Source organism: Hyperolius riggenbachi, chromosome 8 (genome assembly GCF_040937935.1).
Source record: "Hyperolius riggenbachi isolate aHypRig1 chromosome 8, aHypRig1.pri, whole genome shotgun sequence".
NCBI classification, from domain to species: domain Eukaryota; kingdom Metazoa; phylum Chordata; class Amphibia; order Anura; family Hyperoliidae; genus Hyperolius; species Hyperolius riggenbachi.
In genome coordinates this window covers 279,445,287-279,589,465 of record NC_090653.1, presented here as the reverse complement: position 1 = coordinate 279,589,465, position 144,179 = coordinate 279,445,287, and the positions used below count along the sequence as shown (strand labels likewise).

The window sequence follows — 144,179 nt, the reverse complement described above, 5'->3', positions numbered from 1 at the left end:
CTTGACACTGAAGTGCTGGAAAAGAAATCGTTCAAGATGACACGTATGAAATGTGATCAATGTGTTGATCAATCAGCATGCCACAAGAAAGATTTTTAAACATTTTTAATTACAGTAAATTTGGCTCTGGTAATATCCCCCACTTCTGAAGTGTAGTGTTAGGAGGCTGAGAATTCAGAATTACCCTCCCTACTGTGATGAATATAATCCCACTTGTATTTTATTTTGATTTTTATAAGTGGCCTGAATGGTTGCTGTAATGGGAAAACAATTGTGTTATGGAAGACAGAAACTGCATATTACCCATATACTAGGCCTGAGACTAAGAGATAGTGAGATTGAGAGGAAAGTGAATCTGCTTAAGGAAATGAGCTACTGTCCTGTCCGCTAGAGGCCTATCTTAACCTCTTATAGCTTACTGACTTTATCAAAGTAATAAATGCAAGAAGCCATTTTGTTTTGGTTATTTTATGTGTGGTGCACAAGATAGTGCGAAGTTATATTGGAAGAAATACTTACCTATGGGAAGAGTGGTCCGACTGGATTCCTGTGAAAGAAAGGAGAAATGATTAATATGTCCATTTACCAGTAGTGTTGAAAGAAGATTTAGAAGAAGTACCTGTTTATAGACGGTTTCTCTGGCAATAGACTGGTCCTGCAAAAGAACAGAAGAGATAACATACAGGAGCGGCAGAAGCTGAGATTTATAAAGAAACTGTTGTGTTTTTATTTTTCTGCTGTTTTTTGGGCAAGCATATTGAGTAGTTTTGCTCATAAGAACAAGTGACGGAGTTATTTTTTTCTTCTTATTTAATTCTAGTAACCTTATTAATTTACTAAGAATTTAGTAATTCACTAACCAATTTTATTTCTTTTATTATTTATTATTAACTTATTAACCAACCAATTTATTAACTTCTAAACATCTAACTTATACATTTATTATTCTGGCTTTTCCTAAGAAACGGCTGAACTATTGAACAAGAAAAATAGGCAGAATAATTGATCAGACTGAGAACAAAAAAACAAGAGTACTCTATTTACTATTGAGTTATGAAAGATTTTGCTGATCAGCAAACTTAGAGGTTACAGTACTATATAATGGTTTTGTCAGTGAAGCATTAAACTGAAATTACTTTAGTACTCAGGGTTTAGGAAATCCAAATAAGGTCCATTTTTCATTAAAGTGGGTGGGAACGCTGAGAAAATACTTACCGGGTGGGAAGGTTATGTGTTATTGTTAACCAGTTGTTTTCCTCCTAGCTTCCGGAAGTGTTCTATAGAAAGAAGACCAGAAGATGATAAGAAGACTGTGATATTAGAGATTGTGTTGTTTGTAATTCTCATTGGTTACATGGAGTAGAAAGTGTATTTTTATCTTTTATTTTGAATAAAACTTTTGAATTTTACAACCTGCATTGGTGTTTGTGGAGTTCTCCTTCAGTTGGCGGTTTGAAACAGTTTACACTTCAATTACCGGCCCAGGGGTGTAGATAATCCTCTTCTGCCGCAGATGCGTGCTGCACGTGTGTGTGTGCTCCTATCAGCAGCACTTACAGGGCAGATTGGTGAATTGGAATATATGTTCCCAAAGCCAATCTATGCGCCATTTTTTTGAATAATCTCCGCTGTAACGAACAGCAGAGATTATTAATTGAAAAACTGTAAAAATAACAGTACAACCTTTATTTTCAATTTACCTAGAAAGCTGTGATTCAGCTTTTCAGGCAGTAAGGGGCCATCTAGTGGATAAATATAATATATTATATTTTTCCACAAAAAAACAAAACCCTTTACACATAAACCCTTTATAAATAAATAAATATACAGTTACTTTCAGTCCCTCATAGTAAAAAAATAAATAAATAAATAATTTAAAAAACAAAGAGGCACAATTTAAAAGAGAGTATATAAATTTTAATGTTAAGCACTTATGTATGTATGCCATAGTTTAAAAAAAATCCACCAGCAAGCAGCCTCACTCACCTTACCTCATTCCTGCGACTATCCTGAAGCCCGAGCCTCCGATCCCCGCTCTGCAGTTAGCCGCATATTGCCGGGAATCCGGGTCCCGGCTTGATGACGTCATCAAGGTGGGACCCGGGTTACTGGCAATACGCGGCGCGGCTGAATGCAGATCGGGGATAGGAGGATCGGGCTTCAGGATAGTCTCAGGAACGAGGTAAAGTGAGTGAGGCTGCTTGCTGGTGCATTTTTTTTTTAACTATTTGTGCACGGAGGGGGAGAGATGAAGGATCACTGCAGTTGACTACTGCAGCGATCGTTCATGGGAGGGGTGGAGGGGTGGACTAATTGGCTAAGGGAACATGTTCCCTTTCGCCAATTAGTAATGCAGCTGACAGTGCCGGGGGGTTCGCTCTGAAGCGCACCCGATCGTGCACAGCAGGGCTGCAAACAGGTCAGTATATCTACGTGGCTGTGGCTTGGAGGGTGCCACAGCTGACGTAGATATACTGTAGTGGTGGATTAAGTGGTTAAAGTTACTTTGATTCAACCTGCAAGTAATTTTTTGACGGAAAATGACATAGGTGTCTCCCAAAAGATAATAAAACAATGTACAAGAGGCATTATTGTGGGAAAAAAACATTTCCCAGCTTTTATTTACATTTCAGCAAACAGTGCCCAATCTGAAATGATTCATACCCTTCTCAAAAATCAATAGAAAAGCCTTTATTGGCTATTACAGCAATCAGACGCTTCCTATAATTGCAGACCCGCTTTTTGCATATCTCCACAGGTATTTTCCCCATTCATCTTTAGCTATGAGCACCAAATCTTTCAGGTTGGAGGGTCTTCTTGCCATCACTCTGATCTTTAGCTCCCTCCAAATTCTCAATTGGATTCAAGTCAGGACTCTGGCTAGGCCACTCCAAAATGTTAATGTTGTTGTCTGCTAACAATTTCTTCACCACTTTTGCTGTGTATTCTGGGTCATTGTCATGCTGAAATGTCCACTGGTGCCCAAGGCCAAGTTTCTCTGCAGACTGCCTGATGTTGTTCTTGAGAATCCTCATGTATTGCTCTTTTTTCATGGTGCAGTTTACTGTGATTAGATTCCCTGGTCCATTGGTTGAAAAAAAACCCCAAAGCATTAGGTTCCCACCACCTCTGCAATTTTCTACAGTGCAGAACATCTTGTATTTTTTTAATATTACTTTGGAACTTGAAAACATTTAGAAATGGCCTTGTAGCCCTTTACTGACTAGTGAGCAGCCACAATGCACAGCTACAGGTCCTCCTCACTGATCTCCTTTGTCTTAGCCATAACTGTCCACAAACCAACTGCAGAGAGCTGCTGTTTTTCACCTGTTGAGTTGATTAAAACAGCTGTTCCAATTAATCAGGGTAATTAGAATGCTTTAGAACAGCTATGTTAAGTTAGAACAGGACTTTGAAAAGCTACAACAGGAATATTTGGAATGGTATAGAACTTTGGATTTTCCCACACACTGTGACAGTTTGTGAGCGGATCATTCAGAAACAGCCTTATCAGTCCGCCGACAGCTCGTACACACGCGCATACTGTCGGCTAAAGACCGCCCAGTGGACCTGTCATTTCCTTTTGTAGTGCGTGTGTATGCACCTTTAGATTGGAGGAAAACTTCCTTTCAACTAGTGAAATTAAACCATGGGCTTACTTCAGATTTATAGATAATATCCTATTAATCTGGACAGCATCACAGGAAGAATTAATCAAACTCCACAAAAACTTCTCAGAGTACCACAAGAACATCAAGTTAACTCTCAACTTTTCATCCTCCTATGTTAGTTTTCTGAATACCACAATTTATATACAAGATAGAATTTTACAAACATCCATCTAACGTAAACCAACTGACCGGCATATTTACCTCAAGTGGAATAGTTTCCACCCGGAACACTCCAAAAAATGTATTGTTTACAGCCAGGCTCTGAGGCATAACCAAATATGTTCTAATTCAGAGGACAGAAACAGACAACTTATGTCGCTACGTAATATATTCATAGATCAGGGATACAGTGGAATGTGAAAATTTGGGCAACCTTGGGCCCAGTTTATATCAGCGTTTTGAGCAAAAAGGAACCGGTGAGTGGATCCAGTCTCCGCTTCACCGGACCCGGATGGCGCTGTCCGTGGCCCGGTTCACATAGTGAAAATGGATCTGATCAATGATTGATTGGATCCGTTTTCACTCAGCAAATACATACCTAATACTCAGTAGCAGCCTGTGATAGAGGCTTCCTCTTCTTCCGCTGTGACTACACAGTGCGTCATGTGAGTAGTCGGAAGCCTCTACCGCCGGCTGCTACAGAAGATTAGGTATATATAAACCCTCCCACACCCACCCGCCCAGCTGCTGCACCCTCCCTCACCCTCCCGTCGCTCAAGTTCACGTCAGCCCATGCCCCCATCCCCCGTGGAACGGTCCGTTTTTTTCACTAATGTGAAGAAACGTTCAGTTTTCCATTGCCCCAATGCCACAGCATTTTTTGTCCGGATTCTGCTGGGCAGAACGGTCCAGAAAATTAGGGCCTGCAGCATGTCTTGCCTAAAAATGGAGAGTCACACTGGAGCAGCTCTCCTGGCTGCTCTTAACAAACAGGTGGATCAGTAGCTGACCCCTGTAAATCGGCAACGTGGTGTGTGACAACGGCAGCAATCTCATTTCCGCTTTGAATTTGTGAAAGCTGACACATGTACCCTGCATGGCACAGGTGCTGAATCTAGTGATTTAAAGATTTGTGTCAAAGTACCCAGGCTTAGAGGATGCCCTGAAGCAGGCCAGGAAATTGTGTGGGCATTTCAGGCGGTCTTACACGGCTATGACACACTTTTATATGCCGATATTTAGTGGAGAAACAAGTTGCCGGAGAGACGCCTGATTTGCGATAGCCCTACTCGCTGGAATTTGACCCTCCTTATGTTCTCTTGCTTGCTAGAACAGGAGAAAGCCATCAACCAGTACCTCTACAACTACAGTAGAAGGACACAGTATGGGAAGATGGGGATGTTTTGGCCCAACAACTGGACACTCATGCGAAATGCATGCAGGCTCATGTGGCCATTTGAGGAGGTGACCAACCTGGTGAGTCGCAGTGAAGGCACCATCAGTGACTTGATCCCGTACGCTTACTTCCTGGAGCGTGCCCTGCGTAGAGTGGTGGGTCAAGCTGTGGAGGAGCGTGAACAGGAACAGTTACGGGAGGAAGCATTGTGGTATCAATTCTCATCAACACCTGCAGCAGCACAGAGGGGGGAGGAGGAGGAAGAGTCTTGTGGGGAAGAGGAGTCAGACTCGGATGATGAGGAAAGTGTTTCTGTGGAGGAGGAGGAGGATACGGGAGCAGAAGAACAACCGCAGCAGGTATCGCAGGGGGCTTGTGCTGCTCAACTTTCCTGTGGTATTGTTCGTGGCTGGGGGAAGGAGGAAGACTTACCTGACGTCACTGAGGAAGAGCAAGAGGAGATGGATAGTATGTCTGGATCCAACTTTATGCAGATGGCATTTTTCATTCTGTCTAGCCTGCTGAGGGACCCCCGTATAAAAAAACTCAAGAGGAATGACAATTACTGGGTGACTACGCTACTAGACCCTTGGTATAGGCACAAAGTGGCGGAGATGTTTTCAAATCATCAGAAGGCAGAAAGGATGCAGCACTTGCAGAACAAGCTGGCAACTATGCTTTACAATGCGTTTAAGGGTGATGTCACAGCACAACGCAATAAAGGTACCACTGCCAGTAATCCTTCTCCCATGTCCACGCAGGCAAGGACAGGGCACTCCAGCGATCGCATGGTGATGTTGGACATGCGGACATTCTTTAGTCCAACGCCTCGCAGTAGCCCTTCTGTATCCACCCTCCACCAATGACTGGACCGGCAGGTAGCTAACTACCTGGCCTTAAGTGTGGATGTAGACAGTGTGAGCAGCAATGAACCCTTGGACTACTGGGAGCGCAGGCTTGACCTGTGGCCAGAGCTGTCCCAATTTGCCATCCAACTTCTGTCTTTCCCTACCTCAAGCGTCCTATCAGAAAGGACCTTCAGCGCAGCTGGAGGCATTTCGAAACCTGTGAGTCTGCAGCATTAACAGAAAGAAGATGATGACCTCACAAAGCATGCATCATTTACGACCCTCCCTTAGGTTTGTTTTAAATATTTTGACCTAACAGGTGCTCAGTGCTTTAAGAAAATGCATTTTTAGCTCCATATAGTTGGGGAGGGAGGGGGGGGGAAAGGTTTTATTGCCTGGAGTGACAAAAATGCTAGAGGTGGGAGAGAGAGATCACTGTGGGTGCTAGGTGGAGGGAGAGATCACTGTGGGTGCTGGGGGGAGGTTAAGGTCAGTATGGGTCCTAGGTGGAGGGAGAGGTCAGTATGCCACACTAGTATACCTGTCTGGGCCTCTTCACTTGAAAGTGTCCAAGGCCGTGGTGGAGCTTCCCATGGGTGGGTGGGGCCTATCATGATCAGGGTGGGGCTTATTTTTCGCGGCCAGGGGGGGGGGGCTTTTTTGAAGATTTTAAAAGGGGGGGTGCCTGGGCACCCAGAGAACCCCCCTCTGCACATGCCTGTATCATCACACCCATAGACATTCACAGTCTGCTTAACTGCTTTAGGTTCCAGTACGTAGATTCTACGTCCTAATTAGTCCCCCTGTGTGTTCTAGGATGTAGAATCTACGTCCTGCATTACAGCCTGCTGTCTGCCACCACTGCGCGTGTATATGCATGCCGTGCACAGTCACGTGAAAGGTCCTTTGAATGGTTGTTGCTGTTAGCTAGCAACAATCATTCAAGAAAGTTAGACAAAAAAGTTGTAAAAGTAAAAAAAAAAATGTAAAGTGACATGGGCCCAATAAAAAAAATAATTCCCCATTAATTTTTTTAACCCAAAATTAGCCTATTAATCCATTATTAATCCCTGCAATACCTCTGCCTTTTTATAAACGTTTAATGACTGCCGCCAGTAGCGATCGGATGCAATCGCTAGGGCTAAAGTTTCAGACCCCAATGCTTTACAGATGTAAAGCTCTGCCACTGCCTAGTGATGCATCTATACAGCTCTATGCCCCTGAACTGTCACCCTAGCGAACGCATTTGATCGCACAGACGCACAGACTGGGATTTATGGCTCGCCACATGCTCAGCTAGAAGTAAGATGTGGCATGTGGGGTATCATTTTAATAGGAAAGGGCCAAATAATTTGTTTGTAAATATTTTATAACTGTGGGACGTGTGATGTGAAAATTAGGGAGGGGGAAACATGAAAAAATGAAAAAAATGTTTGTTTTCTGCATTTACGCCTAATTTTTCTCCATAAATGGACTATAAAACAAAAGAGTTTTTGGGAGAAAAAATTAAATTTGTTGTTGAAAGCACCCCAAAACAGCTCTTTTGAGGGCTAATGTTTTTTTTGTGTGTGTGATACTGACACAGCAATGATATAGCCCTGTCACACATGTGCCCTTGCTTGCTGACACACTATATTATACCTACTATTGCCTAGTACACACCACACAATTTACTGTTAGATTTTTCTCTTATGCTGGGTACCCATGTAACGATTTTCCACTCAATTTTTCCACTCGATTCTGCATTCGATTCTGTTGCTCAATTCTCTTATCTTTGCTTGTTTTTCTTATCTTTTTCCATTCAAATAAGTGCAGAATCGATCAGGAGTAATATCGGATATGGGGGAATTTATCAACCGGATGCATCTATCGTACAGAAAATCATAACGTGTGTACCCAGCATTAGATTTTTCTGTTAGATTTTCCCGCTGATATACAGCCGTTTCGATCACAGTGATCGAAATGGCTGTGAAATCGCCGCGCACACCGCTGACAGAAGGATCGATTTCCGTCCGAAATCGATCATTCCCGTTGATTCCCGTCGACCCATCCCTGCAGAAGATTTTTCTCGGTCACCGGCGGGTCGGGAGTGTGTCGTTAGCGGTGTTCGAATGCCCGATGACCGACACATTACAGCGGTAAATACATTACCAGCTCCAGCCGGCGCAAGTCCCCTGGTCTTCTTCTCCGATTCGGGCTCCAGACCGTTTCTTCTCTGCTTCGGGCTCCAGAGCTACACAGAACTTCCTCTCCCGGCAGGAAGTTTAAACAGTAGAGCGCCCTCTAAACAGGAAGTTCAATAGCCGGAGCGGAGAAGAAGACAGCGGGGACTCGCGCCGGCCGGAACAGGTAATGTATGGGGGGGGGTTGGGGGGGGGGCATGGCAGCTCCACAGATTGTGATCGTTTTCTGGCTGAAATCTATTCACAATCTGTTTGCAGTAGAGGTGGCCATACGATCCCTCTCTGATTAGATTCGATCAGAGAGGGATCTATCTGTTGGTCGAATCTGATGGCAAATGGACCAGTGTATGGCCACCTTTAGATTTTTTTCTGTAAGTACTGGTAGAGACTGGTTATTATCTCTGGTGCATTGTCTTCTGGTTATCTCCTGCTGAGTAGAACAATGCCTAATTGCTAGGCAGATAGATGGTTAGATAGATAATTTCCAACATGTGGAAGGTAAATCTACAGAAAATCTTAAGGTGGCCATACACTGTTCAATTTGCCATCAGATCGACCAAAAAAGTGCAAGTGCCTCATTAGAAGAAAATCCAAAGTGCGTATATGAATTATACACTGGTGTATACTGTATATTAGTCATTGAGAGTCTTTAATAAAAAAAATAAAAAACAGATACTTACCTAAGGAGAGGGACGGCTCTGGATCCTATAGAGCCGTCCCTCTCCTCTTCTAGCTGACCTTCATTGCAGCGGCAGCTCTTCCGTTCAAATCCCCTGCCGCAGGGGACTTCGGAAGTCCTCGGGAGCTGAGTCCTCCCGAAGACAGGTAGCTCCATACTGCACACGCGCAAGTGCACAAGAGAGGGTGTGCCCAGTGTGATGACTACTGAAAATGTTTTTATTTCTGTCTTGTAATTTGGCTGTTTATAGGTGCGTACACACACACACTACAAAAGGAAACGACGGGTCCGCCGGTCCCTCCCACTGGGCGGTCTTCAGCCGACAGTATGCGCGTGAGTACGCACTGTCGGCGGACTGATGAGACTGTTTCTGAGCGATCCGCTCAGCGATCCGCCGACAGCGTGTAAAAAGACAAACACTTATATTGCGCTTTTCTCCTGGCGGACTCAAAGCGCCAGAGCTGCAGCCACTAGGACACGCTCTATAGGCAGCAGCAGTGTTTAGGGAGAGTTGCCTAAGGTCTCCTGCTGTATAGATGCTGGCTTACTGAACAGGCAGAGCCAAGATTCAAACCCTGGTCTCCGATGTCAGAGGCAGAGCCCTTAACCATTACACTATCCAGTGTACACACATGCATACTGTCGGCTAAATACCGCCCAGCGGGAGGGTCCGGTGGACCCTTTGTTTCCTTTTGTAGTGCGTGTGTATGCACTTTATTGTATTTTGCTGTTTGCTGCATTGAATAGTGTGTGTACCATAGAATACATTAGTGCTGACCAGGACTGGCAGAGACTGGTCATAATCTCTGGTGCATTGTCTTCTGATTATCTCCTGCTGTGTAGTACAACACCTGAGAGACAGCTAGTCTGCAGAGGTTTATCTATCAGGCTAGATTCATAGGGCAAATAGAGAGAACAGTCAGTTGAGCTTTGGAGGAGAAGATGTGAACATTTGAACCTGTGTCTCCCTTGCTGTGGATGGACTTTGCTATTGGAAACATGTGGATTTGTATTCCCTGTTGCTGTTTGTAGCTGTGGATTATCTGCTTATGGCTATGCTACCTGGACTGTTGAGATGTTCTGGAAGAATTGGAATAAAACTGTTTAACTCATCCCTCGCGGTTGCCTGTCTAACAAGTGTCATACAACTATATCGTCACATGTGGTGAGCAGCGGTGGGATACAGGACACTGGTATAGCGACAGCATGGAGGAAGCTTTGCCATGGAGGAAGTTATGCCATAATTGTGGACTGAACCCTGCAGGAAAGAAGAAGAAGGGACTGGTAAAACTATAGATGGATTTTGCACAGAACAATAGTACTGAAGATGCGATGGCTCTTCTGGCTGAGACGGAAGACATAGGTGAACAGCAAGCAGGAAGCCCTAATCCCCAGTCCCAACGGAGAGATCAGTGAATTCCTCAAATACTGATATGCCTGACATGTGCCAGACACTGCTGAGACTGATTGGTGACATGGCACTACGTCAGGCGGGTACAGCTAATCCCACTTCAGTGTCAGAGCCTGCATTTAATGTGGTACATTACTATCCTCTGTTCCCTACTTTTGATGAATCTAAGGAGGATGTTGATTCCTATCCGCAGACATTTGAACTGTTGTGTGAGACCCATGCAGTGCCCACATTGGAATGGCACCGCATATTGCTTGGGAAACTAACTGGCCGGGCTAGTGAAACATTCCGTGCACTGCCTCTATCCCAGAGGATCAATCGCTCTTCACACTCTCTATGCAAAGACACCAGAGGCTTACCGTAAATCCTTCCGCACTTTAACCTTCCTGGCGGTAACCCTGAACGTAGTTCGGGGTAAGCCGTGCAGGAGGTTTTCTCAGGCCCTGCTGGGCCGATTTGCACAATTTTTTGCGCAGCCTGGCCTATCAGTGCTAGGCAGCGCTGAGGGGTGGATCGGGACTCCCGATGACGTCACAACGTCGATGACGTCGGTGACATCATCCCGCCTCGTTGCCATGGCGACGGAGGAAGCCCTCCAGGAAATCCTGTTCTTTGAACGGGATTCCTGATCGCCGGAGGCGATCAAAGAAGGTAGGGGGATGCCGCTGCAAAGCGGCTATCATGTAGCGAGCCCTAGGCTCGCTACATGATTTAAAAACAAAAAAGATTAAAAAAAACAGCTACGCTGCCCCCTGGCGGTTTTTAATAGACAGCCAGGAGGGTTAACTATAGGACCCCAATATTCCCGTACGGAATTTGGTCTGAAGCTTTCCCACATGTTTGGCCAGTGGATACAACAAGGAAGTGGAGTGCAGTCCTTGGAAGACCTGAAGGAACTGTGTATAAGGGAACAGTTTTTAAATGTTTGTGACCATGAGGTAAGGCAGTGGGTCTTAGAGCATAACCCACAATCTTTGAGAGAAGCAACAAGGCTGGCAGATGACTTTGTTGAAATCCAGTCTCAAATCTGCCGATCACTTCAGATTCCTGCTGCGATGCGTCCAGCCCACAAGATGACCAGGCTAAGCTCTACAAACTGTGAAATGGAGCAAAATCATAAAAATACTATGCCTAACATCAAACCATGCCTAAAGTCTTGTTACTGCTGTGGATTCCTTGCACACCTAATACCTGCATGTCCTCAAGGGGGGCAAGCAAGCAGTTCTAACGCTTCTTCACGAGTTGAACATCATGGAAAGTTGCTGCCCTTGCCCCAGATCCCAGAAGAGTAAACCTGAGTGTGGACAAGGAAGAGGAATTTGTGGTATTACTGACCAACTGGAGTGACCCTTCCCAGAGACGGAACCATGTAGTTCCAGTTAAGGGTAACAGAAAAACTGTAGAAGGCTTCCTAGATTCAGGGGCATTCATCACACTTGTGGAACCTCACGTAATATCAGCTGGATGCATACTTCCAGGAAAGTCTGCAAAGGTCATCCTCGCAGATGGTGTTAGGAATTAATTCCTGTGGCACAAGTTACTTTGGACTGGGAACAAGGCAACACTGTGCAGCTGGTGGGTGTCATGGATCGGTTGCCAGCTAATGTCCTCCTTGGCAATGATCTGTCTGTTCCTACCAGAAATGTCAATGAGGCAAGTACAAAGCCACGCTCAGTCATCCATGTGTTTTCATATAGTAGAGTTGGGCCGAACCTCCGATTTTAGGTTCGCGAACTTCCGCGGAAGGTTCGGTTCGCGTTAAAGTTCGCGAACCGCAATAGACTTCAATGGGGATGCGAACTTTGAAAAAAAAAAAATAATTATGCTGGCCACAAAAGTGATGGAAAAGATGTTTCAAGGGGTCTAACACCTGGAGGGGGGCATGGCGGAGTGGGATATACGCCAAAAGTCCCCAAGAAAAATCTGGATTTGACGCAAAGCAGCGTTTTAAGGACAGAAATCATATTGAATGCTAAATGACAGGCCTAAAGTGCTTTAAAACATCTTGCATGTGTATACATCAATCAGGTAGTGTAATTAAGGTACTGCTTCACACTGACACACCAAACTGTTCACTGAACAGAACAGGTATACAGTGGCGGGTTCACTGAACAGAACAGGTATGCAGTGGCGGGTTCACTGAACAGAACAGGTATACAGTGGCGGGTCCACTGAACAGAACAGGTATGCAGTGGCGGGTTCACTAAACAGGTATACAGTGGCGGGTCCACTGAACAGAACAGGTATGCAGTGGCGGGTCCACTGAACAGAACAGGTATGCAGTGGTGGGTTCACAGAACAGGTATGCAGTGGTGGGTTCACAGAACAGGTATGCAGTGGCAGGATCACTGAACAGGTATGCAGTGGTGGGTGGGTTCACAGAACAGGTATGCAGTGGCAGGATCACTGAACAGGTATGCAGTGGTGGGTGGGTTCACAGAACAGGTATGCAGTGGTGGGTTCACAGAACAGGTATGCAGTGGCAGGATCACTGAACAGGTATGCAGTGGTGGGTGGGTTCACAGAACAGGTATGCAGTGGCAGGATCACAGAACAGGTATGCAGTGGTGGGTTCACAGAACAGGTATGCAGCGGCAGGATCACTGAACAGGTATGCAGTGGTGGGTGGGTTCACAGAACAGGAATGCAGTGGCAGGATCACTGAACAGGTATGCAGTGGTGGGTGGGTTCACAGAACAGGTATGCAGTGGCAGGATCACTGAACAGGTATGCAGCCAGGAAAAGCTAAGCCTAACTAATCTTTCCCTATGAGAGACAGACAGCAGCTCGCCCTACTCTCTCTAATGCAGGCACACGAGTGGCCGTAATGGCCGCCGCTGCCTGCCTTATATAAGGGGGGTGGGGCTCCAGGGGCTAGTGTAGCCTAATTGGCTACACTGGGCCTGCTGACTGTGATGTAGAGGGTCAAAGTTGACCCTCATAGTGCATTGTGGGGCGAACCGAACTTCCGGAAACGTTCGCCTGCGGGAGGCGAACGCGAACCACCGAAGTTCGCCGGGAACCGTTCGCCGGCGAACCGTTCGGCCCATCTCTAATAGTCAATCCCCTTTCCTTGTAGCTGCTGTTTCACCAGCTTCTATAGACCTTTGTGGTACCCCAGTTGGACATGGCATAGGTACTGCTAGAAGACCTGCGAGGGGCGTACAAAAGTCTATGTTGGAAACCTTGAGAAGAATATTTCCGTGTCAGACCTAGAACAGATATGCTGTCACTTTGGAACTTTACAGAATTTGTGGGTCACCAGGAGTAGCCCACGTTTTGCATTTGTAGACTTTGATGATCCCTGTGATGCACTAAAAGCTGTTAGTTGACTAAATGGAAACATCCTAAATGGACGACAAATCAAGCAATTGTTATTTGCAAATTGAATCACTATAGTGGAAAATACTTTTTATGGTTACTATAATAAAGTAGCAACCCTAGCAATTTAAAGATTGCTAGCGATTTGCGATTTTTAAATTTCTATGGAAGAAAAACAAAATAAAAAAGTAATAAAAAGATGGGCTCTGTGGATTTAAGTAAACACAGCCCAAATAATGAAGGAATTCCTGTGAATACAAATCCAATGCAAGTAACTATATAGCAGAAATATGCAACAGAACAGCATGTAGTAGATCGTGCCAAAGAACGAGACACCCGGGGTTATCAGTCAATGGGGGAATATAAAGAAGAATAAAGTACCACTGGACATGCAATGGTTCAATAATAATTGATGTAGTATATTTAAAGAGAAACTCCAACTTAGAATTGAACTTTATCCCAATCAGTAGCTGATACCCCCTTTTACATGATAAATATAATGCTTTTCACAAACAGACCATCAGGGGGCGCCGTATGCCTGATTTTGTGCTGAAACCCCTCCCACAAGAAGCTCTGAGTACCGCGGTACTCTGGGCAAACTGCCACAATGTAACAATGTTCACAGAAACGGAATAGCTGTTTACAGCTGTCTCTAACAGCCCAAACAGCTAGCAGCAGCTACATAACCTGCCCACAGTAAAAATATCACCATGTAATAAATGTCAGAATGTAAATCGGGGAGAGAAAAGATTTTACAATGAGCAAACACTGACTAAATCATTTATACATAATTATGGTAAAAAATGAAGCACTTTTTTTACTACATTATTTTCACTGGAGTTCCTCTTTAACTATTGGAAATTCTAGTTTGTCTATAGAACAAATGTCTTGCTCAATATTACCGATACTATCACCAGCAGTGTCCAGCAAGTTAGTTCCCCTAGGTACTCGAGTAACGTGAGCATTGCAATCGTGACCTGCTTTATAATGAGCGTTATAGCAGTGCTCCAGTTGCTCTAATAGCGTAACATGCAGTACAGTGCTGCCGGTACCAATGGTAACAATGCCGTGTGATGTCTGCGCACAGTAATATTACCGCTGTTTTGTGTATCCACCCCCATTGTTAGAGCAATATGTAACATTTTGCCTTGTGAAATACTGACTGTATTTTGACCTCCATCTGTTGCCTCACTGCCCTGTAAACACTTCTTATCTGGGGCACTTTCACAGAAGATCTTTAATCTCTGTTTGCTGTCCTCACAGTACTCCAAAGTAAACTTTGCACTGCAGGGCCCATTTCAGTTTATTTTCTCTTGTGCGTTCTTGTGATCAGTTTTGTACAGCCCCATACACACACTCAACAGCGGTCTCTTACTATTGTTCAAGCAGCTGATAAGACTGATAAGAAGTCAATTCAACATTTGGATTGACTTCTTATCAGTCTTATCAGCTGCTTGAAAAATACCAAGTGATTTTTCTTTAGGTGTTTCACAAGAAAAGTTGTGAAAGCCTAAAGGCCCATACACACGTCAGATTTTCGTGAACGACGGGTCGTTTGAACGTCCTGTCGTTCAGTCGTTCGCCCGCTAAATTGGGCGTGTGTACAGACTGTCGTTCGCTTGATAAGGCTGAGTTTGAGCGATCCGCCCGGCTCAGTCTTATCACGCGAACGACAGTCTGTACACACGCCCGATTTAGCGGGCGAACGACTAAACGACGGGACGTTCAAACGACCCGTCGTTCACGAAAATCTGACGTGTGTATGGGCCTTACAGCTGCATACACAGGTCGGATTTTTGCAAACGACCCGTTGTTTGGACGTCTAAACGACGGGTCATTTGGCAAAATCTGACGTGTGTACGAACCTTAAAAGACCGCTGTTGAGTGTGTGTATGGGGTTTAATGAAATAGGTGAATATTGTAGAGAAGTGTTTACCATGTTTCCCCGAAAATAAGACACTGTCTTATATTATTTTTCCTTGAAAAGATGTGCTAGGTCTTATTTTCAGGGAGGTCTTACATATTTCCCTGTTGCACATAACCAGATCCCCTCCCGATTCCCCCACCTCCACTTTACCTCCTGCTGACCCCCTCCTCCAGAAAGTTGCATCTGCTTTCTCCACTGCCCGTCGACATACTGGCAATTCAAACTGCAGATCAGCGGTAAACTGCTGATTCCCCCATTGCTGCTTGTGGCCCCGTTCTCCACTGCCCTCTGGCATAATTCAAACAGCATATTTCACTGTAACAGTGCTTCCGTGTACAGGAAGTAAAAAGAAATGTCACTTCCTGTACACGGCAGCGCTGTTACATTGAAAGCTGCCTTCACCACAGTTTACCACTGATCTGCGGTCTGAATTATGCCAGCGGAGAATGGGGCCAGAAGCGGTGGTGGGGGCATCACACAGCAGTTTACCGCGCTGATCTGCGGTTGAGGTATGTCGGCAGGCAGTGGAGAAAGGAGATGAGCCGGATGAGGTCGGTAGGAGGCAGAGATGTGGCGGGGGAAGGGGGGGGGCAGACGGATGGACAGGACTTCCACAGCCACTCGGGCTTATTTTAAGGGTAGGTCTTATATTTCAAGCATGCTCGTAATAAATACTAGGTCTTACTTTAAGAGGATGTCCTACTTTCGGGTAGGTGACTCTGTACAATACCAGAAGAGCGTACATTTAAAAAAGACGCCTGCTTAAAAGGGTGCAGGATAACGGTAGTAGAATTTCAGTAAATGTACTGATATTCTAATTTTTCATTCATATAATATAATCCTATCCTATAAAACCCCTGTGTCTCTGCATCCCCTCCTATGGGCTTGATTCACAAAGCGGTGCAAAGTGTTTGCACGCCTGTGAAAAGCCCTTTATCACGCCTAAACTCAGTTTAGGCGTGATAAGAAGAAACTCGCGCGATCTCCCGCGCGCAAAGTTTTGCGCGCGTAGCGCACCGCGCTGCGCGCGCAGTGTACCATGCTTCGCGCGCAGCGTCCATTGAGCCCTATGGGACTTTGCGCGCGCAGTGCGGTGCGCTACACGCGCAAAACTTTGCGTGCGGGAGCTTCGCACGAAGAGCAGCACAAATCGGTGATAACTCAGCTTTGCACGGCTTATCACGCCTAAAGTCTTTTAGGCGTGATAACTGAGTTATCACCGCTTTGTGAATCAGGGCCTATGTGTCTGTCCATTCTTTTGTGCTACTGCACATGCGCGGTACACTTTCAACAGTTAGAGCAGGAGGAGGATGAAGCCAGGAGAGGCGGGCGTGTGCATGGTGCGTGGACATATGCGCACTGCATTCACAGAAAATGAGGGAGAGAGGCAGTGAAGGGGGGTCGCGGCCAGAGGCTAGCGCCCTATTTTAAATGGGCCTTAGGCCTAGTAATACATAATATAATATTTACCGATATTTCACTATGGCATAACTTCTCCCTACTCTCACACAGAACCCTCCCCTGGTGGGCAGGCATGCTCAGATGTACCAAAATTTGATTCGGGTACATTCGAATTCGGGTCAGGAGGATAGTCGGATTCGGATGCGATCGCAAAATGTGCACTGCCATGGGGAGCAGGGTGGTCCATCCAACAGAGACATCAGGGTCAGCGTCCTCCTCCTCCCCCTCTGGCCCCTGAGCCTCTTCCTCCTCTCTCCACCCTCACACCACTGCTGCTGTGCTCCGATGTTCCCCCTCAGCAGCAACGTCCAGCACCTCCAACTCCTCCTCCTCATCCTCTTCCAGGGACTCAAATACCTGCGCAGCAGTGGACTGCGCAGGCGGCTGCTGTTCCAGCTGCTTCAGGGCCTCCTCTCCCAAAACCACCAAATCGCCAAGTGCCCTGTCCAGCAGACAAACAAAGGGCACCCACTGGCAGAGGAATGCGCCATGTTCTCTCACCAGGTTAGTTCCTTGCAGGAAGGGAGCCAACACCAAGCAGACCTGCTGCATCTGCCCTCACTGTGCGTTGGTGATTAGCTGGAGTTTGGTGGTGCTACCGGCCACAGTGGCATCATAGATGTAGCGTTGGACAGCCCTTCTCTGCTCAACCAGCCACTCCAACCTCGCCAGGGTGGAGTTCCAGTGAGTTGGCACATCTATGACGAGGCGGTGTCGTGGCAGGCCCTCGAGCTGCTGGATGTCTGCCAGTTTTGCCAGCAGATGAGCGGCGGAAAGTGCGCACAATTTTCCGCGCCGCTTCTAACAGCTCCTCCATCCCCTGGTAGGTGCGCATGAACTATTGCACCACCAGGTTAAGGACGTGGGCCAAGCAAGGGATGTGGACCAAGTCTCCCCTGCTGATGGCAGCCAGCAGGTTCTCAGCTGCGTCTTCTCCTGCTCCCTGAGGTACCGGAGCATGTTGGTTGCCGACAAGCTGTTTTTCCCCAGGCTTCTCATCTCCAGCAGCACTTGGCAGTGTCAGGCCTTCACGCTGCTGTTCAGACGGGATCGCTTGGTGGCGGGAGCTGCTGCTTCTCCCCTGACCCCGCGCTGTGGCACCACATACTGGGCGACTGGTGCCGCTGATGCACCCGAGGGTGGACCTGCTGCTTCCTCGCTGGGGCTTTCCACCAGACTGACCCAGTGGGCCGTAAAGGACAGATAGTGGTCTGTCCCAAAATGTCTGCTTCATGAATCCATGGTTATGTGGATCCACGCACTCACGGCGTGATCGAGCGCGCGGCCCACGTTTGCCATGGCAAAGCAGTGCAGTGCTGGGATCGCCCTGCAGGAGAAGTAGTGGGGACTTGCCACTTCAGGATCCCAAACTGCAGCAGCACTCTCATGTCACTCCCCTCCTGCACAAAGGAATATGGCAGGAGCTGGGAGCACATGGCCCGGGCAAGCAACCCGTTCAGCACCCGGATGCGCCTGTGGGCAGGAGGCAGCACCTTGGTCACACCGGGGAATGACTCGCTTAGCAGGGTCTGGCGGCGCTTGCCTGCACGGGAGAATGAGGAGGCCAATGTGGAGGGAGCTGATGAGGCCACTGAGGACTAGCTGCCTGGGGGGTGTGGGGGGACAGTGAGTCGTTGCTGCTGCTGTGCTCCTGCTGCTGCTGGCCTGGGTGGGCAGGAGGGTCGGATGCTGCTGCTGAAATTTGTGCAGTGGCTGTCTGGGTTTGACCACTGCCTGCGCCACTCTCCGTCAGCTTCTCCAACTCACTAAACTCCTCAAAATGTTTGCTCTGTAAGTTGGTCTGCAGGTACGAGGTACTCAACTTGAGGAGATCGCGACCTCTGCTGAGACTGACACCGCAACTGTTGCAAATTGCACGGGTCGCGTCCACTGGGCACTTGGTGAAGTACTGCCAGACTGGGGACTTCAACTTGCTCTTTGAGCTTGAGGGCTGGGTTTTGTTGGTGCCCTTGGAGGATTGTGCATTTTTTGGTTTGATTGGAGGCTTGCTGCGGGTGGTGGTAGCGGCTGAAGCAGCAGGCTGTGGCTCCTGCCTTCCATGCCCTGTATTGGCCTCCTTGCTGCTGCAGCGCCTCTGCACCAGAGACGCCTCCTCCTCCGATGATGAACTGCCTTCAACCAACTGTGCCTGGTGGTACTGGTGGCACATAGGAAGGATCCAGCACGGCATCATCATGATCCCCAAACATCTCCTGTGAGCCCGCCTTAACCAACTCCTCTACTCCAACATCCCCTGCATCACGCCCCTCCTCCTCAGCGCCAACAACAAACTGCTCCATCTCTAACTCCTCCTCCTCCTTGCATGGCCCTGTCATGTCCACCTCAAACTGCTCCAAAACATCCCTGTACATGCTCACAGTGTCTGTGTCTGGGGAGAAGAGCAAGCTCAGTGAGGGCAGACTGGTCGATGGGGTCACTGTGACCATGGCCTCAAGCGGTGGTGGAGGCCTGCTGCGGACCGGAGTGCTGGTGGTGGTGGCACTGGTCTCGCTGGTGCTGGAAGCCTGGCTGAAAATGGTGGCTTCCTGCTCTGCCATCATTTCCCCCACAGCCTGCACCTGACTCTCCAGAATGTGCCGGGGGAGACGACCCGTCTCAAAGATGGGTGCAACGCACTGCTTCTGCTCCCTCATCCACAACTCTGTGGTCAGTGGCTGGCGGCGGACCAGTCCCAGACCTTCTGCAATGGCTCCTGCAATCGTGCTGCCTCTCCTGGTGGTGCCTCGCGCTCTACTTCTGGCAGTCATTGTGCAATATACAAATACAGTAAATAAAAATTGTAGAAAATGGCGGGAAAGGGTGTAAACTTTAATAAAGTCTGGGTTGGTGGTGACTTGGAGGTGACTGGTGTTGAGTGACAACAAAAAATTAAAGTTTTTATTTTTATTTAAATAGTAGTATTAAATAGTAGTAGTAGTAGTACTACTAACAGCAGTAGTGCAGTCTACAGTACTAACTAACTCCTGTGATGGACAGTGACAATTAAAGTCAGTCACACATGGTCAGACGCAATTAATAGGGTCGGGCAGATGACAGTCACAGGTCACAACGGACGCTGGCCTGTGATGTAACTATTATTTATTATACAGTACAGAAGCTAATAAAATCACAGACTAACAGTAGAAAAATTAACTGAACGGGTAGTAGTAGTAGCAGGGCCGGATTTGTACTTTTTACCACCCAAGGCCAACAATCAGCAGCCGCCCCATGAGCAACAGCATACTAACCCCCCACACACACCATTAGTGCACCTCTTTAAAGTGGAATGGAACTAAAAAAAAAATTTCAACTACAGTATTGTACCTATTCTTAGGCACATAAGTAGTTGTTTAACAGAATACACACACACACACACTTTTTTTTATTTAATAGCTACCTGGCTGATTCCTCAATATGAAATATGATTACAGCAGAGTGCTGAGCACGTGCACGCTCACTCCTCCTCCCTAGTGATGCATCAGCCATATAAATGGACCTGATCTGTGTGGCTTTCCATTGGCCTGGACACCCTCACATTACAGACAGTGACCGACAGTGGGCCAGTGGAAAGCTGTGCAGTTAGGATTTATTTATGTGGCTGATGTGTTGCTATGAAGGTGCAGGTGGGGACTCGGGAGGAGCAGGCCTTGAGAGCTGCCTCCCTCTGTAATCACACTTGGAAATCAGCAAGGTAGTTATTAGTTTATATTGAGATATAAAGCCCACTTTGAATTTTGCCCCTTGCTGCAAGCCTACCCTCTCTGTCATAGGGCCCAAGTGCAGTACCACTACATGGCCTATGTCCGCCCCAGCCCTACTTATAGAAGAATACTAGAGGGTTGGGAAGTTTAGGTCTACTTACATTGGGGTTTCTTCTAGCCCCCAGCAGTATATCAGTTCCAGCGTTGCAGTTCTGATTCTCTCCATTGTGCTGCTGTTTCTTCCAAAAGATACTGCTACTGTGCATGTGTGGGCCCATCCGCACACCTCCTCGATCTGTGTTCTGTGCATGCCCAGTTTAATGCTGGGTACACACACTGCGTCCCCGCACTCGATGCCCCGCTCGATTCCCGGCCGCTCGATTATTTCCGAGCATTTCCGATCATCTTTCGATGATTGTTAGGTCGATTCTCATGTAAAGTATGCCAAATCGACCTAACGATCCATTGAAAAAGCGAATCGGACATGTCAGAAATAATCGAGCGGCCGGGAATCTACGGGAATTGAGCGGGGCATCAAGTGTGGGAACGCACCGTGTTTACCCAGCATAAGACTTTATGAACTGCAATCTAGAGTTCGATCTAGGAGGCATACAGATGGGCCCGCACATGTGCAGTAGTGCCTGACACTGGGTGACTATCAGATCTCTTAGAGGGGCCAGTGGCAACCTGGAGAGGATTGGAAATAAAGCTCGGAAGGGATCTGACAGACTAGGGGTGCTGGAAGATGCCGCAGGAAAGTAAATGTGATCCACCACCCCCCTTCCCCCCCCCCCCCAATTCACTTACAGAGAGCCTTTCGCTGCAGCCTTACCCTACCTCCTTACAGTCCCCTTCTATAACCTAAACTGGAAGGATTAGGAATCTGTCACACAGTCACACAACTGCAGCAGACATACAGCCAGTAAAGCCAAGTGAGATGGTCTGGCCTGCATGTTATCTGAGGCAAAGATCAGCATTACAGCCAAGAACAGACCTCGGCCCTGAGCCCCCCTGACAACGGCTTCCCCCTCCTCCTCCTTTCATCACCTCCAGTACAGAATTCAAGCACAGGCAGATACAAATACATTTATGCCTACCCAACAGGCACACAGAAGCAGCCAGCAGCCAGGAAGTTGTATCGTTCCATTAGCAAAGTGTCCATCTCATCAGCAGCTGATAGGCCTGCCGCTGCACATCTGCTTCTGATCTCCATCATGTCAGCTTCAGGGGGCGGGGAGCAGAAGCCGACGTTCCAAACCAGCCAGCCTGAAGGTAGCAGCAAGCATAGATACTGCTCTACACGTCTGTGCGCGTTTTTACAAGCTGACTGCCTGCATCCATGAAGGAACTAGTGAGGCCACGCTCAGTGTGTGTGCCTCCGTGTATCTGAATTGGTCCCCGGGCTTCTAAGGCTACTCTGTGTCATTACAATGCCTGCTCGTTTTTAGCAACTGCTGTGCCTCGCAGCTGCCGGGATCTTTCAACCCCCCACCAGCCACGTGTTTTCATCCCCAGCCAGCAAGTCACGTCAGATCCCGTGTACCGAAGAAATGAGCACCAGCCCTCCAGCCTGCCTGCGGCCGCCCGCCCCGCTGCTGTCTGTAATCACACAGGGCGGCTGCGAACTGAGAAGGTCTGGCTGCTACTTGCAAAAAGCACTCTGGAGGAGTCAGGACTTAAAAGCTGGTGGTCGGCAATGAATGATTAGCGCGGTTAGGCGCTTTGATCCTATTTGCTGCCGGAACACTATACAAGTGCATACTGCCTCTCAGCCGCCCTAAACTAGGCTGATTTATCTGGCGCCCTAGGCCACTGCCTAGGTTGGCCTTGCCAGAAATCCGGCCCTGAGTAGTAGTAGTAGTACGCAAGTAACTAATAAATCCCTAGCATACTACACAATAATTAAGTTGTGCGGCAGACAGTGACAATTAAAGTCGGTCACACACGGTCAGACGCAATCAATCAATAGGGTCGGGCAGATGACAGTCACAGGTCACTCACAACGGATGCTGGCCTGTGATGTAACTATTATTTATTACACAGTACAGAAGCTAATTAAATCACAGATTAACAGTAGAAAAAAATTAACTGAAGTAGTAGTAGTAGTAGTAGTAGTAGTAGTAGTAGTAGTAGTAGTAGTAGTAGTAGTAGTAGTAGTAGTAGTAGTAGTAGTAGTAGTAGTAGTAGTAGTAGTAGTAGTAGTAGTAGTAGTAGTAGTAGTAGTAGTAGTAGTAGTAGTAGTAGTAGTAGTAGTAGTAGTAGTAGTAGTAGTAGTAGTAGTAGTAGTAGTAGTAGTAGTAGTAGTAGTAGTAGTAGTAGTAGTAGTAGTAGTAGTAGTAGTAGTAGTAGTAGTAGTAGTAGTAGTAGTAGTAGTAGTAGTAGTAGTAGTAGTAGTAGTAGTAGTAGTAGTAGTAGTAGTAGTAGTAGTAGTAGTAGTAGTAGTAGTAGTAGTAGTAGTAGTAGTAGTAGTAGTAGTAGTAGTAGTAGTAGTAGTAGTAGTAGTAGTAGTAGTAGTAGTAGTAGTAGTAGTAGTAGTAGTAGTAGTAGTAGTAGTAGTAGTAGTAGTAGTAGTAGTAGTAGTAGTAGTAGTAGTAGTAGTAGTAGTAGTAGTAGTAGTAGTAGTAGTAGTAGTAGTAGTAGTAGTAGTAGTAGTAGTAGTAGTAGTAGTAGTAGTAGTAGTAGTAGTAGTAGTAGTAGTAGTAGTAGTAGTAGTAGTAGTAGTAGTAGTAGTAGTAGTAGTAGTAGTAGTAGTAGTAGTAGTAGTAGTAGTAGTAGTAGTAGTAGTAGTAGTAGTAGTAGTAGTAGTAGTAGTAGTAGTAGTAGTAGTAGTAGTAGTAGTAGTAGTAGTAGTAGTAGTAGTAGTAGTAGTAGTAGTAGATAAATCCCTAGTGTACTACACAATAACTAAGTCATGCGGCAGACAGTTAGTGACAATTAAAGTCGGTCACACACGGTCAGACGCAATCAATCAATAGGGTCGGGCAGATGACTGTCTGTCACAGATCACAACAGATGTGTCATGGTCCCGGTGGACGCAGATAGCGGTGCGTCTGACGTCACGGTAGTACCCGCCGTGGTGTCTCCGGGCCTCCCGCCGGGTTCAGGGAGGTCCGGCTTGTCCAAACTTCATTGTGAGCGCCTGGCTCACGCGCGCGCGCGCGGAACGCAAGTGCATTTATGGTCTGAGCGGTCAGCTGACAGCGCCTGGCCGGTTCCAGGCTTCTGATTGGTCGGGCTCTGGGGGCGGCGTTGTGTGAGTAGGTGCAGTATTTAAGTCCTGTTTCTCATTTGCTTGCCGTCTGTTGTTGCGAATACTTCACAGTGATAGCTCTCAGACCTTGGTCAGAACCTGGTGTGTTTGATCCGACAGGACCCCGGGGATACGCACATAGCTTAGGATAATTATTATTATTTAATATTGTATTGATATTCCTGTGTATGACTTCTTGCTTGAACCTTTGACTATGCTCTCTGCCTCCTGATTCTGTACCTTGCCAATCTGATCTGTTGCCGACCCTCTGCCTGATTACTGACCTTGAACTCTGCTTTACGATTCTGTACTTCTGTTAATCTGATCAGCTGCCGACCTTTTGCCTGTATACCGACTCAGATTTCTGTTTGACGATTCTGTACCTCTGATTGACCGATCTGATACCGACTTTTGCCTGTACGACTATGCTCTAAGCTAGTGATAGCCCTCGTCAATTGGGGCTATCACTTACTAGTATTTCGGAATACTACTGTGCACCTAATCACGTGTGATCACACTCTAATAAAGTACTGACTACTGTGCTGTTAGAGCTCACCCTGTTTATCAGATTTATCACTGATTATTGCATAACAGCAGACCAAAAATATCATGGAGGTTCTAGCTCAGCAGATTCAGACCTTAGCTACGACGGTGGATCAGCTTAATCGCACCGTTGCAGCGCAGAAAGCTCAGTTAAATCATTTGACTGAGACTGTCCAGAAACTGCAGACATCTATTCCACTCACGCCTCCCTTACCTGTCAGTGAACCTAAGATGGCCTTACCTGAGAAATTCTCTGGTGTCAGATCAGATTTCAGGAATTTTAGAAACCGATGTTTATCGTATTTTGGGATGGATGAGGGCCATAGACTCCGGTTCAGAGTTACAAAGGGTAACCTTGATCAAGACCCTGTTACACGGGGATTCCCAAACCTGGGCGTACAGTCTGCCAGAGCGTCATGTAGCTTTGACCTCTGTTCAGGAGTTTTTCAAGGCTATGGCAGTCATATATGATGACCCTGACATAGCAGCCTCTGCTGAGAGGAAATTAAAAAATCTCCGTCAGGGTCATGGAACAGTGGAAGATTATGCTTCCGAGTTTAGGAAGTGGGCAGTGTCATCTAGGTGGGAACATTTTGCCTTACTAGACCGTTGTCTAATGGGGTTATCTGAAGCTGTCACAGATGTCATGCTTAGCCATCCAGAGCCCAAGACCGTTGAGGCCATTACACTGGCTATCAAGAATGACAGGAGAATATGCTTTCATAGACGGGGCTCCGGCACATACCTCTGTTAGAGAAATGTTTTCTTCCAATTCTGCCACTACCACAGAAGAACCCATGCAGTTAGGGCATTCTAGATTGTCTGAGACTGAAAAGAATCAGAGACAAAGAGAGGGTCTCTGCTTGTACTGCAGAGAGAAGGGTCACCTGGTGCAGAAATGTACTAAGAAGTCGAAAAACTCCTCTGCTTAGGTGTAGTGGGCGGTACTAGCCTAGGCGAACCAGTTTTACCTCCGAAAGATGAAACAATTCTATTGCCCTGTACTATATCTTGGCATGACCAAGATATTGTCACTAAAGCTTTTGTAGATTTAGGTTCTGCGGCCAATTTTATGGATCGTGACTTAGCTCTGAAATGGAATATTCCTATTACTCCTATGGAGAGACAAATTTTCGTCACTGCAATTGATGATTCTCCCTTACAAGATAAGCAACCCCTCTGTCAGATCGACTGGGCCTCTGGTCAATTGCTGGCCTGGTCTACTGAATGTCAAAGTCAATGTCTGCAGAGGTTGCGTTTATGTGCCACAGGGGTAAAACTGGAGGATGTTCCACCTCAATATGTGTCGTATGTTGATGTGTTTTGTCCACGGTCGGCTGACAAACTACCACCTCATAGGAAGTTTGACTATCCTATTGAGTTAAGACCTGGTACTATGCCCCCCAGAGGCCATTTATATAATCTTTCAGGGCCTGAGAAAACAGCCATGCAAGAATATATAAAGGAAAATCTAGAGAAAGGCTTTATTCGCCCATCAAAGTCTCCTGCAGGAGCTGGATTTTTCTTTGTGCAGAAAAAAGATGAAGGTTTGCGCCCCTGTGTCGATTATAGGGCCCTGAATAAAATTACCATAAATAATCGCTATCCTTTACCCCTTATTGAAGATTTGTTTTCACAGGTGACTGGCGCTCAGATTTTTTCGAAACTGGATTTGAGGGGGGCATATAATTTAATACGTATCGGTTCAGGGGATGAGTGGAAAACTGCCTTTAACACACCTGATGGGCATTACAAGTATTTAGTTATGCTGTTCAGATTGTGTAATGCTCCAGCAGTTTTTCAAGAATTGTTAATGAAGTGTTTCGAGAGGTACTGGACAGATTTGTGGTGGTCTATCTTGACAACATTTTTCTTGTTCTTTCTGAACACCGTAAGCATGTCAAGTTCGTTTTGAATAAGTTACGGCAAAACTGCCTCTATGCAAAACTAGAGAAATGCCTCTTCGAGGTCTCTGAAGTACCCTTTCTTGGGTATATTATCTCCACAACGGGTCTATCCATGGACCCTAAGAAAGTTTTGGCAGTTCTAGAATGGCCGCAGCCAGCGGGTTTGAAGGCCTTACAAAGATTCCTGGGTTTCGCCAATTATTACAGGACATTTATTCAGGGCTTCTCCACTGATCTGACTAAGAAAGGAGCAGATACTTATAATTGATCGCCAGAAGCATGTGCTGCTTTTTCCACTCTGAAATTCCTTTTCTGTTCTGCCCCTATTCTTCGGCATGTTGAGGTCACTCTACCCTTCCTCTTAGAGGTGGATGCCTCTGAAGTAGGAGTGGGGGCTGTGCTGTCCCAGCATTCAGGACATCAGGGACGTTTACATCCCTGCACTTTTTCTCCTCGTAAATTTTCCTCTGCAGAGAAAAATTATGACATAGGCAACAGGGAGCTCTTGGCTATTAAAATGGCATTTGAAGAGTGGCGACACTGGTTGGAGGGGGCTGAACACATGATCACGGTGTACACTGACCACAAGAACCTAGAGTATATTGAGAAGAGATTGAACCCCAGACAAGCATGCTGGGCCCTTTTTTTTTCTAGGTTTAGGTTTATCATCACTTACAAACCCGGCAATAAAAACATCAAGGCAGATGCGTTGTCCGATGTTTTGAGTCAGAGACAGTTCAGCCCTCAGCACCTGTCAAAATATTACCAGACCATGTCGCGGCTACTGAGCCATTGGGGGATTTTGTTGGCACGCTCACAGCATATCAACAAAGGGAAACCGGAAGATCGATTATTTGTCCCACAACATTTACGATTTCAAACTTTGGAACTCTTTCACAGCCACAAGACGGCGGGTCACCCAGGTGTGGCTAGAACGCTAGAATTAATGTCCCGTTGTGTCTGGTGGCCATCTATCAAGAGTGATTGTAGAGAATTTGTCAATTCTTGCTCTGCTAACAGCGGCCACTATAATAATTTTTCTGGTGCGTGTACATGCCTGCCTAATTTTTCTGGCTGCACTGTGGCTGCAACAACAAAACAAAAGGCATGTACAGGTCGTTGCTTCATTGTGAACAAACCAAATTTGTACAGCTGGACAGTCATTGTTCTGCCATTCAGCTACCTCAGCCCTGTGACCATATGGGCTGGAAAGCCGCCATCACCTGCAATCTCGTCATGGTGCGCACCAGTCCAGCACGGCCATCACTACACAAACAGCTGTTTGCAGTCACTGCTTACCTTTTACTGCATCTTTGACTGCACATTGTATTATACCTGGCAGTCAGTGCATACCTTTCACTTGAATGGATGGCAGACTTGTCCTCCATAACAGATTCTCGTTAAAGGTAGTAAAGTCTATCAGTGTCATATACAGCAGGGCCTCGAAAGTCCTCCTGTATTGTTATTTTTGGTCACTACCCCGGGATGTGCAAGCCATGCCTGCTGCCTTCCTTGGATGTGTGATAGCCGTTCCTGCTCCTTTGCCCACAGAGTGCCTGCTGCCTTCCTTGGATGTGTGGTGGTGGTAGCCGTTTCTTAGGCTCCAACTCCAGATCGCAAATCGAACCAGGATTCCCCGGCCATTACCCGTGGTCACTGGTCACTCGCAATGGCAGACTTGCCCTCCATAACAGATTCTCATTAAAGGATTTAAAGTTGATTCATATCACATATACAGCAGGGCCTCGAAAGTCCTCCTGTATTGTTATTTTTGGTCACTACCTCGGGACGTGCATGCCATGCCTGCTGCCTTCCTTGGATGTGTGTGGTAGCCGTTCCTGCTCCATTGCCCACAGTGTGCCTGCTGCCTTCCTTGTATGTTTGGTGGTTATAGCTGTTTCTAAGGCTCCCACTCTGGACCAGAATCGTACAAGGATTCCCCGGCCACTACCCGTGGTCACTGGTCACTCGCAGTGGCAGACTTGCCCTCCATAACAGATTCCCGTTAAAGGTAGTAAAGTCTATCTGTGTCATATACAGCAGGGCCTCGAAAGTCCTCCTGTATTGTTATTTTTGGTACTACCCCGGGACATGCATGCCATGCCTGCTGCCTTCTTTGGATGTGTGGTGGTGGTTGCCATTTCTTAGGCTCCCACTCCGGACCGGAATCGAACCAGGATTCCCTGGCCATTACCCGTGGTCACTCGCAATGGCAGACTTGCCCTCCCTAAAAGATTCTCGTTGCAGGTACTGAACAGCAAGCAGAACAAGTATTTAAAAGAATAGGTGTAAGCGTTAACAATAGTAGAGAAAGAACCATCGAAAGTTGATAAGGCAGTCAGACATTACCTGACATCATTGAGTGAGGAAGAGCAATCTTGCCATGGTGCGCACCAGTCCAGCACGGCCGTCACTACGCAAACAGCTGTTTGCGGTACGTTACACAGTGAGTTTGGTGTGTCAGTGTGAAGCAGTACTCTAATTACAATCCCTGATTGATGTATACACATGCAAGATGGTTCAAAGCACTTTAGGCCTGCAATTTAGCATTCAATGTGATTTCCGCCCTTAAAACGCTGCTTTGCATCCAATCCAGATTTTTCCCCGGGACTTTTGGCGTCTATCCCACTCCGCCATGCCCCCCTCCAGGTGTTAAACCCCTTGAAACATCTTTTCCATCACTTTTGTGGCCAACATAAATTATTCTAGTTTTCAAAGTTCTCCTCCCCATTGAAGTCTATTGCGGTTTGCAAAAGTTCACGCGAACCGAAAATCGGAGGTTCGGGCCATCTCTACTCTTCATGGGGGATTCTCTGGGTTTTCTTTCTTTTCAAAAGCACTTAGTGAATGGCAGTTGCTCCATCCAACTGCCAAAAAGTGTATGATTTGCAGGGAGGCTGGCCAGTGGCCAACATCTTTTTATTAATCTCAAGGAATGTTTTTATAAAGAATAAAGGACATGCTGAGAATTCCCTACTGAGAGATGGGCTAGTCCAAAAGCTGTCAGTTCTGTCACATTTCTGCTACCTACTGTAAGTGACAGCTACATAGCTGTCATAGAGTAATTTATGGCTCATTTTACTCTGTAAGAAACATGCTTCTTATCTGTATGTGTTTACATGCATTTTACATTTCAAGATTTGCGCTATAGTGGTTCTTTGAGGTTCTGACTAGTGATATTTCACAACAAAGTACTTGATTTATTTGTCAACACTAGTGACTGATAACCACTACAGTGGCGTAGTGGTGATCATTCTCACCTTGCAGCGCTGGGTCCCCGTTTCAAGTCCCAGCCAAGTCACCGTCTATCCAGAGTTTGTATGTTCTCCCCGTGTTTACGTGGGTTTCCTCCAGACACTCCGGTTTACTCCCACATCGATCCAAAAGACATAAATAAGTTAATTGGCTTCCCCCAAATTGGCCCTAGACTCTATTGCATGCACTACAAAAAACATAGATACATAGACTGTCACAAAATGCATCTGCTGGCAAATATTCTACTATTGATGAACTTCCTCCATTTTGCCAGCAGATGTCCTCTGTGTCCTCAGTGTTTGCAGCAGCTTGAAGTATACTCTGCCACCAGCAGAGGTCTCACTCACAGGAACTGTTATTGCAGATTTAATGAGGGCAGGTCTGTGATCACCTGGACTTTGTCATCTGACTTTCTAGCACACAATATAAGCTGCTTTAACAGACCACTCTGTGCTAGCTCATCATGGTCAGTTTCTGATCCTGAGTCCTAGCCTTCCTGTCTTGCTCAGTCTTGTATCTTGCTCTTACCGTGTTTGAACTGTTTGCTGTATTTAGACTAACCCTTTGCCTAAGCGATTGTATATTGTTTGTTTCTCTGGTTTGACCCTGCATGTATGACGTTCTGTTGCCTGCCGATTATAATTCTGTTGCTCTGCCTTTGTATATAGTGTATATAATTCATATGTGTATATATTAGTCAGGTTCGGGGTTCAGTGTGCACACTATTGTTATGCTTGGGATTCCCTTGCATATTCTTTTATATGCGGGGGGTTCATAGCATATACAATCCCTGATAGTCTTCTGCTACTGTGTTAGTTTGTTTCCAGTTGCCCTATTGCTCATACTGATTGCCTGACTATTGTATGATTCTCTGCATACACTTAATGCCAATTGTTTATGCGTTCTTGTATGCATAAACTTCATTACAATTGTTTATGCGTCCTGATAGTATGATTCTATGCATAAACTTAATGCCAATTGTTTATGCGTCCTGATTATATGATTCTATGCATAAACTTCATGCTAATTGTTTATGCGTCCTGATTGTATGATTCTATGCATAAACTTAATGCCAATTGTTTGTGTATTCTGTTTGACAGTTTATTTGCATAACTCTGTACATGAGCTTTAATGTACAACATCTATGCTGTTTATCTCTTGAGTCTGTTTGCAATCAATCTTTATATTTATTCCTTTAATTCCAGTCTCAGTGTTTCTTGCATAGTGACTAAACAGTCTTCCTTGCGATTCCCTTGCATTGCATACCAATGCATTAGAATCGTGACATAGACATATGGCTATGGTAGGGACTAGATTGTGAGACCCTCTGAGGGACAGTTAGTGACAAGACAATATACTCTGTACAGCGCTGTGTTAGATTATTTAGTATACAGTAAATACTAAATAATAATAATTTATTCACTTTTTAAGGATTTTGAAGGGCAAACCTTATTTCTTTGGAAATACTGGTGTATCTGACAATTAATTGTTGGAATTCTGCTGATCAGGTCAGATAGTTTTATTTGGCTCTGCGGCTGGAATGTACAACCCACCTTGCTGTTAGTATGAGGAAACTGATAAAAGAGGGTCAGCAATTTTCTGGAGTATTATCGTGTTTGTCTTTTGATAAGGTTGCCAGGTTAATATTTAATCAGAGGCTGAGGTATGGGGGCTTTGTTGGCCTATAAATGGCATACAGGTCCTAGTTATCAGCTACAGGAGAGGACTCTCAGAGACAGCAAGGTTCGTGGAACAGAAGCCATGATGAAGTACGTGTTGCCCGTGGTCCTTCTTCTGGTCACCACTCTTGCTACTGCAAAGGACATCTCACACTCAGGTGAGAAGCTCATTGCAACTACCTCAGCTGTACATAAGAATCAATAGAACTTTTCCCAGTATGAATTACCACTTCAGATATTTGGGCTAATTACGAAACTCATAAAATTGGGTACAAACAGTAGACCCATGTTGGTTTTAAGGACCACAAAAAAAGTAGGCAGTTAAAATCTGACAGAACCGAGGTCAGATTTTGGGCCAGTCCATCTCCTCACCAGTTAGCCTCCCTACTCACTTTCACACTATTTTGTCAGTTACACTTTGCAACTGCTGTTTAGGAAATGCTGTTGAAAACAAAGAAAACCCTGAGAATCCCCCACGAGGATATATACTGGCCCACAACCTGTCAATTCTATCAGATTTTAACTTCCTCCTTTTTCGTGATAGTGTTCCTTTAAGAAGATATTGAGACTAGTGATGAGCACAAATTTCGTATAGTCATAATTTTGCATTGTAATTCGCAATTATGATGCAAAATTAATGAGAGAAAATTCATAATAAATTTCACAAGTAAATGTAATCCATCTATAATTTTGCATAATTTCACAAAATTGTGAGTAATTTTGTGCCAACTTTGGAGGTTAATAGCAAAGCCCCCATACATGCTATCATCACCAAAATTGCTAGGTATGTTAAAGCAGAATATAACTTTGCATTAAAACATTATTTACAGCATATTATATGCAACCAGCATTTTTTTTACTAGACCAGCATTGGAAGGGTTACACACAGAGCTTTAAAGTTCCGTGGATAGAAATGCAGACGCGTCCGAAGTTTAGATAGATACATTAAAGTAAACACAATGTAACAAGTGGTGAATGTTACACACTCTCTGGCTGTCCTCCAGCTCCTGCACAGTCAGAGAGTGTGTGTCACATTCCACACTTGTTACATTGTGTTTACTTAAATGTATCTATCTAAACTGCGGATGCGTCTGAATTTCTATCCACTGAACTTTAAAGCTCTGTGTGTAACCCTTCCAATGCTGGTCTAGTAAAAAAAAAAAATGCTGGATGCATATAATATGCTGTAAATAATGTTTTAGAGCAAAGTTGAAATGCAGGGTTATATTCCACTTTAAGGAGAATACTGGGGACAAGTCAAACAATTTTTTTTTTCAAGAAGACCTTATAGTTTTTGAGAAAATAAATTTAAAAAATGAAAAGGAAACATGGTTTTTAAACTGTCATTTTTCTGAAAATCGATTTTTCTCAAAAACTACAAGGTCTTTTTGAAAAATGCACAATTTTAGTGTCAATAGTATGTGTGGGGGCTTTTCTATTCACTGCTAAAGTTGGCACAACATTACGTGAAAATTACATGAACATTTATGCAAAATCACTTCAGTTTACAAATCATAATTACTTATAGGCGTAATTGCAAAAATGTATGCAAAACATTCACATAAGCCTAATTAGTTGATTACGATCCTCACTCATTAAGACATGGAAAAGTCAAAATAGTAACTGCAATTTATGTCTACTGACTTTGTTTGTATGCAATAAGCACTGTTTCACATTTAGGGGCGATCGCGCTGGGATTGACGATCACCAGAGGCGTATCTAGAGGTGTGCAGGCATGTCTCATGTTATGGGCGCCACAGCACTATGGGCGCCATGTCTTCCCTTTTGCTGCGTCCTGTGCCTCCCTGTCACTCAGAACTCAGATGAATTCTGTTATTTGGAGAACATGGCTACTTAATCTATGTATGTAGGGTTCACTTAGCTTAGTGTAAAGAGGACAGAGAGGAAATAAGAGATATTTCCAAAAAAGTAACTTCAGCAATATCCCGAGCCAAAAAAACACAGGCAACCCTAACACATGTACACAAGAGATGATGCAGTTTTTAGAGGGAAAAGTGGCTCCGAGCAGGGGTGGGGGGCGCAATTTCAGTGTGAGTCATAGGCTCTATATTACCCAGATATGCCCCTGGCGATCACTAGCATTTGCCAATTTCTAGTGCAGTGTCTCCCTATAGAAACATTCAAACTTCAGTGTTGTGATTGCAAAAGCCCTGCATGCAGCCTTTCTCGAGCGATTGCTTTGCGATTCTTATTCCCAGAACAAAAATTGCAAACCCTATTGCCAAAAAACTGCGAAAAGTTGCAAACATTAGCTTCTTAGCAAGTGCGATTTTTCAGCACAGTCCTTATGCCTAGTACACATGATGAGGTTTCCTGCCAGATCAAATATTTCCAACATGTCCGATCTGATTTCAGGTCAATCTGATTTCAGGTCAATTTTCTGCTAACTTCTATGGAAAATCGATTGGAAATCAGATCAGACATGTTGGAAATAATCGATCTGTAAACTGCCAGAAAATCTCATCGTTTGTCCAAGGCATTAGTTCTTGGCTCATTTCACACCTTTGACTGTATTGTATATTTTGTCAGAAAAAAAAAAATACACAGCGATCTACATGTAAAAAAGCAAGAGCGAGAACAGTTTTGCGAAAAACGAAATGGTTCTGGTGTATATATGGGCAGGAATCATGCCTGGGAGGTTAACTGTCCTGTGTCACCACCTCTCGGGGTTACACTACATGCACACAGCTCTCAGGCCGGTTTCACACTGGGAATCGATTGCTTCGCACCACAACGCTAAAAAAAACCTTACATGAATTCTGCCTTGATATACGGTAGAAAGCCAAACAGGATGTGAATCTTTCAAGTGCTCACTTACTGTATTGAAAAAAATACGCTTCTGTGCATGTGTCGTCAAAACTAATCAAGAAAAATCTGCACTGCCATAGACTTACCCCCATGCGCTGTTTCCCTAGCATCAGCAGGTGGCGATAAGTTATTTCCATTGCCTTGCGTCCCATGAAATGTATCGGTATGTGTTGGTAGGAAACACGATCCCCATAGACTTTCGTTGTCTTGGCATTACGCAATAACCCCCCCCCCCCCAGTTAGAAAGGGGCCTGAATCTGCCCAACACTTAGGCCTTCACAGCGGCACTTCCAGAACAATCCTTTTTAGCCTAAAATCGCCATAGTGCCATAGTGGTGCACTGCATTGCTACACTGCGGTTCAATCGATTTTTGTGTGCAATTAACTTTTTCTCCTGAGTTATCTCCTAGGAGATAATTTTTTTAGTTTTAATTAACATGTACTTATGCAAGCAGGAGGAGAAAAATAAGATATTTTGTTGTTATGCAACATAGCATTGGAAGTCATAAGAACTATATAACTGATATAATATACAGGCACAAAAAAAGAAAAACAGAGCGTGACAACATGTCTCATGTCACAAAACATTCAATAAATCTATAACGCCTTAGTGAATTCAAAATTAGATTTTACTCACGAGGTAAATTATCAAACGTTTGATAAAGTGTTTGATAAAGCTTAGTGAATTGAGGCCATAGAGTAAAATTACATTACATTACTGTAATTACATTACTGTAGATTGTGCATCTAACCAATTTTGCCAGATCGAGGAGAACTTTTGTGGACATTTACGATGGGAATATAGAATTTTCTCAAATTGAATGACCTCAAGAACTATATTTTTGCAATGTGTTAATAAAGGTGGATCTGGTGCAAAACCTTTAAGGATTATTGTTTTCCTAGCCTAGATATAAGGCTTCCCTAATCCCTAATAAATATCCTGTGGTGGTGTTGACCGTCTAGTTCCTCCATGAGTCCAAACAGGCAGAACTTGGGGTCTGGACTCATGGGAAAACCGGAAATTGTGGATAAGGTTTGGAGTACTTGAGACCAGAACTTTCCCACAGCAGGACACAACCAGATAAGGTGGATAAATTCTTCATCTGCAGATCCACATTGGGGCAAATTGCATCACCTCGCAACTGTTTAAGAAACATGGATTTGGGTGTCCAGTATGCTTGGTGAATAATACATAGCTGAATGAGTTCCTAGGAGATAATTTTCATATTCTCTTTAACCCCCTTGGCGGTATGAAAAATACCGCCAGGGGGCAGCGCAGCAGTTTTTTCTTAATTTTTTTTTAAATCATGTAGCGAGCCGAGGGCTCGCTACATGATAGCCGCTGCTCAGCGGCATCCCCCCAGCCCCGCCGATCGCCTCCGGCGATAGGCGATCAGGAAATCCCGTTCAAAGAACGGGATTTCCTGGAGGGCTTCCCCCATCGCCATGGCGACGGGGCGGAATGACGTCATTGGGAGACCCGATCCACCCCTTGGCGCTGCCTGGCACTGATTGGCCAGGCAGCGCAGGGGTCTGGGGGGGGGGGGCCGCGCGCCGCACTGGATAGCGGCGATCGGGCGCGCGGCGATCGGGCGCGCGGCGGCGGCGATCGGGGTGCTGGCGCAGCTAGCAAAGTGCTAGCTGCGTCCAGCAAAAAAAAAATTATGTAAATCAGCCCAGCAGGGCCTGAGCGGCACCCTCCGGCGGCTTACCCCGTGTCACACACGGGGTTACCGCCAAGGAGGTTAAACTTTTCAGCATTTTACAGGCGAAAATTATTCTTGCTTGCTGGTGGTTTAAAGGCATTTTATTTCACACATTTATACGCATTTTATACACGGTCTATGGGCGTTTATGTGCAGTTTATGTGCATTTATGTGGAAATGGTGCGTTTGTATGTAGTTTTTTTTTTTTATATATAGACGCATATATTGAACACGTACGATACACAATATGGATATAGATTTACGCATTTGCAGCTACTATTTAGGCGCTTATAGGCGTATTTAGAGGCTGCTTTGTTGTTTATAGAAATTATGCGGAATTTATATGAGTATATAGTACAAATATATGGTTAAGGCAGATAATTAAAGAGAGCAACACTTTTATAGTACTGATCATTGTATTAATGACAGTGATATACCATATTTTTCGGACTATAAGACGCTCCGGACCATAAGACGCACCTAGGTTTAGGGGTCAAAAACCAAGGAAAAAAATATATACTAAACCTGGTACATCTATGGGTCAGGGGCATCTTGTAGACCTTTCCCACCAAGCTGTATATATCTAAGCTACACTGCCCAGCTACAATAACCCCTGCTGCTCTCACAAGTTAGACTAAGTACCCCACACTAACGCCTACTGCCACCACCAACTAAACTGCACTACACTAACCCCTGATGCACCTCCAGTAACACTGCACTACACTAATCCCTGATACTCCAACCAGTTACAACCTACTACCCTACTAAATACAAGTGCAGAAGCTCTTATCTGATCCAGATGGTATGCTCCCTGTCCTTCATCTTGTCCTGTGTCTCCAGCCATAATATTAATGGGCAGGGAGGGCTGTTGGACCTCGGCAGCCCAGCTCACATATCTCCCCCCGCCTCCTCCAGGTCTCCTTCCCAGCATGTCAGATTGCTGAAGCATGCTTTGTCACAGCCTGTCACACTATCTGCTCTCTTTTCCCCTCACCTCTTTGCCATGCGTCTCTGTGATTTGTTCTGTGGGAGAATGGCCAACCTCTCCAGAAAATAACAGCGCTGACCAGGGACTTTCCCTCACTGCGGGTCCTTCAGCATTTCAGCAGCAGAATGTCCGTGGGCTGCTTGAAACTTGCTTGCAACTTGTAGACTAGCCAGAGACTCTGGGAGCTGCTTAGATGATATACAGTGCTTCCCCATGGGGGGGCGCTGGACAGACAGCAGACACAGCCAGTTACGGAGAAGATTGGGAAGCAGCTCGTTTGCGATGCCTTCAGCCTGCACCGATGTTCTTCCCAGTGCGGGCGGCCGGCCAAGAGACAGCCACGTGGCAATTACCACGTAACTATAAGTAAACACGGGACAACAGCCGCGGACTTGGAAAGCAGCCTGTGATGCCTTCAGCCTGTGGTCCAGTCTGATGCCTGCGGTCCATTCCATCCATTGCACCAGCACTCGCTGTTCTTCCTGTATGTTCCCATTCAGACTCCCGCTGGCCAATCAGGTGGGGGCCGATGGTCTTGAGGGCGGGACAAAGCTGTGACATACTAGCCAATCACTGCACTCGCTGATCTCAGTGCGAGTGCAGTGATTGGCTAGTATGGCACAGCCTTGTCCCGCCCTCAAGACCATCGGCCCCCACCTGATTGGCCAGCGGGAGTCTGAATGGGAACATACAGGAATAACAGCATGTGCTGATGCGATGGACGGCGGGGGTCAGCGTGCTTGGCCAGTGCAGCGGCCATGATTGACAGCGTTCCCTCATTATTAGATGGTGGGCCGGGGCATTTGATAGGAATATATGAAGATCGAGGCCAAGCAAAGCAGTAATCTGAAAGGGATCATGCTGATGTATGGAGGAAGAGCAAGTTATGTGCTAGCGTGGTGGATGCAGGAGTCAGCTGCTGGTCTAATTTGTGACATTCGGACCATAAGACGCAGGTACTTTCCCCATCCCACTTTTGGGGGAGAAAAAGTGCGTCTTATGGTCCGAAAAATACGGTAGGTAATACTACAGTAATGTTTCTGTCATTTATATTCAGATAATTTTTTTAATATTTATATAATCTTTTGTACAGGTTATTTTGTATTATTTGTTTAAACAAAGAATGTTATTATGTATAAAGTGTATCTCTGTTTTTATACATGATATGTCAATGGCATATTTGTTAAAAATTTGAAATTCCAATAAAAAATATTGAAAACCTAAAGGTATTTTATGAGAAGGGCCCATATATACAATTAACTTCTTCTCCTGAGTTATCACTTAGGAGATAATTTTTGTGTTCTCTGTAAAAAATGTTAGCATTTCACAGCTAAAAATGTTTCCCCAAAAATGGGGGAAAGTAATATTAACATTTGTTTGACTATTGTCTTGCTTGCTGGTGGTTTAAAGGGCATTTTATAACAAGGTATGAAAAATTCACCCAGGAGAAAACTCAGAAGAAAAAGTGAACTGCATATGAGCCCTTGTTTGTGAAATGCCTTTTACACTACCAGCAAGCAAGAAAATACCCAAAAAGGAAACTTTTTACCTACTTTTTGCTACTTTTTCCATTGCAAAGTGCTGAACAGTTATTTTAAAAATAAGTTGAAAAATTATCTAGGAAAAAAAAATAGCAGAAAAAGTAACTTGCATAGGGGCCCAGGAAGCAAGAAAATTCTAATTTTGACACTTGACATGACTTTTTCACCTACTTTTTGGCACTTTTTCAATTGCAGAGTGCTGAAAAGTTACTTTAAACAGAAGATAAAAAATTATCTCCAAGAAGAAAAAGTGATTTGAGTAAGGGCCAAAGAGGGATAATTATGAGGTAAAGAAATAAAGAACAAACACGGTTAAGAAAGATAGAGGAGAAGCACTAAAAGCCAATAAATGTACCCGTACACTTACGCTATTCGATTAACACACATTGCGCAATTGTGATACTTTAGGAACACACCTGTTTCTTTGGTAACGTGCCTTTTGCAAAGAACCTAACATGCATTACCATGGCAATGCGAACGTTTCCCAAGTACCACAGGTTGCACTAATGGTGCAACAAACGCAACTCAAATGGTTTATGTGATGGAAAACTTTTGCTGCCTTTTATTATTATTTATTGGATTTACATAGCGCCTACATATATAATGCAGTGCTGAACAATACATAAAGTTACAGACAATGAGAATAGGGGTGACAGACAGCACAATACAGGTAATAAGCAGAAAGACACACAATGCCAGATAATACACTGGAGTAGTAATCCCAATAATTCAAATTCTTGTCATTCTGTGGGCAGGATGCACGATTAGATGAGTTACACAAAGAGAATTCCATCTTGAGTTAACTTAGGACAGATGAGATAAGGAAAGGTAAAGCATGAATTAATAAGTCATGTGAGATAATTCCTGAGAAGTTCTCGCCTTGCAGCACTGGGTCCCCAGTTCAAATCCCAGCCAGGGCATTATCTGCACAGAGTTTGTATGTTCTCCCCATGTCTGTGTGCATTTCCTCCAGGCACTCATGTGTTTTTTGGGATGTTAGGGAAAAACCTAAGTTAATTGGCTTCCCTCTAAATTGGCCCTAGACTACGATACATGCACTACATCAGGGGTCCCCAACCACCGGGCCGCGGCCCACTGCCGGTCCGTGGGCAGTTGCCAGCTGGGCCGCGGCGGGTCTGGCCTCTCGCCCCTCCTCCACCCGCGGCCGCCGCTCCTGTCATCTTATGAGCTGGCGGCCGCTTCCTTCACTGATTCCCCCAGTAGCGGCTGTCCTCATCTTATGAGCTGGCGGCCGCTTCCTTCACTGATTCCCCCAGTAGCGGCTGTCCTCTGTATAGCATCTCCTATTACAGCAGCGCTTCCTGTGCGGCTGCTGTAAGGAGAGAAGGAGGCGGGGCAGCAGGTTCCTGTAGCGGCGTTCACCGTTACCATGGGAACCGCTGCCCGCCTCCTTCCCTCCTTACAGCAGCCGTGCGACGCGCTGCTGTAAATAGAAGATGCTGTACGGAGGAGAGCGGCTACGGGAATCTGTGACAGGAAGCGGCCGCCAGCTCATAAGGTAACAGGAGCGGCGGCCGCGGGGGGGAGGGTGGCCTACACTGGGGCACATGGGGCACTATACTGGGGCACATGGGGCGCTACACTGGGGCACATGGGGCACTATTCTAGCTATACTGGGGCACATGGGGCACTATTCTAGCTATACTGGGGCACTATTCTAGCTATACTGGGGCACTATACTAGCTATACTGGGGCACATGGGGCACTATACTAGCTATACTGGGGCACATGGGGCACTATTCTAGCTATACTGGGGCACATGGGGCACTATTCTAGCTATACTGGGGCACATGGGGCACTATTCTAGCTATACTGGGGCACATGGGGCACTATTCTAGCTATCCTGGGGCACATGGGGCACTATTCTAGCTATCCTGGGGCACATGGGGCACTATTCTAGCTATCCTGGGGCACATGGGGCACTATTCTAGCTATACTGGGGCACATGGGGCACTATACTAGCTATACTGGGGCACATGGGGCACTATACTAGCTATACTGGGGCACATGGGGCACTATTCTAGCTATACTGGGGCACATGGGGCACTATTCTAGCTATACTGGGGCACATGGGGCACTATTCTAGCTATACTGGGGCACATGGGGCACTATTCTAGCTATACTGGGGCACATGGGGCACTATTCTAGCTATCCTGGGGCACATGGGGCACTATTCTAGCTATCCTGGGGCACATGGGGCACTATACTAGCTATACTGGGGCACATGGGGCACTATACTAGCTATACTGGGGCACATGGGGCACTATACTAGCTATACTGGGGCACATGGGGCACTATTCTAGCTATACTGGGGCACATGGGGCACTATACTAGCTATACTGGGGCACACTGGGCACTTTACTAGCTATCCTGGGGCACACTTGGCACTATATTAGCTATACTGGGTCTCTATACTAGCTCCCTATACTGGGGCCACTGTGCTTGCTGTGCCGCCGCGAATATCCACCGCCCCCCCCCCCCCCCCGGGCCCCCTGCACTACATGATACATACATAAACATATGACTATGATGGCAGAGATTAGATTGTGAGCTCCTATGAGGGACAGTTAAGTGACAAGACTATGTACTCTGTACAGTGCTGTGGCAGATGTCAGCACTATATAAACACTAAGTAATAATAGTATATTGGTATATTCATGAAAGATTGGTAAAACTTGCATGCCCACATGTAAAATTTAAAGGAAACTTGAAGATATTAAAAAAAAAAAGTTTCACTTACCTGGGGCTTCTGCCAGCCCCCTGCAGCCATCCTGTCCCCGTGACTTTCTGGAACGATCCTCCGGTTCTCTAAGTTTCGGAATTGCTGACTTGCAGCTGCCCTTTGCCCGCACAATCCTGGTATCGCTGACTTGCAAGTCAACGACCACTGCACCTGTGTAGCCCTGACTGCGTGCATCCTCGTTCGGGCTCCCATCGCCAGGAGCGTCCTGCGCAGGTGCAGTATGAGAAAACCTCGTACTGGGCAGGAAGCTCCCGACGATGCTAATGAGGAAGCGCACGGCCAGGGCCACACATGCGCAGAGGCCATCGACTTGCAATTTAGTGATACCAGGATGGCGTGGGCACAGGGGGCTGGCAGAAGCTCCAGGTAAGTGAAACTCTTTCCATTTTAAAGTATCTCCAGGTCTCCTTTAACCTCCCTGGCGGTACAATAAATCCTCCAGGGGGCAGCACAGCACTTTTTTTTTTACATTTTTTTTTAAAGCATGTAGCTAGCTGAGCGCTAGCTACATGCTTCCCCCCTCCCTTCGCTATCCCTCCCACCCCTCCGATCACCGCCGGCGCTTCTACCCTGCAGGGAATCCCGTTCTGAACGGGATTCCCTGTATGGGCTTCCCCGTCGTCATGGCGACGATTGCGATGACGTCACCAATGTCATCGACGTCATGGCGTCAGCGGGCATTCCGATCCTCCCCTCAGCGCTGTCTGGCACTGATTGGCCAGGCAGCGAAAGGGGTCTGGGGGGTGGGGGGCGGCGCGGCGGCACGGATAGCGGCGAATCGGCGGGTAGCGGCGGCAATCGTTATGCACACACAGCTAGCAAAGTGCTAGCTGCGTGTAGCAAAAACAAAATTATGTAAATCGGCCCAGCAGGGCCTGAGCGGCACCCCGTGTCCAGCACGGGGTTACCGCTAAGGAGGTTAATGTCCTTTTGCCAATACCCGCAGTAATGTGAACAGTAATTATAATATTTCTATGACCGCTGTACAAATGATCTTTTTATGCATTTTATTTCAATCAGCGAGGAACTGTAAGGATTTGTTGGATGAAGGCTTCACCATGAGTGACTGGTACACCATATACCCGGATGGAAATACGCCCTTGAAGGTCCTGTGTGACATGCACACCGATGGAGGAGGATGGATTGTGAGTATCCCTACCAGAAAACTTGCATGAAATGAAATCACCACGGTAACGGCCCCTCTACAGTAGTTTAGTTTTTTCACGAATATTTCTTATGCTGTTAAATGCATTAAAAATTATGGAGTAACTTTGGAGTGGTTTATAACAATTTTAAAGGACAACTGAAGTGAGAGGGATATGGAGGCTGCCATATTTATTTTCTGTTAAACAATACCAGTTGCCTGGCAGGACTTCTGGTCTATATGCTGATCTATTTGGCTTGCAGCAGTGTCTGAATCACACCAGAAAGAAGCATGCAGCTTATCCTGTCAGATCTGACAATAATGCCAGAATCACCTGATCTGCTGCATGCATGTTCAGGGTCTATAACTAATAAGAGGAAGATGATCACCAGCATAGTCAGGCAACTGGTATTGCTTAAAAGGAAATACATATGGCAGCCTCCATATCCCTCTCACTTCAGTTGTCCTTTTACAGTGTTTGGCTAGACTTGTACATGAATATCACAGTTCCTTGCTGGTAGGTAACTAAAGATGGCCCGAACCTCTGATTTTTTTGTTTGCAAACGGCGAACACGAACTTCCGCAAAAGTTTGCGAACATGCGAACTTCCGCGAGCCGCAATAGACTTCAATAAAGAGGCGAACTTTGAAAACTAGAAACATTTATACTGGCCACAAAAGTGATTGAAAAATTGTTTCAAGGGGTCTAACACCTGGAGAGGGGCATGGCGGAGAGGGATAGACATCAAAACTCCCCGGGAAAAATCAGGATTTGATGCACAGCAGCGTTTTAAGGGCAGAAATCACATTTTAGGCCTAAAGTGCTTTAAAACTGTAACGTTTGCGGAATCGTTTCCGTGGTCAGTGCACAGAACGCGCGCTGACACTGCGGAAAACTTCCACGAACGTGTAATTGAGAGAACCCAGGATAGATGCAATGCACCAGCAGAGGGCAATTCCCACCAGCAGATGGAGCTGTGGAGTGCAGACGAGCAAAGGCTCTGCACGGCCACAGATGCCAGTTGGGAATTGTATTGATAATGCAAAGTAGGGCACGATAGTCCTCCAAGAAAGAGAGCATAGAGACAGACTAAATGTGTGTTCCCTAAACTAGTCGCCACCCAGCGACGGTGAACACACATTCGCAGAAACAAAGCGGGAACGCAATCGCAAGAGAGAGACGATTGCCAGAAGTAACACAAGGCTGATCAGAAAAGAACACGAGTAGCAACGGCACAGCAAACAAGAATCAGAACAAATAAAGAGAATAACAAACGCTAACTAAACGCAAACACTGCACTCATTTGCAACAGCGAACGCGTTTACGGCGCGGTCTCCACGCGATAAGCGCAACAGAGACAAGCGTGCCACCTTAACTAACCAATGACAGACAAACACGAAATAGAAAACGCGAACGCTTGCTAACGGTTACCTCACCGAGCCTACAGCAAGCATTCGTATCAGACAAGACAGACAGGTGAGGTAGCCAGTAGCAACCGCTACTCCAGCTTACACTCCAGGAACACAGATCAGAAGGATCCACAGCCGCTACCGCTAGAGGCTAGTGCGATCCAAACAAGACAGACAGATGAGGTAGCCAGTAGCAACCGCTGCTCCAGCTTACACTCCAGGAACACAAATCAGAAGGATCCACAGCCGCTACCGCTAGAGGCTAGTGGGATCCAAACAAGACAGACAGATGAGGTAGCCAGTAGCAACCGCTGCTCCAGCTTACACTCCAGGAACACAGATCAGAAGGATCCACAGCCGCTACCGCTAGAGGCTAGTGCGATCCAAACAAGACAGACAGGTGAGGTAGCCAGTAGCAACCGCTACTCCAGCTTACACTCCAGGAACACAGATCACAAGGATCCACAGCCGCTACCGCTAGAGGCTAGTGCGATCCAAACAAGACAGACAGATGAGGTAGCCAGTAGCAACCGCTACTCCAGCTTACACTCCAGGAACACAGATCAGAAGGATCCACAGCCGCTACCGCTAGAGGCTAGTGCGATCCAAACAAGACAGTTAGATGAGGTAGCCAGTAGCAACCGCTGCTCCAGCTTACACTCCAGGAACACAAATCAGAAGGATCCACAGCCGCTACCGCTAGAGGCTAGTGGGATCCAAACAAGACAGACAGATGAGGTAGCCAGTAGCAACCGCTGCTCCAGCTTACACTCCAGGAACACAGATCAGAAGGATCCACAGCCACTACCGCTAGAGGCTAGTGCGATCTAAACAAGACAGACAGATGAACAGAAGGGGCTACCAGTAGTAACCGCTGCTCTGGTAAGCACCCCTAGACAGACAGAACGATTTCCTGTCGACCCCTGCTGGAGATAGGACAATCGCAGCAGAGAGGCAGCACAGACAAAACAGATAAAGCAACCTGACTGCACTAGAGGAGCTGCCTAGCGCAGTCTCAAGAATTACTCTAAGATAAACTTTAGCAAACAAACAGGGCTGATACTCTAGGAGAGTTCAACAGAAACAAACCATGAAGGATGACCAGCAAAGGATTCTGGGAGAACATGGCTTTTATACTGCCAGCCTTCAAAGGAGGCAGCTAGGCGATTTGCATAACAAATGTTTGCAAATTCCTCAGCAGCAGAGCAGGTCTGAAACTTGCAAAGCAAAGACAGGTCTCTTTTCCAGAGACCTGCAGCCCTCAGACCTAAGGAATGGTCAAACAGCTGTCTGTCTGTACAGACAGCTGAGCGGATCATTACAAAAACATCTTGCATGTGTATACATCAATCAGGGAGTGTAATTAGAGTACTGCTTCACACTGACAGACTAAACTCACTGTGTAATGCACCGCAAACAGCTGTTTGTGTAGTGACGGCCATGCTGGACTGCTGCGCACCATGGCCAGAGTGCAGGCGATGGCGGTTTTCAAGCCCATATGGTCGGGCTGAGGTAGATGAATGACAGAACAACAGTGACTGAGTGTCCAGCTGATCAAATTTGGTCTGTCCACAATAAAGCAATGACCTTATTATCTATCTTCTTGGATCAGGTGTGCCCCCCAACCCCAACACACTCATATAGCTGGCGGTCATTGCTTTATTGTGATACGCAAGCCCCTTCACCGTGGCAAGGTAATGATCACAAAGGGGAATTGACACATGTACATGCCTTTTGTTTTGTTGTTGCAGCTGCAGTGCAGCCAGAAAAACTAGGCAGGCATGTACATCACCAGAAAAATTATTATAGTGTCTGCTGCTAGCAATCCGCCTGGAGTCTAGGACCCTGTTGGTGGTTGCGGAGAAGGCAGTCAAGTGGCCTGCAGGAAGAGATGCTTTGTGGGGACCGACTTAGTCATGGGGCAGGCAGTCACACGGCGTGCAGGCAGAGATGCTGTATGTGGGGACTGACTTAGTCTTCGGGGAGGCCTGACCGTGCTGTGCAGACCAGGCTTCCGTGGTCAGATAGACCCTTGACCCAACGCTGTGTGCCAGAGATGACACCACTTTCAACATCATGGATAGGGATGATCGGAAAGAGCAAATTCCGTTCTGCCGGAAATCGTGGATTCCATCAGCGTTAAATTCCGTCGCTATGAAAATTCCACCGGATTTTTACGAAATTCCGTGGAATTCCGGATTCCGACGGAAAAATTTAAGTAATCGCGAAAGCAACCTTATATATCCTATATGGTAGCCCATAGACCCTATTAACAATTCCCTTAGTCCTTTTTCACCCTTCCTCCCACCCTCCTGCCGGAGAGAAGAGAGTCTCGTCTTCCAGGGAATTGTAATATTTCAAAAGCCAGCTTACATACCATGGCCAGGAATTGAACCCAGGTCTGAGCGCATGGTAGGTAGCTCGCTTCACCACTATACCACCACCAACACTACATGCTGATGCCAGCCTAGCATGTACCATTATGATATATCCAAGAGAAAAATGAGCTTGCTTAAAGAGAACCTGTACTGAGTAAAAATATTTCAAATAAACACATGAGGTAACTTCAAATGAACATTACATAGTTACCTTGCCATCAGTTCCTCTCAGAAGCTCACCATTTTCTTCTGACAATAATCCCTTCCAGTTCTGACAATATTTTGTCAGATCTGAAATATATCAGTTGCTGTCAGTAAAATATCAGTTGCTGTCAGTTATAGCTGAGAGGAAAACTGATGTACCAGGTAATGTCCATGTTTCCCTATGGCTCAAGTGGGCGATGTTATAGTTTAACTGTGTGCTGACCAGAAAGCTTCTCCCTCTGGAAGGGAGGAAAGAAGTAGAAATACTTGTTGTCAGGCAGAAATCAGTTTGGTGGGGAAACAAATTTGAATTCCGTAAAATTCCACGGAATTTTAAATATTTCCACGGAATTCCGGTTTAGCTCTATAGCAATTACGTTTCGTCATATCAGAACCGCAACCACCAAGTTCCGGCTGGAATCGCGGAGAATCCAGCGACCATCCCTAATCACGATACAGTTTAGGTATCACCTTTTTTGAGAAATAATTGCAGCCTGGTATCTTCCACTGTAGTGTGTGGCTTTGCTTTTGTGTGCTGCTTTTCCTCAGGTGGTCATCCCATTGCAGTTTGTGCTTTGTAATCATGTGCCTTCGTAAGGTAGTTGTCCCTACACGGGTCTTGGTCTTTCCACTGCTCAATTTTCGGTGGCAGAGAGTACAGATGGCATTGCTCTCATCTGAGGCAGGCACACAAAAAAATCTCCACACCGCTGAGCCCTGGGGTAATGGCACTTTGGTGTTGACGGCCAACTGAGTGTTAAGTGGGGTGCCAGAATCAGAGCAGGAGGAGGAAGATATGTCATGCTTCCGTGCGGAAGCTGAGAAAGATGAAGTGCAATGACTGGTGGTATTAACAGTCAATGCGTGTGCTCATGTAGGTAGGTAGGTGCACTGAACAGTGAACAGGTGCAGTGATTGGGATTACAAATGTGCAGCTGCCTGTCACACACAGGTAGTCACTGAATGTGCTGGGCCTGGCAGTGGCACAGTAGGAATTACCACCAAGGGGCCAAAGGCCAGCTGCGACTGACTGACAGGGCTGTATATAATGCAAGTGGGCCACAAGAAAAAAAAATAGATCACAAGAATAAGATTAGCTCTCAAAAGAGTTGTTGAAATGTGCTTTTTTTTAGCAATAAGAATCAGCAAGGAGCAAGCTAACAAGCCTGCAAGAGCCTAACTAAGCTTTCCCTATATTTCTCTCTGCAGCATGCTCTACCTTCTCTAATTACTATAGGCACACAAGTGAGTCCAATGCCTGACGCTGCCTGCCTTTTATAAGGGGGGGGGGCAGGAGGGAGTGTATCCTGATTGGCTACAATGTGCCTGCTGACTGTGATGTAGAGGGTCAAAGTTGACCCTAATGATGTAGTATAAGGGCGAATCGAACTTCCCAAAAAGTTTGCGGCTCTCCGCGATCGCGAACCACGGAAGTTCGACGTTTCCCGTTCGCCGGCGAACCGTTCGGGCCATCTCTAGATGTAACTACAAAAAGCACCAGGGCTCCCAAGAAAAAGTGTTCTCATCATGTGTTGGGGGGTATTGTTAGGTGTTGTTGTTGGGGCGACTGGTATTGTTTAAAAGAAAGTTAATATGCCAAATTTCATATCCCTCTCACTTTGGTTATCCTTTAAAGGAATCGTCAGGCAAAAAAAAAAAATGAGTTTCACTTACCTACCAGCCCCATGCAGCCATTCTGTGCCTTTGTAGTCACTCACTGCTGCTCCAGTCCCCTGCAGTCAGCTAGTTCCGTTTTTGCTGACCTCGGCATACGTTCAGAGGTGCAATGCATAAAATTTTACGCGTTGCACCTCTGACGCGTAAAAACGTATGCATTAATGTTCCTGCACCAGCGGGAATGCGTAAAAATGTATGCAATGCGGCCCGCCTACCCCGAGGTCGGCAAAAACGAAACTAGCTGACTGCAGGGGACTGGAGCAGCAGTGAGTGACTACAAAGGCACAGAATGGCTGCATGGGGCTGGTCGAAGCCCCAGGTAAGTGAAACTTTTTTTTTTTTTTTGCCTGACGATTCCTTTAAGCCTTTGGAACAAAAATAAACAATACATGTAACCCGCAAAAAAAGTTCTATTTTACTGTTATTTTAGCAAATAAAGACACCTTTATTTTAAAATAATATATTTTTCCATACATTGTACTAGGAACATAATTGTTGTGATAGTCGGGACAACTGGGCAAATAAAATGTGTGAGTTTTATCTACAGTAGCATTGTTTATTTTGAAAGTATCGGGGACAGAATTTGCGAAATTGTGTGTTTTTTCATTTTATTTCTCTATAAAATGCATAGAAAATTTAGTAATTGCTGAAAACAAGTATCTTCCCCAAAAGGCCTAATTTGTGGCAAAAAAATAAACAAAACAAGAAAAAAAAAAAAAAAACAAGCTATAGATCATTTTGGTGTGATAAGTAGTGACAAAGTTATTGGTGAACTAATAGGAGGAGTGCTGACAGGGGAAAATTGCTTCCATCCATAGGGCCCTTTCGCACTGGGGTGTTGCGGTGCAGTAAATTTACCACATCATGCCCCCGGGCAATGAAATTGAGTTCACATTCCCCATGTTGAGGCACGCTGCCCCAGAAGAGCCCTACCTAACATGCTTCCAGACTCCCTATGCGGCCCCTGCAGCAACCTGCGGCGATTTGCCTCAGACCGGAAGTCATGTAAGATTATGGCAACGGCCCTATCTTTAAAAAAAACCTGCTGCAGTTTTCAGCACCACTCATGCGTGGAAACGTATTTTAGAAATACTGAAGTTTATAAAAAGGTTTTATAGTTAAAGCGGATCCGAGATGAAAAACTAAATATAACAAGTGACTTGTCTATATATCTTATCTAAAGTTTAGATAGTTTACACAGCAAATCTATCTTCAAACAGCTTCAACAGTATATTAATATTTTTTCCTGTGATACAATGGGAGCAGACATGTTTTCTGCTTGTCACTATTACACAATTACACACACAGGCAAGCTTATCTGTATAATCTGCATATTCTGTGAAAACTGCACTCCTATCTCCTCCATTACACAGGCAACTGATCTGTATCTGCACTGCAGTTCTCAGATTGTGAAAACTCTGCCTCTGAAATCTATAGCTAGTAACACCTTTTTCACCTGCCCAGACTGAAATCCCACAATCCCTTGCAAGCGCCAAGGCACTCAAGAGAAGCTGTGGGTGTGGCTTGTTTAGTTTATAGGAAATTAGGGTATTAAAACAAAACAAAACAAGTATTTGGCTTGGAGAATGCCCTATAAACTATATATAAGGAACACAATTATGCAAGGAGTAAAAGTTCATCTCGGATCCACTTTAAAGGGGCACTATGGCGAACAAGTGTAAAATTTAAAATATGTGCAAACATGTACAAATAAGAAGTACATTTTTTTCCAGAGTAAAATGAGCCATAAATTACTTTTATCCTATGTTATTGTCACTTACAGTAGGTAGTAGAAATCTGAGAGAAGTGACAGCTTTTGGACTAGTCCACCTCTTCATAGGGGATTCTCAGGGATTTATTTTCAAAAGCACTTAGTGAATGGCAGTTGCTCTGTCCAACTGCCAAAAAACTGTGTAACGAGCAAAGAAGCTGGCCAGCATCATTGTATAAATCCTTTTAACCAGTTCACCCCCAAGGGTTTTTACTCTAACGGACCAGAGCAATTTTCACTTGTCAGTGCTCCTCCCTTTTATTCCCTAATAACTTTATTACTACTTATCACAAGAAAATGATCTATACCTCGTTTTTTCGCCACCAATTAGGCTTTCTGTGAGTAGTACATTTTGCTAAGAATATTTTTATTCTAAATGTGTTTTAATGAGAAAAAAACAAAAAAAAAGAAAAAAATCATTATTTCTCAGGTTTTAGCCATTATAGTTTTAAAATTAAACATTCTCCTGTGGATAAAACAAGCACATATTATTTACCCAGTTGTCCCGATTATTAAACCATTTAAATTATGTCCCTATCACAATGTATGGCGACAATATATTATTTTGAAATATAGGTGTTATTTTTCTGTTTTTTTTTTTTTTTTTGTTCTGGCCATAATTACCAGCCCCAATGTAATACATTTAAATTAATTTTCCCCCATAAAATATAGATTAAAAAAGCTGAGTCCATAAGGAAACTATTTATTTATTTATTTTAAGCTGAATTTTTTTTACAAGTGGTTTTTTTTTTGGGTGGGAGGGTTGTAAGTGTAATTTTATTAATGATGTGTATGTAATTGTGTATGTCTGTATTTTGTATGTGTAATATACTTTTTGGCCACAAGATGGAGCTAGTGAACACTTCGTTATAGGAAGTGATCACTTTTTTTTTTTTTTTTTACACTTTATTGAACAGTAACAATTTCCTGTTTTTGTGAATGGACGTAGCTGCTGTTCGCGGTCACGTCCATTCATTCCAGGCACTGCGATTGAGTAGAGGACTGTTCGGTCCTCTTCCCCAATCACTCAGCACAGGATCCCGGCAGAGTTGGCGGCGGTAGCGGCGCACACACGGTGGTAGCGGCGGCGGGAACGCGCGACGTATTAAAACGTCATGTTGCTGTTAATGGGGTAAAGCATGACGTTTTAATACGTTAGGGTGTCATTAAATGGTTAAGGAATATCTTCATAAAGAATAATGGCCTTGCTGAAAATCCCCTATGAAGAGATGGACTTGTCAAAAACCTGAGCGATTCTTGCCTTTTTCATGATTGCTAACTCAGTAAAGGATCAGCCCTTAAAGCGTTGCTATCATATAAATCCGGCATAGTGGGGTCTGATCCCTCTATAACAGTAATTATAGATTGATGGTATACCTTGAAATGAATCAGAGCACTCAGTATATGATTTTATATAAAAAAATGTATTTGCTTATCATACAGCATATATGCAAAATATGGACAGTTCCAAGTAGTGTTTCCTTATAACAGTATTCCATCTCATAAAGGCTTTAGAGCCAAGCAATCATCAATCTTCTAAGTACATTCAAAAAAGAATATTACAGTTGTGTTATGTAGAATAAAATCAAAAGTAGTCTCATCTCTATCAATACAGCTGTGTATATAATAGCTGTGTAAAACTTGTAGTAATCTTCTTAAAGAAATAGCATAAAAAATAGCTTCTAAAAAAACTTCTTGCTAATATCTTAACAGAACTTAATGCTGAAAAATCAATAAAGTAAATCACCAAAATATTAAGCATATTACCCATTCTCTGTCATCTCTTCAGCATCTAGAACCACGTGTGGGAAGGTAGCTTCTTCCTCATGTCTCTTCTCAGGAGATTGTTGGGCTTCTGCAAACTATGAGCTTTCAGCTCCTACTTTTATAGTGATTGGATGCAATATGGCCTAATCTGGAATTTTCCTGGATCCCGGGTTCTGATTGGCTAAAGCTTCCATGCGTCAATGCTTTATCATGTTTTGAATACCTAAATCATAATATTATTGTTTACAAATTCTGATTAGGTAATTTCGGACGCAGTTAATTAAAAATGGACATCACCAGCCATCCTGGCTGCTGGTTGACTTTTTTCCCCAGATATTAAGACTAAACAATGTAATTCATGATGCATTTCTGATAATGTGTCCTTCTGCTAATTAGTTTGGAATGTGTCTGTTCTTTCCCAGAAATAAGATTGGTCAGGTTGACACTGCTGAGTCTTCAGCAATTTAAGGCTTATTGAAGCATTCAGGGCTTCTAATATACTCATTTAAATATAAAACTTATTATATAATTCTTCTTAAAAACAATCATATAAGATATAATTTCACATTAAAATGTAATAATATAAAATCATTTTCTGTATATTTGCCTTTCTTAAGAAGATATAAATATAATATTTTCAACCGCCAGATGTCACCATTGAATCATCTTTAAAGAGAGTCAGAGACGAAGCACCTGCATGTATTTTACCTTATAAATCAGTGGGAACATGACAGTAAACACCTAATCTGCTCTTTGTTTTATTGTTCTCTGTTTAATATGACTGTTATCAGCTGTGATAAGAATCCCCGACTGAGCATTCAGTCTGGCTTTGCTACAGAATGATTATAGCTGAGTCTGTCTTCTCTGGTGTCTTTTCAAGCCCAAGCCTGCCCCCTTGTGGCTCTGCTATAATGACTCAGCAATAATCATTCCCAGCAAAGCTAGACTGAATGCTCAGTCGGGGATTCTTATCACAGCTGATAACAGACACTTTTAGCAGTGAGGATGAAACTGAGAGCAGGGTAGGTGTTTTCTCTAATGTTCCCACTGATATATATGGTAAAATACATGAGGGTGCTTTGTCTCTGGTTCCCTTTAACTAATTGGGAAAAACCCTTATATTTGTTTTATATCTTTGATATATTGACTTTCTCTGGCTGGGAAATGTTATCTTTTCTTGCTGGCTGTAATGGCCTTCAAGCAACTGAACATATAAACAATCCTCTAGCTTACAAGTTAAAATAACCTCATAAAAGTTTCACTGTCTCTATCACTGGCAGAATCCAGTTTACATGTAATTCACAGTAATACATTCTTTTATATGTAATTATAGGTTTAACAATAATTCTTTCTTTCTTTAAAAGGACTGTATTGATTATTAATATTTAGATGAATAATATTTATGTGTAATAACTGAGCAAATGTACATAAAAGATTGCTGCAGTAATGTGAGTTTTAAACTTGCTTTCTGTCTTTCACACAGTACACTTATCTTATAACCTTGACATTTGAAAGATGCCTGTGTAATATAAACAAAGAATGTTTTGGCTTCTTGTAACTAGAATAATCTTATAAGCTTCACAGCCTGGAATATGCTGAGATGTTTCAGAGCAATATTAAAAAAAAAAAAAGTCCTCTAACTTTACAGTTTACAATGAAATTTTGCATAGAACATTAAAACTTAAAACATACACATATGACAGCTTTTCCTATATGAATAAAACAGCTAGAAAACTGACAGACTAGCCCAAAACCTGTCACTTCTCTCAGGTTTCTGCTACCTACTGTAAGTGACAGTAACATAGGAGAAAAGTAATTTATGGCTCATTTTACTCTGGAAAAAACGTACTTCTTATTTGTATGTGTTTGCACATATATTAAATTTTAAAATTTTTCGCTATAGTGCCCCTTTAAAGAGGCTCAGGAGGGAGGTTCCCACATCATTTTTTTTTATTTTCCACACTCTGAAAATATAAGAAAAAATAAATACATTTATATACATGTTCAGAGTGTTAAATGCAAACAGCGAACAGCCCAAGCACTATCCACCAGAGAACTCTGCGGGCCATCTCTATGTCACATGTCACCTCATGTATCCTTTAAGCCACCGGAATGACTTTGACATGACTTTTCCCCCTACTTTTTGTTACTTTTTCAATTGCAGAGTGCTTGGGCTGTTCGAAAAATTATATTAAACAGAAGATAAAAAAAAATTATCTCATAAGAGAAAACTTGGAATAAATTAACTAGGCCCAAGATGATTTGCACAGTTTATTTAAACCCAGGTCACTTTTCTTTGTTACTGTCTTGGTGTAGGTCTTCCAGAGACGTACGGATGGTTCTGTTGATTTCCATAGACCTTGGGAGGCTTACAAGAAGGGATTTGGAAGTCATCTGACAGAGTTCTGGTTGGGAAACGACAATATTCACCAGCTAACATCGTCAGGTAATGTTAGATTGGGCTTTGAATTGAACCAGGGGGGGTTGCAATGCATATTTACTGATATTTACCATGGGAGGGATCTGGATCCTAAAGAGGCTTTCACCGTCATCCTCCACCGTTGGGACCCACAAAGTGTGGCTTCTGTGCACATGGGCATTACTGCTGTCCCACTCGGGCTCTGGTGGAAATAGCCGAGCCCGATCATGTCTGTTATACTAGGCAGGCAGAGACGGCCCCCGCCTGTGCAGTAGTGTGGACCCGATCCGGCCTGGCTATTGCCATAGTGAGCCAAGTGGAACGGAGCTAGTGTGCATGTGCGAGGCACCGGCAAGCATCAACATGGAGACTTTGGGGGTCCTACTGCCTGAACGCGGCTGTGGTGAAGAACGAGAAAAACCTCTTCAGAATCCAGAAGCCTCCCCCTTTCTCCCAAGGTTAGTACCCCCTAGGGGCACTTTTTTTTAACTTAAAGAGGACCTCCAGAGTAAATAATAAAATTCGGCAGCCTGCAAGTAAAACAAAGTTATATTTACCCGAGAAGCCTTGTCCCGCAATGCTGTCCCGAAGTCCCTGCATCACCTGACTTCCAGTGCCTGGCCCCGCCTCCTTTTCTGCTGTGCAAATCAAATGAAACGCTGCTGCTCTCCTGCCTCCCCCCTCCTCACTCACTGTCAGACTCCTCACACAGCACAACAAGCTTCTTTTCCCCAATGCTGCTCTCCTGCCTCCCCCCTCCTCACTCACTGTCAGACTCCTCACACAGCACAACAAGCTGCTTTTCCCTAACGATGACCTCTTCACCTCGCTCTCCTCTTGTTTCTCCTTCTACTCTGACTGCATGCTGTAAGTGTAACCACAGTACAAACATGTTGCCCCTGTAATCTCTGCACTTTATGCAAATGTTTAACCTTGCTTCATGAGAGAACCGGCCCTGGGTAGGGACCAGAATGAGAGACTGTGGACTGGAATGACTGGATCCAGTATGACAGACTGCAAACTGAACTTGCAGGGATCAGGATAAAAGACTGCGGACTGGAATGGCAAGAGCCAGGATTACAGACTTAAATGGAAGGTCTGAGGAAATAAAAAAAAAGAAATCCACTTACCTCGGGCTTCCTCCAGCCCCTGGCAGCCGACCTGTGCCTTTGCCGCAGCTCCGTTGGCTCCCGGTCACCTCCGGTGCAGATGCCAACCTCCACTGTGCGGCTCACTGAATCATACTGACATCATCCAGGATGTTCTGCGCAGGTGCAGAACTACTGCACCTGCGCAATACAGTCCACATGACATCAGTGTGACTCTGAGAGCCGCTCGCACAGGTGCAGTCAGCATCTTGCGCCAGAGGGGATCCCGGACCATCAGCGGGGAGCGGAGCTGCAGCGTGGGCACAGGGTGGCTGGCAGAGGCTGGAGGAAGCCCCAGGTAAGTGGACTTTTTAATTTTTAAAGTCCTCAGATGTGTCCTTTGAAACTGGTCTTGTAGGGACTAGGATGACAGACTGCAGGCTGGACTTGTAGGGACTAGGATGACAGATTGCTGAGTAAACTTGTAGGCACTAGGATGGCAGACTGCTGACTGGACTTGTAGGGACCAGGATGGCAGACTGCAGGCTGGACTTGTAGGGACCAGGATGGCAGACTGCAGGCTGGACTTGTAGGGATCAGGATGGCAGGCAGACTGCTGACTGGACTTGTAGGGACCAGGATAGCAGATTGCTGACTGGGCTGACAGTACCCTGGATGAAAAATGTGTGTGCATGCAAATATATAATGTAAAATTTGTCCAAGAATAAAATAAACTATAAATCACTTTTTTTTTTCCTATGTTGTTGCCGTTTACACAAGGTAGCAAAAACTTGACAGATCCGACAGCCCATCTCCTCATGGGGGATTCTAACAATTTACAAATATACTCTCTGGATGGGAGTGACACAGTCTAACTGCCAGAATAATGGAGTGCTTTGGTAAAGAATAAAGGAGATACTGAGAATGAGGCCCCTTTGACACAAGTGGGTTGGGCTGGCCTATTTTAGGCTAACGCTACACCAGACTAACACTACACCAATCAAAGTCTATGGGGCCTTTCATACCTGTTTCGTGCGATGTGACGCGCTGGAAGTGACATTTTCGCCGCACAGCACTAGTGAGCGCTAGAGAGCCTCACTTCCTTTCGGCTAGAAAGGGGATTACCGCGTATCAACGTGGAAATCCCCGAAGGCTATTTTAAGGGTTGTGGTGTGATTATCCTATCGCATCGCACCGATACTACCGGTTTATAGTGTGAAACCGGCCTCAGGAGGAGATAGACTAGTCCAAAATTGTGCCAGTCGCACTCCACGGCCCTGGCCATGCACCACGTTGATTGCTCTCCTGTGGAGCATTCTGCACCTCCACAGTTAGCTCAGACAATGCACATTTGTGTTTTTTTTTTTTTATAAAATGATCTAATCCCCTTTCTCTTATTTCAGGCACGTGGGAGTTGCGGGTGGATCTCCAAGATTTTGACTACAACAGATTTTATGCAACATACTCTTCATTCCAAGTTTTGGGAGAATCTAAGAACTACAAGTTGGTGCTGGGAGAGTTTACTGGTGGTGATGCAGGTAAAGTAGCCCCTGGATGATGCTGTGTACAACGCAGAGGGATGAGCGGAATTGCCAAATAACCAATCCATGCCTCCCAACTTTTTGAGATGAGAAAGATGGACAGTTAAGCCACGCCCCTGCCACACCCCTGACCACACCCCGTCACACCTCTAGTCACGCATACTATAAAGATTTCATAAGAAAAATGTTGTTTTATAATTCAAACCACAATGCTCCTTTCCATCCTGGTTCATTCTCCTTCATATTAACATTTGAAAATTGGTAATATATCAATTTAAGGGATGCAAATTTAAAGTCAATCAAACACATTTTTTAGTAGAGAAATGCATATATTTTTTACAGTTACATAGTTATTTTGGTTGAAAAAAGACACACGTCCATCAAGTTCAACCAGCATAGAAAGAGGGACAAAGTCCTGAAAGAGGGACAAATGAGCAGGAAAGAGGGACAGAGGGGCAAGGCTCCCAAAGAAGGACTGTCCCTCTGAAAGAGGGACAGTTGGGAACTATGCAAATCTGTCAACATTTCTGAAACTTCATTCAAAAAATTCTGGGCACAGTGGAGAGAAATCCAGCACAGGCCCTGCCAAGTATCTAGTGCCGTGCTTCAGGCATTGAGTTCGGGCAATGGAAGAACCAGAGCAGCTGGTGGATAGGGATGGTTGGAAAATTCCAACAGAATCCTGATGTCTGATCATATATCGGCTTACCAAGGTGGAAATCGGCAAGTGGAAGTTAGAATATGGCGTAAATACCGCATTACCGCACCTCCGAAATGTTAGCCCAATCACAGAACTTGGAAGTTGGAAGCATTGGACCAATCAGAGAATACAGATAGAGTTGAGCTGAAATTTTCGTAATTTCGCATTACTATAATTACGCATGCGAAATTTGCGATTACGATGCGAAATTAGCGTAGCGAAATTGCCATTAAAATCGTAATTGAAAATACCGTAAGCGTAATTTTCAACGCAAAATTTCGCGTTTCGTTCATGTCGTAATTTCGCATTAAACGCTACCGTAATTTTGCGTTAAACCGTAACGCTCCGTATAATATAAAAAAGCCGCCGACTTTAAGGGTTAATAGCAAAGCCCCCTTAAATGCTAAGAGCCTCAAATTTGGAGAATATATTAAGGAGATCAGGAGGAATAAGAGGAAAAATTTTTTTTTCAAAAAGACCTTATAGTTTTTGAGAAAATCGATGTTAAAGTTTCAAAGTAAAAATGTATACATTTAAAAACCCGCCGACTTTTAACGGTTAATAGCAAAGCCTGCTTAAAGTTTAGGAACACCAAATTCCTAGGGTATATTAAGGGGATCAGTGGGAATAAGAGGAAAATTTTTTTTTTCAAAAAGACCTTATAGTTTTTGAGAAAATCGATTTTTAAGTTTCAAGGGCAAAAATGTCTTTTAAATGCGGAAAATGTCAGGTTTTTTTGCACAGGTAACAATAGTGTTTTATTTTCATAGATTCCCCCAAGTGGGAAGAGTTTTACTTACTTCGTTCTGAGTGTGGGAAATATAAAAAAAACCGACGTGGGGTCCCCCCTCCCAGACCTCTTTAACCCCTTGTCCCCCATGCAGGCTGGGATAGCCAGAATGCGGAGCACCGGCCGCGTGGGGCTCCGCACCCTGACTATACCAGCCCGCATGGTCCATGGATTGGGGGGTCTCGGAAGGGGAGGGGCAGCCAAGCTTTCCCCTCCCCCTCCGAGCCCTTGTCCAATCCAAGGACAAGGGGCTCTTCTCCACCTCCTATGGGCGGTGGAGGTGGAGGCCGCGATTTCCTGGGTGGGGGGTTCATGGTGGAATCTGGGAGTCCCCTTTAAAAAGGGGTCCCCCAGATGCCCACCCCCCCTCCCAGGAGAAATGAGTATAGAGGTACTTGTACCCCTTACCCATTTCCTTTAAGAGTTAAAAGTAAATAAACACACAAACACATAGAAAAAGTATTTTAATTGAACAAAAAACATAACCACGAAAAAAGTCCTTTCATATTCTTAATTAACCATTAATACTTACCTGTCCCTTTAAATAAATGATCCCACGCAATATCCTCGGAAATGTTCTATCAGTTACAATGTAACAAAGTTATTACAATGTAACAACTTTGTTACATTGTAACTACGCCGCACCCGACGTCACTCACCGCCGCCGCCGCCGCCTCCGCGTCTGTGCTGCAGGACCCGACAGAGCTCTGAGCTATAGCTCAGAGCTCTCGAAAGCATCTTTGTATTTGGGCTCCAAGGAGCCCCATTGGTCCTTAGCAGACCAATGGGGTTCCTTCTGATTTGAAGGAACCCCATTGGTCTGCTAAGGACCAATGGGGCTCCTTGGAGCCCAAATACAAAGATGCTTTAGAGAGCTCTGAGCTATATAGCTCAGAGCTCTGTCGGGTCCGGGCAGGACGCTAAGTCCCCGCCGGCTCCGCTGCCCTCCCCACCTCTCCCACATGTCACCCACATGTCACCCACATGTGGGTGACATGTGGGTGACAGATGTGGGCGGGGTGGACAGCGGGAGCTGCGGGGACTTAGCGTCCTGCACGGACGCGTATGTGGCGGCTGAGCGGCGAGTGGCGTCGGGTGCGGCGTAGTTACATTGTAACAAAGTTGTTACATTGTAATAACTTTGTTACATTGTAACTGATAGAACATTTCCGAGGCTATTTCGAGGGATCATTTATTTAAAGGGACAGGTAAGTATTAATGGTTAATTAAGAATATTAAAGGACTTTTTTCGTGGTTATGTTTTTTGTTCAATTAAAATACTTTTTCTAAGTGTTTGTGTGTTTATTTACTTTTAACTCTTAAAGGAAATGGGTAAGGGGTACAAGTACCTCTATACTCATTTCTCCTGGGAGGGGGGGTGGGCATCTGGGGGACCCCTTTTTAAAGGGGACTCCCAGATTCCACCATGAACCTCCCCCCCAGGAAATCGCGGCCTCCACCTCCACCGCCCATCGGAGGTGGAGAAGAGCCCCTTGTCCTTGGATTGGACAAGGGCTCGGAGGGGGAGGGGAAAGCTTGGCTGCCCCTCCCCTTCCGAGACCCCCCAATCCATGGACCATGCGGGCTGGTATAGTCAGGGTGCGGAGCCCCATGCGGCCGGTGCTCCGCATTCTGGCTATCCCAGCCTGCATGGGGGACAAGGGGTTAAAGAGGTCTGGGAGGGGGGACCCCACGTCGTTTTTTTTTTATATTTCCCACACTCAGAACGAAGTAAGTAAAACTCTTCCCACTTGGGGGAATCTATGAAAATAATACACTATTGTTACCTGTGCAAAAAAAACTGACATTTTCTGCATTTAAAAGACATTTTCGCCCTTGAAACTTAAAAATCGATTTTCTCAAAAACTACAAGGTCTTTTTGAAAAAAAATTTTTTCCTCTTATTCCCACTGTTCCCCTTAATATACCCTGGGAATTTGGTGTTCCTAAACTTTAAGCAGGCTTTGCTATTAACCATTAAAGTCGGCGGGTTTTTAAATGTTTACATTTTTCCTTTGAAACTTTAACATCGATTTTCTCAAAAACTATAAGGTCTTTTTGAAAAAAAAATTTTTCCTCTTATTTCTCCTGATCTCCTTAATATATTCTCCAAATTTGAGGCTCTTAGCATTTAAGGGGGCTTTGGTATTAACCCTTAAAGTCGGCGGCTACCTAACATTGATACATGCGTCAACTTTTCCGCTTCGGGAGCATGACCATACGCATTAATTTCGTAATAACTGGTGCAATGCGAAAATTACACGAAAAATTACGCTTACGCGAAATTTCGCGAAATCCTTCTTCATTACGATTATGTACTTACGGCCATAAACGTAATTACACTAATTACGCGAAATTTCACGAAATCGTAATTACTCCATTACGCTCATCTCTAAATACAGACTATTTCCATGGAAATTGGATTACCATGGTAATTTTATGGCCTAAAATTACTACGGTAATCCGATTTCCGAGTGGCCGTCAGGAGACCTCGAAACCATCTTATACTAATTATAGACCGTGTGTGTGTGTGTTTTTGTGTCTGTGTGTGTGTGTGTGTGTGTGTGTATATATATATATATATATACACACACACACACACATACACACACACACACACACACACACACACACACTTATACCAGAATCATCTAGGAGGGGCAAACTTGCGCTGTTCTGGTGGGAGACACTGGAACTATGGTGGATATACACACTAGAGCTGCTCCTTAATGCCCGGCTGTTCGGCATGCTTGGAAAAGAGAGACCAAAAAGGAGAAGAGGCTCTCCATAGTGTGTTAGCTTTTCATTACCAAAATCGCAAATTAAAATGCACTTACTGCAATAAAAGTAGTTCAAGCATGTAGAGGGACAAAGCCCTAATCAATCCGCGGGGGGCAGCCTTTCAACTGCTGTGGCCTGCAGCGGTGTGGTCTGTGAGATGGTGATGGGACGCCGGCTCACTCTCTCTCCGCAGCACTTCCGTGTGCCAATGAAGTCACAACATGTTTCGACGTATCCACGCCTTCGTCAGGTGGTAATTAAAAGGTAACACACTATGGAGCACCCCGTCTCCTTTTTTTGTCTATCTATACCAGAATCATGATTGTTTTGCCAAATACAACAAGCCAGGTTGTACCAGGAGTTGATCTTGGCACATACAGGGTCAGTGGTGATACAGTAGCAGAAAGGTGCATTTACCATAGAGTGGATACAGAAGATATGCAGTAAATACATACAGTGCCTATCGGCCCATACTGTTGGTACATTGCATATAAAAAGGCATACAATAAAGGCATAGATAGGTAGATACATAAAGGATGGGCCCAGGTAAAGGGCCAGGGGGGTAATCCGATTCAGCTGTCCTCTATGGCACTCAAAGCGCTTCTGCAGCAATATTTTGAATCAAATGCTCCGTGGTCTAACCTGGGAAACAGAGGGAGAGAGGAGAGGAAAAGGAAGATAAAGAGAGAGTGAAGGTGAAAATGAACAGTCAAAGTGAGTCCCCTTTGGATTTCGGTGCAACTTGGCCAGCTTGTTTCCAGATGGCTGGCTTTGCCACTTTGGCTGCTGCGGAGACTGGTGGCTGGTGCACGAGGATAGGGGTTGTGCTGGGCAGCTTACAGATGGATCCCGGTGTGGAGTGCCCGAGGTTGATGTGATGTGGGCGGTGCAGACCGGATGGCAGGCCCAGCGGGGGTCGTGGAAAACCTCACAGGTGGCAACAGTTTTTGCTATTGTTGCCCCCCTGGCGGAAAACAATCCAGCAGCACTCTGGTTGATGAGCAGGGGAAGCAGGGCCCTAGTGCTGCCATTGGTTCATTGCTGGTTGTGAACGTGGAGTGTCTGGAGCTGTGGCATGGCTATAGTGGAACTCAGCTGCTTGCTATTTTGGGAGTTGTAGCCAAGCTGCCTGCAACCTATGTTGGGTAAAAAAGGTTTCAGAGTCCAATACACTGAGCCAGCTTCTTGGGGTCATTTGAGATTTGAATTCGGATCCGGATACCTGTAAATCCGATCCGAATCGGACATCCGAATTCAAACTTTTTTGTACCCGAATCCGATTCGGATATCCGAACCAGAATCGGAGATATCCGCCCGGATTTGTATACCAGAGTAGAAAACCAGAAGTGGTCTTTAAATTGCTTCTAAAATGTTTTTTTTAGGGTAAATGAGGCATGTAGCAGCATGTTTTTTTTTTTTAAAGGGAAACACTAATTGATGATGTAGGGACTTAAAAATCCCCCCCCCCCAAAAAAAAAAGGTCTGTCAATTAACATCAGGACTTAGTTCCAGACAGCGGTGGTGCAGCCCACATTAGGCTTGATTCACAAAGCGGTGCTAACCTACTTAGCGCGTCTAAAGTCTTTAGACGCGCTAACCAGGGTGCTAAGTAGGTTAGCACCAGATTTCTCAATCAGATCATGCACAAAGTTTTGTGCGCAAAGTTTTAAACGCGCAAAGTCCTATGCGCGTGCTAAGTCCCATAGGCTTTAATGGGCACCTCGCGCGGAGCACCCTGCGCTCTGTGCAGTGCGTGCTTAAAGTTTTACGCGCGTAAAGCTTGTTTAGACGTGCTAAGGGGGTGTTCACAGGCGTACTAACAGTCAGCACCACTTTGTGAATCAAGCCCTAGGTGTCCAAAGTCCAACCGCACAACTGGGACAGCACAGTTATCAGTCCAGACACCTCCAAAGAATTACACAGCAATTGTGTTAAGATAATAATCAGGAGTGCTCGGAAACCCTTTTTCAAAATCCGGATTGGGCCTGTTCCGGATACCCAGATATCCGGATCCAGGTCGGATATCCGGATTTGGGCATTTTGGTATCCGATCCATATCGGATATCCGACCCCACTATCCGGGATATCCGGGGAAATTCAGATATCTGGATAGAAAACCAGGAAGTGCCCTTTAAATTGCTTTAAAAACGTTTTTTAGGGTCAATGAGGCATGTAGCATCATAATTTTTTTTAAAGGGGAACACTAATTGATGATGTGGGGACTTAAAATATCCCCCACAAAAAAAATGGCTGTCAATTAACATCAGGCCTAGGTTCCAGACAGTGGTCGTGCAGCCAACATTGTGTCCAAAGTGCAAAGTGCCACGTGCAAAATGCCACGTGCAAACACGTGCCACGTGCAAAGTGTGGAAAGAATTTGTATTATCTTGGTAACTCAGATATCCGAAATCTTGCTGAGCAGCACTGTATATATATATATATATATATATATATATATATATATATATATATATATATATATATATATATATATATATACACACATACATACATATACACATACATATACATATACATATATATATAAATATATATATATATATATATATATATATATATACACGCACACACACACTTGCACACACACACGCACACATATATATATACAGTATATATATATATATATATATATATATATATATATATATATCCTTTTTTGGAAATATGTGGAAATTAGGAAATTGAATTTCCTCAGAAATCCGCAGAATCGGAAAATCCCTTTTCGGAAAGTGTAAATTTCATCGATATCAGAAATTGTCATTTCCAACCATCATTTTTTCTGGAATGAGAGGAGGAAAATATAATCAGTCAGGAGTCAGGACTCAGGAGGACGGGCTTAGCGGCTACTTCTTAAAAATGTCAGTGCATGTTAAATAGAGATGGCCCGAACTGTTCCCTGGCGAGCAGTATTTTGCAAACATCGGCTGTTCATATTCACGGCAAACAGTGAACATTTGGTGTGTTCGATTCGCCTCCAATACATCATCATTGAGCTAAACTTTGACCCCTTACCTCACAGTCAGCAGAAACATGGCAGTCAATCAGCTAGCACCCCCTCCTGGACCCCCACCCCCTATCAAAAAGCAGTTGCGGTGGCCATATTGGATTAATTCTCTGCTGGCAGCTGACTGTTAGTGAGAGCAGGGTCAGACTTGCTGCAGATAGGTAGCGAAAGCATTACCTAGGCCTTTGTTCTTGTTCCACACTTGGGGCTTGATTTACTAAACTGTGATAAGACAAATATCACACTTTAGCAAAGATATCACACGTTATCAAAAGTTATCACACTTTATCAAAGTTAACATGCCTTATCAGAGTAGCATAGCGAGCGCTAAAAACTTATGCCTGCTAATTGGCAATGCCACTCGTCTTGCCCTGAGCCCCTGCGGGTTCATATCACGCGTTATGCTACTCTGATAAGGTGTGATAACTTTTGATAACGTGTGATACATTTTGATAACGTGTGATATCTTTGATAAGGTGTGATATTTGTCTTATCACGGTTTAGTGAATCAATCCCATGCCGTGAAAGCATCCCAAACTGCCCTTTTGAAGTGTTACACTCCACAGCCCACTGACACCCAGAGCTGTGTGCATACTACTTCTGTTGCCTTTTGTTATACTTTTTTAAAAGCCAGTATATATCATACCATAGCTGGGAATCGAACCCAGATCACACTGCATGGTGGACACGTCAGTGCATCACCCTAAGCACTGTACCACTACAGTAGTAAGTGAAGCTACCGTAAAATGTACCATTAATGCTCAATGCAATAGAACCATTAGGTTGCTTAAAGGAGAACTGTAGTGAGAGGTATATGGAGGCTGCCATATTGATTTCCTTTTAAGCTATACCAGTTGCCTGGCAGCCCTGCTGATCTATTTGGCTGCAGTAATAATAATAATTATAATCCAAACATTTGTATAGCGCTTTTCTCCTGTCAGACTCAAAGCGCTCAAGAGCTGCAGCCACAGGGACGCACTCAAGAGGCCACCCTGCAGTGTTAGGGAGTCTTGCTTTGAACTCCTTACTGAATAGGTACTTGACCTAGCCAGGATTCGAACCCTGGTCTCCCATGTCAAAGGCAGAACCCTTAACCAGTACACTATCCAGCCACTGTCGTGTGAATCCCACCAGAAACAAGCATGCAGCTAATCTTGTCAGATCTTACAAAAATGTCAAACACCAGATCTGCTGCATGCTTGTTCAGGGTCTAGGGCTAAAAGTATTGGAGGCAGAGGATCTGCAGGATAGCCAGGTAACTGGTATTGCTTAAAAGGAAATCAATATGGTAGCCTCCATATACCTTTCACTACAGTTCTCCTTTAAAGGGAACCTTAACTGAGAGTGATATGGCTGTTTCCTGTAAACAATACCAGTTGCCTGGCAGTCCAGCTGATCTTTGTGACTGCAATAGTGGCTGAATCACACCCTGAAACAAGCATGCAGCTAATCCAGTCTGACTTCAGTCAGAGCACCTGATCTGCATGCTTGTTCAGGGGCTGTGGCTAAAAGTATTAGAGACACAGGATCAGCAGGCGATTCAGGCAACTGGTATTATTTTAAAAGGAAAAATCCATATCCTTCTCCGTTTAGGTTCCCTTTAAGGATTTGTAGCATAAAAGCCAACTCACATTGGCTGGGATTCGAACCTGGGTCTCTCTGTATGGTGGACAAGCACACTATCCACTATACCAACTGAAGCTGGCCTGAAAATGCTGGCCTGAAAATGCTGGCCTGAAAATGCTGGCCTGAAATTGCTGGCCTGAAAACAAGCTGCATGCTTGTTTCAGGGTGTGATGCAGCTTGTTTTCAGGCCAGCAATTTCAGGCCAGCAATTTCAGGCCAGCAATTTCAGGCCAGCTTCAGTTGGTATAGTGGATAGTGTGCTTGTCCACCATACAGTGAGACCCAGGTTCGAATCCCAGCCAATGTGAGTTGGCTTTTATGCTACAAATCCTTAAAGGGAACCTAAACGGAGAAGGATATGGATTTTTCCTTTTAAAATAATACCAGTTGCCTGAATCGCCTGCTGATCCTGTGTCTCTAATACTTTTAGCCACAGCCCCTGAACAAGCATGCAGATCAGGTGCTCTGACTGAAGTCAGACTGGATTAGCTGCATGCTTGTTTCAGGGTGTGATTCAGCCACTATTGCAGTCACAAAGATCAGCTGGACTGCCAGGCAACTGGTATTGTTTACAGGAAACAGCCATATCACTCTCAGTTAAGGTTCCCTTTAAAGGAGAACTGTAGTGAAAGGTATATGGAGGCTACCATATTGATTTCCTTTTAAGCAATACCAGTTACCTGGCTATCCTGCAGATCCTCTGCCTCCAATACTTTTAGCCCTAGACCCTGAACAAGCATGCAGCAGATCTGGTGTTTGACATTTTTGTAAGATCTGACAAGATTAGCTGCATGCTTGTTTCTGGTGGGATTCACACGACAGTGGCTGGATAGTGTACTGGTTAAGGGTTCTGCCTTTGACATGGGAGACCAGGGTTCGAATCCTGGCTAGGTCAAGTACCTATTCAGTAAGGAGTTCAAAGCAAGACTCCCTAACACTGCAGGGTGGCCTCTTGAGTGCGTCCCTGTGGCTGCAGCTCTTGAGCGCTTTGAGTCTGACAGGAGAAAAGCGCTATACAAATGTTTGGATTATAATTATTATTATTACTGCAGCCAAATAGATCAGCAGGGCTGCCAGGCAACTGGTATAGCTTAAAAGGAAATCAATATGGCAGCCTCCATATACCTCTCACTACAGTTCTCCTTTAAGCAACCTAATGGTTCTATTGCATTGAGCATTAATGGTACATTTTACGGTAGCTTCACTTACTACTGTAGTGGTACAGTGCTTAGGGTGATGCACTGACGTGTCCACCATGCAGTGTGATCTGGGTTCGATTCCCAGCTATGGTATGATATATACTGGCTTTTAAAAAAGTATAATTCCCTGCCAGAAGACACCCTCCTCCCGGAGGGAGGAGGGAATAGGTTGAAGGGTTGGAGGGAGGAGGGAGGAGGGAGGAGGGAGGAGGGAGGCCAATTAAAATCTCACTAGCAGAGAGTGTAGCAGCTGTCCCATAACTAATTAGTGTAGGTAGACAACTGAGTCAAATGGTATAAAGGACCTAGCTTGAAGGGAGGGTGGGCGGGTCCTCAAGCAGTGTGTTTGACCATAACATGTCTGCTGACAGTGAAATGGAGGGTAAAAATTTTGTTTTTTGATGCGAACTGGGCGAAGCGAACTTCCGCAAACGTTCGCCTGCGGGAGGCGAACGCGAACCACCGAAGTTCGCCAGGAACCGTTCGCCGGCGAACCGTTCGGCCCAACTCTACCACTGACACCCAGAGCTGTGCATAATGTGATTTCTGCACTTTAGGGATTGAAACCTGACTCTGCGTCAACTCCAAAATTTTTGGTGGGTCTTTTGGCATGGATCCCCCTCTGGCATGCCACAGTCCAGGTGTTAGACCCTTTGAAACAAGTTTTCCATCACTTTTATAGCATCTACCATTATGATATATCCAAGAGAAAAATTAGCTTGCTTAGAGAATTGTAGGGTTTCAAAAGCCAGCTTACATACATTAGCTGGGAATCGAACCCAGGTCTAGTGCTCAGTAGGCTGCTATCCTAACCATTATACCACCAACACAACACACTACAATGCTACATGCTGAAGCCAGCCTAGCATGTACCATTGTGATATATCCAAGAGAAAAATGAGCTTGCTTAGGGAATTGTAGGATTTCAAAAGCCAGCTTACATACATTGGCTGAGAATCGTTAGGATAGCAGCCTACCGAGCGCTAGACCTGGGTTCGACTCCTGGCCAATGTATGTAAGCTGGCTTTTGAAATCCTACAATTCTCTAAGCAAGCTAATTTTTCTCTTGGATATATCATAATGGTAGATGCTAGGCTGGCTTCAACATATAGTGTTGGTGGTGGTATAGTGGTGAAGAGATCGACCTACCAAGTGCTAGACCTGGGTTCAATTCCCGGCCAAGGTATGTAAGCTGGCTTTTGAAATCCTACAATTCCCTGGAGGACGAGACCCTCCTCCCTTCCTCCGGGAGGAGGAAGGAAGGAGAAAAAGGACAAAGGGATCAGTTAATAGGGTCTATGGGCTACCATATAGTATAAATAAGGTTCCAATTATTTTAATTTTTCCGCTGATATCTGGAATTCCGCGGAATTTCACAAAAATGCAGTCGAATTTTCATAGCGACGGAATTCAGCGCTGGCGGAATCCGTGAATTCCGGCGGAACGGAATTTGCTGTTTCTGATCATCCCTACATAACATACAGTATTTATCATGGGATGCTCCATCACTGGCAGGGTTGCTCATCACGACCTCGTGATCACGGCATAGCCGAGATTCACGAGCATTTTTTCATTTTTTCATTCATGCACTCGTGATCGTGGTCCAAATCCGGGTCGTGACTCGTGATCACGGATTTAGCCGCGTGATCACGGCTGTGATTAAACCGCCAAAACCCACTGAATTTAACGGTTAATAGCAAAGCCCCCTTAAATGCCAGAAACACCAAATCTGCAGGTTATGTTAAGAAGAAAAGTGGGAACAAGGGGATTTAAAAAAAAAAAAAAAAGACCTTATACTTTTTGAGAAAATCGATTTTAAAATTTCAAAGGGAAAAGTATACTTTTAAGTGTGGTAAATGAAAGTTCGTTAATGAAACAAAACCCACCTAAAAACTTCATAGCAAAACCCCCTTACATAGTAGAAATACCACATTTGCAGGATATGTTAAAAAGATAGTGTGAAAAAATATTATTTTCCTATTTTTTAAAAGTTTATTTTTTTATGTGCAAAGATTGGGATTTTTTTTTTAAATGACGTGGGGTCCTCCTACCCATCATATTTAACCCTTTGTCACCCATGCAGGCTGGGATATCCAGAATGCGGATCCCTGGCCGACTGGGGCTTCGGACCCTGAGCAATACCAGCCCGCATGGTCCGTGGTATGGGGGGGCTCCGGGGAAGAGGGGCGGCCAAGCCTTCCCCTTTCCCCCCGAGCCCTTGTCCAATATATGGAGAAGGGGCTCTTCCCCACCTCCAGGGCCCCAGGAGGAGGTGGGAGTAATGACTCCCGGGGGGGTTTCATGGTGGCACCTGGAAGTCCCCTTTAAGAAGGGGACTCTCAGATGCCCACCCTTCTCCCAGGAGACATGATTATAGGGGTACCCCTTACCCATTTCCATAAAGGGTTAAATGAAATAAAAACACAACAATGAAAAAAGTCCTTTATTAATGTTAATTAACCAGAAATACTTACCTGTACCTTTAAGAAAATGTTTCCACGCCAATATCCTCAGAAAAGGTCCCACGCCAATATCCTCCAAATTGCGACCTTGATTGATAATCTCCGACGACCCGCGCAACTGTTGCCACAAAACGACGGTCCCCTGCGCAGCTCTAGCTATACTTAGTATAGCTAGAGTCAAAAGCATCTTTGAATTTTGGCTCCAAGGCTCCGCATTGGTCTATTAACAGACAAATGGGGATCAGAAGGATCCTTGGAGCCAAAATTATTATTATTTTATTATTTATATAGCGCCGACATATTACGCAGCGCTGTACAGTGTATATATATATATATCTTGTCACTAACTGTCCCTTAAAGGAGCTCACAATCTAATCCCTACCATTGCCATATGTCTATATTATGTAGTATACGTACTGTAGTCTAGGGCCAATTTTACGGGGAGCCAATTAACTTATCCGTATGTTTTTGGAATGTGGGAGGAAACCGGAGTGCCCGGAGGAAACCCACACAGACACGGAGAGAACATACAAACTCTTTGCAGATAGTGCCCTGGCTGGGATTCGAACCAGGGTGGGTCCCTGGTATCGAATCCCAGCCAGGGCGCTGCAAGGCAAAAGAGCTAACCACTACGCCACCATGCTGCCCAAAGATACTTTTGGCTCTAACGATACTAAGTATAGCAGAGCTGCGTCGCTCTCTGCCCTCAGTGGCTCTCGGCTCCACTCTCCCTCAAATTGTGATTGGGGGTGTCCAAGCAACCCTGGTCACTGGATGTCACAGTCCTAGTGAACTTTAGAGATGGCCCGAACAGTTCGCCGGTGGACAGTTCGCCGGCAAATTTCTGCTGTTTACGTTCGCAGCAAACCGCGAACAAATGTCGTGTTCAACCCACCTCTATACATCATCATGGAGCCAAACTTTATTATTATTATTATTATTAACTGTAACCCTTTACCTCACAGTCAGCAGACACATGGCAACCAGCAATCAGCTAGCACCCCCTTCTGTACCTCCCCTAATTAAAAAGCAGTTGCGGTGGCCAAATTGGATCAATTCTCTGCTGGCTGCAGACTGTTAGTGAGAGCAGGGTCAGGGTGTGTGTGTGTGTGTGTGTGCGTGTGTGCGTGCGTGCGTGCGTGCATGTGTGTGTGTGTGTGTGTGTGTGTTGCAACTCAGACGTCTGATTATTTGTGATCTGCAGAATCACCAATAATATAGATGCTATTAGTGTTGGGCGAACATCTAGATGTTCGGGTTCGGGCCGAACAGGCCGAACATGGCCGCGATGTTCGGGTGTTCGACCCGAACTCCGAACATAATGGAAGTCAATGGGGACCCGAACTTTTGTGCTTTGTAAAGCCTCCTTATATGCTACATACCCCAAATTTACAGGGTATGTGCACCTTGGGAGTGGGTACAAGAGGAAAAAAAAATTTAGCAAAAAGAGCTTATAGTTTTTGAGAAAATCGATTTTAAAGTTTCAAAGGGAAAACTGTCTTTTAAATGCGGGAAATGTCTGTTTTCTTTGCACAGGTAACATGCTTTTTGTCGGCATGCAGTCATAAATGTAATACATATAAGAGGTTCCAGGAAAAGGGACCGGTAATGCTAACCCAGCAGCAGCACACGTGATGGAACAGGAGGAGGGTGGCGCAGGAGGAGAAGGCCACGCTTTGAGACACAACAACCCAGGCCTTGCATGAGGACAAGAAGCGTGCGGATAGCATGCTTTGTACCACCATGCAGTCATAAATGTAATAAAGATAAGTGGTTCAATAAACAGGGACCACGCGGCAACGCTAACCCAGCAGCAGCACACGTGATGGAACAGGAGGAGGCGCAGGAGGAGAAGGCCACGCTTTGTGAGACACAACAACCCAGGCCTTGCATGAGGACAAAAAGCGTGCGGATAGCATGCTTTGTACCGCCATGTAGTCATAAATGTAATAAAGATAAGAGGTTCAATAAACAGGGACCACGCGGCAACGCTAACCCAGCAGCAGCAGCAGCAGCAGCACACGTGATGGAACAGGAGGAGGCGCAGGAGGAGAAGGCCACGCTTTGTGAGACACAACAACCCAGGCCTTGCATGAGGACAAAAAGCGTGCGGATATAGCAGCAATGCTTTTTGCCGCCATGCAGTCATAAATGTAATACAGATGAGAGGTTCAATAAACAGGGACCGGAAACGCTAAACCATCCCAGATGTTCATCGGTCATGTTACTTGGTTGGGGTCCAGGAGTGTTGCGTAGTCGTTTCCAATCCAGGATTGATTCATTTTAATTTGAGTCAGACGGTCTGCATTTTCTGTGGAGAGGCGGATACGCCGATCTGTGATGATGCCTCCGGCAGCACTGAAACAGCGTTCCGACATAACGCTGGCTGCCGGGCAAGCCAGCACCTCTATTGCGTACATTGCCAGTTCGTGCCAGGTGTCTAGCTTCATGCCCGGTTTCAGGTCCAGCGGTGCCAGCCACAAATCCGTCTGTTCCTTTATTCCCCTCCAAATTTCCTCCCCTGTGTGCTGCTTATCCCCAAGGCAGATCAGCTTCAGCAACGCTTGCTGACGCATGCCAACAGCTGTGCTGCACTGCTTCCACGATCCTACTGCTGCTGGTGCTGGGTTAGCATTTCCGGATGAGGTACAGCTTTGAGATGCGTTGGAGGAGAAGGAGTCAGAGAGGTAGGTGCTGCTGTTGTTATCCAGCTGTTTGCGGCGTGGGCAACACCCGCGCCGTAGCAGGTGAGGAATCGCTGCCAGGCTCCACAAGGTTCACCCAGTGCGCGGTAAGGGAGATGTATCGACCCTGGCCGAACGCACTCGTCCAGGTGTCAGTGGTGAGGTGAACCTTGCAGGCAACGGCATTCTTCAAGCTTCGGGTTATTTAGCTGACCACGTGCTCATGCAACTCAGGCACTGCAGAGCGCGCAAAGTGGTAGCGGCTGGGAACCACGTAACGTGGGATGGCCACTGACATCATGCCCTTGAAGCTGTTTGTCTCCACCACTCGATATGGCAGCATTTCGCAGGCCAGAAGCTTGGCTATGCTGGCTGGCTGTTACTGCCACGGCCCGGGGGTCATTTGCTGGCAATTTCCTCTTGTGCTCAAACATCTCAGAAACAGACAACTCAACCGTAGCGCTGCACACCGAAGGGCTGTTGGTTGTTGTGTTTGATGAACACTGGGAGACCTCAAGAGCACTAGTCCGGAAAGTGACAGTGTCAGCATCGTCTGATGTTTGTGAATGTTGTGAACCACGCAATGGCTGGGCTACTGCTGCTGCTGAGGCGGGTCTGGTGGTGAGTCTGGTGAACCCAAGGGAGGCAGTGTTGCTGGTGGTACCCTGTCCTGCCGCGTTTGCCCACAGAGTGGGATGTTTGGATAGAATGTGGCGGCTCATGCTGGTGGTGGAGAGGTTGTTAATACTTTTCCCCCTGCTCAGGCGGGTCTTGCACACCTTGCAAATCGCCATGGTAACATCCTCAGTGCAGTCTTCAAAGAAAGCCCAGACTTTAACTGGCTGAGGACTCGGACCTCGTGCGTGATGTGCTGGTGCTGCTTAACCCACTGCTGGACGCTTGAGAGGTCATCCAAGTAATTATCTGGTCCTGTTCTTTTGGATCTGTGAGGGTTGTTGTCCTGGACAACATGGGCAGTATTGAGTGGGTTTTCTTGGGTGCTCCCCTGTGGCCTGTACGTGAACCGTCAGGGGAAACACCTCTTCCCTTGCCCCTCCCTCTTTCACCGGATTTCTTCCTCATTTCACTTATCCTTAAAGTACACGCTGACTGGCAGCAGTACAGTGGCAGTACAGAAATGCTATACAGTGGTGGGTGAGCGGTGTACCACTATTGTCAGCAGTGACACAGAGCACAATGCTATACAGTGGCGGGTGAGCGGTGTACTACTGTTCCCAGCAGACACAGAGTGGAAGTAAACACAATGCTATATAGTGTGGCTGAGCCGTGTACACAGAGTGGCATTAAACACAATGCTATATAGTCTGCTATATAGTCACCCCGAACAGGGTGATGTTCTGCAGAACCCGAACAGTGGCAAACACTGTTCGCCCAACACTACTGGGAGGGAACGCAGATTTTAGTACCTAAACACACGATACAACATGTTTTCCGGGGTCGGACTCTGAGGCACATACAGATGGTCCCGATCATCATCCTCATCATACAACTCTTCTCCTGAGTCTGACCCACCCACCACCTCTGCCACCCCAACATCCCCAGACACAGACCCCTCATCGTCCTCAACATTAACTTGGGATGCTGGCCTGAGCCAGACCTCCTCCTCCACATCAGGCCCCATCATCTCCTCAATGGCAGCCCTCATTAATCGCTCTGGCGACGGACTGATGGACACAACGTTCTCCTCCTGGGAGGGCTGCTGCTGACCACTGGCTGCTGGGGTGGATGTTATAGCTTGCGTGGGGCGTTGGCTGTTGCTGTTGTTGGGAGTGCTGCTCACAGCGGAGGTCTCTGGGGAACTCATGTTGAGCTCATATAGTGGTTGACGGTGAGTGGAGTATTACTGATCCCAGCAATATACACACTGACTGGCAGAGTACGCAATGCTATATAGTGTGGCTGAGCGAGGTACACAGAGTGGCAGTAAACAGAATGCTATATAGTGTGGCTGAGCGAGCGGTGTACCACTATTCCCAGCAGACACAGAACAGTGAACAGAATGCTATATAGTGTGGCTGAGCGAGCGGTGTACCACTATTCCCAGCAGACACAGAACAGTGAACAGAATGCTATATAGTGTGGATGAGCGAGCGGTGTACCACTATTCCCAGCAGACACAGAACAGTAAACAGAATGCTATATAGTGTGGCTGAGCGAGCGGTGTACCACTATTCCCAGCAGACACAGAACAGTGAACAGAATGCTATATAGTGTGGCTGAGCGAGCGGTGTACCACTATTCCCAGCAGACACAGAACAGTGAACAGAATGCTATATAGTGTGGCTGAGCGAGCGGTGTACTACTGTTCCCAGCAGACACAGAACAGTACACAGAATGCTATATAGTGTGGCTGAACGAGCGGTGTACTACTGTTCCCAGCAGACACAGAACAGTACACAGAATGCTATATAGTGTGGCTGAACGAGCGGTGTACCACTATTCCAAGCAGACACAGAACAGTGAACAGAATGCTATATAGTGTGGCTGAGCGAGCGGTGTACCACTATTCCCAGCAGACACAGAGTGGCAGTAAACAGAATGCTATATAGTGTGGCTGAGCGAGGTACACAGAGTGGCAGTAAACAGAATGCTATATAGTGTGGCTGTGCAAGCGGTGTACTACTATTCCCAGCAGACACAGAGTGGCAGTAAACAGAATGCTATATAGTGTGGCTGAGCGAGGTACACAGAGTGGCAGTAAACAGAATGCTGAGCGAGCGGTGTACTACTATTCCCAGCAGCGACACACAATGACTGGGGGGGACCCTGGCTAGCGTGGCTGGAGCGCGAACTACCCTGCCTGCCTACCCAAAGCTAAACCCACAGACAAATGGCGGAGATATGACGTGGTTCGGGTATTTATTTACCCGAACCACGTGACAGTTCGGCCAATCAGAGCGCGTTCGGGTCCGAACCACGTGACCCGTTCGGCCAATCACAGCGCTAGCCGAACGTTCGGGGAACGTTCGGCCATGCGCTCTTAGTTCGGCCATATGGCCGAACGGTTTGGCCGAGCACCGTCAGGTGTTCGGCCGAACTCGAACATCACCCGAACAGGGTGATGTTCTGCAGAACCCGAACAGTGGCGAACACTGTTCGCCCAACACTAGATGCTATACCTGATTATGTGGTGATCTGCAGTATCACCAATAATACTAGTATAGCAAACTGAGAGTAAAGTGTGGTGTTTGGTGCAAAAGTATAGACTACTCCAGAGGAGCTGGAGGGTCTATCAACACAAATAACAATACCTTTACCAACTAATAATGAGAGAACTAAAGAAGTTTGGCTAAACCTTACCAGAGGGGCTGGTAAGGTACTGACAGTACAAATGACTGAAATAGTTAAACTAGACCTTTCCAGAGGAGCTGGGAAGGCAATAACAGCACAGGTGGCTGAATAGTTTAGCAAGACCTTTCCAGAGGAGCTGGCAAGGTACTAACAGCACCGGTGACTGAATAGTTTAGCAAGACCTTGTCAGAGGACCTCACCAGTGACTAGGGCCCACTGGTGAGTAGAGTAGTCAGACAGGCAAAGTACGATAACAGGCAGGCAGAGACAGTACCAAAACGGCAGGCAAGAGAGTAGTTAATATCAGGCAGAGGTTCAGTAACTAAAGTCAGAAAGGCAGAGGTACAGAATCGTTTAGCAATAGCAAGGTCAGAGAGTAGCCAGAATCATACACAGGTTATCAGAAATACAATAGAATAATAACTAACTATAGATAGATGTATATTGCAAACACTGCATATACATCTATCATCAACTGGAACCTCACTAGGTCTGAGTGCTAACACGAGTGTATTCACAACAGCAGACGAGTTGCCAATGATTAGTGAAGGCTTAAGAAGCCGAGGAGAGCCCAGTGACACGCCCCCTAACAATCAGCCAATCCAAGCAGCGCGAGTCACTCTTGATGTCAGCCGACCGGCAGGTCAGCTGAGGCGCCTTCTTCCAGCATAAAGGTCCTGTCTCCGCGCGCACGCGCGCGATACAGAGACCCTATGAGCAAGAGACGATGCCGTTCCCGGCGTGCTGTATGCCGCCGGGACGGATAAGGCCTGTGAACAGGGAACAAAGGCGGCTGCGAGTATAACATGCGTATCCGCAGCCGCCAAGTTTACAGATGTTACAGTGTGTGACACTCCACAGCCCACTGACACCCAGAGCTGTGTGCACACTACTGCTGCTGATACATTAAAGGGGATCTTAACTGAGAGGATGTTTTTTTTTTAAACAATACCAGTTGCCTGGCAGTCCTGCTGATCTCTTTGGATGCAGCATTGGCTGAATCACACACCTGAAAGAAGCATGCAGCTAATTCAGTTTGACTTCAGTCAGAGCACCTGATCTGCATGCTTGTTAAGGGGATGTGGCTAAAAGTATTAGAGACACAGGATCAGCAGGAGATTCGGGCAACTGGTATTATTTTAAAAGGAAAAATCCATATCCTTCTCAGTTTAGGTTCCCTTTAAAGAGACACTGAAGCGAAAAAAAACTATTATGTTATGATTTGAATGTGTAGTACAGCTAAGAAATAAAACATTAAGATCAGATACATCAGTCTAATTGTTTCCAGTACAGGAAGAGTTAAGAAACTCCAGTTGTTATCTCTATACAAAAAAAGCCATTATCTCTACGACTTTCAAAGTCGTGGAGAGGGCTGTTTATTGACTTTTATTATCTCAACTGTTAGTTAACTATTTACTTTTCCTCTGGCAGAGGAGAGGTCATTAGTTCACAGACTGCTCTGAAAGAATCAATTTGAATGTTGAGTGTTGTGTAATCTGCACATATTAGAGAATGATGCAATGTTAGAAAAAACACTATATACCTGAAAATAAAAATATGAGAATATTTTCTTTGCTGCTAATCTTCTAGTAATTATTCATAGTACACAACCAATTCACTATATCATATTTTTTTTTCTCTTCAGTGTCTCTTTAAGTAGCAGGCACTGTACCACTCCAGAGCATTATTATTTCACTGTATTCTGTTAGTACTATTGCATTTCTCTGTGGGTGACACTCCACAGCCCACTGACACCCAGAGCTGTGAGCATAATGCGATTCCTGTCCTTTTGGTTTTAAAACCCGAGTTTGCATCAACTCCATCATTTTTGGTGGGACTTTTGGCATGAATCCCCCTCTGGCATGTGTCAAAGTCCAGGAGTTAGACCCCTTGAAACAAGTTTTCCATCACTTTCGTGGCCAGAAACAGTCTGTGTAGGATTTAAATTTCGCCTGCTATTGAAGTCCTGCCATTGTAGTTCCCATTTTCGCAAACATTTGCGAAAGTTTGCCTTCTCTATTCACGAACAGAAAATTCTATGTTTGCGACATCTCTAGTGAACATCAGACAATGTAAGGTTTACCATGATGTGTTTAACATATATTTTTATGTTGGGGGCAGTGGTGATTGTAATCTGCTAATTACAATTACCCGAACTTCCACATAATTTTCCGCAATTATGGTCACACATAATTACCGTTTGGACGTGCAATTGATTTTGTGTAGTCCATTCATAATTTTTGTATACTTACCCAAAATTTCACATCATTTTGTGCCGTTTGTATCGGTTAATAGCGAAGACCCCATACTTGCTATCATCACCACCTAAATTGCTACGTATGTTAAGGGGAATATTGGAAACAAGACAAAACATGTCAGCTCTTGAAGACTTCTGAAGTCCTCCGCAGCGGGGGATTCAAACGGAGGAGCTGCCGCCGCAACGAGGGCGTTGGGAGAGGAAAGGGAAGGCTTTATAGGACCCAGAGCCTTCCCTCTCCTTAGGTAAGTATCCTACTTTTTTTTTATATAACGATTCCCATTAAAATGTGCCGTTACATTCTGAAAATCAATTATCACAAAAACTACAAGGTCTTTTTGAAAAAGTTATAAAAGTAAAGTTATTTTTTTGACTTGTTTTTAGTTTCCCCTTAACATCCATAGCAATTTTGGGGATGATAGCATTTGAGGGGGCTTTGCTATTAACTGCTGAAGTCAGCATGAAATTACGCAACATTTCACTTGCGGATTCATTCATGGATGGATTACGTTTATATGCAAAATTCATTACACATTTTCCCAAAATTACACATTACAATTTTGCATCGTAAGGATTATGCAAAATGTGTGCTCAGTACCAGGTGGGGGTGGGTCATGTTTCTTGTGTCCATCTGTCTGGGGTCATCAGGATCAGACCGTGTGAACTAACAACCTTTTCTTCTGTTCCAGGCAATGCTCTGTCTGGCCACAACTCAGCGAAGTTCACCACAGTGGACAATGACAATGGCGTATACCCCACTAATTGTGCCTCGTATAGTTTAGGAGGCTGGTGGTACACAGGATGCCACACTGCAAGTCTGAATGGTAAATACATGCCTGGCAACGTGGATTCCACAGGCATCACTTGGGAAACTGCCAAAGACAGCTACTATTCTTTCAAACTGTCTGAGATGAAGATTAGGCCAACATAAAGTATCAAAAGCAAGTGCTCAGAAGATACTGTACTCACTAATACATTGTTACTTCAGAAGCAAAACTAAGCGCAGCCTCGCTGATAGTAAATAGTAGCTTTGCCTTTCTGTAAAAGGAGGTCTGTAATTATCTGGATTTTAAATCAACAGCAGTGTTCACATGAACTATCCTTCCTATTTATCAGCTTTTCTCCCTATGTAGGCAGAACTTCATCTTCCTGTGACATCACTTCCTCTGTTCGAACCTTTCTCTGTGCTGTGCATTTGAATCAGTGCAAAAAGCAGGATTAGGACGTGCATGAGGCTGTATGTAATAACTCTGTGTCACTAGGTGATGATCATTTCATTTGTGCTACTTTGTGAGGGGAGGAGAGGCCATTTTGGTTCCCATTTCTTACTTTTGCCTAAAACAGTAAATCCATAACCCGTGACAAAATGTTTTTTCCTCATTTAGCTGATTGTTAGTACTGTGTACTCCTTTTCTCACTTAGGTTGTTAGTAAAGTTGAAACATTTCAGGAAAGATAGCTGCCTGCCTCTCTGGACAGACTAGCTCCACCCACACGAAGGCCCGGATAATGAGGGTGTCACTGATCCTTTCTTCTCAAAAAGGCTGCATTGACATCCAAGAACTTAATGCAGTTTGATTATGTGTTTACATATGTACTAGGCTGTAAAGTAACATTATAAATTTGTATTGTATCTTTTGGCATTATATGTAAACCTATGTCCACGGCAACAATAAAAATATTGGACATAATAAAACTGATGTTACAATAATGAATGGGTTTGTACTGCATTATGTTTATTTCTTCCCCATTCTATTTAGGAGAAAAGTGTGTCTAAAATGCCCAAAGTACATAAAACATTTAAAACCTATTTGAAAATGAAGGAAAGTGTTGGCCTACCTACAATTCACCTGAAGTAAGAGGAATATGGAGGCTGCATTTTTATTTCCTTTTAACCTGTTGTTGTTTCTGCAGCAGTATATGTACACCCGGCAGGACTTCAATTACCGGCCCAGGGGCGTAGATAATCCTCTTCTGCCGCAGATGCGTGCTGCACGTGTGCGTGCGCTCCTATCAGCAGCACTTACAGGGCAGATTGGTGAATTGGAATATATGTTCCCAAAGCCAATCTATGTGCCATTTTTTTTGAATAATCTCCGCTGTAACGAACAGCAGAGATTATTGTAATAGATTGCGGAAAAGCCGCTGCGCGGACTGGCAGCGAGGCGGCTTGTTCCGCATTCAGCTCAGTGGTTTACATGCGGCGGCATGCTTGTGATGTGGCTGGGCCTTCTAGTGCACACAGATTGAGGAATACGCGCGCGCTGAGAGGCAGAACTTTTATGACAAACGGAGAGGGGTCAGCTGACCGGGTTGGTCAGCTGATCTCAGAGCGGGCGGCTATTGGTTGATCAGCGCTGGGTGGCGCCAGGGAGCGCCGCTCTATATATAGTTATTGCTGGTCAGTCTCAAGTTGTCTGCCTTGCGAACACTTACGTGAAAGCACTCAGACCATAGTCAGATCCCACAGTGTGTTAGAACCAGGAGGACCTGGGAATTCACACTGAGCCAGATTGCTTCTGTGTTACTATTGTGTTATACTTCAGACTAGTTCCAGGGTGTTGAGACCACGGACCTCACACCCAAGACTAGGGATACTGTGTTACTATTGTGTTATACTTCAGACTAGTTCCAGGGTGTTGAGACCACGGACCTCACACCCAAGTCTAGGGATACTGTGTTACCATTGTGTTATACTTCAGACTAGTTCCAGGGTGTTGAGACCACGGACCTCACACCCAAGACTAGGCATTGTTTGATATCTGTTATGACCTATTGCATGCCTGACTATCCTTCTGCTTTCTGATACGGTACCTACGCATATCTGATTACCTGTTGCCAACCCTGCCTGTCCCTGGTTACCGAATCAGCCTTCTGTCTCTGTACCTTATCTGCCCGTGTGTTGCCGACCTAGCCTGCCCGACCTTGAGAGCTATCCCTCTCCATTGAGAGATTAGTCCCCAGTCCTGCTTGTGACGCCCACCTTCTAGGTGTCACTTAGCCACAGGGCCTTCCTGCTATTCAGCCTGGGGCTCCACCCCTTTGGAAGTCTCAGGCGGTTGCAAGGTCTTCGCACTTCCCAGAGGGAGGTATTTCTTATACTGCCAAGGACCACCTGCTCCTCAAAGTCATTACTGGTTGCACCAAACACTCACACTATATAGGTGTCCAGAGGTTAGTCATATCTGTATTATTGGTGATTCTGCAGATCACCAATAATCAGATTCTCTCTGTGTGCTGACACCGATCGTTACTGAACGGCAGACCCAAACCATATGGACGCACTGTATAGTCACGTTGAAGTCCTGACTACCTCGGTGAACAATCTTTCCGGGGTGATTATGTACCAACAAACCCAGATCAATCAGTTATTTGGGGCTATTCAGAAACTTCAACTAGCTATAAATTCAGTGTGATCTCCTCCGGTCACAGACATTAAGATGTCTGTACCTGAAAAGTTTTCTGGCCATAGATCTGACTTTCAGAACTTTAAAAATCGAGTGTTATCATACTTTGAGTTAAGGCCTAATTCATCAGGAACCGAGACACAGAGAATTACTTTTATTAAGACTGTTGTCAGGGGATTCCCAGACTTGGGCATATAGTCTCCAGACAGGGCATGAGGCCCTAACATCAGTTGAGGAATTTTTTAAAGCAATGGCTATAATTTATGATGATCCGGACATTGCTTCCACCGCTGAGCGGAAGCTCAAGACTTTGCGGCAAGGCAAGGATCCGGTTGAAATTTACGCAGCTGAGTTCAGGAAATGGGCAGTATCAGCTAGATGGGGGTCATTTGCACTTCTGGACTGTTTTTTGTCAGGGTTGTCAGACGCGGTCTCTGATCTAATGTTGGGACATCCTGAGCCGAAGTCTATTGATGAGGCCATTTCATTAGCAGTCAGGGTTGATCGTCGTCTATGCTACCAGAAGCAGACTCAGAGTAGGAACAATGTGAGATATGTCTCCTACGCCTCTCCTCCGCCCGCTTCACCTCCGCCTGAGCCAATGCAGATTGGTCGGTCAACATTGTCCCGGGTGGAGCAGAATCACAGAAAGACAGAACAGCTCTGTGAGGGGGAGGGGAGGATGTGAGGATGTGAGGATCTGCTGCCCGGCTTCCTGGTTGTGACACGTTTCCGCTCCCGCCCTCCCGCGTACTACTGCTCTAGCACTACTGGTGCTCAGCGTCTCCAGTCGTCTCCGGTTGGATGGTTGATGCGCGCGCTATGTTGAGCACTGCTGCCCGATGTTTGTCGGCTGATGTCCGCCTGATGCCCGCTTGCGGAGTAATTGGGCAGTGAACCGGTTTGGTGCCGCTTGCTCCCGCTTGTCCCCCGCTGGTCTCCCGCTGGTCTCCCGCTTGTCTACTGCCCGCTCCGCCGCTCAGCCAGCCTGCCCGCCTGCTCTGCTCCGCTCCGCTTCCTGCTATCTGCTCTGCTCTGCTATCCTTGCCTGTCTCCAACGATTGTATCGAGTGTATTGCTGTGTCTCAGTTGGGCCTCCATTCCCGGACTCTGTCTCCGCCTTCGCTTCCATGCTTCCATGCTTCCAGTGGCTTTGTTTCTGCCCTCATTTCTGCCGACTGTCAGCGGTTGTGGACCTCCGGCCCCCTGCGCCTGGTGTTAATTTATCATACCCACGTCATACCCACTATTAGCTGCAGCATACTAGAGCATACTACATCACTGCTCTTTCGTTCCTGGACGGTGGCGGAGTTTTCTTCAGTTCTCTCTGCTTAGCAGCCTGCATGTCCCAGAGGCTACTGGACTGGTATCGTATTGACCTGTATATATATGCTGTACATGCTATACTAATATACTGTATATACTAATGCTAATGCTGCTAATGCTAATGCTGCTGTATAGTGCTACATGGGGTTATACAATGCCATAATATTATACGCTGATGCTATCTAATTGCTATCCAATTGCTATCCAATTGACTGTTGCCACACAATTGGGATTTAAATTGCTGTAACTGTAACTGTGATACCTTGCTGTTACCTCGCTGTTGCCCTACTGAGAGTTGCTACGAGATCTACCGCTGAGGGAGGCCTGCGAGGTCGGTAGTTGATTCTGCTGTACATGATCTGGCGATAACGATAACTCTAGGCTGTTGCTGCCCTTATCTATGTAGGTTGCAAGTGCCTTGATAACACCACAGGAGAACATGATATCCGGATACTCTAGTATCTTTTGCTGATACATCTATTGCCTCGGCTGCTGTGTCCATTTTAACTTATTAATCTTATTAATCTATCTGCTAACCTCCCCCCCCCCCCCCAGGTTAGACCTGGAGACACCCTGAGTACCTATTCCTCAACTGAAATTGTCTCTCCTACATAACTACCTACTGTGGGCTGCTTAATAGTTGGGAAGACTGTAAAACCTAACTCCGGTTATGGCCACAGGAACAAGGAAAAATAAGGGAAGCCAACTCGAAAAGGGCCTGCACAATTTTGGCTTTGGCGCAGGGGGAATAGGCAATGGGGAAGACCCCTCAAGTAAACCAGAAACCCCGACCAGGAAAACTGAAGGCATGTTTTCACCTCAAGGGTCGGTAACGCCACAGGATATTAACAAACACATCAAAAAAATTTCAGAATTTTGTGAGGTGGTTCAAAAATCAGTCAAAGAAAATCAAGGGCGGGGAGAAAAAAACACTGAAAAAAACATTAAGGAAACCGAACAACAGATAGCACCACAATCATCTGAAAACGGTGCCAACCAGATTGCAGGTGAAAACAGTTGTCAAAAAGGCCATGTGCCGGACATAAATATAAGAGAGTTAATGGAAGAATTTTCAACAAAGATAAAGGTGACTATGGTTGAGACAGTGCAATCCACAATTAAAGAAGCGGTGAGTAGTGAATTCAAAATTATTAAGGAGGAGCTACATCAGCTCATGGATAGAATGGACAGGCTGGAGAAAAATCTGGATGATATGGTTAAAACCACTAGTAAACAATCGAACGAATTAACAACACAGAAAAAAACCTTAAAAGAAATTACGTTAAAAATAGATGATCTTGAAAACAGGAGCCGTAGAAATAACATTAAAATTAGAGGCTTCCCTTCAAATATACCGGCTAAGGAATTACCCTCACTAGCACAAGAACTTTTTAGAGACCTCCTGAATAAAGATGTTGAAAATAAAATCGTGATTGACAGGATTCACAGGATCGGCAGAGAAAGATCACAAAAAAAGGGGAAAAGTACAGATATTTTATGCAGGATTCATTTCTTCCATGAAAAGGAAGAAATCCTATATAAGGCCCGCTCATTGAACAATCTGGATTTCAAGGGGTGGAAAATTGAGCTTTTCCCTGACCTCTCAAAACGAACTATCGATCGTAGAAGACAATTGAAACCATTACTGGAGGCAATCAAAAAAAAGGAGGGGCAATATAGTTGGGGATACCCCTTCTCTCTGAGAGCAACGGTAGATGGGAATACATATAATTTGACTGATGGAGAACCTCTAGTAAATATTCAAAAGGCATTAAATCTACCCACAATACATATCCCGGGTTGGGAAGACACTTAGATTTAATACATGCTTTAGGGAGGGGGGGGATTAATCGGGGGGTGGAGGGAATAAGTGCTATACCAGGAAGTAGGGGCTCTATCCCTGTTACCACTCTTTTGTTTGACAGGTTTAGAAGAGTCCGACACAAGAAATCAACAGGGTTGATTGAGAGGACTAGATCAAAAAAGTGATTGTTGGTTGATTGTGTAAGATGTATGTTCTAAGGATGTCTGGAGTATGTATGTGGCAGGATGGATGCACACTTTATGTCCTGGAGCACCTCCCCCAGTCTGCATCTCCTCTTTCCCTCCACTTTGCATTTTCCTCCTCCAGCCGAGGTCTATTGCTTTTAAAAATAAATAAAGATGTGTGAATTAAAAATTCTTTCTATGAATGTAAAAGGAGCCAATTCAGGATGTAAGAGAGGAAGGATTATTGATGTATTGTTAAAGAATAAAATTGATATTGCATTTATACAGGAGACGCATTTTCAGCTAGGGAAGGCACCAATAATTTTTGATAAAAGATATAAGGAGTGGATCAATAATCCAAATCACCACCGGAAAACCTGTGGGGTAACAATTATTATAAGAACAGGTCTTGATTTTTCTGTTGATAAAATATACAAGGACAATGAAGCCAGGGAACTTATTGTATTGGGGAGGGCGAAGGGGGAATCTGTAACACTGGCCAACTTATATGCACCAAATAGAGGCCAAGCAGCTGCTGTAATTAATTTTATTAATAAAGTAAAAAATAAAGCAAAAGGGACTATAATTTTGGGGGGTGACTTTAATTTACCGTTAAACCCTGAACAAGATACTTCAAAGAGTAGGTCATATCTATCCCAAAATGAAATAGATGAAGTTCAAAAAACTATCAATGACAACAGAATGGTTGATATTTGGAGGATTAAAAATCCTAACGAAAGAGATTACACCTATTTTTCACATGTTCATCGGGGCTACTCAAGAATTGATTATTTTTTAGTCCAGCAGGATACTATACTGTCAGTGGCAGACGTAAAAATAGGACAAATTACGTTCTCAGACCACGCACCGGTGATAATAACTATATTATTAGGGAAAAGATCTATTGTAAATAAACAATGGAGATTAGATGTCTCCTTGTTAGATAGTACGGATCATATGCAACAGGTTGCGAACGCTATTAAAGACTTTATAGAGTTGAATGAAAAATCTGTCTCCTCGTATGGTATCCTGTGGGACACTCTAAAATGCGTTATTAGAGGAACCTTGATTAATATAAAAAGTAAAATGAATAAAGAAAAAAATAACAAGATTAATAATCTACTAACATTGCTGCAACAAGCAGAAGGGGAACATAAAAAATACGCAACAATCAAAACTTTATCAATAGTGACTGAACTTAGAATAGAACTTAATGACCTTTTGGATAATAAATGTTCATTAGAACACAAAAAATTGAAGAAACAATATATGTTGGGGAAAAACAAATCGGGGAAAATCTTGGCGGACCTCCTAAGAGATAAAGGGAAATCAAATTATATTCATCACATAGTTGATAAAAAAGGCACAATTATTCATGATACTAATCAGATTTCAAGAGAATTTTTTAAGTTCTATAACGAACTATATAATATGGATGAGTCAGGTTTGTTAAACCCTAAAGATTTTTTGGATAAAATAAAACTTCCAAGGATAAGCCTGAAAGATAAAATAGAACTGGAATCCCCGATCTCCCTGGCCGAATTCTGCAGGACTGTAATGGAACTGCCCAAAAAAAAATGTCCGGGCCCTGACGGCTTTAATGCCGAGTTTTACCAATCATTTATGGATATTTTAGCACCCCTATTTTGTAAACTTGTGAATAATAGCGAAAACGGTACAATTTTTTCCAATGAATCAAACCGAGCAACTATTACGCTGATTCCGAAAGGGGATAAACAAAACCCAAACTGTGCACAATTTAGGCCAATTTCCCTCATAAATTGTGATGTAAAAATTTATGCTAAAATATTATCAAATAGATTAAATAAAATAATTGGTAACGTCCTGGGGAATCAACAAGCAGGTTTTATTAAAAACAAACAAACTAAAGATAATATATATACCGCAATCAGTTTGATCGAAAAATGTAGAGCAAGAGGGAAAGGGGCAGTGGTGATCGCAGTTGATGCCGAAAAGGCATTTGATCGCATCTCGAGAGGTTTTGTCTTTGCAGCCCTGGAGGAATTCGGACTGGGACCAATATTTATTGGGAATATAAGAAAGCTGTATAGTAATCAAAGTGCAGGTGTTAAGGTAAATAACCAGACCAGTGACACATTTTTTATCTCTAATGGGGTTAGACAGGGATGCCCCCTGTCCCCCACATTATTCAATCTTGGCATTGAAACAATTATACAATCCATCCAACAAGATAATGAAATTAGAGGCATCAAAACGAAACAAGGCGAAATGAAGATATTGGCTTATGCCGATGATCTACTTTTGACCCTGACGGATCCACTTGGCTCGACTATAAAATGTCGGGATAAGTTTAGTCTTTTTGCAAAATACTCAAATTTTAACTGAATAAAGAGAAAACTGAGATATTAAATATAGGTTGCTCTATGAAACTTATAGAAGAGATAAAACAAACTAGTGAATTTAGATGTAATAATTATTCGATTAAATATTTAGGCATTAATCTTACGAGTAACCTGGACTTACTTTTTAAGAGTAACTTTTTAAAAATAATAGATGAAAGTAAAAATAAACTGAGATCCTGGGACCGCCCATGTTTCAATATAATAGGTAGGATCGGAATCATTAAAATGCTGATCCTCCCCAAACTTATTTTTTTGTTGCAGAGTTTACCGATAGCCATCCCTACTGCATGGTTCCAGAACTGGCACAAGATATTTCAGAACTTTATTTGGAGCAACACTAAGCGTAGAATAAACTACAAACTGATTATGAAAAGGAAAAATCAGGGCGGACTGGCTGCCCCAAATTTATATAATTACTATAGAAGCATACACTTGACAAGAATCCTAGAATGGAAAATAGAGATTACCTCTGATACAAATAATAGGATTTGGCCTTGGCTGGAGGAGGAGGAATCCGACTTGGATCTTGTTTTTACCTGGATTCCTAAAAACATTAATAGGGTATATAACTTATCGTCACATCCGCTGATTAAACCAACTCTAAAGTCATTGCTCTGGATAATTAAAAAATGGCAGGAGAATATGGGGTTATCTCCCCTGACAACCTTGCGAGATAATCCAGACTTCCCCCCAGGTCTTGACCCAGCCTGGTTTGGCAAGCATAATATAAGTCGAGAAACACGCTTCATTGATATCAGAGGTAGTCGTGTGCTGGGAATTAAATCAATTTTTGAAGATAATAATGAGATTAGTTTATGGGGCTCTGCTCAGATTCATAGTTTTACTCGAAAATGGACTTCACTGTCTGCCCAAAGGATGGAACTGAATAATTTCGAAAAACATCTTTATTTGGGGAAAAAAATGAACAAATCAATCTCTAGTCTATATTCAGATATCTGTGCGTCTGATTATGGCCAGGATCTTCCGGCATATTGTAAGAAATGGGAAAGAGAGCTGGGGTCGAGTCTGGAAGGGTCTTGGCCACAAATATGGGCAAATAATTTTAAAATTCAAGACCCAAGGCTTCAATTGATACAATTTAAAACAATTGGTAGATGGTATATCACACCACACCGTATTAGCAAATTTGCAAGATGCAGGGTGTTGTGCTGGAGATGTGGACAGGGGGATGGAGATAACCTACACATGTGGTGGTGGTGCCCGGTAGTCAAAAAATTCTGGGATGATATTTGCCTCCTGGCTGAGAGATTACTAAAAGAAAAATTTGAGCTTACACTAGAAGAAGCAATTTTTAGTTTTATAGACACAAAAAAAAGAAAAAAAAAAGAAAGTCCCGGACACTTACTGATCAAAGAATACGGCACAATAGTGGCCAAAAGTATTATTGCTAATAACTGGAAAAACCCGACCACTTTGGATACAAGGGAATGGTTTGTTGGGATGGATGAACTGTGTAAGAATGCGGGGCCGGGGCATGCAGATAATCTTGAAGAAGTATGGAGAAGCCTCACAACTAACCTTAGTTAGTTTATTTGAAAGAGAGTGACTGGGGAGAAGAGAGGGACATGTGTAAGAGGGTGTGGTTGCATGTGTGTAGGATGTGTTTTTGAGAAGGATAGTGAAAAAATACTAGGCTCAGCAGCAGTCGCTCATTGGGAGGTAGGGTGGGAAAAGGAAGATCGATGAGGCTTGTAAATAGCTACTACCAAACTATGATGACCAGGGAAAGGAAAAATTTTGAACATCTCGGGAGTCGAGATCCCCTCAGAATGTGAAAGTCTATTAAGAAAGGGGTTGAACTTTTGCCCCACACAAAACTTTGACTTTGTGTCCTTCACCATAGATCTGTTTAAATCGGTGCGAAAATTGGTGATAATGCAGAAGTTCCAGAATGATAATGGACCCAAACCATCTGACCAATCTCCACACGATCTAGACCCAATGATAATGAGTGGTGATACGGAGCAGGATATATTAATCCCCCGATTCCCACTCAACGAGGGTTCTATTACTAATTTCAATTTTTCCCTCTCTCCTCAAATGACAGGGGATAGTGATACCAATACCTTAGGGTTTTTCCCACAGGTACGGTTGAACCCCACGGATGAGGAGATTTTACAGGTATTGCAAGATTTGGAAGAAGAAGCAGGAATAGACATTGGAATTCCCCCCATAGAGGGGAAATGCCTTGGATTGGGCAATCCGAGTATATTCAGAGCCTGTAGATCAATTCAACCCTTCCCTGTCACCCCTGGCTCAACCTTAGAGCATTTTTTTGAATGTACCCTGAGAGAGATTAAAGCAGAGATTTACGAGTCCACGGAGTCCAATTTAACGGGAGAAGAGTGGAGGGCATTGAAATGGCTTAAAAATAACAAAGAAGTCGTCTTGAGACAAGCCGATAAAGGCGGGAATTTGGTTATAATGTCAACCACCCAATATCGCAATGAAGCTTTAAGACAATTAGGAGATAGGGATATTTATTGTCCCCTCCCAGCTGATCCTACTTTACGTTATCAGGACAATCTCCGAACATTGTTACGGAGAGGAGTAGAGGGGGGTTTCCTCCCTAAGAAATTGGCCACAGATCTGCTCCCACTCTTCCCCCGTAAACCAGTCTGGTATCATATACCAAAAATGCACAAGTCTCTGACCGCACCGCCGGGGCGACCTATAGTCTCTGGCTGTGGATCCCTCACGGAGAGACTGTCCAGATATCTCGACCACCTCCTACGCCCCCTATTGGAAGGGGTGCCTTCTTATTTGAAGGACACCCTAGAGGTTTTACGCATGGTGGAGCGCGCCACCTGGGTTCCCGGCGACAGGCTGGCCACTATCGATGTGGTCAGTCTTTATAGCCGCATACCACACACACTGGGTATCGCCGCGGTCAGACAATTCCTGTTGCGCACAAATAAAGACTTAAGATATGTGGAGTACATTCTGGAATGTCTGGAATTTGTACTGACCAACAATGCTTTTTTGTTTGACCGGGAGTGGTACCAACAGGTGTCTGGGACAGCAATGGGGACCCCGGTGGCGTGCACCTATGCTAACCTCTTTTTGGGGGCGTGGGAGGAGTCTGCGGTGCTCAGCGATCACAATCCGTATCGGGGGCATGTCAGGCAATGGTCGAGATATGTGGACGACGTCCTGGTGGTGTGGTCGGGTACAACAGAGGAGTTCGACCTCTTTATGCAATATTTGAATGTTAATACAATAAATATGCAGTTCACATCTGAGATTCATGATTCTGAAGTTACATTCCTGGATTTGAGGCTAATAGTGGAGAATGATATTTTGATCAGTAAAGGATATAGGAAGGCTATTGCCACCAACTCGGTTCTCCACGCACGTAGCTTCCATCCAGGGCATGTAATCCAAGCCATTCCTTATGGCCAATATTTAAGGTTGAGGAGGAACAACAGTAGAGAGGCAGATTTTGACAGCCAAGCAGAGGAATTGACCTCTAGATTCAGAAGTAGAGGCTATGACGCAGATGTTTTGAAAGCATCGAGACAGAGAGCAAAGAAACAAGAGAGGAGAGCCCTGTTGGCTCCTAAAACCAAAAGTTGTAACAATAGTGAGAAAGTTACCTTTATATTTGATTATTCACCTATGGCAAAACAAATACGAAGCTTAGTCTACTCGAATTGGTCCATGATTACACGGGATCCTGATCTGAACTTCCTTTCTACCAAACCCCCTCGGGTGGCCTTTAGGAAGGCTCCAACATTAAGAAATATTCTAACCAGCAGTGAATTTATTAGTCCGGTATCTAGAGACTGGCTGAGTGCGGCTCTTCCATCAGGGAATTTCAGATGTGGGCACTGCCATCTGTGTAAAAATATTTATACTAAAAAACACATCCGTTTGGGTAAGGAAACGATAGAGCTAAAAGGCTTCTTCACATGCCAGACGGACTTCGTGGTCTATGTAATACTCTGCCCATGCGATCGATATTATATCGGTCAAACCACCAGACCCCTCAAAGTCAGAGTGGGTGAACATGTTAATTCTGTTAAATCAGGGAAGGGTTGTGCCCGTTTTATAACACACATGAGGGAGTTTCATGGTGGTAATGGCAGATCTATTAGATTTGCAGCCATAGAAAAACAAGACGTCCCTCATAGGGGAGGCGATCGGGAAAGACTTCTATTGAGGAGAGAAACGAAATTGATTTTAAGAACTGACGCAATGGGCCCTTTGGGTCTAAATGACAAAACAGAATTATCATGTATGTTAGATCCTTAAGTATTTCCCTATATCTCCCTGTACTTCCCTACCGGTCACTTCTATGTCAGTTTATGCCTGTCAGTAGCCACTGCTCTTTATTAGTTGTTTAATGTTAATTATTTCTGGTAGATTATCGGATATTTGTTTATATTAGCTCATTCTGTTACCTAGTTTTGATCTTGTGTACCTGATTAGGGATATTATCCTGACCTCATAGCCTTTTGATATCCCAGGTGAAAATTAATGCTGGGCTATCTGAGACTGGTTGCAGTATGTTTGTGCCCCTTGCTAGATACTAGTATCGTGATGTGACCCTGTTATGTGCTTCCTAGCAACCTCACTATTTTTAACCCACTGTCACCATGTATGTTCACTTAGTCCTGGCCTACGAGACCTTGACGCTACCCATCTATGACCGGCCATCCCCATAGTTAGTTGTAAGTGCGGGAGGTTTTAACCGCAACTTGCAACGAGCGGTGGTAGGAGACTAATTTTCCTCCAGCCATTTTCCGTCTAAGTATTATGGACTCAAAAACCGTTTAAATATTACGGACCGCCACAGCCTTAATCCGTGTAGCACGGAAAAGTGCTCCGTTTGGCTGCTAACATGACGCGCTGCTTTAATTAGACAGCGCGTCATGAGCTTGATGGCAACGTCATACATGGGCTTTGTTTATTCAACAATATTGCAAACTAGCGTCCTGGTCTCCTAGGCTACAAGCCTTGCACCAAAGGAAGTGACGATCCCGGAAGGGGCGGGACTTATCCCGTCATTTACCGGAAGACTCACCTCCTCACTTTAGTGGAACGCGTGACCAAGCGTCAGACAGACGCGAAACGGCCGTCGCCCCACCTTTCAGTGCCTGCACCCACCTCCCGTACCACTGAACCTGCACCGAAGATATGTAAGAATTGGTTTATATCAGGTTGAACTGTTTTGCTACACATACAGTGTTTTTGGATGTCTGTATCCTCAAGCATCAGCTGTCGCTGTTGATGATAATAAAATCATTCACTGGACGGAAGGTGCACGCAACAATCCCTTTTTTTCTGATATCTATTGCCAAACTATGATGACCACACAACTCAGTTTAGGGGCATGGCAAGAAAGGAGTATTGCCAATGCCACATATGACTGACTACCCATGAACTTGGGTCTGTGTGCTGAGTTTAAAAAAAAAAAAAAAAAAAAAAAGAACAGCTCTGTTTATACTGTGCAGAGGAGGGTCACAGAGTGCAGAATTGTCCCAAAAAGTCGGGAAACGCTGCCGCCTAGGTGTAGTCAGAGGTAATACCATAGGTGCGCAGTCTTTACCTCTATACGATGAACGTTTGCTCCTTCCTTGTTCTATTTCATGGGAGGATCAAACAGTTGCTACTGAAGCTTTCTTAGACTCTGGCTCAGCAGCCACATTTATGGATTACAAATTTGTGAAAAAATTGGGGATTCCTATTTTTCCTTTGAACCAACAGATTCTAGTCACTGCAGTAGACGACTCTCCTCTGCAGAGTAAATACCCTCTGTCTCAGACCCCAGAGTTAAGGGTCACGGTGGGGGTGTTACATAGAGAGAGTCTACAATTTCTGGTTTTGCGGATGACAACTTCCACGATCATTCTTGGCATGCCATGGTTACAACTTCACTTCCCTCAGATCGATTGGGCTTCAGGTCAGCTAACGAGCTGGTCTACCCATTGCCATCATCATTGTTTAGCGAAGGTAACCATGGGTAACACCAAGATTCAGGTGGAAGGTTTGCCAAGCCAGTACTCAGAATTTGCTGACGTGTTTTGTCCCAAATCAGCGGATAAACTTCCTCCCCACCGTCCTTTTGATTGTCCCATCGATCTCAGGTCTGGTTGTATGCCCCCTAGAGGTCATTGTAATGATGGGTGTCTGCACACAGAGAGTATCTGATTATTGATGATCTGCAGTATCACCAATAATACAGACGTATACCTGATCATTGATGATCTGCAGAATCACCAATAATACAAGTATGACTAACCTCTGGACACCTAACAAGTGTAAGTGTTTGGGTGCAACAGTAACTTTAATAGTTTGACCAGACCTCACCAGAGGGCTGGTGAGGTACTATCAGTACACTATACGTGCACTAGCGTAAGTTCCAGCAGGCTGGAGAGTACAGTAACGAAGAGGCTGAATCTCCCGGGAAGCAGGTGATTCAGATACTACTGCAGGAACGAGGACACCCGTGGGGCGGGTGACCCAGACTGAACAGCAGCCAAGGAGATACAATACAAGTGTAATGACAGATGCTCTAATAGAGCAGGTAATTGGGGCTGTACTACAGCTTAACAAAACGGTTCCACCAGAGGAGCTGGTGTAACCCGTACCTCACCAGTGGCAGGCAAGGTTCGGCAACAGTAAGGTAAGTATATACAAAATCATGAGACAAGAGAGTAACCAGTAATCAGGCAGACGTTCAGCAATAGGAAGGTACGTATCGGTATAGAATCGTGAGGCAAGAGAGTAATCGGTAATCAGGCAGAGGTTCATCAACAGGTAGACAGCAGGGATGGTCGGAATGCCAATTTCCGATTCCGCGGTAAATCCGCATTCTGGCATGTACCAATTACCGATTCCGCTTTCCGCTACCAATTTCCGCATTCCAATGCGGCATTTCCGCCGGAAATCGCGGAAATTCCGCCCGACTTTAACATCGATTTTCTCAAAAACTATAAGGTCTTTTTGAAAACTTTTTTTTGCATCTTGTTCAGTAGGTTCTTTTTAATAAACCCTGAAAATTTAGTGTTTCTAGGACTTACGGGGGCTTTGCTATTAACTGCTAAATTCGGCGGATTTTTACTGTAATGTAAAATGCAGAAAATAGGCAGATGCAGATTTTCTGCATTTTACATTACAGTAAAAATCCGCCAACTTTAGCGGTTAATAGCAAAGCCCCCTTAAGTCCTAGAAACACTAAATTTGCAGGGTTTATTAACCTGAATCTTGTGAACAAGATGAAAAAAAAGTTTTCAAAAAGACCTTATAGTTTTTGAGAAAATCGATGTTAAAGTTGGGTGGAATTTCCGCGATTTCCGGCAGAAATTTCCGCGATTTCCGGTGGAAATCCACCTACGGCACTTGCATTGCAATTTCCGATCGGAATTTCGGAAATTGCATTTTAGCGGAATCCGAATGAGCATCCCTAGTAGACAGATGGGCAGAAGTACAAGATCAGAAGACAGATACAAAGTCAGAGTGCTAGCCAGAGTCATATACAGGAGATCAATACAATAGAAATATCCTAGTCTGGGTGTGACGTCCTTGGTATCAACACCCCGAATCTAGTCTACACACAAAAACAATAACAAGAGTAATATTCCTAACTTGGTGTGAAATCCGTAGCATCAACACCAGGGAAGCTCTCTAAGGTCTGCGCGCTAACACGCAAGTATTCACGACGACAGACAAAGTATCAATGCAGCCCGGAGGCTTATGAAGCAGAGGAGACCTCACTGGCACGCCCCCCTCTCATCAGCCAATCCTGGGCGCCGTGGGTCTCCTCTGACGTCAGCCGACCAGCCGGTCAGCTGACACCTCTCCTCCCAGAATAAAGGTCCTGTCTATGCGCGCGCCCGCGCAAGACAGCGACCCTATAAGCGGCAGAAAGCCCTGTCCTCGGCGTCCTACACGCTGAGGACACGGGCAGGAGCACCGAGACGGCTGCGGTGGCGGAAGCGTTCGCCGCAGCCGATATCCCCCAGGTCCCTTCCGTGGAGGCAGCTGCAGTGGCGGCACCGCTCGCCGCTGCTGCTATTACAGTCATCTCTATAATTTGTCTGGGCCAGAGAAATTGGCTATGCAGGAGTACATCAGAGAAAATTTGGCTAAAGGTTTTTTCCGTCCCTCTCGGTCACCAGCAGGGGCAGGATTCTTTTTCGTGAAAAAGAAGGATGGAGGCCTTCGTCCCTGCATTGATTATTGGGGCTTAAATAAGATTACAGTGAAAAATTGCTATCCTTTGCCTTTGATTGACGATTTGTTCACTCAAGTCACCAACGCAAACATTTTCTCGAAACTGAATTTGAGGGGTGCATACAACCTTGTACGTATCAGGGACGGAGATGAATGGAAGACGGCCTTTAACACTCCCGACGGGCATTACGAGTACCTGGTGATGCCCTTCGGGTTGTGTAACGCCCCGGCCTTCTTCCAGGAGCTGATTAATGAGGTGTTCAGCGAGGTGTTGGGCAGATTCGTCTTAGTGTATCTAGACAATATACTGATTTTTTCATCCAACCTCTCAGAGCATAGAAAACATGTTAAGTTTGTGTTGCGGAAATTGAGACAGAATCTGCTGTATGCCAAATTGGAAAAATAAATTTTCGAAGTGACCTCTGTCGCCTTTTTGGGGTACATTAGCTCGACCTCTAGCCTCTCTATGGACCCTGGAAAAGTTTCTGCTGTCTTGGAGTGGCCTCAGCCTGTGGGACTGAAGGCACTCCAAAGATTTCTGGGTTTCGCCAACTTCTACAGAAGGTTCATAAAGGGGTACTCTACGGTGGTCTTGCCTCTCACCAGTCTCACCAAGAAAGGGGCGGATACTCACCACTAGTCCACAGAAGCCCATGCTGCTTTTTCCACTCTAAAAAAAACTGTTCTGTTCTGCACCCATATTGAGACATGTAGATATCACCTTCCCCTTTATCGTGGAGGTTGATGCCTCAGAGGTGGGGGTGGGGGCTGTATTGTCTCATCGTTCTGGTTTGCAGGGAAAACTCCACCCATGTGCCTATTTTTCTCGTAGGTTTTCACCTGCAGAGAAAAACTACGATATCGGCAACCGGGAACTTTTAGCCATCAAGTTGGCCTTTGAGGAATGGCGACATTGGCTAGAGGGGGCAGAACATACCATCACAGTTTACACGGACCACAAAAATTTAGAGTACATAGAGGGCGCCAAGAGACTTAGTCCTCGACAGGCCCGGTGGTCGTTTGTTCTTTTCAAGATTCAGATTTGTAATTACGTATACCCCTGGTAGTAAGAACATCAAGGCGGATGCCTTATCCAGGTGTTTCGAGCCCGAGACAGCACAGCCCTTAGCCCAGGGCCGGATTTGTACTTTTTACCGCCCAAGGCCAACTACAGTATACCATCTGTATGGTTGTTGTCTCTGTGTGCCCCAATGAGAAATCTACTTACTTTCTATCATTGGATGTCACAGACAATAGCTATTTCAGTAATATGTGTATAGATTATAAGTTATTTTTTCCTTAACAACTTTTATGTTATGTTTGTCATCTCATTAATGATGGACCCATTGTGTCTCCATGTGAGTCAGGCTGAGGTGTACCTGCAGCAGGATAGCGCTTACAGGACTTGCAGGGATGACACAAGTACAGGACAGAGAGTTCAAAGGTTAAAGATGTCCTTGTAGATAGGGATGGCTGCATAAAACATCTTTACTGCCCCTCACTGAGCCGCCCCTAAATTTCTGGTGCCCTAGGCCATGGCCTATGTGGCCTTGCCAGAAATCCGGCCCTGCCTTAGCCCCTGAGACCATTCTACCCCAGAAGGTGGTCTTGGCAGCCACTGAGACCTTGAAAGACTGGACTGTCACTCTGAGCCCATACCAACAGGATGTTCCAGAGGGGAAGCCTGAGGGGGTTCTGTTTGTGCCATTGCCTTTTCGCCTACAACTGTTGCAGCTGTTTCATTGTCAAAAGAATGCTGGTCATCCTGTGGCCACCAGAACTCAGGACCTGCTTGCTAGATGTGCTTGGTGGCCGTCTTTGGCAACAGACTGTAAGGAGTTTGTGAGAGAGTGTGCAGTGTGTGCTAGGAGCAAACCCTTCCGTCAGGCACCTGTTGGAACGTTGCAGCCTTTACCAGTTCCGAGTGAACCTTGGACCCATTTGTCCATGGATTTTGTGGGAGAACTCCCCAGGTCTGAGGGCATGACGGTCATTTGGGTGGTAGTTTTGTCCCCCTGAAAGGACTCCCCTCGGCCCAGGAATTGGCTGATCTCTTCATCCAGCACATTTTCCGGCTGCATGGCATTCTGGAAAATGTAGTGTCAGATCGGGGAGTCCAATTCGTATCTAAGTTCTGGAGGGCATTCTGCCATCAGTTGGACATGGATCTTTCTTTTTCATCAGGCTACCACCCACTGGCCAGACCGAAAGAGTCAACCAGTCCCTGGAACAGTTTCTTAGATGTTATGTTGCAGATGCACAAACCGACTGGGTAAAGTTTTTGCCGTTTGCAGAATTTGCACACAACAATCTGAAAAGTTCCTCTTCAGGATTTTCCCCATTTTAGGTGGTGTCGGGAAGGTCACCCAAGGTTGCCCCATTGCCAGTAGCGTCTACTCCATTTCCAGCCCTGGAGGATTGGCAGAGGGCCTTGAAACAAATTTGGGGAATGGTTAAGAGAAATTTGGGGAAGGCTTTTCAGAACCAGAAGAAACAGGCTGACAAGAGACGATCCATAGAGTGGGAATTCTCTCCAGGGGATTTGGTCTGGGTGTCCACACGACATTTGGCTCTGAAACAACTGTCACCCAAACTGGGCTCTAGATTCATAGGTCCTTTTCCAGTGACCAGAAAAATTAATAATGTCACTTATGTTATTGATATCCCTACCAGCATGCGAGGTGTAAGATCATTCCATGTGTCTTTGCTTAAGCCGGCAGTACACGTGGATTCCGCTCCCCCCCCCCCCCCTGTGTTGATTGATGACCAACCTGAGTATGAGATAGAAAAGATTCTGGAGTCCCAGCTAGTGCAGAACTCCATGCAGTATCTGATTCACTGAAAGGGATATGGCATAGAGGAGAGAACTTGGGTGCCAGATTAACGCAGGCACGCACAGGAATTAAAGAAGGCGTTTCATGACTCACATCCTGGGAAGCCTGGTGGGAAGTCTCCGGAGTCCACTCCTCAGGGGGGGGTACTGTAAAAGATTGCGGAAAAGCCGCCGCATGGACTGGCAGCGAGGCGGCTGGTTCCGCATTCAGCTCAGCGGTTTACACGCGGCGGCATGCGTCTGATGTGGCTGGGCCTTCTAGTGCACACAGATTGAGGAATACGCGCGCGCGCTGAGATGCAGAACCTTTATGACAAACGGAGAGGGGTCAGCTGACCGGGTTGGGCAGCTGATCTCAGAGCGGGCGGCTATTGGTTGATCAGCGCTGGGTGGCGCCGCTCTATATATAGTTATTGCTGGTCAGTCTCAAGTTGTCTGCCATTGCGAACACTTACGTGAAAGCACTCAGACCATAGTCAGATCCCACAGTGTGTTAGAACCAGGAGGACCTGGGAATTCACACTGAGCCAGATTACCTCTGTGTTACTATTGTGTTATACTTCAGACTAGTTCCAGGGTGTTGAGACCACGGACCTCACACCAAAGACTAGGGATACTGTGTTACTATTGTGTTATACTTCAGACTAGTTCCAGGGTGTTGAGACCACGGACCTCACACCCAAGACTAGGGATACTGTGTTACCATTGTGTTATACTTCAGACTAGTTCCAGGGTGTTGAGACCACGGACCTCACACCCAAGACTAGGCATTGTTTGATATCTGTTATGATCTATTGCATGCCTGACTATCCTTCTGCTTTCTGATTTGGTACCTACGCATATCTGATTACCTGTTGCCAACCCTGCCTGTCTCTGGTTACCGAATCAGCCTTCTGTCTCTGTACCTTATCTGCCCGTGTGTTGCTGACCTAGCCTGCTCGACCTTGCGAGCTATCCCTCTCCATTGAGAGATTAGTCTCCAGTCCTGCTTGTGACGCCCACCTTCTAGGTGTCACTTAGCCACAGGGCCTTCCTGCTATTCAGCCTGGGGCTCCACCCCTTTGGAAGTCTCAGGCTGTTGTAAGGTCTTCGCACTTCCCAGAGGGAGGTATTTCTTATACTACCAAGGACCACCTGCTCCTTGGGTGGTCCCACTCAAAGTCATTACTGTTGCACCAAACACTCACACTATATAGGTGTCCAGAGATTAGTCATATCTGTATTATTGGTGATTCTGCAGATCATCAATAATCAGGTATACATCTGTATTCTTGGTGATTCTGCAGATCACCAATAATCAGATTCTCTCTGTGTGCTGACACCGATCGTTACAATTATTAATTGAAAAACTGTAAAAATAACAGTACAACTCTTAGTTGTGTGTTGCCTAGAAAGCTTTTCAGGCAATAAGGTGCCATCTAGTGGACAAATATATTATTATACTGTTATATTTATCTACAAATATCAAAATACAAAAACCCTTTTAATATAAACCCTTAATATACAAATACAAATACAGTTAACCACTTTCTGTCCCTCATAGTAAAAAAAAAAAAAAAAATATATATATATATATATATATATATATATATATATAAATATAATATATAAAATATATAAATATTTATATATACCGCAACACAAAAAGACCCGGAGAGCCACTTCTTATCCTACTTGTGCAACTTATTACAAGGAGCCAGCAAAGTTTACCTAAAATGTCACGCTGAATAATTCAATATATTTGCTGTCTCATGCACATAAATCCTTTTATTATTTGCCTTGGCAGCATGTTTCTGTAACACATCACATTTAAAATCAGACACAATTAAAATAACATCTACCTGGCCAGGAGAGCTAGCTGTAACTATAAGGGACCTGATCCATATGTCTATGGGGTGGAGTCACAAACAGATTTCCCTGGGAAAATGTAAATTGCAGCCCTTCTTCACTGTTAATAAAAACAAAAGTTTGCTTTCTTAAAACAGAAAGAATTTGCGATAATTCAGGTTGGAATGAGCTTGAGATGTCTCCCAGTGCAACACTGCTGAATACATGCAAATTAACCTTTGTTACCTTTAGAAGCTAAACACACCTCCAGAACCGCTGGAATGCAACGATGTGTCAACTTGTTAATTTGTACAGAGCCAGAATAATCCAACATGCATACAGACTGTTTCGGATTGTTTGATCCTCATCAGTGCATGGCATGGATTAATTTGGCTCTATGGAGTAAGGCTTGTAACACCGAGAGGTACAGACTAACCAGCAAGCTCATGGTGACCCAGAACTCATTGGAGTAAGGGGGCTTTTAGGACCATTGTAGTCCGTTACACACTCCAATGAGTTCTGGTTCACCATGAGCTTGCTGGTTAGTCTGTACTTCACCGTTAATGTGTTGATTACTGGGTGACTGGGATTAATATTCAGAAAAGTAGGTGAAGCCTAGAAAAGCCAATTAACATTCAACTGTTGATTTTCAAGGGTAATATTAAAATTGCTGCCATTCTTGCACTGTTTGTTAATGGCACAAGCCTCAAAACTTGTACAGTTGGTCATTGGGTCACTGGGGCTCAAATTCAGAAAAGGGTGTGCAGCCACAAACAGCCAATCAGATTTGTTTTTATTGATGCCAAGGACCTGAAAGCTCACAAACTTGGTCATTGTCCAGGTTACAAAAAATGGTCAGAGCCAAATACAAATTTCACTGGGAAAATATAAACTGCAGGCCTTCTTACACTGTTAATGGCAGGGTTCTCAAACTATGCCCAGATGGTCACAGGGTGACTGGCAGGGGCATACCTAGAAAGCCCCGGGCCCGCCTGCAAAAAAAAAATACCCCCCCCCAGGGCCCGCTCAGGGACTTTTGGGGGCAGGAGGGGATGCAGCATAAGAGGAGAGTGTGGCAGATCGGTGGGGAGGGGGGAAATCCCCCCCCCCTCCCTCACCTCGGGCTCTCCTCTCAGCGCTCCCCCTCCTGTAATCATTGGTGGCAGTGGGCAGGCAGCAGCGGCGGTGGCGGCAGAATGATACATTACCTCCTTCTCGCTGGAGGACTTCCATTCTACGAGCAACTTCCTGTTTACACAGGTAGTTGCAAGTTGCTCTTACAACGGAAGTCCTCCAGCGAGAAGGAGGTAATGTATCATTCTGCCTCCATCGCCGCTGCTGCTGCTGCCTGCCCGCTGCCACCGATGATTACAGGAGGGGGAGCGCTGAGAGGAGAGCCCGAGGTGAGGGAGGGGGGGAGCTCCCCCCTCCCGACCAATCTGCCACACTCTCCTCTTATGCTGCGACCCCTCCTGCCCCCAATAGTCCCTGAGCAGGCCCTAGGGGGGCCCCGGGCCCCCCGCGACGGCAGGGGTCGCATCCCCTATTGGTACGCCAGTGGTGACTGGGATTAATATTCAGGGAAGTGAGTGGAGCCTATAATAGCCAATCAATCAAAATTCATCTGTTGATTTTCAAGAGTAGAGATGGCTCGAACCTTTTTGGTTTGCAAACCTGGAACGCGAACTTTCGGTTCACGCGAACCTTCGTGAACCGCAATAGACTTCAAAGGGGAGGTGAACTTTGAAAAATAGAAACATTTATGCTGGCCACAAAAGTGATGGAAAAGATGTTTCAAGGGGTCTAACACCTGGAGGGGGGCATGGCGGAGTGGAATACATGCCCAAAGTCCCGGGGAAAAATCAGAATTTGACGCACAGCAGCGTTTTAAGGGCAGAAATCACATTGCATGTGTAACGAATGGTGTCAGCAACACAGATTTTTCTGATCATTGGTGATCTGCAGTATCACCAATAATGCAGATGTTATACCTGATTATGTGGTGATCTGCAGAATCACCAATAATACTGGTATAGCTAGACACAGGCCACCCAATGTGGTATACTGTTTGGTGCAACAGTAAACGGAGAGGTTATCTCCCGAGAAGCGGGAGATACAGATACTACTGCAGCCAAGGATTCCCTGTGGAGCAGGGAATCAGACTGCACTGCAGCCAGTGGATCTCTGAGGGGCAGAGTCCCACTGACTGTGCTGCCAGATGATTTCCTGAGGAGCAGGGATCACCAGCTGGACTGCAAGGATGGTATGTAATAGAATGAGAGATTCTGATAGACCTGCAGTCGAGGATTTCCTGAGGAGCAGGAAATCAGACTGTACTGCAGCCAGTGGATACCTGAGGGGCAGGGATTACTGACTGGAGTAATATGACAATGATTGGTCTGCAGCTAGTGATTCCCTGAGGAGCAGGGAATCAGACTGTACTGCAGCCAGTAGACCTTAGAGAGGTAGAGACCCACTGACTGTGCTGCAAGATGGTCTCCTGAGGAGCAGGTGACCATAGGCCTGTGCTTGCAGCTAGTAAACACCTGAAGAGCAAGTGTCACAGATAGTACAGTAAGGCTGATCACCCAAGGGCTAGGTGACAGCCAGCCAGAAAGGTCAGACAAGACAGGTCGGTAACACACGGACAGATAAAGTACAGAGGCGGAAGACTTATTCGGTATCCAGGTACAGGCAATGTTGGCAACAGATAATCAGATGGGCAGAAGTACCGAATAAGAGAGCAGGAGAGTAGTCAGGAAAGCCAAAGATCATAACAGGTAACAGTAATATATATCAATCCTAGTCTTAGGTGTGAGGTCCTTGGTCTCAACACCTGGGAACTAGTCTAACGGATAAACAGTAGCAATGTAGCAATCTCCTAGTCTTAGGTGTGAGGTCCTTGGTCTCAACACCTGGGATCTAGTCTAATAGATAAACAGTAGCAATGTAGCAATCTCCTAGTCTTAGGTGTGAGGTCCTTGGTCTCAACACCTGGGAACTAGTCTAATAGATAAACAGTAATAAATCAATAGTACTTTAAAGCTATCAACGGAATTTGACTCAGTGTGAATTCCCAGCTCCGGCTGGTTCTAACACACTGTAGGATCTGACTCAGGTCTGCAACAGCAGACAACCTGAAACTGACAGGCAAGTCCTATATATACCAAAAGCGCTCCACAGCGCTGCCCCAGTCACTCAGCCAATCCGGAGCATAGCTGGAGTCAGCTGATCTCCCCTTTTGCTAGCATAAAGGTCCTGTCACCTGGCGCGCGCGCACGCGCGTAGCTCTCACCCTGTGTGCACTAGAAGGACCAGGTGAACCAGCAGCATGTAGCCGTGCGGCAGAAGCCGCCGGCTGGAATGCGGAGATGGCCGCCCTGCCACTTGCCCATGCGGCGGCATCTCCGCTATTCATTACAGCATGCTAAATTGGTGGCCTAAAGTGCTTTAAAACATCTTGCATGTGTATACATCAATCAGGTAGTGTAATTAGTGTACTGCTTCACACTGACAGATTAAACTCACTGTGTAACGGACCGCTAACAGCTATTTGAGTAGTGACGGTAGTGCTGGACTGGTGCGCACCATGGCGAGAGTGCAGGCGATGGCTGTTTTCAAGCCCATATAGTTGGGCTGAGGTAGCTGAATGACAGAGCAACAGTGACTGAGTGTCCAGCTGACCAGTGAACTGGTTGCAGTGAGTGCTGGTACAACAATGTGCGGTTACACAGGAGCAGTTAACAGGTATGCACGGATTGATATATAAAACAGCGTGCGGTCACACAGGTTCAGTGAACAGGTATGCAGTGACTGGTATTACAAATGTGCAGCTGTCACACACACAGGTTCCCTGAACAGGTATGCAGTGACTGGTATATAATATAACACTGCATGCGGTCACGTAGGTGCACTGAACAGGTATGCAGTGACCGGTATATAACACTGCGTGCTTCTGTCACGCAGGTGCAGTTCACATGAACAAGTATGCAGTGATTGGTATTACAAATGTGCAGCTGTCACACACACAGGTACCATGAACAGGTGCAGTGACTGGTATATAATATAACACTGTGTGCGGTCACGTGGGTAGGTGCACTGAACAGGAATGCAGTGATTGGTATTACAAATGTGCAGCTGTCACACACACAGGTACCATGAACAGGTGCAGTGACTGGTATATAATATAACACTGTGTGCGGTCACGTGGGTAGGTGCACTGAACAGGAATGCAGTGATTGGTATTACAAATGTGCAGCTGTCACACACACAGGTACCATGAACAGATGCAGTGACTGGTATATAATATAACACTGTGTGCGGTCACGTGGGTAGGTGCACTGAACAGGAATGCAGTGATTGGTATTACAAATGTACAGCTGTCAAACACATAGGTACCGTGAACAGGTAGTCACTGAATGGCCTGGCAGTGGCACAGTAGGAATTACCAAGGTGCCAAGGGCCAGCTGCAACTGACTGACAGGGGTGTATATGCAAGTGTCTGTGGGACACACACACGAAAAAAATAAAATGATCACAAGAACAACATTAGCTCTCAAAAGAGCTGTTGAGGGGTGCTTTTTAGCAATAAGCATCAGCAAGGAGCAAGCTAACAAGCCTAACAAGAGCCTAACTAAGCTTTCCCTATGTCTCTGCAGCAAGCTCTACCTTCTCTAATTACTCCAGCCACACGAGTGAGGGAAATGGCCAACCGCTGCCTGCCTTTTATAAGGGAGGGAGGGGGGGCTCCAGGAGGGAGTGTAGCCTGATTGGCTACCATGTGTCTGCTGACTGTAATGTAGAGGGTCAAAGTTGACTTTAATGGTGTTGTACAGGGGGCGGGTCGAACTTGCATATAGTTCGCGGTTCACCGCTAACACGAACCACCGAAGTTTGCATGTTGAATGTGAACCGTTCGGGCCATCTCTATTCAAGAGGAATATTTAAATTGCTGCCATTTTTACACTGTTAATAGCAGATGCCTCAAACCTGCTACAGTTAGTCATTGGGTGCCTGGGGTTCAAAAGCTGGGGAGGGGCGGAGTCACAAACAGCCAATCTGATTTGTTTAATTTCTATGGGAATATACAAATTATTGATGTCAAAGCTCACAAACTTGGTCATTGAGTGTTTGTGTGTTAGGATTACAAAAAGTGGGTGGAGCCAACACCAGCCAAATACATTCCCGGACAACGCCGGGTCATCAGCTAGTATAAATCAAAACTGGGATATGTAACAAAATCATTTTTAGGAAACTGATGATAGATAACATTGTTTTTCTCATCAGTTTATTTTTACCACAGATGTCCTTTAACCTATTGGGGAATGGCTGCCTAACCCCCCCTTAAGGACCAGGCGTTTTTGCTGAAGGGTGGTGCATTTGGAGGGGTCAGGCAGCCAAATCCCCAGTGTGGTGTGCTGGGTCAGGTGTCCCTCCCTTTAGCCAGGTGTCCCCCCTTTCGTAAGAAGCCTTTACTCACCTCCCAGGCTCCAGTGATGAGCCGTAGTAGGGGCCCCCCTCCGCTCACATCGGCATCCCCGCTCATACTGCCGCTTAGTTCTGGGTCCCGGCTTGATGACGTCATCAAGCCGGGACCCAGAACTGACGTCAGAGCGAGTGGAGATGCCTGCCATAGGGGGGCCCCAATCGTCGGGGGAATGGCAGGAAGGTGAGTGGCTCTTCTTCTTTCCCTCCTACCACCGCAGCTCTGTTAGTGACCACTATGATCTGCCGCAATCATAGTGATCATGTAATCAGGAGCCATACGGAATGGCTCCTGATCACTGAAGGGAGATGTCAGCTGTCATATGATGGCTTACTCTCCCCTCTCGGGTGCGCACAATCGCGTCGGGAGCGTAAACGGTGTGCGGCGTAGATCCTATGCCGCATCAGGCTAGAACAGCCACAAGTGTGGCGTAGGATCTCATAGAGGCGTTCCGGAAAATGTTATTAAACACAGCTCAAATAATGAAGGAACACCTGTGAATACAAATCCAAGGCAAGTGACTGAAATAAGCAACAGAACAGCATGTAGTAGATAGCGCCAAAGAGGGAGACACCCGGGGTTATCAGTCAATGGAGGAATATAGAGAAGAAAAAAGCACCACTGCACATGCAGTGGTTCAAAATAATTGATGTAGTGTATTTAACTATTGGGAATTCTAGTTCGTCTATAGAACCTTAGTAGAAAACAGTGAAGCACCTCTCCTCTATGTGTAGATTGCAGATGTAACTAGGTCCGAGCTGGCAGCGCTCCAGATCCCTGAAAGCAACAAGAAGATAGGACCGGCACCATCCAGTGTATTCTTATGCCCTTTTATTTGCCATATGACCTCGCAGTCTGTAAAGTTACAGCAGCAACGTTTCGAAGCTCACAGTTTCTTTGTCAAGCTCAGCAACATGTCATCACACATGATGTGAGCTTCGAAACGTTGCTGCTGTAACTTTACAGACTGCGAGGTCATATGGCAAATAAAAGGGCATAAGAATACACTGGATGGTGCCGGTCCTATTTTCTTGTTGAGTTCGACTATAGAACAAATTTCTTGCTCAATATTACTGTTACTATCGCCAGCAGTCTCCAGCGAGTTAGTACCCGTGGTACTCGAGTAACGTGAGCATTATAACCGTGACCTGCCTTATAATGAGCGTTATAGTTACAGTGATGATCATAATCAGCTAATTCTGATTACGCAAAGTTTCATGTAAATTTTTTCAATTAAGCCTATAAGTAATTACGATTTGTAAATTGAATTGATTTCGAATAGTCATTCATAATTTTTGTATAATTAAAATAGCAAAGCCCCCATACAAGCTATTGTCACCACAGTTGCTGCGTATGTTAAGAACAACAGTGGGTACAAGTCAAAAAATATCATTTTTCAAAAAGACCTTGTAGTTTTTAAGAAAATCGATTTTAAAAATTCAAAGAAAAAATGTTTTTTAAACTCAGAAGAATGACCGTTTAAAAAACATTTTTCTTTGCATTTTTAAAATCAATTTTCCCTAAAACTACAAGGTCTTTTTGAAAAATTCTTTTGACTTTCACCCACTATTCTGCTTAACATATGTAGCAATAGCATACTGTATATTGGGACTTTGCTATTAACTGTTAAAGTTGGCAGAAAATAATGCAAAATGAACACAAAAATTACATGGAAAATTATGCGAAATTATGAAATATGACTATTACATACGAAATTAATTACGATTTTCTCTGAAATTTTGCATTAGGCCCCGTTTACACTTAATCAGTTGGTACGCTTTTTTTTCTTCTCCATAGCAGTGCATTGTGAAAAGTATTTCAGTTAAAACGCGTTAAGTGTGAAAGGTGCCATAGGAAAACATTGGACTTGCTATGAAAATCAGTTGACATTTCAGTTATAACTGAGAGCAACTGATCAAGTGTAAACAGGGCCTTACGATTACGATGCAAATTTAGATGCAAAATTTCACATATGCAAAATTTGGGCCCACCACTGTTATAGTAGACACACTTGTAGTGCTCCCGTACCCGGGTTGCGTTTATAGCGTAACATGCTGTACACTGCTGGCGGTACGAATGGCAACAATGCCGTGTGATGTCTGCGCACAGTAATATTACTGCTGCTGCTTGCATCAGCCCCATTGTTACCAAAGTCAGAGCAATACGTAACATTTAGTCTTGTGAAATACTGACTGTATCTTGACCTTCATCTGTTGCACCACAGTCATGTAAACACTTCTTATATGAGGCACTTTCACAGAAGAGAAAACATCTTTAATCTCTGTTTGCTGTCCTCGCAGTCCTCCGATCTAAACTTTGCACTGCAGGGCCCATTTCACAAGTTTGTTATTTTCTCATGTGGGTCCTTGTGATCTGTTTTCTAAGTAAATAGGTGACTATTGTAGAGAAGTTTATTGGTGACTCTGCACAATACCAGAAGAGTGTACATTGGAAAAGGGCGCCTGTAGGGTGCAGGATAACAGAAGTAGAATATCAATAAATGTACCCATATTCTACTACTTCATTAATATAGTAAAATATTAACCAATATTTCACTATGACATAACCTCTCCCTACTCTCACACAGAACTCTCCCCTGGTGGGTGCCTAACAACAAGAAATCCCTGGGCCCCCCTGCAAAAAAAAAAATCCCCCCCAGGGCCCGCTCAGGGACTTTTGGGGGGCAGGAAGGGTCGCAGCATAAGAGGAGAGTGTGGCAGATTGGTGGGGAGGGGGGAAATTCCCCACCCCTCACCTCGGGCTCTCCTCACAGCGCTCCCCTCCTGCAATCATTGGTGGCAGCGGGCAGCAGTGGCAGCAGCGGCAGGCTGAATACATTACCTCCTTCTCGCTGGAGGTCTTCCGATCTTCAAGAGCAACTTCCTGTTTACACAGAAAGTTGCATGAAGCTCTTAGAGAACGGAAGACGTCCGGTGAGAAGGAGGTATGTGCTCAGCCTGCCACCGCGCCGCTGCTATCAATGATTGCAGGAGGGGGAGCGCTGAGAGGAGAGCCCGAGGTAATGGAGGAGGGAGAATATCCACCCTCCCCACTGATCTGCCACACTCTCCTTTTATGCTGCGACCCCTCCTGCCCCCCAAAAGTCCCTAAGCTGGCCCTAGGGGGGCCCCGGGCCCCCCGCGAAGGCAGGGGTCGCATCCCCTATTGTTACGCTAGTGGTGCCTAACCTCACCTCTCCCCTGGTGGGTGCCTAACCTCACCCCTTTCCTGGTGGGTGCCTAACCTCAACCCTCTCCTGTTGGGTGCCTATGCCTAACCTCAACCTAACCTCAACCCTCCCCTTGTGGGTGCCTAACCTCAACCCTCTCCTGGTGGGTGCCTAACCTCAACCCTCTCCTGGTGGGTGCCTAACATTAAACCCCTGATGGGTGCCTGCACTTAAAAGCCTAAACCCTGGCAGGTGCCTAACCTCAACTCTCCCCTGGTGGGTGCCAAGCCTCAACCCTCCCCTGGTGGGTGCCTAACCTCAACACTCCCCTGATGTGTGCCTAACCTCAACTCTCTCCTGGTGGGTGCCTAACATTAAACCCCTGGTGGGTGCCTACACTTAAAAGCCTAAACCCTGGTGGGCAACACACTTTAAGCCTCCCAATGGGAAATTAACCTAATCTTCCCCCATGGGTAACTAACCTTAACCCCCTGCACCTAACCTTAATGACACATTTGTGAGGTCAGTATCTGCACTGGCGGGGACCCAGTGCCGGCAGCTGGGAGAGGAGCTGTGGTGAGGGACATACCGGCTGCAAGGGGCTGAAGGAAGCCCTGGGTAAGTAGATCTTGCGTAGCTTAAACTGGTTGATATTTTTTTTAAAGTGAACCTGAGACGAAGTACCCTCATGTATTTTATCACATATATCAGTGGGAACATTAGAGAAAACACCTACCCTGCTCTCTGTTTCATCCTTCACTGCTCAGTCTGCTTGTTAGCAGCCCTGATAAAATCTCCGAATGAGCATTCAGTGTGGCTTTGCTCAGGAATCATTATAGCTGAGTCATTATAGCAGAGCCAGAAGGGGGCAGGCTTGGGCTTGAAAAGATTTTAGAGAAGACAGACTCAGCTATAATGATTCCAGACCCCTCTGGTGGTGCCTAACCCTAACCACCCCCAGACCCCTAACAGCTTGAGGTAATATTAACCTATGCACGCTCCTGTGCAGGCGCAGTACAAGATTTCCCTCAGGTTTCGGCAGAAAGAGCCGAGCCCAATCAGGTAAGCTCTACTGAGCAGGCACGAGCTGCCTGAGCCTGCGCAGAAGAAGGGTCCCTAACAGGCTCTGCTATTTCCGCTGGAGCTCGAGGGGAAGCTTGTACTGCTTTTAAATGCGGGAAATGTCTGTTTTCTTTGCACAGGTAACATGCTTTTTGTCGGCATGCAGTCATAAATGTAATACATATAAGAGGTTCCAGGAAAAGGGACCGGTAATGCTAACCCAGCAGCAGCACACGTGATGGAACAGGAGGAGGGTGGCGCAGGAGGAGAAGGCCACGCTTTGAGACACAACAACCCAGGCCTTGCATGAGGACAAGAAGCGTGCGGATAGCATGCTTTGTACCACCATGCAGTCATAAATGTAATAAAGATAAGTGGTTCAATAAACAGGGACCACGCGGCAACGCTAACCCAGCAGCAGCACACGTGATGGAACAGGAGGAGGCGCAGGAGGAGAAGGCCACGCTTTGTGAGACACAACAACCCAGGCCTTGCATGAGGACAAAAAGCGTGCGGATAGCATGCTTTGTACCGCCATGTAGTCATAAATGTAATAAAGATAAGAGGTTCAATAAACAGGGACCACGCGGCAACGCTAACCCAGCAGCAGCAGCAGCAGCAGCACACGTGATGGAACAGGAGGAGGCGCAGGAGGAGAAGGCCACGCTTTGTGAGACACAACAACCCAGGCCTTGCATGAGGACAAAAAGCGTGCGGATAGCATGCTTTGTACCGCCATGTAGTCATAAATGTAATAAAGATAAGAGGTTCAATAAACAGGGACCACGCGGCAACGGTAACCCAGCAGCAGCAGCAGCAGCACACGTGATGGAACAGGAGGAGGCGCAGGAGGAGAAGGCCACGCTTTGTGAGACACAACAACCCAGGCCTTGCATGAGGACAAAAAGCGTGCGGATAGCATGCTTTGTACCGCCATGTAGTCATAAATGTAATAAAGATAAGAGGTTCCATAAACAGGGACCACGCGGCAACGGTAACCCAGCAGCAGCAGCAGCAGCAGCAGCACACGTGATGGAACAGGAGGAGGCGCAGGAGGAGAAGGCCACGCTTTGTGAGACACAACAACCCAGGCCTTGCATGAGGACAAAAAGCGTGCGGATAGCATGCTTTGTACCGCCATGTAGTCATAAATGTAATAAAGATAAGAGGTTCCATAAACAGGGACCGGCAACGGTAACCCAGCAGCAGCAGCAGCAGCAGCAGCAGCAGCAGCAGCACACGTGATGGAACAGGAGGAGGCGCAGGAGGAGAAGGCCACGCTTTGTGAGACACAACAACCCAGGCCTTGCATGAGGACAAAAAGCGTGCGGATATAGCAGCAATGCTTTTTGCCGCCATGCAGTCATAAATGTAATACAGATGAGAGGTTCAATAAACAGGGACCGGAAACGCTAAACCATCCCAGATGTTCATCGGTCATGTTACTTGGTTGGGGTCCAGGAGTGTTGCGTAGTCGTTTCCAATCCAGGATTGATTCATTTTAATTTGAGTCAGACGGTCTGCATTTTCTGTGGAGAGGCGGATACGCCGATCTGTGATGATGCCTCCGGCAGCACTGAAACAGCGTTCCGACATAACGCTGGCTGCCGGGCAAGCCAGCACCTCTATTGCGTACATTGCCAGTTCGTGCCAGGTGTCTAGCTTCATGCCCGGTTTCAGGTCCAGCGGTGCCAGCCACAAATCCGTCTGTTCCTTTATTCCCCTCCAAATTTCCTCCCCTGTGTGCTGCTTATCCCCAAGGCAGATCAGCTTCAGCAACGCTTGCTGACGCATGCCAACAGCTGTGCTGCACTGCTTCCACGATCCTACTGCTGCTGGTGCTGGGTTAGCATTTCCGGATGAGGTACAGCTTTGAGATGCGTTGGAGGAGAAGGAGTCAGAGAGGTAGGTGCTGCTGTTGTTATCCAGCTGTTTGCGGCGTGGGCAACACCCGCGCCGTAGCAGGTGAGGAATCGCTGCCAGGCTCCACAAGGTTCACCCAGTGCGCGGTAAGGGAGATGTATCGACCCTGGCCGAACGCACTCGTCCAGGTGTCAGTGGTGAGGTGAACCTTGCAGGCAACGGCATTCTTCAAGCTTCGGGTTATTTAGCTGACCACGTGCTCATGCAACTCAGGCACTGCAGAGCGCGCAAAGTGGTAGCGGCTGGGAACAACGTAACGTGGGATGGCCACTGACATCATGCCCTTGAAGCTGTTTGTCTCCACCACTCGATATGGCAGCATTTCGCAGGCCAGAAGCTTGGCTATGCTGGCTGGCTGTTACTGCCACGGCCCGGGGGTCATTTGCTGGCAATTTCCTCTTGTGCTCAAACATCTCAGAGACAGACAACTCAACCGTAGCGCTGCACACCGAAGGGCTGTTGGTTGTTGTGTTTGATGAACACTGGGAGACCTCAAGAGCACTAGTCCGGAAAGTGACAGTGTCAGCATCGTCTGATGTTTGTGAATGTTGTGAACCACGCAATGGCTGGGCTACTGCTGCTGCTGAGGCGGGTCTGGTGGTGAGTCTGGTGAACCCAAGGGAGGCAGTGTTGCTGGTGGTACCCTGTCCTGCCGCGTTTGCCCACAGAGTGGGATGTTTGGATAGAATGTGGCGGCTCATGCTGGTGGTGGAGAGGTTGTTAATACTTTTCCCCCTGCTCAGGCGGGTCTTGCACACCTTGCAAATCGCCATGGTAACATCCTCAGTGCAGTCTTCAAAGAAAGCCCAGACTTTAACTGGCTGAGGACTCGGACCTCGTGCGTGATGTGCTGGTGCTGCTTAACCCACTGCTGGACGCTTGAGAGGTCATCCAAGTAATTATCTGGTCCTGTTCTTTTGGATCTGTGAGGGTTGTTGTCCTGGACAACATGGGCAGTATTGAGTGGGTTTTCTTGGGTGCTCCCCTGTGGCCTGTACGTGAACCGTCAGGGGAAACACCTCTTCCCTTGCCCCTCCCTCTTTCACCGGATTTCTTCCTCATTTCACTTATCCTTAAAGTACACGCTGACTGGCAGCAGTACAGTGGCAGTACAGAAATGCTATACAGTGGTGGGTGAGCGGTGTACCACTATTGTCAGCAGTGACACAGAGCACAATGCTATACAGTGGCGGGTGAGCGGTGTACTACTGTTCCCAGCAGACACAGAGTGGAAGTAAACACAATGCTATATAGTGTGGCTGAGCCGTGTACACAGAGTGGCATTAAACACAATGCTATATAGTCTGCTATATAGTCACCCCGAACAGGGTGATGTTCTGCAGAACCCGAACAGTGGCAAACACTGTTCGCCCAACACTACTGGGAGGGAACGCAGATTTTAGTACCTAAACACACGATACAACATGTTTTCCGGGGTCGGACTCTGAGGCACATACAGATGGTCCCGATCATCATCCTCATCATACAACTCTTCTCCTGAGTCTGACCCACCCACCACCTCTGCCACCCCAACATCCCCAGACACAGACCCCTCATCGTCCTCAACATTAACTTGGGATGCTGGCCTGAGCCAGACCTCCTCCTCCACATCAGGCCCCATCATCTCCTCAATGGCAGCCCTCATTAATCGCTCTGGCGACGGACTGATGGACACAACGTTCTCCTCCGGGGAGGGCTGCTGCTGACCACTGGCTGCTGGGGTGGATGTTATAGCTTGCGTGGGGCGTTGGCTGTTGCTGTTGTTGGGAGTGCTGCTCACAGCGGAGGTCTCTGGGGAACTCATGTTGAGCTCATATAGTGGTTGACGGTGAGTGGAGTATTACTGATCCCAGCAATATACACACTGACTGGCAGAGTACGCAATGCTATATAGTGTGGCTGAGCGGTGTACACAGAGTGGCAGTAAACACAATGCTATATAGTCTGGCTGAGCGAGCGGTGTACTACTGTTCCCAGCAGAATCAGAGTGGCAGTAAACAATGGTATATAGTCTGGCTGAGCGGTGTACACAGAGTGTCAGTAAACAATGGTATATAGTCTGGCTGAGCGAGCGGTGTACTACTGTTCCCAGCAGAATCAGAGTGGCAGTAAACAATGGTATATAGTCTGGCTGAGCGGTGTACACAGAGTGTCAGTAAACAATGGTATATAGTCTGGCTGAGCGGTGTACACACAATGCTATATAGTCTGCTATATAGTGTCAGTAAACAATGGTATATAGTCTGGCTGAGCGAGCGGTGTACTACTGTTCCCAGCAGAATCAGAGTGGCAGTAAACAATGGTATATAGTCTGGCTGAGCGGTGTACACAGAGTGTCAGTAAACAATGGTATATAGTCTGGCTGAGCGAGCGGTGTACTACTGTTCCCAGCAGAATCAGAGTGGCAGTAAACAATGGTATATAGTCTGGCTGAGCGGTGTACACAGAGTGTCAGTAAACAATGGTATATAGTCTGGCTGAGCGAGCGGTGTACTACTGTTCCCAGCAGAATCAGAGTGGCAGTAAACAATGGTATATAGTCTGGCTGAGCGGTGTACACAGAGTGTCAGTAAACAATGGTATATAGTCTGGCTGAGCGGTGTACACACAATGCTATATAGTCTGCTATATAGTGTCAGTAAACAATGGTATATAGTCTGGCTGAGCGAGCGGTGTACTACTGTTCCCAGCAGAATCAGAGTGGCAGTAAACAATGGTATATAGTCTGGCTGAGCGGTGTACACAGAGTTTCAGTAAACAATGGTATATAGTCTGGCTGAGCGGTGTACACAGAGTGTCAGTAAACAATGGTATATAGTCTGGCTGAGCGGTGTACACAGAGTGGCAGTAAACACAATGCTATATAGTCTGGCTGAGCGAGCGGTGTACTACTGTTCCCAGCAGAATCAGAGTGGCAGTAAACAATGGTATATAGTCTGGCTGAGCGGTGTACACAGAGTGTCAGTAAACAATGGTATATAGTCTGGCTGAGCGGTGTACACAGAGTGTCAGTAAACAATGGTATATAGTCTGGCTGAGCGGTGTACACAGAGTGGCAGTAAACACAATGCTATATACTCTGGCTGAGCGAGCGGTGTACTACTGTTCCCAGCAGACACAGAACAGTGAACAGAATGCTATATAGTGTGGCTGAGCGAGCGGTGTACCACTATTCCCAGCAGACACAGAACAGTGAACAGAATGCTATATAGTGTGGCTGAGCGGGCGGTGTACCACTATTCCCAGCAGACACAGAACAGTGAACAGAATGCTATATAGTGTGGATGAGCGAGCGGTGTACCACTATTCCCAGCAGACACAGAACAGTAAACAGAATGCTATATAGTGTGGCTGAGCGAGCGGTGTACCACTATTCCCAGCAGACACAGAACAGTGAACAGAATGCTATATAGTGTGGCTGAGCGAGCGGTGTACCACTATTCCCAGCAGACACAGAACAGTGCACAGAATGCTATATAGTGTGGCTGAGCGAGCGGTGTACCACTATTCCCAGCAGACACAGAACAGTAAACAGAATGCTATATAGTGTGGCTGAGCGAGCGGTGTACCACTATTCCCAGCAGACACAGAACAGTAAACAGAATGCTATATAGTGTGGCTGAGCGAGCGGTGTACCACTATTCCAAGCAGACACAGAACAGTGAACAGAATGCTATATAGTGTGGCTGAGCGAGCGGTGTACCACTATTCCCAGCAGACACAGAGTGGCAGTAAACAGAATGCTATATAGTGTGGCTGAGCGAGGTACACAGAGTGGCAGTAAACAGAATGCTATATAGTGTGGCTGAGCAAGCGGTGTACTACTATTCCCAGCAGACACAGAGTGGCAGTAAACAGAATGCTATATAGTGTGGCTGAGCGAGGTACACAGAGTGGCAGTAAACAGAATGCTATATAGTGTGGCTGAGCAAGCGGTGTACTACTGTTCCCAGCAGTGACACAATGACAGGGGGGACCCTGGCTAGCGTGGCTGGAGCGCGAACTACCCTGCCTGCCTACCCAAAGCTAAACCCACAGACAAATGGCGGAGATATGACGTGGTTCGGGTATTTATTTACCCGAACCACGTGACCGTTCGGCCAATCAGAGCGCGTTCGGGTCCGAACCACGTGACCCGTTCGGCCAATCACAGCGCTAGCCGAACGTTCGGGGAACGTTCGGCCATGCGCTCTTAGTTCGGCCATATGGCCGAACGGTTTGGCCGAGCACCGTCAGGTGTTCGGCCGAACTCGAACATCACCCGAACAGGGTGATGTTCTGCAGAACCCGAACAGTGGCGAACACTGTTCGCCCAACACTAAACGAGAGCAACAACATCAGAAATCCCATCATGCTTTGCACAGCATCAGAGGAAAAATGCCCGGGCAGTTTTCTTCTGCGCAGCTAAAAATGAGGCTTGTATAAGAGAAACAAAGTTCTGATGCTGTGAAACTGTTAAAGAAACACCAGGCCTTTTCAGTGCTGCTGAGTCGATTTTTAGTCTGGAGGATCACTTTAAGGTTCTAGTGACATTTCACAACAAATTGCTTGATGTTATTTGTCAACACTAGTGATAACCACTATAGTGGCGTAGTGGTACCAGGTTCGAATCCCAGCCAGGTCACTATCTGCATAGAGTTTGTATGTTCTCCCTGTGTTTGTGTGGGTTTCCTCCGCACATTCCGGTTTTCTCTCACATCCTGAAAACATACAGATAAGTTAATTGGCTTCCCCCTAAATTGGCCCTAGACTATGATACATACACTACATGATACATACGTAAACATATGACTATGCTAGGGATTAGATTGTGAGCCCCTCTGAGGAAAGTTAAGTGACAAGACAATGAACTCTGTACAGCGCTGCTAAAGATGCGCTATAGAAATTTTTTATTTTTAATATATTATGTTTTTATTGAATAACTAGTAGACCTAAGCCCGTTTAAAAATGGGCCCTAAGTTTGTGTCGGAAGGAGGCCCTCTCCTCCCTCCCTCCCCTGTGACTGCCGCCACCACCGCACAGTCAGCGTGCATGTGCGCGCTCCCGCCGCACGCACACGCGCCCGCACACCCACGCCACGTGCGCACACACACGCCGCCCGGCCGGCCCCCTGGTACGTCCTGCTCCCTGTGTCAAGGCTGTCCGTGCGGCACATGCACAGTAGCGCAAAGCATGGACACGCACACACACACACACACACACACAGGAGCGCAGAGACACAGAAAAGAGAAGCCATGTGCCCTGAAAGAAGTTGTCAACTCTCTGGTCCCTCCAAACTCAGATCCACAAGTCCCATCAAGAGCCCAAATAAAGCACACCACAGCCAAGAGCAAAGAGGACTATGTAGATAAATGGAGGAATTAAATAAAACATTCACAAAAGCTAACCATATACCAGTCCCTACAGAGAGAATATAAAATGGCCCCATACCTGGAAAAGCTCCAAAACCCTCAAGAGAGGAAAATCCTGAGCGTCTACAGACTGAGTGCTCACAACCTCGAAATAGAGTCTGGAAGACACAGACAGACATACAAACCCAGGGAGGAGAGACTACGCAAACACTGTGAGCAGAAGACCCTCGGGGACGAAAATCACTTCCTGCTGCACTACCCCGAATATACCGCAACCAGGGAAACCTTCTTCAAGAAAACCTGAACTGAAAATTAAAAGTCAAAATAAGCATACACAAGTCATACTTACCTTCCATGTAGTGTACTCCTCAGTGTCTTTCTCCTGTCCCGCGTCCTGTTTGTTCACTGCGATCAAGGGAATTCTCCGTCCTCCATTTTGAAAATAGCCATTACCCATAACAGCTTTCTGGTCAACACACAGTTAAACTGTAACAGTGCCCACTTGAGCCATAGGGAAACATGGACATTACCTGGTACATCAGTTTTCCTCTCAGCTATAACTGACAGCAACTGATATATTTCAGATCTGACAAAATATTGTCAGAACTGGAAGGAATTATTGTCAGAAGAAAATGGTGAGCTTCTGAGAGGAACTGATGGCAAGGTAACTCTGTAATGTTCATTTGAAGTTACCTCATGCGTTTATTTTAAATATTTTTACTCAGTACAGGTTCTCTTTCAAGAAACTGATGGGACTATTTCCAGACTTTCACACAGAGGATGAGAGAAAACACTGCATTCTACTAGGAGAAGAGAAATCCACAGTAACAATCGCTGCACACAATGTCACAGCATGCCACAGACTGAGGGCTGGAACCCACAAGGGGCGATTTTGAGAGCATTTTTGGAGCGTTTCAGAACTCTAGCGTTTTGCCAAAACGCTTAGCTAATGTAAATGGATGGGGCAACTTCCACTAGAGCGTTTGCGATTCCTCAAATCGCAAACGCAGGACATGCAGCATTTTGCGAGCGTTAGCGCTTCAATGTAAAATATATAAACGCTGGCGTAATCGCTCATCAAAACCTGCATGGAGCGATTTTGCTAGCGTTTTAACGTTACCACACACTGTAACAAATTAAAATTAATTGAAAGGACCAATCAGACTTTAAAAAGCTAATCACTAATCGCTACACAATCGCTGGCAAATTGATACACTTTGTAAAATCACTTCCTAAAACGCTCATGAAACCGCTGACAAACTGCTCATACAAAATGCTAGCGCTTGCGATTAGCGATAGCGTTTTGCAGTGGGTCCCAGGCCTAAGAGGAGCATAAATGAACGGTAACCCCCCCCCCCAAATGTCCACGAACTGCTAACTCACTGCACCCCACCCCATCCCATGTCCCTCATCCCCCTGCTTTGGCAATGCCTGTATTGAAGCTTGGTCATGCCAATAAAGCTATTTTTGATTTGATTTGATTTGATATAGGATTAGAAAATATACACACAGGCACTATGCAAAAGAAACAGAAGAGAGAGAGAAGAAAAACAAAAACATCATTTGAAATAGTATATAATAACTATCCAAATTAAAGTAAGTGGTCCACGGATAGCAATTGTGGAATAACACACATAGGGCTTGATTCACTAAGACAAATAGCATGCCTTATCAAAGTTAACACGCCTTATCTGAGTAGCATAGTGAGCGCTATGAACCCGCAGGGGCTCAGGGCAGCCGCAGGACGAGTGGAACTCTCCTTATTGCTAATTAGCAGGCATACTGTATGTTTGCTATGCTACTCTAATGCGGCGTGTTAACTTTGATAAGGCGTGTTATCTCTGATAAGGCATGCTATTTGACTTAGTGAATCAAGCCCATACAGTGGATCGGAGAGATAATAAAAAAAATGGTCAAAATTAATAAAAACCAACAATAAACATGAACCATACAATATTAGAGAAATCAAGTTGTCAGGTCATCTCGGCTGCCTAACTAATCACACAAATGATCCAAGCACCTACAGAAAGCAAAACCTAAATAATAAAGTCATACCAAACCAAAAGGAGAAAGGTCTTTAAAACCAATCAGGTTAAGCCCAGCTAAGCGCTATATACATTCTAAATAAAAATGTATTCATTTTTTAAGGAATTTGAAGGGCACTCCTTATTTCTTTGGGAATACTGATGTATCTGAGGCCCAGTGCACACGAAAACCGCTAGCAGATCCTGAATACGCTAGCGTTTTTTGGAGCTGATTTCAGAGCAATTCTAGGCATGTTTAGAGACATTTTCTAAACATGCCTAGTGTTTTTGGGTGCGTTTTTGTGTAGCAGATTACACATATTGTTACAGTAAAAGCTGTAACTGAAAAGCTTCTGTAACAAAAACACCTGGAAAACCGCTCTGATCTAGCGTTTTCCAGAGCGGTTTGCGTTTTTCCTATACTTTACATTGAGGCAGAAACGCTTCTGCAAACCACAAACGTGCAGCAGGAGGCACGTTTGCGGTTTGCTAAAAACTTCAAACCGCTGGTGTGCACCATCCCATTGAAATACATTAGCCAAGCATTTTCAGAGGCGGATGCGGTTGGCGGATCGCTCTTAAAACCGTTCAGTGTGCACAGGGCCTGCCAGTTAATTGCTGAAACTATCCTTGCTGATCTAGCAGGTCAGATAGTTTCATTTGGATTTGTGATTGGAATGTGCAACCCACCTTGCTGTGAGTATGAGGAAACTAATGAAAGATGGTCAGCAATTTTCTGGAGGATTATTGTGTTTGTCTTTCGTTAAGGTTACCAGGTTAATATTTAAACAGAGGTTGGGGTAAAGGGGCCTTTGTTGGCCTATAAATGGCATGCAGGTCCTAGTTATCAGCTATAGGAGAGGGCTCTCAGAGACAGCAAGGTTCGTGGAACAGAAGCCATGATGAAGTACGTGCTGCCCGTGGTCCTTCTTCTGGTCACCACTCTCGCTACTGCAGAGGACATCTGCTCACGCTCAGGTGAGAAGCTCTTCACAACTACCTCAGCTGTACCTAAAAATCAATAGAACTTTCCCCGGTATGAATTACCTCTTCAGATATTTGGGCTAATTATAAAACTCATAAAATTGGGTACGAACAGTAGGCCAATGTTGGTTAAAGGAACACTATCCTGAAAAAGTAGGCAGTTAAAATCTGACGGAACCGGGGTCAGATTTTAGGCCAGTCCATCTCCTCATGGGGGATTATCAGGGTTTTCTTTGTTTTCAACAGCATTTCCTGAACAGCAGTTTAACTGCCAAAATAGTAAGATACCAGTCAGCCTCCCTACTCACTTGCACACTGTTTTGTAGGTTAGACTTTGCAACTGCTGTTCAGGAAATGCTGTTGAAAAAAAGAAGACCCTGAGAATTCCCCATGAGGAGATGGACTGGCCCATCAGATTTTAACTGCCCACTTTTTTCTCGATAGCGGTCTTTTAAGAAGATATTGAGACTAGCGATGAGCACAAACTTTGCATAGTCATAATTTTGCATCATAATTCGCAATTACGATAAAAAATTAATGTGAAATTTTCTGAAAATTCATAATAAATGTTGTAAATTAATGAAATCCATCTACAATTTTGCGTAATTTAGCAAAATTTTGCATAATCGTGTGTTGACTTTGGCGGTTAATAGCATATACATTACATGCCATCACCAAAATTGCTAGGTAAGATGAGGAGAATACTGGGGACAAGTAAAAGAAATTTTTCAAGAAGACCTTGTTGTTTTTGAGAAAAGTAATTTTGAAAATGCAAAGGAAACATGGTTTTACACTGTTATTTCTCTGAAAACCAATTTTCTCAAAAACGAAAATGTTTTTTTGAAAAAATTTTTTTTTTTACTATTTCCCTTAACTGTTGTAGCAATTTTAGTGTCAATAGCTTTGCTATTCACTATTAAATTTGGCACAAAATTACCTGAAAATGATGCAAAAATGTATGTGAAATTATGAATGTGTTTACAAATCGTAATTGCGAAAATGTATGCAAAATTTCACACAATCATAATTCGCTGATTACGATCTTCACTCATTGAGACATGGCAATGTCACAATAGTAACTGCAATTTATGTCTACTGACAGTTTCCCACATTTTTGCTTGTCTGAAATAAGCGCTGTTTCACACTTAGGGGCGATTGCGCTGGGATTACCGATCAATCGGCATTTGGCAAACCACTAGTACAGTTTCTCTCTATAGAAATATTTACATTTCAGTGTTGTGATCATGTTGTGATTGCAAAAGCCCTGCATGCAGCCTTTCTGGAGCGATTGCTTTGCGATTCTTATTCCCAGAACAAAAAACGCAAACGCTATTGTCGAAAAACTGCGGAAAAATGGCCAAAAGGTGCAAATGCTTGCTGCTTAGCAAGTGCAATTTTTCAGCACAGCCCTTATTCCTAGTACACACGATGAGATTTTCTGGCAGATATCCTGCCACATCGATTATTTCCAACATGTCCAATCTGATTTCTGATCGATTTTCTGATCGATTTTCTGCTAACTTCAATGGGAAATCGATTGGAAATCAGATTAGACATGTTGGAAATAATCGATCTTGCCAGAAAATCTCATCGTGTGTAGTAGGCATTTGTTCTTGGCTCATTTTACACTTTTGACTGTATTGTACATGTAAAAAAAGTGAAAGCGAGAACAGTTTTGCGAAAAGCGAAACGGTCCTGGTGTATACAGGGGCAGAAATCGTGCCCGAAAAGCTTAAAGGGGAACTGAAGAGAGAGCTATATGGAGGCTGTCATGTTTATTTCCTTTTAATCAATACCAGTTGCCTGGCAGCCCCGCTGGTCTATTTCTCTGCAGTAGTATCTGATTAAAACCAGAAACAAGCATGCAGTTAGTCATGTCAGATCTGACTTTAAAGTCTGAACCACTGAAACACCTGATCTGCTGAATGCTTGTTCAGGGGCTATGTCTAATAGTATTAGAGGCAGAGGATCAGCAGGGCTGCCAGGCAACTGGTATTGCTTAAAAGGAAATAAACATGACAGCCTCCATATACCTCTCTCTTCAGTTCCCCTTTAAAGTGAACCTCTGGACTAAAAATCAACTCAGCAGCACTGAAAAGGCTTTGTGTTTCTTTAACAGTTTCACAACATAAGAACTTTGTTTCTCTTATACAAGCCTCATTTTTAGCTGCACAGAAGAAAACTGCCCGGGCAGTTTTCCCCTTATGGTGTGCAAAGCATGATGGGATTTCTGATTTTGTTGTTCTCTTTCTGCTGTTTTGGTGCAATTTTTTTTTTTTTACATTTTGAATTTGACATTTGAAGCATAGCGTGTGCAGCTGGGAGGGGTAATCAGGACACAGGACAGTTGGAACTGTGTCTCCTGCTCCTCGTCACCTCCTTTCAACCAAAAAGATGGCTGCCCCCATGACAAAGATGGCAGCCCCCATAAATCACAAACATTTGCTTGTTCTTTTAAAACACGGTGGGTAAGAGATTATATTACCTATCTATTCTAATTAACATAACTAATGTAACTTGTTGACAGTATGTTTGTTTAGGCTGAAGTTTCCCTTTAACTGTCCTGTGTCACCTCCTCTCACCATTACACTGCATGTACACAGCTCTGAGGCCTGTTTCGCACTGGAAACTGGCGTATGATCGCATCACACCACAACACTAAAAATAGCCTTTAGGGATTTCTGCATGAATACACGGTAGTCCCCCTTCTGGCTGACAGCCAAACAGGAAGTAAGTATTTTTAGCACTCACTTCCTGTATTGAATGTATTGGAAAAATACTCTTCTGCGCATGCGTTGCCAAAGCTATTGAAGGAAAGCTGCATCGCCATAGATGTACATGATCTTCTTTGGTCTGCCGCGTTTTGCAGTCCAAGCCACCCCCCAACACGCTGCTGTTTCTCTAGTGTCAGTAGGTGGTGATAAATGTCACTTCCATTGCATCGCATCGCATCGCACAGTCCCGGTATGAAAGGCCCTATAGACTTTGATTGCCTAGACATTACCGTACGGTAACGCAACGCAATGAACTCGCCCCAGTGAGAAAGGGGCCTGAATCTTCCCAGCACTTACACCTTCACAGCGGCACTTCCAGAGCAATCGGTTTTAGCCTTAAATCAGAGTTTTTTTTATCAGACAGGACAGAAAATGCTGTAATTACTTCACATCTGAGGTATCAGGCCAATAAAAGTGAGTCCACTCCCAGCACCCAAAAGGAAAAAGGTATAAGATCGATGATATATCATAAAAAAAAAAAAAACAAAAAAAAAAAACAGTAGTACTAAGTGTAGATGGCTTTATTGAGGATAAAAAAAACATAAAATCATACTGTAAAAGACATAAAAAGAGTACTCACATACCGGGCCCAAAGTTATGGGTACCCTGAATTAAAATAGCGCGTGTATACTGGCCAGTGATAGGAACAAGAATAGGAGGTGTCGCTCGTCTCCTTCCAAACTGGTTTCGCAAACTTGCGTCCTCATCCACTGAGGATACAAGTTTGCGAAACCAGTTTGGAAGGAGACGAGCGACACCTCCTATTCTTGTTCCTACAACTGGCCAGTATACACGCGCTCGTTTAATTCAGGGTACCCCTAACTTTGGGCCCATATGTGAGTACTCTTTTTATGTCTTCTATGATTCTATGGTTCATTTATCCTCAATAAAGCGGTGTACACTTAGTACTCCTGTTTTGTATCATTTTAGGATATATCATCGATCTGACACCGATGCTATCTGGAGGACGACTTTACGCAGTTAAAGATTGGAACAGCTCTGTGACCACTGGGAGCCTCATGCTATGTATACAACCTTATAATGTGGGTTGTTATTGTTGCTTGGTAATTTATTTATTTTTTCCTTTTGGGTACTGGGATTCAGTTTTATTGGCCTGATACCTCAGATGCAAAGCATCTGAGGAATTGTATCACATACCAACTTGTGACCAGCATCGATTCAATTACATTATTGCTTGAACATCAGATGCTGTTTTCTCTCAGCTGCGGTCTGTAGAGGATAAACATTGGCGCTGTTCCTTATTCTCTTAGGACACAAAATGTGGATCGGGGGGTGCAGGTGCGACGATTGATCAATGCGACATAGTGGTGCACTGCATTGCAACGCTGCGGTTTAATTGATTTTTAACACATTTTCTGCCGGAATGACTAATGAGCTGTATGTGGTAGGAATCGATCACAAACCGATCAGTTTGCTGCATCTGGGGGAAATTGATGCTTGTATGGAAACCTTTAGCTATAAAAAGAGATACCGTATTTTTCGGACTATAAGGCATTCCTGACCATAACATGCACCTAGGTTTAGGGAACAAAAACCAGGGCAAAAAATATATACTAAACCTGGTGCATCCATGGTGAAGGGGCATCTTGTGGATTATGACCCCTTTGCACCTCTTGCCCCCTTGTACCTCGTGTCTCCCTGTGTACTCCTCTGTCCTCCTTGTGCCCTCCTCTATGCCCCTTTGTGTCCCCCGGTGTCCTCTGTTTGTCCCCCTGTGACCTCCTCTGCATGGGCACAGTGCAGGGAGTCCCCGGCATTGTGCTGGGTCAGAGGTTCGTATTGGTAGGTCAGAAACACCCTGCATTTGGACTATTTTGGAGCTAGAAAAAGTGAGTCTTATAGTCCAAAATTAAAAAAACAAAAAACAAAAAAAACAAAACTGTTTTTTATGAGACAAAAAGATAAAGGACCTGATCCAATTCACTTTTCTCCTAAGTTTTCAGGGATATTTTGACATCTAATCAACAAATGCATTTTAAGCCACCAGCAAGAAAACACTCAGAATAATTTTGAAGGACCTGCTCATTTCTCACCTACTTTTTTGGTACTTTATCAATAGCAAAGAGCTGACAAGTTATTTTAAACAGAAGAAGAAAAATGATCTTCTAGGAGGACGCTTGTGCATTGGATCGGTCCCAAAGGCCCTTATTCAATTCACTTTTTCTCCTGAGTTATCATCTTAGAGAAAATGTTCATGTTCACTTACAAATAACTTTTCAGCATTTTACAATTAAACAAGTACCTTAAAGTTGGTGAAAAAGTACTTAAAAGTACTAAAGTACTTTGAACATTTTCTTGCTTGCTGGTGGTTTAAAATACATTTTATTATGACAAGGTGGGAAAATATCGCCTAGGAGTAAACTCAGTAGAAAAAGTGAGGTTTGGGCAAAGTTATAAAAAAAAGGCATTTTAAGCCATTTGGGCCCGTCTGCAATTAACCCTTTCTCCTGGGTTTTCTCCTAGGAGATAACTTTCATCTCCTCTTTGAACAAACTTTTCAGCATTTTACAATTGAAAAAGTACCCTAAAGTTGGTGAAAAAGTACAATCAAAATTATTTGAGTATTTTCTTGCTTGATGGTGGTTTGAAAGGCATTTTACGACAACAAGGTGTGAAAATATCGCGCAGGAGATAACTCAGGAGAAAAAGTGAATTGCATATGGCCCAATGTTTCATCTTCCATTTAGAATAACTTTTCAGTTTTCAGCACTATTGAAAGAGCACCAAAAAGTAAGTGAAAAGGACAACTCAAAACTATTTTTAGTATTTTCTTGCTTGCTGGCAATTTAACCCCCTTGCCGGTCTAATTCCCGCCGGCAAGGGGGCAGCGCAGCACTTTTTTAAAATTTAATTTAATTTTTAATCATGTAGCGAGCCCAGGGCTCACTACATGATAGCCGCTGAGCGGCGGCATCCCCCCACCCACTCCGATCGCCTTCGGCGATCAAAGTAAGCAGGAAATCCCGTTCAGAACGGGATTTCCTGCTGGGCTTCCCCGGTCGCCATGGCGACGGGGCGGGATGACGTCACCGATGTCATGGACGTCGGGACGTCAAAGGGAATCCCGATCCACCCCTCAGCGCTGCCTGGCCCTCATTGGCCAGGCTGCGCAAGGGGTCTGGAGGGGGGGGGGCGGATAGCGGCGGATCGGCGGCAAGCGGCAGTGAGCGGATGTTACAAGCAGCTAGCAAAGTGCTAGCTGCATGTAACAAAAAAAATTGTGAAAATCGGCCCAGCGGGGCCTGAGAAATCCTCCTGCGCAGGTTACCCCGAGCTGAGCTCGGGATAACCGGCAAGGAGGTTAAAATGCATTTTATTGACAACAGAGCCCATGTGCAATTAACTTTTTCTCCTGAGTTATCTCCTAGGAGATAATTTTCACATTCTCTTTATAATAACTTTTCAGCATTTTACAATTAAAAAGGTACCCAAAAGTAGGTGAAAAAGTGCTATCAAAAGGAATCCTTCTTTCTGGTGGTTTAAAGGCATTTTATGACAAGGGCCCATATGCAATTAACGTCTTCTCCTGAGTTATCTCTTAGGAGATAACTGTCGTGTTCTCTGTAAAATAACTTTTCAGCATTTCACAGCTGAAACATTTTCTAAAAAAATGGGGGAAAAGTACTATTAAAATGTGACTATTTTCTTGCTTGCTGGTGGTTTAACGTCTTGCCGACTGCTCCGCGCCAATTGGCATGAGCAGTGCGGCAGCCCCAGGACCGCTCCATGCCGATTGGCGTGAACGGTCTTCTATGGGGCTTGCAGGAGATCATGCACACGCTGCATGTGCATCTCCACTCCGCCTTCAGTCTCCCAGCGCCGATCGCCACTCGGGAGACTGTTACACGGTGAAACCGCCGTCTAATTACCCCCTACAGCGCTGCGATCACGGCTGTCGGCTCCATAGGCTGGGGAGTGATCGGCTGTCATAAGCTGAAGCATATGTTAGCCGATCACGCTGATTGGCTGGCGGGAGGAGGGAGGGGGAATTTAAAAAAAAAAAAAAAACATGCAAATGTAATAAAAAAAAAAAGTAAAATAAATATAATTAAAACAAACAACTGGGGGTGATCAGACCCCACCAACAGAGAGCTCTGTTGGTGGGGTAAAAGGGGGGTGGGGGAAATCACGTGTGTGCTGAGTTGTGCAGCCCTGCAGCTAGGCCTTAAAGCTGCAGTGGCCATTTTAATAAAAAACGTCCTGGTCACTAGGGGGGTTTAACACCACGGTCCTCACGTGGTTAAAAGGCATTTTATAACAAGGTATGAAACATGTACCTAGGAGAAAACTCAGGACAGGAGAAAAAAAAATTGCATATGGGCCTTTGTTTATAAAATGCCTTTTAAAACTACCAACAAGCAAGAAAATATTCAAAATGATTTTTAAGGAAACTGTTCAACTACTTTCTGCTACTTTTTCCATTGCAAAGTGCTGAAAAGTTATTTGAAAAATGGGTCAAAAAATTATCTCCTAGGAGAAAACCCAGCAGAAAAAGGAAATTGCATAGGGGCCCAGTAAGCAAGGAAATTCTAATTATGACACCTAGTATTTTTTTCACCATCTTTTTGGTACTTTTTCAATTGCAGAGTGCTGAAAAGTTATTTTAAACGAGTGGTGAAAAATTATCAAGAAGAAAAAAGTGATTTGAGTAAGGGCCAAAGAGGGATAATTATCAGGCAAAGAAATTAAGCCCTGGCGGGGGACCGGGGGAGCAATTCAGTACGACGTGGGCACAGGATGGCTGCAGGGGGCTGGCAGAAGCCGCAGGTAAATTAAACTCTTTTTTTTTTTAAGTATCTTCACATTTCCTTTAACGTCCTTTTGCCAATACCCACCATAATGAGAACAGTAATTATAATACTTCTATGACCGCTAGGGGTGAGCTTCTGAATTCCGTGGATGTGGAATTTCTGAAATTCCGATTGGAATTAGGGTTTCTGCATCGGAATACAGTGACAAGCGGTAATCGGAAATATGTGGAATTTCCCATTCAGAATTTTTTGACCAATTAGAAGATGCGGAATTATTTGACCAATCATGATCAGCGGATGGTTACCGCACTAAAATTAAAGCTTTTTACATGCGGATTTATACACAAATTACATATGTATGTATGTATGTATGTATGTATATATATATATATATATATATATATACACACACACACACTATATACGCATTAATAAACTTACCGGAGAGGTGCTGAACTCTCTAGAAGAGATGACGTTACCAAAGGATGCTGTGCTGTCGAATCTCGCTGTCCACGTGCAGTCCTGATGACGAACTTCCGCCCTGGCAGCCAATCCGGGTTGCCGATTACAGAAAACGGATTTCCGTAAGAAAAATTAGGAAATTTACAAAACGTTTTTCTTTTTTCAACTTTGCATAAAAACTTAATTGCCAATAGACTGTTACCATTAGTAATTTTAAGCCAATCACAACTACGGGAATACGTGAAAAAATTATGGAAATTGTACCAGCGGAATGCCGCAGAATGCCGTCGGTATATAGCTGTAGCGGAAAATCTTATTTGCGGAAGGCAGAATTTGTGCAGCAGCGGAAATTGGCTCTACCGACCATCCCTGATGACCGCTGTACAAATGATCTTTTTTATGCATTTTATTTTAAACAGCGAGGAACTGTAAAGATTTGTTGAATGACGGCTTCACCATGAGTGACTGGTACACCATATACCCGGATGGAAAGACACCCTTGAAGGTCCTGTGTGACATGCACACCGATGGAGGAGGATGGATTGTGAGTATTCCTGCCAAAAGTTCACAGCCCCTCTACAGTAGTTTAGTCTTTTCACAAATATTTCTTATGCAGCTAAATGCATTAAAAATTATTGAGTGACTTTTGAGTGATTTATAACAATTGGAGTAAGAGGTATATGGAGGCTGCCATATTTATTTTCTGATAAACAATACCAGTTGCCTGGCAGCCCTGCTGGTCTGTTTGTTGATCTTTTTGGCTTGCATCAGTGTCAGAATCACACCAGAAACAAGCATGCAGCTAATCTTGTCAGATCTGACACTAATGTCAGAATCACCTGATCTGCTGCATGCTTGTTCAGGGGCTATGGCTAAAAAGTGGAAGATGATCACCAGCATAGTCAGGCAACTGGTATATTGCTTAAAAAGTAATAAATATGGCAGCCTCCATATCCCTCTCACTTCAGTTGTCCTTTTACAGTGTTTGGCTAGACTTGTACATGAATATCACAGTTCCCTGTTGTGGTGTGACAACAAAAAGCCCCAGGGCTCCCAAGCAAAAGTGTTCTCATCATGGGTTAGGGTTAGGTGTCAGTGAGGGGTCTTTTAGGCTAGTTACACACCAGGACGTTGCGTTTAGGGGACGTTATAGGGCACATAACGTGCCCCTAACGCAACGCCTGGTGCTCTCTGGTGTGGACGTCGGAGTGAGCCACGTTGTGCAGCTCACTCTGGCGTCCGTGATGCGTACTCTTAGACACATGCGGCATCACGTGGTCCCGCCCGGTCAATCGCCGCACAGAGCGGCCGCTCCAGGAAGTAAACACTGCACGTCACTGAGTGCAGTGAATATTAATTAGCCATGTGCCTGGCCGCTCTCCCCTCCTCCCCAACATGACTGAGCATGTGCAAACAGTCTAGCGCGGCTTAGCCGCGTAGAACGCACAGCATGCAGCACTTTGCTGCGTTACAATGTAACGCATCGTGGGCAGTGTGAACAGCCCACTTGTGTTACATTGCTGTGCGTTGGGGGAGCGTTACAGGCTGCTCTAACGTGCGCCTGTAATGTCCCTGTGTGCAAGAAACCTTAAGGTTAGGTGTTGTTGTTGGAGGGTATAGTTAGGTGTTGTTGCGGGCAACTGGTATTGTTTAAGGCTGCTTACACACCAAGACGTTACAGGCGCACGTTAGTGCGCCTGTAACGCTCCCCCAACGCACAGCAATGTAACACAAGTGGGCTGTTCACACAGCCCACGTTGCGTTACATGTAACGCTGCACGTTCTGCGCAAAGTGCAGCATGCTACGGCGTTGGAGCAGCTATAGCCACGTTAGACTGTTTGCACATGCGCAGTGGGGGGCGGAGAGGAGGCGGGGAGAGCCAGCTACAGTAGCCGCGCACATGGCTACTTAATATTCACTGCACTGGCGGGCGCTGATTGGCCGGCGGGACCACGTGATGCGGAGTGTCTCGCTCCGCACCACGTGGTCCCGCTGGCCAATCAGCGCCACTCTGGGAGACATTATAGGAATCGAGCCGCCTAACGCGGCTCACTCTACCGTCGGCTCTTGCAGCACCATACGTTGTGTTAGGTGCACGTTATGCGACCTTAACGTGGCACCTAATGCAACGTCTTGGTGTGCAAGAAGCCTAAAAGGAAATAAATATAGCAACCTTCATATCCCTCTCACTTTGGTTGTCCTTTAAGCCTTTGGAACAAAAATACACAATGTATGTAACCCACAAAAAAGTTCTATATTACTGTTATTTTAGCAAATACAGGCTTATAATTATTGATAGGGTGCACACAGAAAAAAAGACTAAACCTTTATTTTAAAATAATACATTGTTGCCATACATTGTACTAGGAAATCAATTTAAATGTTGTGATAGTCAGGACAACTGGGCAAATAAAATGTGTGGGTTTTATCTATAGTAGCATTGTTTATTTTAAAACTATAGGGGGCGGAATTTGAGAAATTGTGCATTTTTTTCATTTTTTATTTTATTTTCCTATAAAATGCATAGAAAATACAGTACGGTAATTACTGAAAAGTATCTTCCCCAAAATGCCTAATTTGTGGCAAAAAAAAACCTCCAAAACAAAACAAAGCTATACTAAGTATAACTGAGAGCAAAAGCATCGTTGAATTCCCCTCCAGGGCTCTCCATTGCTTCTTTAACAGACCAATGGGGATCAGGAGGATTGGACAAGGTCTCTGGGGAAAGAGGGGGAGGCTTGGCCACCGCTTTCCTCCAGAGCCCCCTCCATACTATTGACCATGCAGACTGGCCTGGTATAGCTCATGGTGTGAAGCCCCATGCGGCCAGGGCTCCGCATTCTATCTACCCCAGCTTGCGTAGGGGACAAGGCGTTAAAGAGGCTTAGTAGGGAGGACCCCACATCATTTTTTTTTTTATTTCCCACACTCTGAACAAATTAAAAAAAAAAAAATGTATATACATTTTCAGAGTGTTAAATGCAAACGGCAAACAGTCCAAGTACTATCCACCAGAGAGCTGTTCAGGCCATCTCTAGTCATCGTGTGACATGTCACCTTGTGTATCCTGTCAATGATTTTACACACTGCCTTGATTCAGATAATAGACAGTATTTATCTGACTTCAGAGGTGTCTGCACAGAGACTTCCCTCTGTTTTATTATCTATTTTATACTATGTGATAAGGATACCAATCTTTTAGCTATATATTTGTACTGATAGGGACTGTCTTGCTCGGGACAATTGTATATGGTATTCATTTCCCTGGTACCCCTTCGGAAAGTTTGCAAGAAATGAATTGAATTAGGCCCAAAAAAATTTGCAGTTTATTAAAACCCAGGTCACTTTTCTTTGTTACTGTCTTGGCGTAGGTCTTCCAGAGACGTATGGATGGTTCTGTTCATTTCAATAGACCTTGGGAGGCTTACAAGAAGGGATTTGGAAGTCATCTGACAGAGTTCTGGTTGGGAAACGACAATATTAACCAGCTAACATCTTCAGGTAATGTTAGATTGGGCTTTTAATTGAACCAGGGGGGTTTGCAATGCATTTTTTGGCAAAATCATTTTTGCATTAAAAATGCTATTTTTGATTTTGAGAAATTTTTGGCAAAAAAAATAGCTTCAGTTTTCGCATTTCATTTTTTTTTTATAACAAAAAGTGTAAAAACATGTAAAAATGATATTTTTACATTGTAAATTTTTACCACAAAAAGCACAAAAAAAAATGTATATTTTTACCATAAAAATTCATTAACCATTTCAGCCATCCAGACGTGAAGTTCACGTCCGGGCGGCTGCTCTAATGCGCTCCCGCGCGTGATCGCGGGCGCGCCCCCGTGTCCCCGCGGTGTCCCCCGGTAGCCCTGGGATCAGTGAAAGGGAACATGGTTCCCGATCAACGATCCCTGTCCCCCGCAGAAAAACCGAAGCGCTCACCCGTGAGGCTTCAGTTCTTCTGCCCGGAAAAATTTCTGCATCCCCCTTGTACTTCCGCTTAGCGAGGAGGGAAACCAAAAAATGAAGGTGGCCATCTTGTGGCCAAAAAGTAAAACTACATCTACACATTATTTACATTACAATTTACACTTATAGCAATATTAAAAATTAACTGTTTATGTCCCACATCAAAATATTCCCCAAATAAAATTTTTAATGGAAAAAAAAATTACAAAAAAAAAAAAAAATACATAAATAGTTACCTAAGGGTCTGAACTTTTTAAATATGCATTTGAAGGGGGTATACTACAAACATTTTTTAAATTATAAGCTTGTAAATAGTGATGGACGCAAAACGGAAACAATGCACCTTTATTTCCAAATAAAATATTGGCGCCATACATTGTGATAGGGACAAAATTTAAATGGTATAATAACCGAGACAAACGGGCAAATAAAATAGATAGGTTTTAATTATGGTAGCATGGATTATTTTAAAGCTATAATGGCCGAAAACTGAGAAATAATTAATTTTTCCCATTTTTTTCTTATTAATCCTGTTAAAATGCATTTACAGTAAAGTGGCTCTTAGCAAAATGTACAACAGAAAGCCTAATTAGTGGCGGAAAAAACAAGATATAGATCAATAAATTGTGATAAGTAGTGATAAAGTTATTAGCGAATGAATGGGAGGTGAAAATTGCTCCGTTGCATAAGGTGAAAAATCCCTGCGGGCTGAAATGGTTAAAAGTGCAAAAAACTAGAAAAATAACTAAACGTATTTTTTGAAGGCATTTTTCGCTCAAAAATCGAATTTCACATTATTCTTAGCGAAAATTAATGCAAAAAGGATATTTGCATTTTTGCTCATCACTGGTGTGCATTACCCTATCAACACTTGCATTACCCAAGAAGCCTAAGTTTTCAAACCCAAATGCAAAGCACACACTACGTAGTAATAGTAAATTGATGTGCGCTCCCTGCCCACATCAACTTTACTGACATTTAGTGACGATATTGCTCAGTAGGCCAAATGCAGTAAACTGCATAAAGTTGCCATCCGCTGGGAGAGCAGGGCAATTTTACCATTACTGCTTCCTGTGGAGCACTGAGTAAGGGCTGGTGCACACCAGAGCGGTTCTGGAGCGTTTTTTAAAACGCTTGCAGGGGGAAACCGCTTGGCAAATGAAAGTGAATGGGCTGGTGCACACCAAAGCGGGTTGTTCCACAAACGCAAACTCGGGGGCTGCAGCATTTTTTAGATTCCTGAGGCGTTTCTGCCTCAATGTTAAAGTATAGGAAAGTGGAAAACTGCTCTGAAAAACACTAGATCAGAGCGGTTTTCCAGGCGTTTTTGTTACAGAAGCTGTTCAGTAACAGCTTTACTGTAACAGTATATGTAATCTGCTACACAAAAACACTCCAAAAAACGCTCTGCATGTGTTTAGAAAACCTCTTTTAGGCTCCCTGCACACTGCAAATCCGTTTTCCGATTCTGATTCCAATTCCGAATTTTAATTCCAATTTTCCCTGAATATATTCAACAGAAAAACGGATCAAAAGACGCAGCATGCAGTAAAGATTAAAAATCGGAATCGGATGTAAAAACCCAGGGGCGCCTCTGGCCATTTTGTCACTCCAGGCAAGGAGACCTGTGCCCCCCTCCCTGCCCTCTCCACAAAAATATTCGCAATGCAGCAGCTTTTCAGCAGAAAATACTCGTATTACAGTAGTGGTTCAGTGCAATACTACGAGCCGCCAATCTACCGTCACTAATACCAATGTGTCCAATTGTAAAAATGTACTGCTTGATTGTACTTTTAATACATTTTTGCCATGGATTGATTGAAATTCTGATCGATGTGGTGGTTGATAATCGCCATATTCGATAATTTTGAAAGAATCTGTCTGTAAAAATGAATGCATGCATATTGACAGCTATAGGCTAGGGTTACTAATAACAAGATTGGGTGATTCGAATGTAAGGGTAAGATGGGGGGGCAAAGTAGAGAGTAACAAGGAACATTTATAATTACTTTTCTCCTGGTGGACTCAGTGCTAACTCGCTCAGTAGGCAGTAGCAGCGTTAGGGAGTCTTGCCCAAGGTCTCCTACTGAATAGGTGCTGGCTTACTGAATAGAAAGAAGCAGAGATTTGAACCCAGGTTGCCTGTGCCAGAGGCAGAGCCGATAACAATTACACTATCCAGAGAGAGGAGGAAAAGACAGCCAGCACTAGGGGAAATGGGGGAAACAAAAGTGAATGAGGGAGAGAGGAGGAGTGGAGAGATACTGAGAATAGCCTGACATGGAGCAGAGAGCTTATCTGTATTGCAGCCACATAACACAGAGGCGACTTGCCTGTAATGTGACTCCTGTCCTGCTAATCTCTCACACAAGCTGCAGCAGCCCACATGGAGTCTAGGGACTGTCAAACACTTTTCAACCTGTGTAATACCTTATCTAGCTGACCACATGCAGTCTTTACAATGATGAGAAAGCAGACAAAGTTTTTTTCTAAGGACACTGTAGGAGGCCAGCTGTGTACATTTACCAGCTTGCCATCAAATTGTTCATTTATTATCCTCAACCAGCCAAGTGCTTCACATTGCCTTATACACTGTACCAGCAGCCTGGGGGAAATCTCCCTCCTTCCCCCTGGCTAGTCCGTTCTGGAATGCACACAAAGACACCATCCTCCTCTTCTTTTCAAGCCTTAAGGAGGCAGGACAGGAGTCACACAGACACACTCTAGATCCCGAGATAACACTAACATTAAGGAATGCCATACAAAGTGTTGTAGACAAAAGGTTTGTAGATTCCTTATTTGAGGCTGAGCAGCAGAGGCTTTCATTAGAACTTTGTATCTCCGTTCCCTACGTTTTCAGTCTCTAAGGACAGGAAAAATAAACTTTTTTTTCCCTCAGAGTGCCCTGCCATAAATCTGCCGCTCTAAGCAATTAGCTTATCAGCTGGTCTCTAGGGGCGCCTCTGTAAAAAAACAATTAAAAACCGGAATCGGAATCGGAAATGCATGCAGTGTGCAAGAGGCCTAAACATGCCTAGAATCGCTCTGAAATCTGCTTCAAAAACCTCTAGCGTTAGCAGATCTGCTAGAGGTTTTTGGTGTGCACTGGGCCTGGCATGTGCATTGCTATGTAATGCATGGTGTAACGTGCATTTACCATAGCAACACGTACGTTACCGCAGTAACACTTGTGGTGCTAATAGGTTATGCTCTACAGGCAGTGGTGATGGCAAAATTTCCATGTGCGGAGAGGGCAGTTAACTGCAACTGGCCCAACCTTACTTGCCATCTGTCACAAACCTGTTCTGGCACTGGTCGAAAATGTGGAGCTTTCCTGGGGTGTGGGGTCTAAGTAACCACTGCTCACTCATAACTAGAGATTATACAGTGGGTTGCAAAAGTATTCGGCCCCCTTGAAGTTTTCCACATTTTGTCACATAACTGCCAAAAACATGCATCAATTTTATTGGAATTCTATGTGAAAGACCAATACAAAGTGGTGTACATGTGAGAAGTGGATCGAAAATCATACATCATTCCAAACATTTTTTACAAATACATAACTGCAAAGTGGGGTGTGCATAATTATTCGGCCCCCTGAGTCAATACTTTGTAGAACCACCTTTTGCTGCAATTACAGCTGTCAGTCTTTTAGGGTATGTCTCTACCAGCTTTGCACATCTAGAGACTGAAATCCTTGCCCATTCTTCTTTGCAAAACAGCTCCAGCTCAGTCAGATTAGATGGACAGCGTTTGTGAACAGCAGTTTTCAGATCTTGCCACAGATTATCGATTGGATTTAGATCTGGACTTTGACTGAGCCATTCTAACACATGGATATGTTTTGTTTTAAACCATTCCAATGTTGCCCTGGCTTTATGTTTAGGGTCATTGTGCTGCTGGAGGGTGAACCTCCGCCCCAGTCTCAAGTCTTTTGCAGTCTCCAAGAGGTTTTCTTCCAAGTTTGCCCTGTATTTGGCTCCATCCATCTTCCCATCAACTCTGACCAGCTTCCCTGTCCCTGCTGAAGAGAAGCACCCCCAGAGCATGATGCTGCCACCACCATATTTGACAGTGGGGATGGTGTGTTTAGCGTTTTGCATTTTGGCCAAAAAGTTCCATTTTGGTCTCATCTGACCAGAGCACCTTCTTCCACATGTTTGCTGTGTCCCCCACATGGCTTGTGGCAAACTGCAAACGGGACTTCTTATGCTTTTCTGTTAGCAATGGCTTTCTTCTTGCGGCTCTTCCATAAAGGCCAACTTTGTGCAGTGCATGACTAAGAGTTGTCCTATGGACAGATTCCCCCACCTGAGCTGTAGATCTCTTCAGCTTGTCCAGAGTCACCATGGGCCTCTTGGCTGTATTTCTGATCAGCGCTCTCCTTGTTCGGCTTGTGAGTTTAGGTGGACGGCCTTGTCTTGGTAGGTTAACAGTTGTGCCATACTCCTTCCATTTCTGAATGATCGCTTGAAAAGTGCTCCGTGGGATGTTCAAGGTTTTGGAAATCTTTTTGTAGCCTAAGCCTGCTTTAAATTTCTCAATAACTTTATCCCTGACCTGTCTGGTGTGTTCTTTGGACTTCATGGTGTTGTTGCTCCCAATATTCTCTTATACAACCTCTGAGGCCTTTACAGAGCAGCTGTATTTGTAATGACATTAGATTACACACAGGTGCACTCTATTTAGTCATTAGCGCTCATCAGGCAATGTCTATGGGCAACTGACTGCACTCAGATCAAAGGGGGACAAATAATTATGCACACACCACTTTGCAGTTATTTATTTGTAAAAAAATGTTTGGAATCATGTATGATTTTCGTTCCACTTCTCATGTGTACACCACTTTGTACTGGTCTTTCATGTGGAATTCCAATAAAATTGATGCATGTTTGTGGCAGTAATAGGACAAAATGTGGAAAACTTCAAGGGGGCCGAATACTTTTGCAAGCCACTGTATGTATTACGATGTAATGGGGGCTCTAGTCAAGGTGGTAGATTTGGGGCCCCTTGTGGTCCTTTTGGTAAACTGGATTGAAGAGAGGTCAAAGAAGGCAGCAGGTGGGAACCTTGACACTAGGCCCCAAATGCCAGCCTAGGTTGCCTGGTGGATAATCCTGCTATGGTCATAAACAGGGCATCCTGCAAGGGTTGATGTATTTGGCTGCTAGTTGCCAACAAGAGGCAGCCGCCTGGATTGGCATGACCAGCGACAGGAAGAGTAAAGCCCACAGTGCAAAGAGGTCAAGGTGGGTGAAGCAGGTAAACTTGGCACCTGGTGCTCAGCGCCGGTCGCCGAAGCTGGTCACTGTCATAGCACTAGTGCTATTCTGCACGCCCCGTGCAAGAGTAATTCAGGGTTCCAGTGATTGTTAGACCCTGAATTACATCTTCCAGCGAGTTGCTACAACTCGGAGGGGAATCGTATTTTATGCCGCCAGGGATTTGAGTGACAGCCGGGTGAGCCGTCATTTGGCTCTCCCTGTGCCCAGCTCACCGGTGGTGCCGTAATATGTATGCAGGGCGGGATCTGATGAAAACCAACTGGACAGGTTGGATCCTAGATAAGGGACTGTGGACTGGACTGACAGGAATCAGGGTTACAGACTGTGGACTAGACTGTCAGGGACCAGGATGACAGTGTCAGAAAGGACTAGTAGGGACCACCAGAATGAGAAACTGTGGATTGGAATGGCAGGGTCCAGTATGACAGACTGCAAACTGAACTTACAGGGACTAGGATAACAGACTGCAGTGCTGACTGGACTGACAGGAGCCAGGATGACAGACTTAAATCTCTACTTGTAGGGACCAGGGTGGAAGACTGCCAACTAGACTTGTAGGGACCAGGATGGCAGACTGCCGACTGAACTTGTAGGGACCAGGATGACAGACTGCCGACTGGGCTGATAGTACTGTACTCTGGATGAAAAATTCATGTGTATGTAAATATATAAAATGTAAATTTGTCCCAGAATAAAATTTACTATAAATAAACTTTTTTTTTACCGCTACTTTGCTTCCGTTTACAGAATGTAGCAAAAACCTGACAGATCCGACAGCCCATTTCCTCATGGGGGATTCTAACAATTTCCATCATCAGAATACAAATGTATTCTCTGAATGATGGGAGTGACACAGTCTAACTGCCAGAATAATGGAGTGCTTTTGTAAAGAATAAGGGCCTGTTTCCATTGGATGTGGTGCAATGCGGCTACATTGCACGCGGAGCGGTGTGGAGCGATCTGAGAATCTGCCATCATCCGATCGCATCACACCGCTACCGCCGGTTTACAGTGTGAAAGCGGCCTCAGGAGGAGATGGACTAGTCCAAAACCAGGCGCTGACTGTGCCAGTCGCACTCCACTGCACGGCCCTGGCCACGTACCAAGCTGATTGCTCTCCCGTGGAGGGGAGCATTCTGCACCTCCACAGTTAGCACAAACAATGCACATTTGTGTTTTTGTTTGTTTGTTTTTTGTTTTTTGTTTTTTTAAATAAAATGATCTAATTCCCTTTCTCTTATTTCAGGCACGTGGGAGTTGCGAGTGGATCTCCAAGATTTTGACTACAAGAGAGTTTTTGCTAAATACTCTTCATTTAAAGTTTTGGGAGAATCTGAGAAGTACAAGTTGGTGCTGGGAGCGTTTACCGGTGGCGATGCAGGTAAAGTAGCCGCTGGATGGTGCTGTGTACAGAACAGAGGGATGAGCCGAATTGCAAAATAACAAATCTGTCAACATCTCTGAAACTTAATGGACAATTGAAGCGAGAGGTATGTGGAGGCTGTCATATTTATTTACTTTTAAACAATACCAGTTGCCTGGCTATCCTGCTGATCCTCTGCCTCTGATACTTTTAGTCATAGCCCCTGGACAAGCATGCAGCAGATCAGGTGTTTCTTACATTATTGTCAGATCTGACAAGATTAGCTGCATGCTTGTTTATGGTGTGATCCAGACACTATTGTAGCCAAATACATCAGCAGGACAGCCAGGCAACTGGTATTGTTTAAAAGGAGATAAATATGGCAGCCACCATATAATGCTCACTTCAGTTCCCCTTTATGCAATACCAGTTGCCTGACCATCCTGCTGACCCTCTGCCTCTAATAATTTTAGCTATAGCCTCTGAACAAGCCTGCAGCAGATCAGGTGTTTCCGACATTATTGTCAGATCTGACAAGATTAGCTGCATGCTTCTTTCTGGTGTGATTCAGACACTACTGCAGCCAAATAGACCAGCAGGGCTTCCAGGCAACTGGTATTGTTTAAAAGGAACTAAATATGGCAGCCTCCATATTCTTCTTACACAATACACAATACATTTCCACAATATTTCACATAATTTTGTCCAGATTTTAGCTGTTAATAGCAAAACCCTCATACATGCTATCACCACCAAAATCGCTATGTATGTTAAAGAGAACCCGAGGTGGGAATTTATTATGCTAGTGGGGCACAAAGGCTGGTTGTGCACACTAACACCAGCCTCTGTTGCCCCATGGTGTGTCTCCAGGACCCCCTGCGCTCCGCTATCCCCTCCGCAGTGCTGGCGACACGCCAGCACAATGTTTACCTATGCCTGTCTGTTAGCACCACTCCCCCGCCTCCTCTGTATCGGCGCTACCCGCCCGCGCCCCGTCCCTCCAATCAGCGGGAGGGAAGGGACGAGGGCGGGTAGCGCCGATACAGAGGAGGCGGGGGAGCGGCGCTAACAGACAGGCATAGGTAAACATTGCGCTGGCGACACGCTGCTTGTCGCCAGCACTGCGGAGGGGATAGCGGCGCGCAGGAGGGTCCTGGAGGCACACCATGGGGCAACAGAGGCTGGTGTTAGTGTGCACAACCAGCCTCTGTGCCCCACTAACATAATTAAATCCCACCTCGGGTTCTCTTTAAGGGAAATATTGGGGACAACAAAATAATTTTTCAAAAAGAACTTATGGTTTTTGAGATAATCGATTTTGAAAATTCAAAGGAAAAGGGGTTTTTAAACTTCCATTTTTCTGAGTTTAAAGTGGAAACGTTATATATATTAAAAAAAAAAAAAAAAAAAAACAAGATTCTTGGACTGCTAAGTCTACCGCCGAACGGAGGCTTTGAAAGTCTTTGGGAGCCGAGTTCTCCTGAAGATGGGCTGCTCCATACTGTTCACGCGTGAGCTGCCTGTCTTCGGGAGGACTCGGTTTCGGAGGAGCTGCCGCTGCAACAATGGCACTGGGAGAGGAGAGGGAAAGTTCTATAGGACCCAGAGCCTTCCCTCTCCTTAGGCAAGTATCTTTTTTAATAACGATTTCCATTCACTTAAAAAAAAAAAAATTCCTTTGCATTTTCAAAATAAATTATCACAAAAACTACAAGGTTTGTTTTTTTGTTTGTTTGTTTTTTTAGTTGTTTGCAGTATTCCCCTTAACATATGTAGCCATTTTGGTGATGATAGTGTGTGTGGGAGCTTTGCTATTAACTGCTAAAGTCAGCACAAAATTACATAATATTTCACTTAATTATGTGAAATTTCCGGATGGATCACATATACATGCAAAATTAATTACGGGTTTTCCCAAAATGACACATTACAATTTTGTATCGTAATTGCAAATTACGATGTAAAATTATAAATAGGCGAAATTTGTGTGCATCACTCGGTGGGGGTGGGTCATGTTTCTGGGGCCCATCTGTACGGTATTATCAGGATCAGACCATGCCAACTAACAACCTTTTCTTCTGTTCCAGGCAATGCTCTGTCTGGCCACAACTCAGCGAAGTTCACCACAGTGGACAAGGACAATGGCGTATACCCCACTAATTGTGCCTCGTATAGTTTAGGAGGCTGGTGGTACACAAGATGCCACACTGCAAGCCTGAATGGTGTATACCTGCCTGGCAATGTGGATTCCGTAGGCATCACTTGGGAAACTGCCAAAAACAACTACTATTCTTTCAAACTGTCTGAGATGAAGATTAGGCCAACATAATGTATTACAAGCAAGTGCTCAGAAGATACTGTACTCACTAATACATTCATACTTCAGAAGCAAAACTAAGGGCACTCTTGCACTGATAGTAAATTTGTGATAGACGTGTTTTTGTAGAAGGAGGTCTGTAATTATCTGAATTGGTCGCATGATCTATGCTTCCTATTCTCTCCCTATGTAGGCAGAACTTCAACTTCCTGTGACATCACTTCCTCTGTTCGAACCTTTCTTTGTGCTGTGCATTTGAATCAGTGCAAAAAGCAGGATTAGGACGTGCATGGGGCTGTATGTAAAAACTCTGTGTCACTATCTTTTATCACACTGTGATTATTTGTGCTACTTTGTGCCACAGTGAGGGGTGGGGAGGCCATTTTGGTCGCCATTTTTAACTTTTGCCTATAACAGTAATTCCATAATCCACGACAAAATATTTTTTCCTCATTAGATACACACACATAAGTATTGTGTTAAGGCTGCAACTGAAGCGACATTATACATTTGTATTGTATCTTCTGGCATAATATGTAAACATGTCTAATGGAAACAATAAAAAAATTGGACATAATAAAACTGATCTTACAATAATGAATGGGTTTGTACTGCATTCTGTTTGTATCCAGAGCTGGGACAAGGTCATCCAGCACCCAAGGCTGAGATACCAAAGTGCGCCCCTTCATCCCTCCCACCCCAGCCGTCACACACTGATTGCTATTAGACTAAGAGGCCCCTCCATCCCTCCCACCCCAGCCGTCACACACTGATTGCTATTAGACTAAGAGGCATCCCCCATCCCTCCCACCCCAGCCGTCACACACTGATTGCTATTGGACTAAGAGGCACCCCAGGGCTCCCAACACCGTAATCTCTACTTATCTGACTTGTAGTCACTATCATGTATCCCATTTTCTTATTACTCTCTGCTTCAAACACAATAGGGGAATGATAGCTGAGTGAGTTGTGCGCCCCTCCCACACTGCGCCCTGAGGCTGGAGCCTCTCTCGCCTCTGCCCCTCCCTGCGCCCCCTCCTACAATGCGCCCTGAGGCTGGAGCCTCTCTTGCCTCTGCCTTGGCCTGGCCTTGTTTTTATCTTCCTCATTCTATTTAGTAAAAGAGGCTAAAAGCACCCAAAGTACATAAGACATTTAAAATCTGTTTGAAAATGAAGGAAAATGTGTTGGCCTCTCCACACTTCACCTGAAGTAAGAGGAATACGGAGGCTGCGTTTTTATTTCCTTTTAACCTGTTGTTATTTCTGCAGCAGTATATGTACACCTGGCAGTACTTCAATTACCGGCCCAGGGGTGTAGATAATCCTCTTCTGCCGCAGATGCGCGCTGCACGTGTGCGTGCGCTCCTATCAGCAGCACTTACAGGGCAGATTGGTGAATTGGAACATATGTTCCCAAAAGGTAATCTAAGTGCTGGTTTTTTTGAATAATCTCTGTTGTAACGAACAGCAGAGATTATTAATTGAAAAAAAAAAATATTAACTATTAATTGAAAAAAAAAGCACAACTTTTAGTTCGTTTTTTCCTAGAAAACTATGATTCAGCTTTTTAGGCAGTAAGGTGCTATCTAGTGGACAAATATAATAGTGCACTATACGATTATATTTCTCCACTAAAAACTAACTGTCCCCCTGTAAAGGATAGCGGAGATACCGCCGCAGACGCAAGCGGCATGGCAGCTATCTCCGCGTATCAGCTGGCGGCCTCTGCCGCGCAGTTACATGCTGCTGCTTTATCTGGTCCTTCTATTGCACGTAGATTGAGGGTTACGCGCGCGCGCCAGGCGACAGGACCTTTATGCGAATAGGAGGGGAGTCAGCTGATCTGCCTAGTCAGCTGACTCCAACGGTACTTTGGATTGGCTAAGTGATAGGGGCGGCGCTGCGGGGCATCCAGGTATATATAGTACTAGTCTGTCAGTTGCCCCGTGTCTGCTGTTGCAAATGCTAACGTGTTAGTGCTCAGACCCTACTCAGATCCTACAGTGTGCTAGAACCAGCTGGAGCTGGGGATCCACACTTAGCCAGATTCTGTTGATAGCTTAAAGTACTAATTGCATTGTGTTATCTGTGTATTAGACCTTAGACTAGATCCCAGGTGTTGAAACCAAGGACTTCACATCTAGACTAGGATTTGCTATATTGTTATTGATTATCTGTTATGACCTTCTGCTTCCTTGACTACTCTCCTGTTTGCTGATTCTGTACCTCTGCCTATCTGATTACTGTTGCCGACTCTGCCTGAACTTAACATTGAATCAGCCTTCTGTCTTTGTACTTTATCTGTCCGTACGTTGCCTACTGTGCTTGTCTGACCTTCCTGTCCTCACTAGTGGGACTTGCCATTGGTGAGGAATCTGTAGTAGCTGTCACCTAATTCTTAGGTGATCAGCCCTTGCAGCACTGTCTGTAACACTTGCTTCTCAAGTGTCCGCTAGCTGCATTATATTCTTAATCACCTGCTCCTCAGGTGATCATCCTTTGCAGCACAGTCAGTGGTCCCTGCTCCTCAGGTGTCCACTGGCTGCAGTACAGTCTGAATCCCCTGCTCCTCAGGGGATCCTTGGCTGCAGTATAGTCTTAATCACCTGCTCCTTAGGTGTCCACTGGCTGCAGTACAGTCTGAATCCCCTGCTCCTCAGGATATCCTTGGCTGCAGTATTGTCTGTATCTCCCGCACCTCGGGAGATCTCTCCTTCTCATTACTGTTGCACCAAAACACAATCCCACATTGGTTGTCCTGTGTCTGGCTATACTAGTATTATTGGTGATTCTGCAGATCACCACATAATCAGGTATAGTGTCTGTATTATTGGTGATACTGCACATCAGCACATAATCAGGTATAGTGTCTGTATTATTGGTGATACTGCAGATCACCACATAATCAGGTATAGTGTCTGTATTATTGGTGATACTGCAGATCACCAATAATCAGAAAATCTGTGTTGCTGACACCAATCGTTACACCCCCATAGTAAAATAAATAAATAAACAAAACACATTAAAAAACAAAGTGTCAAAGTTTAGAAGAGAATATATAAATTGTTATGTTAGGAACTTATATACTGTATGTACGCCATGATGAGGGTATGTTATGTTTATTTTGCAAATAAGGGCTTGTAATTATTTATAGGAACATCTTTTAAATGTTTTAATAACTGGGAAAAATGGGCAAGTAAAATGTGTAGGTTTTATCTACAGTCAAACATTTTATTTTAAAACTAAAATGGTTGAAAACTGAGTAATAATATTTTTTTTCCAATTTGTTTCTGCTTATTCCTGTACAAATGCATATAGCAAAGCAGGAAGGAAGCCGGCACCATGAATGTATTTATGCTCTTTTAATAAATAGCAACATGCTAACAGCCAATACGCGACGTTTCAAGGCAAATAGCCTCTTTCTCAAGCTAAGCTGTGCATGACAAAAGTACACAATGAACAAACAGTCTTATATACCTATGACATGGACATATGGCAGCCAATCAATTCTGTATACACAAACAACAGCCAATAGAAACAGGTCCTACCTAGTGGACCTGATGGAAAACCATGATGCTGCCTACCTGATAGGATTGTTTGAAATTGAGTCACACCACTCTCCCATACACACCTCTCCGTGATGAGGCAAACGGCTACACTATGCCGGGCTAGCGTGCGGAAGTTCGTCCCCATAAGGTCCCCATAAGACTGTTTGTTCATTGTGTACTTTTGTCATGCACAGCTTAGCTTAACCACTTCGCATCCAGACCTTGTTTTCCCCTTATTGACCAGAGCAGTTTTGACACTTTAGCGGTGTCCCTTTTTAATCAGCAATAACTTCATCTGTACTCGTGCCACTTAAGTTATCTATACATCGTTTTTTTCAAGACAAACTAAGCTTTCATTGGGGGTATTTGGTAAAAGTAAAATGTTCCTCTCTATGCATTTTAATGGGAAAAAGTGGGACAAATTTTTAAAAATGCATTGTTTCTCAATTTTGACCAATTCCTGTTTGGAAATAAAAAGTGCGATTGACATAAAAA

At 45.0% G+C, this 144,179-nt stretch overlaps 1 protein-coding gene across 2 annotated transcripts; it reads left to right on the top strand.

The window, feature by feature from the left end:
* The first annotated feature begins 30,724 nt into the window (after window positions 1-30,724).
* LOC137527924 (ficolin-1-like) lies at window positions 30,725-140,208 on the top strand. Of its 2 annotated transcripts, none has more exons than XM_068248993.1 (5): window positions 30,725-31,330; window positions 42,021-42,145; window positions 53,667-53,796; window positions 56,261-56,395; window positions 139,905-140,208. In XM_068248993.1, exons 1-5 carry the CDS (start codon window positions 31,159-31,161, stop codon window positions 140,144-140,146), a joined length of 804 nt encoding a protein of 267 aa, XP_068105094.1. In that variant the 5' UTR covers window positions 30,725-31,158; the 3' UTR covers window positions 140,147-140,208. The 2 variants fall into 2 exon arrangements, with proteins under 2 accessions (XP_068105094.1, XP_068105093.1); XM_068248992.1 differs by lacking the exon at window positions 139,905-140,208 and adding an exon at window positions 77,923-78,947 and having other exon boundaries at window positions 31,010-31,330.
* The last annotated feature ends 3,971 nt before the right edge of the window (window positions 140,209-144,179 follow it).

Excerpts from the sequence above, each read along its gene's own strand:
- LOC137527924 (XM_068248993.1), top strand. The coding sequence starts at position 31,159 with ATGGGGGCTTTGTTGGCCTATAAATGGCATACAGGTCCTAGTTATCAG. Across the intron at positions 42,146-53,666 it reads CCGATGGAGGAGGATGGATT|GTCTTCCAGAGACGTACGGA; the intron begins GTGAGTATCCCT and ends GTCTTGGTGTAG. Across the intron at positions 53,797-56,260 it reads TCACCAGCTAACATCGTCAG|GCACGTGGGAGTTGCGGGTG; the intron begins GTAATGTTAGAT and ends CTCTTATTTCAG.